We start from the raw sequence: 140,472 nt of genomic DNA, 5'->3' as shown, positions 1-140,472 counted from the left end.
GGAGCTAGGTCGCCCTAGAAGACAGTTCTCTTCTGGGAAGCTGAGCTGACCGCTGGGATTCTGGATTTGTTTCGTTATTAAGGGGATGGTCATCTCTGAGAGGAGGCTGATAGCGACTGACGCCCCCTGCAGTTGTGTGTGTGTATAACCTACACTACTACCATAGGAGGTGGCCACCCACAACCCCACAACTGCCCAGCGTTCCTAGGGTACAGGGCACTACTGGGGCATGACCGGCCCTGTAAGTCAAGCCAAACAGAACCCCCAAATTACCCAGAATCTCCCCCTCCTGCCATTACCCAAGAGCAAACTTTCTCCCCGGTGCTTCTCTTCTTATACAAAGTCTTCCCTTGCATAAAAAAGTCTTTAAGACTCCTGGAAGTGACTTCCCCCCCCCTCCCCTAGCTCCCCACCCAATCCTTCACTCCTGCATTCCGTTTTCCGTGCCAAGGAACATTTCTTCAACCCCCAGATCCACCCAACCTGGCCCAGACTCCATATCTAGAGAAGAATTAGGTCCTTTCTTGTATATGCGCCTCAGTGGGGGTTTCAGGCTAGTACCGTGGAGAAATCTCAGGCTACAGGAGCAATAGGAGAGCCTTCCAAATGCTTCGCGGCCCCTTTAAAAAGCTGAACAGGATTTTTTTTTTTTTTTTTTTTTTTTTTTAGCCCTATGACTATATTAGGTGACACGAAACTGCTCATCGCTCCTGTCATCGGAGCCCCCGGCCCAATGGCAGCCTGAGTCCCCCTCCTCTGGCCTGGTCCCGCCTCTCCTGCCCCTTGTGCTCCGCACTACCTGCCGCCTGGCCACAACCCGAGCAGGGAGGCGGGTGCGCGGGCGGGTGACGGGCACCATGCAGGGAGGCTGCCAAAGGCCGTGGGCAGCGCTGCTCTCTGCCGCCCACCTGGCGCTGTGAGACGCGCGCTGCCACCATGTTCCCCAGCCCTGCGCTCACGCCCACGCCGTTCTCGGTCAAAGACATCCTGAACCTGGAGCAGCAGCAGCGCAGTCTGGCTGCCGGGGAGCTCTCCGCGCGCCTGGAGGCCACCCTGGCGCCCGCCTCCTGCATGCTGGCCGCCTTCAAGCCCGAGGCCTACGCGGGGCCGGAGGCCGCGGCGCCCGCCCTCCCGGAGCTGCGCGCCGAGCTGGGCCCCGCGCCCTCGCCCGCCAAGTGTGCGCCTGCTTTCCCGGGAGCCCCCGCCTTCTATCCGCGTGCCTATGGCGACCCCGACCCTGCCAAGGATCCTCGAACAGATAAGAAAGGTGAGAAGGAAACACAAGCCCCTGCTCCCTCCTGGGGTCGCTTTTGTGTCCCCAGCCGCCGCCTAGAAACTCTGGCCTGGGTGGAGGAGACGCGAGTGCTTGGGCGGAGGGCCGAACGCAGGGGGTTCTGATCCTGAGAGACAAGGTCGTCGCCAGGGCCCCTGAGCCCCGCATCCAATCGGAGGTTTAAAAGAAATGCTGGATTGAGATGATCAGAAACAAGAGACAAAAGAAATATTTATTTATTTATTTATTTATTTGCTTATTTATTTATTTATTTATTTATTTATTTATTTATTTATTTATTTTGGCCTAACAAAGCCCCAGGAGGCAGCAGCCTCACTCAACGAAGTTAGCTATCGGTTTGTGGCACACAGAACAGAGAAAGAGATATTCTGTGTTAGGATTGTTGGCGTTGTTTTTTAAATCTCTTCTGGATTTTTAAAGGTCTTTTCAGAATCTGCCAAAAACACCTAAACACAAGTTAAAATTCTGCACAACAGACATAATTTTGCTGCTCACAACTGGAGAAAGGTCCAGGACCTTCTATAGCCCACCGGTAACCCGAGTTTGTGGGGTTTTTCCTCCTTTGTGCCAGGACAGTGGAATCTTTGGGAACAAAGGCCTTGAGTTTAAAATGAGATACTGCCGGACCCTCAAGAATCTGATTAGCAGCTTTATTTTTCTGGCACAACTTCCCCAGGCGACCAGGGCCCAGGGGTTCTCTCCTGGAAAAAGTTAGGAAATGCCGCGCGGTAAAGTCGCGAGGCAATGGAGGAGATGACTGAGGAAGGTGGCCGCATCGCTCCGAATGCCATCCCAGGATCGGGGAGAGGGGAGAGGCTGGCCCTGGAGCAGAAAGGGAAACGCTGGGGAGACTTTGTTCCAACACAGGGTCAGGGCGAATCCGAGGTGGCAGGGGGCGCCGGGCGAAGGGCCGCCATGAACAGAGAAGGGATCTTTCTGGCCTAGAGAGGTTTGTCTAGGAGCAAAGGGAAGGCCCGGAGACAGCCGCTGGCGGGTCAATTCCATTGACCGCTACCAATTCGACTCCAACTCGAGTAGGCGGGCCGGGCAGGTTCCGAGGCTGCCTGCCCACCCGCGGTTTCTTGGGCGCGGGACAAGCCCCGTGGCGGCTTCGACCAGCAAACCAACACCTTTTCCCCTTCACTTTCTTCGGGGTTCTGTAATTTTGAGACAGTGTCACCGATCCTGGGGTGTGGCCTTGGTTCCCTTCACTCAAATTCTCAAGCCAGAGTAGCCTTAATCTAATTCGCCCCAGGGCATCACCCGGTTTTATTTTCTTTGCAGCCTGAAATCTTAAGTCACAGTCCGTCTCCCTCACTAGAATGTGAATCCCCCCCCCCCCCCCCCCCCCCCCCCCGAGGACAAGGACCTCTGGTGTTTTGCTCTCCAGTGCCGAGAGCCATGCCTGGCATATAGTAAGCGTTCAACAAATGCTAACTGGGGGTCGGAAAGCGAGCTGTCGGTGGCGCCCAGTGCACGCGGCAGAGGAGACGCAGCCACGCTGGGCGCTCCAGGCAGGTCGGGGGTGGCACCCGCTAGGGCTAATTACCTCGCAGGCGCTTCGCGGATCGGGCCGCTCCGACCTGACCCGGCGTCCTTCTGCCCCTTTGTTTCCCCGCAGAGCTGTGCTCGCTGCAGAAGGCGGTGGAGCTGGAGAAGCCGGAGGCCGACGGCTCCGAACGACCCAGGGCGCGGCGGCGGAGGAAGCCGCGCGTGCTCTTCTCACAGGCGCAGGTCTACGAGCTGGAGCGGCGCTTCAAGCAGCAGCGGTACCTGTCCGCGCCTGAGCGCGACCAGCTGGCCAGCGTGCTGAAGCTCACGTCCACGCAGGTTAAGATCTGGTTCCAGAACCGGCGCTACAAATGCAAGCGGCAGCGGCAGGACCAGACTCTGGAGCTGGTGGGGCTGCCTCCGCCGCCGCCGCCGCCGGCCCGCAGGATCGCGGTGCCCGTGCTGGTGCGCGATGGCAAGCCGTGCCTAGGGGACTCGGCGCCCTACGCGCCGGCTTACGGCGTGGGCCTCAACGCCTACGGCTATAACGCCTACCCCGCCTACCCGGGTTACGGTAGCGCGGCCTGCAACCCTGGCTACAGCTGCGCCGCTGCTTACCCGGCCGGGCCGCCCCCGGCGCAGTCGGCCACGGCCGCCACCAACAACAACTTCGTGAACTTCAGCGTCGGGGACTTGAACGCGGTGCAGAGCCCCGGGATTCCGCAGGGCAACTCGGGAGTGTCCACGCTGCACGGTATCCGAGCCTGGTAGGGAAGGGCCCTACCTGGGGCGCCCGACCGATCCCATCTCTAAAGAGGGACACGGACTCTCGGGGGAGGGAGGACCCCCTGACGTGTCTCCGAGTCCCTTGGATTTCACGTTCACTCCCGCAGGGGCCTAGGAGCTTTTTCGGCCCTATGCCCCTTTGTCCCCATGCTCGGGAGAGTTTGTGGCCGCGTTTACAGAGCTTGCGGCGAACGATCCCGCAACCTGGTGCCTCAGCCGTCGTGCCCTGAGTGCCCTCCAAACGGCCACGGACACCCCCAACCGGCTGAACACGGGCCAGTTGGGACTGGGAGCCCGGGTGCACCTTTCTTCGAGCCTGGGCCCGGCGCCCGGGCCCTTGTTGCCTTGCCGCCGCCCGCCCACCCGTATTTATGTTTTTACCTGTTGTTGTAAGAAATGAGAATTCCCTTCTCATTAAAGAGAGTGCGCTGATCCGCATGTGTGCTTCTTTCGGCTTGCGGCGCTCGAGAAACTGACTTTTGAAGGGATTTTTAAAAATATTTATTTATGTTTGAGAGAGAAGGAGCGCGTGCCCGCAGAGGAGGGGCAGAGAGAGACGGGGCGGGGGGGGGGGGGGGGGGGGCCGCAGAGGATCCGAAGGGGGCTCCGCGCTGACTCCAGAGAGTCCGAGGCCGTGGGCTCCCAACCGTGAGATCATGACCTGAGCAAAGTCCGAGGCTCAACCGACTGAGCTACCTGCCCCACTCCCCAAACTGAATTTTAGAAAGCAGAGCGTGCGCCCCGTCTGGTTTAGAGTTGCAGGTATAGGCATTCACTGAGCAAACATGATGATGATGATGATGATGATGATGATGATGATGATGATGATAAACAACTCATGCTGGGTCCTTTGTTAGATACTTCCTGGCATCGTCTGGTGTAATCTTCAATAATGCCCAAAAAGGAGGTCCGATTTTAAAGTTGGGCAGCTCCTCGAGAGGTCTAATGACTTGCCTGTGAGTAAACAGCCAGTTGTGGTAGAGGTTCTACTCCAGGTCTCACTTCACAGAGGGCCCTTGCCAGAACTCCCAACCTTACCTCCCTGAACCCTACCAGTCCGGCACAACTGAGGGGCTGGGCATTAAATGGAGAGCAAAGGGACCTGGGTCCTAGGCAGTTGGAGCACACCATAATTCATCCTGCTTGAAAGAACACCTTAGTCCATTTTACAGTCCCGTTTCTAGATGGGAAAACCTAGAATCAAAAAGCGCTTGTCAAGCTTCCCTGAACTCCCCAGCCCCGCCAGGAAGAGGGCCTGTGACCCGTGGCCCCAGCCTCACCAGCTGGTAGGCTCCACGGAGAGGTGTCCTGTCCACCTCGCTCACTCCAGCTGTGGCTATGCCACAAGAATTCTAAGGGTCAGGGAACCTCCCACCCAAACCCCACTGCCGTCCTCTCTTCTCCGCATTTAACGAATTTTGCTATAGTCGTGACCTGTGAATGCTACCGGCCAGGTTTTACAGATGAGAAACAGGCTCGGGGCAATTAAGCTAAAAACCTGCTCACTGTGAGACTTGCTCTTGGTTTCTTCGTCTGTAAAATGTGGATGACAAGAATACCTTGCTCTGAGCCCAGCTCCTACCAGTGCGTCTCTTCTGATTCCAGCCTCCAGGGTTGGAGGAACTAACTGCGCTTCTTAAAGGGGATGAAAGGGCGGGGGGGCGGGGGGGGCGGGGAGGAGTCCGAGCTTTGAGTTCTAGTGGAATATAGGTTTTTCTGAGATTTCCCCCCAGGAATCGCTGGGCTGGCCTTGTGGGGCTTAAGGCATTTGGCGTAGAACTCCTGGTCGCAGCCAAAATATTGCTTGCAGCCTTCAGGGACCCAACGCGACTCATGTGCCCTAGCGCCGGGAAGAGTCACCACGCCAAGCCAACCAGGAGCCCTCCTGCTGATGTGCTGGGGCCCATGCAGCACTGCCAATGCCTGTCCTGTCGTCTCTTTGGGTAAGTGTTGCCCTCAGACCCGCCACACCCTGCCAGTGGAAGACGGGAAGATGCCAAGAGGTTCCAAAAGCTACCGCTTTCTGGGAGCCGTGCGAGGTGCTGAGCTGGATGCCACGGGGAGCACACAATCCATCATCGCAGGGTTCTGCACTTGGCTTTGTGAAGAAGGGGAAACGGCTGAGCTCAGGGCTTGGCTTTGGGCCCCCGGATTTATTCCCTCTGCTCTAAGGTCCAAGCCAGGCTGGCCAGTGCCACGGGGAGGAGGATGTGTTCAGTTCAGTCCCAGCGTTCCTTGCTCTAGGCCTATGACTCTGCTTTGTGCCTTTACCTCCAGCGTGTTGGGCGCTCCCTATCCCTCTCAGTGATGCATGCCTTGGTCCCATCTCCTAGAGGGGCACACTGAGGCTCCGCCAGGCCACCAGACCAGCCTGATGGCACTCTCCTACCATGCATACCCGGCCCACAGGCGGCCTAACTCACACACTCACGAAAATTCTTCTATCTGGAATTCACGCATGTTTGAGCTCTTAATCAGATCAGCGTATTTGCCCACAACCTCCTGGGGTCCTACACATGCATTGGCCTTTTTCATCTTACACAGGTCTACGGTAACATTAGAGAGAATATTTCTTTCAGTTAACATTATACAGTGAGGATTTTTCTTTTTTAAAATTAATTAGTTTAGGTAAACTCTACCCCAACCTGGGGTTTGAACTCACCACGGTAGATCAAAAGTCCATGTTCTGCGGACTGAGCCAGCTAGACACCCCTCGTGAGGATTTTTCTATGAGGACTCTCTGTCCTGTCCCTCCAGGGACCAGCTGAGTGACTGCAATGTCTGTCACAAACGGATAACAATACCTGGCTGGCACTGGGCTTGTCAATTGCCGGGACTCCCGACTAAATAAATGCTTTATAGGAGTTCTCTAATCCATCTTAATTTGCAAACGATGAAACTGAGGGCCTGAGGTTACGGTAATGGTCAAGGTCATACATTTCCCCAGCGTGGAGCTGGGAAACCCATCAGGCTTGTACTGAGTGGCAGCGGGGGTTCCATGGTGAAGAAACACGAGCCCGCCACGTTAGGTGGCTCTCTTCCAGAACGGTGCAGCGGGACCCTGCTTCTGGCCAAGTCACAGAGCCGACCCCACTCTCTCACCAGGACGGTGAAGAGTCTCAGGCTTCATATTCAGGCTCGTTATGCGGTAAACTGTAGTGCTTGGAGCTCAGGGAAGCGCCGGCCGAGGGTGTCGGATCCGGAAGCCAGGGGGCGGGGACCCGCAGGGTCAGAAGTATCCTAAACGCCCGCGTTTACACAGCGATCCCTTCCCAAATTAAATCCGTAGCGTTTGTTTTGTTTTTCAAGTATTACACAAACGACGCGCGCAGCGAGAAAATTGAACCAGGACAGAAAATTAAGAAACAGATGAGAAGTGCGGGCCACCTCCGAGGTGGCACAGTGCTCAAGGATTGGGGTGGCGCAGGCAGGTTCCGCATTCCGGAAATTATTATATTTAATGATTTTTTAAAAAATCAAAGAAGGACGCCCCGGTTAAAAAAACAATGAGAGAGGGGGCACCTGGGTGGCTCAGTCGGTTAAACGTTGTACTTCGGCTCAGGTCATGATCTCACCGTTCGCGGGTTTGAGCCCCACGTGGTCTCACCGTTCGCGGGTTTGAGCCCCACGTCGCGCTGTGTGCTGACAGCTCGGAGCGTGGAACCTCGTACGGATTCTGTGTCTCCCTCGCTCTCTGCCCCTCCCCCGCTCACGCTCTTTCAAATATAAATAAATATTTTAAAAAGTTAAAGCAAACAAAACAATGAGAGCTACAAGGTGATATAGGAAAAGAGCTGGCTTCCGGGGCTCGGATGGAGTGGTAACCACAGAGCGGCGCCGCCCCGGCGCAGGCTGGCAGAGGAGACGCGCGGCTGGGGTCTCACTCGGAAAGAGGCCAGACTACCCCGCCCTTCCCAGTGAAGCCGCACTCTGCCCGGAGGTCCTCTCGCCTCCTTGCGTTTTTCCCAGCTAACAGACAACGCTTTTGCCAAATCAGAATAGCTCCTGTTTTCTTATTTTGTACAGACACCTCTTAAATCAACACCATGTTGTGTATCTCAATACCTGTCTTGAAAAGGAGGCACAGAACCCGCAGGGATCGCCGCAGACCCCGGACCCTGGCAACAGCCAGGAACCCTACCCCCGCCCCTTGCCTCCTCTGGGACGTCTTTCAAACTCAGGACTCAGGCTCAAGGCCCTGTACCGGAGGCGCAGTCCCAGGTCTTGCCTACTTGCCCCTCACGCTGGGCTCCTGGAAAAGGGGGCCCGTGGCTTGGGTTTCATTTATTTATCACTGTTGGCACAATACCACCTGCCAGGCACTGTCCTGAGCTCTTTACAAAATGGACCCATCTAATCCTCTTTCACACGTCTGAGTTCTTCTGCTGAGGAAATAGATGAAAAATCATTCTTAGGTTCAGAGAGGAGGAGTAACTCACCCAAGGTCACACAGCTGGTCAGTGCCAGAGCTTGGTTAAAAAACAAAACAAAACAAAACAAAACAAAAACCTAGGGAGGCTGGTTCTGAAACCTGAGCGCACAGCATCCTCCCACCCCCAGTTCAAAGAGTGGGCAACAAGGGGGCGCCTAGGCGGCTCAGTCCGTGAAACCTCCGACTTTGGCTCAGGTCATGATCTCGCGGTTTGGGAGTTCATTTGAGCCCCGCATCAGGCTCTCTGCTGCCAGTGCAGAGCTGCTTAGGCTCCTGTCTGCCTCTCTCTCTGCCTCTCCCCCTCTCGTGCACGCTGTCTCTCAAAAGTAGATAAACTTTTTTTCAAAAAGAGAGGGGAACAAGAAATGTTTGTCAACTGCTTAAAGAGTACAGTAATAATATTAGCTAACGATTCTTTGAAGGCTTTTATGTACCAGGCATAACATGCCTATGAAATGGGTGCAATTAGTCTTCACTTGGGGCAGGAGAGGAAAAGAGCACAGAGAGATGTGACCCACCCAAGATCTCCTAGTGGGGGAGGCATTGCAACTGGGATGCCAGGGGGGCAATCACCCCTCGCCCCACTCAGCGGCATCTCGGGAGACTTTACTGCAGAACAGGGTGGAAAATGAGCACCCCTCACAGCCTGGTCACCCACAGCCACCACAGGCTCCTTACCCTGCTGCAACCCACAGCTGCATGGGATAACAATACATATTATTGCCTAACATCTGTTGGTGCTTGCTTTGTGCCAGGCCTAGGGCTAAGTGCTAACCCTGCAAATCTCATTCTGTTATTTCCCAAGGAGGGAACTGAAACCCAAAGAAGTTAAGGACACTGCCTCTCTAAGGCTACTCTGCTAGTGTGGACTGGGGGGAGCCCGTGCTTGAATCAGACGACGACGCCTGTAGAATCCTGGCTCTTTAAACCATTCTCAGCAGTTGTCCGACTTGCCAGAGGACACAACCTGCTGGAGGCTGGAACAAACCCAAACCCCTGCTTGCCCTGACTCCCTTGAATTGGACTCCCAGGGACAGAGCCTGGAAAACCACATTTGTAACCAGGTGATTCTCATCATCTGGCAAGTTGCAGAACTGCAGCTCACAGAGGCCCCCAGACCCTCCAGGGTCTGGTTCTGGAGGACCTGGGAGAAACTGGAGTCAGATTTCCCCTCTCTAGGTCCTGCTCTTCCATCCTAGGGTCTCCGTGTGTCTGCTGTGATACAGTGGTTGTGCACCAGCCAGGCAGTGTCGGGAATCCTGGGAGCAGGGAGGAGGGCAGAAAGAGGTAGAACCAAGGGGGTTGAGGTTCGGAGAGGTACTCTGGGACACACGTGTCTTGGCCCAGACCACAAAGCCACCCCTGTGGGCTATACAACCCAGTGCCTGCCAGTACTGCATAGGAGAGAAGAGAAATTTGGGGGGATTATTCAGAGACAGTCCATCCGTTCCTCCAGGCTCTAAGCTCCACCCTGGGGTCCCACAGGAAGGGGAATAGAGGGAAACCAGCCTCAAGAGGGATTTATAGTGTGCCAGGCTTTCCACTGGCCCTCTGTGTGAGGCCATCAAAGCCCCACAATTAATTGGTCATCACGGGCTCCATTTTACAGATGTAGAAAGTGAGGCTTTAAAAGGTTTTGTCAGTTGCCCTGTTCCAACAGTTAGGAAGTAGTCAAGTTGAGTTCTAACACCAAACCCTCTTCTTTCCAGTACACCCCGCCCCCCAATTATCCTCACCCCACCCAGATTCCAGTTTACAGAAATCTCGATTGAAGCATTGACTCGCATTGGCTCCAACTGGTTTCCTCTATCCCCAACTTTTTAGGAGAGGTCTTTTTTTTTTTTTTTTTTTTAAAGCTGCTATATAGAAAGGAGTTCTTATATGCAATGAATGCAACAGTTATCATTCATTATTGTTCTTCTGGGGCCCTCCATAAATCCCCATGCAATTTCAACAATAGGAAATATATCTTGCTAATGACCTTAGTTTAGCTCTCTCTTTACAAATTAAAAAGAATAGGGGCACCTGGATGGTTCAGTAGGTTAAGCGTCTGACCTCAGCTCAGGTCGTGATCTCATGGTTCGTGAGTTTGAGCCCCATGTCGGGCTCTGTGCTGACAGCTCAGAGCCTGGCGCCTGCTTCAGATTCTGTGTCTCCCTCTCTCTCTCTGCCTTTCCCCCCACTTGTGTTCTGTCTCTCAAAAATAAATAAATAAACATTTTTAAAAATAAAAAAAAAAAACAACTTAAAAAGAATAGTTTCCCCTTTTCTCCAACTCCAGGCAAATATGACGCTCAGTTATCATCATGTTTGTCCTCACTGGTGGTTATTTGACTTACTTCCATGATCTAGAGTTCCTAGCCACCTAGATAAGGATCCAAGAGCCATTTGGAAAGATTTGAGGTTTAGAACATGTCAATAAAGAAATGATGGTTTAAAAGGTCCCTAAGTAATCATAATCAGAATGGTAGTAGTGCGTATGTGTATAATGCAGCTTGACAAGCTGATTAGAAAATTCACATGGAACTGTAAAGAAAAGCCAAGATGCTCTTCAATAAGGAATAAGGAAAACAAGGGGGGGAGGTTCTTTCCCCGTCAGTTAACATGGTAGTTAACCCAGTGTGGTTTTGGCACAAGGGCAGACAAATGAACCAATGGAACAGAACAGGGCACCTAGAATCATATCTATACATGTATGATCCATAATGCAGTAGTGGATCATGTGGATTTTTTTTTTTTACATTTATTTATTTCTGAGAGACAAAGCACAAGTGTGGGAGGAGCAGAGAGAAAGAGACACAGAATCCAAAACAGGCTCCAGGCTCCAAGCTGTCAGCACAGAGCCCGACATGGGGCTCGGGCTCACAAACCAGGAGATCATGACCTGAGCCAAAGTCGGAGGCTTAACCAACTGAGCCATCCAGGCGCCCCCACAGTTACTTTTTTTTTTAAAGTTTTTATTTATTTATTTTGAGAGACAGACTACAAGCAGGGGAGGGGCAGAGAGAGAGGAAGAATCCCAAGCAAGATCCATGTGCTATCAGTGCAGAGCTCAACGCGGGGATCGAACTCATGAACTGTGAGATTATGACCTGAGCCAAAATCAAGGGTCGGACACTCAACCGACTGAGCCACCCAGGTGCCCTCGTAACACAATTATTTTTGCAGATCAGTGGGGAAAGGGTGGACTTTCCTAGAAGATAGTGCTTCGTGAGACAAAAAACAAATGAAATTAGACTCCTACCTCACACCATTCATGAAAACTAATCAAGATTAATGAAACCTATATAACACTTAGAAGGCAACGTAGGAAAAAATTTTGTGACCTTCTGGTAGGAAAAGGTTTCTTAAATATAACACCAAAACACATAAACTTAAAGGAAAAGATTGTCTCCGTTAGATATTGGCAATGCACATAGCCAACAGAACATTAGTATGCAGAATATATAATGAAATCCTAACACGATTCCTCAACACCACACTCCAGGCCTCTTTGGCTTCCTTGCTGTTTGTCACACAAACATGGCACATACCCCTGCCTCAGGGCCATTACATTGGCTGTTCTCTTTGTCTGGAATGACGTTCTCTCAGATATTTGTCTGGCTAATGCCTCATCTGTTTTAAGTTTTTACTCCAATGTCCTTATCATAAGGCTGACCCTGACTACTCTATTTAAAATTGCACACACATCCCCCCCTCCCACACACACATCCTCCTGGCAGTCCCTATTTTTTTTCCTTTAACCCTTGTCACCTTTTAATGTGCTTTTTTGTTTAGTGATGTATCCCAAGCATATAGAAGAGTACTTGGCACTTGTAGATGCTTAATAAAATGTGACGAATGAATAAATGAAGACAAATTATCCAAAAGGGAAGAGTGGACGAGTGAAATGAACAGGAATTTCATGGAGAAGGAAGTACAAATGTCCTCAAAATATATAAATACAATTAACCTATTCATTAATTAGAAAAACAGAAAGTCATGATGAGGTACTATAATTCACCCGCCAGACTGGCAAAAATCAGCCATTAGTAGCAGAAATTGGGAAAATAAGCGTCATTGGGAACTATCCCTCTGAAAGAGGCATTACCAAGTAGAAAGCCTTTAGAAGACAGTTTGGCACAACTTAGTAAAGCTGAATAAGAGCCTCCCTTAGATCCAGCAATTCTATTTCTATGCACATATCCCAGGGGTATTCTTATATATGTGCACCCAGAGACATATGTAATTATGTGGTTAAGTTCAAAATAGCTTTGTGTGTAACAGTATGGACTAGAAACAACCCAAATGCCTATCAGCAGTTGGATGGAAGAATCACATGGTGGAATATTATACACCAGTGAAAATGTAGGTACCACAGCCACACTTGTCAACATGAATCAATCTCAGAGATGAATCAGTGCTCAAAGGTGAGCAAAAGAAGCAAGACACCAAAGAATACAGACAATGAGATTCCATTTACATAATGGTGAAAATGGGCAAAACAAAATGACGTATTAGTTAGGATGTACACCTAGATGTCAAAACTATAAAGAAAAGCAAGTGAATGATGAACTCAAAATTCAAAGAGTGGTTGCCTCAGGGGGAGAGAGAGAGAGAAATGCAACTGGGGGGAGCTTTCAGTGGGGACTTGTGGGGTATGGCCATGGCCTATTTCCTGGTGTGGGTGATGAGTACTCAGCTCATTTCATCCTTCTTTAAACTATACATCTATGTGCTCTTTATTTTTATTTTATTATTATTTAACTTTCCAATATGATTTACAGTGAAGTGCATAAATCTTACATGGTCAACTAAATTTTGCAAATTATAACACTCTTGTGTACATATGTAAAATGCTATATTTCACAATTTTAAAATACACGCCCAAAATCAATCATAATGTCCTCAGTTTCGGGACTTAGCCTTAGAATAAGGAGGCTCTGCCCAAGACATATTTCAAAGTGAAAGAAAGCAAGATAAAAACTGTTTCCAGGATCAGGTATGTAAAAAAATAGTGTACACTTATTATTTTATATTATATGCTATTATAAATATTCTTTATATTGTCTAATGATCAACATTTTCCAGCTGTCAAATGTTATTTAGCCTGCTGTGCACTGAGCCCTTTCAAGCCATATGCCCATTTGGGCCGCTGACAATTCTGTGAAATTAACCCAGGTACTGTTTCAACTGAGGACAGAGAGGCAAAGTGAATCAACTGAGGACAAGGGCGAAGTGAATCAAGTCACTCAGCTACAGGCTGCTACCCTCCCCCCTCGCTCACAACAAACCAGGGCGAGGGGCGGGGTGAAGTGGGAAGTAAATACGCCGACACGTGCCTGGCCAGTGGTAATCTTAAATTTTATACGAGGAAGGCTTCCTTAGGACTTCAAATCATTCAAGCCTGGGTTGCAGTAGGATTAAATGGAAAGTGCAATTCATATATCAAGTTTTTTTTTAATTAAAAAAATGCTTTTTATTTAATTTTGAGGGGGGGGGGGAGAGAACAAGCAGGGGAGGGGCAGAGGGAGAGGGAGACACAGAATCTGAAGCAGGCTCCAGGCTCTGACCTTCAGCACGGAGCCCGACGCGGGGCTCGAACTCACAAACTGTGAGATCATAACCTGAGCCGAAGTCAGGCACTTAACCAAAAGAGCCACCCAGGTGCCTCCATATTTCAAGTTTTGCATCTAAAGGGAAATGATTATTTTTGGTATTATACTACTTCAAAAGCACAGGATTCAATTTATATACAATGTAAGATACAAACTCTGATTTCTTTACATTCGAAGTCTACTATAATGAGCATCAGAAACAAAATCAAAGTTTAAAAATATAAATACGTAGGGGCACCTAGGTGGCTTAGTATGTTGCGTATCCAACTCTTGATCTCAGCTCAGGTCTTGATCTCAGGGCTTGAGTTCAAGCCCCACGTTGGGCTCCATGCTGGCTGTGAAGCCAACTTAAAAAAAAAAAAAAATAGAGACAGCAGTAGGTGGAGGCCCTCTTGGTGAACCAAGAGGCCTGGTAACTATGAGCTAGAGATCATGGCCAGACAGAGAGAAAGGAGTGCATTATCCTTCCTAGAAATGATGGTGCGTTTGCTCATTGTCTCCACTGCTACAGTGGAAGTTCCATGAGGGTAGGGGTTTGGGATTCTCAAGGTCTGGGACAGTTCCTGGCATAATGTGGACTAAATATTGACCACGAAGTGCTTTTACATTCATCCTCAGTCTCCCAAACTTGACCATCATGCTGAGATGTTTCTGAGATATCAGAAACACAACACCCAAGACCATGCCCTGGGGATTCCAATTCAGCCCAACTTCCAGGATGAGGCCCAGAAACCAGGCTGATCCCAGAGTTTGGGCAACACGGCTGTGGTCTGTGCTGGAACCTGAAGAATATCTGGGGGTATGAGTCTTACTTCCAAGGACTTCAGCCTTGATTCTCCCAGAGTCAAGAGATGTCCAGCCTTGGAGATGTCCAAGGCTGTCCAGCCTTGTCCAAGTCTAAAGTCCAAGATGTCCAGCCTTGACCAGTCTAAAAGAAAGTCTTTAAGAGGAAGGGAGAAGTGTCTGTGTTTCAAAAGAGTTTGTTTAAAAGAATCAAAAAGCACCACAACACTGTATCAGGGTCATTATCCAAATCACTTGGCCTAGGTTTCATAAGAAATCAAAAGTCTTCAGAAAATAAAAAATAATGACTAACAAATTGACAACTTTAAAAAGTAGGCCTCATTTAAACAGCATTTTCACATCTACATACACACTCTAGAGAAATTCTTGCAAATGTGTACCTGGAGAACCATTGCCATTAGATCAAAGTCCCCCAAGCATCCCCCAGTAGCAGTCTGTCAGCACCAGTGCAACTCCATGAGGCCACTCAATTATAAAATGAAACAATAAATCCCACAAAACATGTAGGATTTCAATTTTAAAATGAACAAAGGACTTGTATAGACATTTCTCCAAAGAAGACATACAAATGGCCAATAAACACATGAAAAGATGCTCCAATATCATTCATCATTAAGGAAATGTAAATCAAAATCACAACGAGACACCATTTTGCACCCATTAAGGTGGCTACTATCAAAAGAACAGAAAATAACACATTGTCGGTAAGGAGGTGGAGAAACGTGGCCATGTAAAATGGCGCAGCACCTGTGGAAAACAGTATGGCAATTCCTCAAAACTGAAACATGGAATATCCATTTGATCCAGCAATTCTACATTAAGATATACACCCAAAAGAGGTAAAAGGAGAGACTCAAACAGACATTTGCACACTAATGTTTACAGCAGCATTATTCACAATAGCTAAGAGAAGCAATCCCAGTGTTCATCAGTGAATGAATGAATAAATGTGCTATATATACATATAATGAAATATAATTAAGCCTTAAAAAGGAAGGGAATTCGATACGTGCTACAACATGAGTGAACCTTGGAGACCTTATGCAATGTGAAATAAGCCAGACACAAAAGAACAGATATTGTATGGTTCCGCTCATAGGAGGACCTAGAGTAGTGAGATTTTATAGAGGTAGAAAGTACAATGGTGGTTGCCATGGGGCTGGGGGGAGGAGGAATGGGAAATTTAATGGATACAGCGTTTAATGGATACAGAGTTTTAGTGTGGGAAAACTAAAATGGCATATTAATAATAAAGTGTTCACCGTAATATCATTTTCAAGACAAAAAAATTGGAAACAACCTAAATATCAACCAATAAGCAACAAAATAAATGGTACATCCATGCAGTGAAACAGTACATACTTATAATACAAAGAGTAAGGTGCTTCACTAACTGATAATGGAGCCAACTCCAAAAATTATTTTAAAAAGCAAGGTGACAAATGGATAAAGAAGATGTGGTTTATATATACAATGGAATATTACCTGGCAATGAGAAAGAATGAAATCTGGCCATTTGCAGCAACGTGGATGGAACTGGAGGGTATTATGCTAAGTGAAATAAGTCAGTCAGAGAAAGATACCATATGTTTTCACTCATACGTGGATCTTGAGAAACTTAACAGAAGACCATGGGGGAGGGGAATGGGGGAAATAAAAGTTACAGGGAGGGAGGGAGGCAAACCATAAGAGACCCTTGGATACTGAGAACAAACTGAGGGTTGATGGGGGTTGGGGGAGAGGGGAACGTGGGTGATGGGCATTGAGGAGGGCGTTTGTTGGGATGAGCACTGGGTGTTGTGTGGGAACCAATTTGACAATAAATTATATTTTAAAAATAATTTAAAAATAATAAAAATAATTAAAAGCTAATAAAACCCTGATATTGCATGAGTAAAAGATAAAAAATAAAAATAAATAAAAAAGCAAGGTGCAGACCAGTGAGTCTAAAATCTGCCACTTATGTAAAGGGGGCAAAAAGAAAAAAAAAAGAGGCTCATGCATTTGCTTGTTTATGCATCAGGTATCTGTGCAAGGATGCAGTTCGTCACCAGATATCCTTTTGGGCTTTGTAAAAGTTTTCTAAACATTTAAAAAATGATTCGATATAACATTCAGACAGAATGAGGCATAAAACACATATGTGCAATTTTACTTATTGTAGTAAAGCAATACCCATGTAAGTGCCACCCAAGTCGAGAAATATAATGTAGTTGGGAAAATCTACAATTAATCAAAACCTCCACCCTCCTTCTGGAGCTTAACACACTTCAGCTCCATTTCACCGCTCCTCATGTATAAGTTACTATTATCTGGTATTAGGGTTCTACCCCCTCCTTTTTCTTAACCCACGTCTTACATTCAATGTCTGCTTATACTTGCCCACGTATTTACATCTTTCTTTGCTTTTTCGCTTGTCTTCTATCTCAAACCCCATATGAACTTATTGTAATTTTTAAATGAATTAATACGTATTTTTAAGAATGATCACTCTTAATTTCTAATATGATAAACATCAATAAATACAACCAACAAACTAAAGCTCTTTGGGGTCCTCAATAATTTTTAAGAAGTGTAAAGTGTTCCTGGGAACAAAATGTTTGAGAATTTTGGATTCTAGTGGATTTTTGCTTTTTAACAAATCACTCCTTGATTTTCTCTTTGTGTGTGAGGAACTGGGTTCCCCCTGCCAGGTCTGTATCTTCCTGTTGCCTTGGGTATAAGTGGAACAGCACTTTCCTCAGCTTTCAGAAAGCTGGCAACACTTTTTCTTTTCTTTTCTTTTCTTTTCTTTTCTTTTCTTTTCTTTTCTTTTCTTTTTCTTTTTCTTTTTCTTTTTCTTTTCCTTTCTTTTTTTTTTCTTTTTCTTTTTTGATTGTTGTGCAACCATCACTATTATTAGACTGAGATCTTTAATGATGATATTTTGCCACAGTGCTTCAAGATCTTTTTTTATTCCGGCAACTGCTACATTAATACAAAACGTTTCTTGATTATGTGTTTTGTAGGGTTTTTCTTTTTTTAAATATTTTTATTTATTTAAAAAAAATTTTTTAACGTTATTTCAATCCAAGCTAGTTAACATATAGTTAATAAAGATTTCAGGAGAATTTAGCGATTCATCACTTACCTGTAACACCCAGTGCTCATCCCAATTGCCCTCCTTAATGCCCATCACCCACTTAGCCTACCCCTGACCCAACACCCCACCAGCAACCCTTAGTCTGTTCTCTGTATTTAAGAGTTTCTTGTGGTTTGCCTCCCTCTCTTTTGATTGTATTTTTTCTTCCCTTCCCCTATGTCCATCTGTTTTGTTTCTTAAATTCCACATATGTGTGAAATCATGATATTTGTCTTTCTCTGACTGACTAATCTCGTTTAGCATAATACACTCTAGTTCCATCCACGTTGTTGCAAATGGCAAAATTTCATTCTTTTTGATTGCCAAGTACTTTTCCATTGTATATATGTACCACATCTTTTTTTTTTAAATTTTTTAAATGTTTATTTATCTTTGAGAGACAGAGAGAGACAGAGTACAAGTGAGGGAGAGGTAGAGAGACAGAGAAGGACACAGAATCCGAAGCAGGCTGCAGGCTCCGAGCTGTCAGCACAGAGCCCGATGCAGGGCTCGAACTCACGAACTGTGAGATCATGACCTGAACCGAATTCAGATGCTTAACTGACTGAGCCACCCAGGCCTCTACCACATCTTCTTTATCATTTCGTCAGTCGATAGACATTTGGGCTCTTTCCATAATTTGGCTATTGGCAATAGCACCGCTATAAACATTGGGGTGCGTGTACCCCTTCGAATCAGCATTTTTGTATCCTTTGGATAAATACCTAGCGGTGTAATTTCTGGGTTGTAGGGAATAGGGTTTTTCAAGTTACAACTATAGAAGGCATATGTTTCACAATGACAGCCGCATTTTGAGGGTTTTAAATTTCTGTAGTATCTTTTACCTTTTACCTGTAGTTACAAGAAATGAAATGGTATTGGCTTAAGGTTCTGTGGTAGCACATGACAGGAGCCGACTCTGGCTAAACAAGCCCAAAAGAGGCCTTCACTGAACAGTTCTTAGAGCAACTCATCAAATCCAAGAAGGGAGACGCAAACAACGAGGTCCAGAAGGTGTAGAACCAGTGCATCCTGAAGGCCCACCTGGAGGAGGAGTTCACAGCACAGCCCTCTTTAGAGGGTGCTGTTAAAAAGCCACCAAGCCCCAATGGCTGCAGCCTGTGAAGCTCCATCCGTGGTCAGGTACTGAGGAGAGCAGCCGGAGGCTTTCTATCCCTGGAGCCATCAACTGGGCCAGAGGGAACTCAGGGCCTGCCCTGGGCACTGCAACTGTTCCCAGAGAAGGGGGCATCATGAGCCAGTTGGCCTTGTCAACCAGCACCTACCACTAAGTGGAGCATGGAATCCTCAAGTGGGTCCTGGGGTGGCCAAGGAAAAGCTGGGAGGGACATCACTCTTTCTGCAAATAGGAAAGTGCTAAACTCCAGAACACTGACAACACCAAATGCTGGTGAGGATGTGAAGCAACAGGAACTCTCATTCATTGCTGGTGGAATGCACAATGGTCCAGCCGCTTGGGAGCAGCGTGGCAGTGTCTTAAAAAACGAAGCATACTCATGATACCAGCAATCGTGCCCTTGGTATTTACCCAAAGAAGTGGAAAATTTATGTCCACATAAAAACCTGCACACAGATATTTATAGCAACTTTATTCCTAATTGCCAAAACCTGGAAGCAACCAAGATGTCCTTCAATGTGTGAAAGGATAAATAAACTGTGGTGCATCCAGACAATGGGATGTTACTCATTCCTAAAAAGAAATAAGCTATCGAGCCACAAAAAGCCACGGAAAGACCTTGGATGCATACAACTAAGGGAAAGAAGCCAATCAGAAAAGGCTAAACACTACATGATTCCAACTCTATGACCTTCTGGAAAAGGCAAAATCATGGAGACAGTAAAAAGATCAGTGGTTGCCAGGGGTTGGGGGAGGAGAGGCGATTAGGAGGAGCCCAAGGGATTTTTAGGGCAGTGACACTATTCCGTATGATGCTGACACATGTCATCGTACATTTGTCCAGACCCATAGAATGTGCCACACAAAGAATGAACCCTAGGGTAGACTATGGACTTGGGTGATAATGACATGTCAGTGTCAGCTCATCAGCCTAACGAGTGTTCCACGCTGCTGTGGTATCTTGATAGTGGGAGAGGCTCCACATGTGTGTAGGGGCAGGGGATATTTGGGAACTCTCTGTACCTTCTACTCAATTTTGCTGTGAACTTAAAACTGCCCTAAAACACAAAATTGTTGTTTTTAAAAAGTATTCCTTACTATAAAATTAACACATTTCATTGCAGCAAATTTAGAAAATGCAGAGGTAAAATTCACCCATGATGCCACTCAGAGAGAACCAGGCAACATCTTTCCCTTTCAATGATTTGTCGTTTCTTAACTTTTCTTTTGTTAAGGAAAAACACACACACACACACACACACACACACACACAGGTACGTCCCTTCACCTAACAGTATGTCACGAATGTTTTTGAGAGTCTGGATCCAGCATTCCTGATTTCAAATCCCAGTTCTGCCACTTACAACTGTATCATCTTGGGCAGCTTTCTTAGCCTCTCTCTGCCTTATTTTCCTGAAGAGGACAATGGGGGTAATAATAGCACCTACGTCTTCAGCTGCGGGAAGGATCAAATTGGTTGTTTATATACATAAAGCACCCAGAACAGCGCCTGGCACATAGTAAGTGCCTATATTGTGTCCTCTACATAATAGTCAATATTCTTGCATAACAGGAAGACACCACTTTTATTAGCTGCAGCAAACAATTCTATTGCTCACATATGGCATAATTTAACTAGCCTCCCCTAACTGAAAATATTCGGGGCCCTTGTGTTTCTCTCATAACCAACACTGCGACGAACATCTTTACGGATACACTGAAGTAGAACCTCTAGAAACTGTTTTAAAACTCGAGCCTGCGTGACGCCAAGTTGCCCTGGAGAACGTGGCACCAGCTAAAGGTGTTACTGAATGTGAATACGGTTTCATCTTTGCCCACCTGACAAGCAGCAAATGGCATTTCAGTGTTTTCCACTCCTCCTTCCAGCAGATAGAGGCATCCCCTGACCTGATTCTGGGGAGTGCCTTCCCGCGGCTCCAGGCGAGCTGGTCAAAGCCTAACCCAACCCCGCCCTGGATCCAAACCTGAGCCCTACCATCCTCTGACCCACTGGCATGCTCTAGCCACAATTTCTGCTTTTATTACCCCACCTTCTGTTTTGATAACTACCATGATCCACATCACACATTCTGCCTCAGTTATTTCCTCTCTGCTCCCCGGGGGGCTGCCTTGCCTGAACTCGGTGCCTGTGGTCCCCACATGATGGACGGGAGCCCTCTCCTAATTCATTCCACCCGTGCTGGGTCCACACCAGGTGATGGGTTGGGGGGCTCTCTGCCTCTTCACAAGCTCCCTCGAGGCATCTATTGTTTCCTTTTTTTTTTTTTTAATGTTTATTTATTTTTGAGACAGAGAGAGACAGAGCATGAACGGGGGAGGGTCAGAGAGAGGGAGACACAGAATCTGAAACAGGCTCCAGGCTCTGAGCTGTCAGCACAGAGCCCGACGCGGGGCTCGAACTCACGGACGGTGAGATCATGACCTGAGCCGAAGTCGGACGCTTAACCGACTCAGCCACCCAGGTGCCCCTATTGTTTCCTTTTCATTAAAATTTTTTTTTCTTGGTGCAATTGTGAATGGGATCAGTTTCTTTGTCTTTCTGTTGCTTCATTATTAGTGTATAAGAATGCAACTGATTTCTGTACATTAATTTTGTATCCTGTGACTTTGCTGAATTCATGTATCAGTTCTAGCAGACTTTTGGTGGAGTCTATCGGGTTTTCCATGTATAGTATCATGTCATCTGCAAAAAGTGAAAGCTTGACTTCATCTTTGCCAATTTTGATGCCTTTGGTTTCCTTTTGTTGTCTGATTGCTGATGCTAGAACTTCCAACACCATGTTAAACAACAGCAGTGAGAGTGGACATCCCTGTCGTGTTCCTGATCTCAGGGGGAAAGCTCTCATTTTTCCCCATTGAGGATGACATTAGCTGTGGGCTTTTCATAAATGACTTTTGTGATGTTTAAGTATGTTCCTTCTATCCCGACTTTCTCAAGGGTTTTTATTAAGAAATAATGCTGAATTTTGTCAAATGCTTTTTCTGCATCGATTGACAGGATCATATGGTTCTTTTCTTTTCTTTTATTAATGTGATGTATCACATTGATTGATTTGCGAATGTTGAACCAGCCCTGCAGCCCAGGAATGAATCCCACTTGATCATGGTGAAAATTGCACCTGCATTCTTCTCGAAGCTAGAACAAGCAATCCTAAAATTTGTATGGAACCACAAAAGACCCCAAATAGCCAAAGTAATATTGAAGAAGACCAAAGCGGGAGGCATCACAATCCCAGACTTTAGCCTCTATTACAAAGCTATAATCATCAACACAGCATGGTATTGGCACAAAAACAGACACATAGACCAATGGAAGAGAATAGAGACTCCAGAATTGGACCCACAAAAGTATGGCCAACTAATCTTTGACAAAGCAGGAAAGAATATACAATGGAAAAGAGACAGTCTCTTTAACAACTAGTGCTAGGAGAACTGGACAGCAACATGCAGAAGAATTAAACTAGACCACTTTCTTACACCATTCACAAAAATAAACTCCAAATGGATAAAGGACCTGAATGTGAGACAGGAAACCATCAAAACCCTAGAGAAGAAAGCAGGAAAAAACCTCTCTGCCCTCAGCCGCAGCAATTTCTTGCTTGACACATCTCCAAAGGCAAGGGAATTAAAAGCAAAGATGAACTATTGGGACCTCATGAAGATAAAAAGCTTCTGCACTGCAAAGGAAACAATCAACAAAACTAAAAGGCAACTGACGGAATGGGAAAAGTATTTGCAAATGACATATCAGACAAAGGGTTAGTATCCAAAATCTATAAAGACTTCACCAAACTCTACACCCAAAAAACAAATAGTCCAGTGAAGAAGTGGGCAGAAAACATGAATAGACACTTCTCTAAAGAAGACATCCAGATGGCCAACAGGCACATGAAAAGATGCTCAACATCACTCCTCATCAGGGAAATACAAATCAAAACCACACTGAGATACCACCTCACGCCAGAGTGGCTAAAATGAACAAATCAGGAGACTATACATGCTAGAGAGGATGTGGAGAAACGGGAAACCTCTTGCACTGTTGGTGGGAATGCAAACTGGTGCAGCCACTCTGGAAAACAGTGTGGAGTTTTTAATTTTTAAAAAATTAAAAATAGATCTATCCTATGACCCAGCAATAGCATTGCTAGGAATTTACCCAAGGGATACAGGAGTGCTGATGCCTAGGGGCACTTGTACCCCAATGTTTATAGCAGCACTTTCAACAATAGCCAGATTATGGAAAGAGCCTAAGTGTCCATCAACTGATGAATGGATAAAGAAGATGTCGTTTATATACACAATGGAATACTACGTGGCAATGAGAAAGAATGAAATATGGCCTTTTGGAGCAACGTGGATGGAACTGGAGAGTGTTATGCTAAGTGAAATAAGTCATACGGAGAAAGACAGATACCATGTGTTTTCACTCTTATGTGGATCCTGAGAAGCTTAACCGAAGACCATGGGGGAGGGTAAAGGGGAAAAAAAAGTTAGAGAGGGAGAGAGCCAAGCCATAAGAGACTCTTAAAAACTGAAAATAAACTGAGGGTTGATGGGGGGGTGGGAGGGAGGGGGAGGGTGGGTGATGGGCATTGAGGAGGGTACCTGTTGGGATGAGCACTTGGGTGTTGTATGGAAACCAATTTGACCATAAATTTCATATTAAAAAAAAATTTTTTTAAGTAATCTCAATACCCAATGTGGGGCTTGAAGTCAAGACTCCAAGATCAAGAGTCACATGCTCTTCTGACTGAGCCAGCCAGGTGCACCATATTTTTGTTTGTTTGTTTGTTTAATTGTGGTAAACTATACATAATAAAATTTTACCATTTTAACCATTTTTAAGTGTACAACTCAATGGCACTAAGCACACCTACAATGTCATACAACAATGCATTTTTAGAACTTTTCATCATCAGAAACAGGAACTCTGAACCCATTGAGTAATCACTCCCCACTCATACTTACCACAGCCCCTGGTCGTTTCTATTCTACATTCTGTCTCTATGAATTTGCCTCCTCTACATACCTTAAATAAGTGGAAACATATGGTATTTGTCTTTTTGTGGCTGGTTTATTTCACTTCGCATAAGGTTTGCCAGGTTCATCCATGTTGTAACTTGTTTCAGAATTTCATTCCTTTCTATGATTGAATAGGATCCCACTGCATGGATACACGACATTTTGTTTACTCACGCGTGTGTGGATGGCCGCTTGGGTTGATTCCACTCTTTGACTATTGTGAATAATATAGCCATGAACAGGAGTATACAGGTACCTGTTTGAGCCCCTGCTTTCAATTCCTTTGGGTCTATACCTAGGAGTGGAATTGTTGGGTCATATGGTGATTCTATATTTAACTCTTTGAGGATGTCATCACCATTTTACAGATAAGAAAACAAAGTCTCAGAAAGGTGGGAAGGCTGGCTCTACTCTGGAATATGTGTAACCCAGGCCTGTCTCACTCTGAAACCCATGCTGTGTCCAACACTCTGTTGCCTCAGAGGTGAGATGTGGACAGATCTGGGGGCAGACATCAGAAGGCCCAGCTGGGGGGCCCTCTAAACTATATCTCACATCTGTTCGCTGTTTCCATTTCCATTTCCACGGCCCTGGGCCAAGCAACTACCTCGTCCCACTGGGATTCTAGCCACAGGCTCCATTATCCCTGCTCCCCTCTGCCTGCCTCTAGCCAACGGAATCCTGCAAAGACACAAATCAGATGGAATCACATCACTCCCCTAATTAAAGGTCTTCAATGACTTCTCCTTAAATTTAGGGCAGAATTCTTGGGCCTGCTGCTCCAGCCCCTATCTGTTTCTCCTGTTTTCCCTAGCCCATCCCCTTCTTGCATGAGGTATACCAATCTGCAGTCTGTCTCCTGAACCAGAGAAGCCCCTTCCTGCCTCAGGACCCTTGCCATGCTATTCTCTCTGCCATCAGCACCTTCCACATACCATTGTCTGACTGGCCCCTTCTCAACCTTCTGGTCTCCTGTTTAAGGATTAAGACTCCTCAGAGAGGCTTCTCTGGCCACCATATCCAGAAGAGTCCCTCCCCACCCTTCCAACTTCTTTTTCATATCTCCTATTTTGACAGTCCATGATTCCAGAAGAGCCCCTTCTCAGCCAAGAATGGGCATCTGTCCTTCAAGTCCAGCTCATGCAAAACAGGGGCCTAAACCTGCACAAAGTCACCTGGGCCACCAGCCACCATGGAGGAGGGCAGCTCCTGCCTCAGTCTGGCTTGGATTCCGTGCCCCTCCCTGCCCCCTCCAAGCCAATTGGTTGTCTCAGAGGAGGAGGTTTCTGAAGTCCATTCTGACCTGGTCTCACCCCGTTTATAGTCTTCAGGGCTCCTGTTGCCCTCAAGGACAATCAGGCACGTGAAGCTGCCAGGGCTTGCCTCTCTCCTTTCCCAGCCTCAGCCTGCGTCCTCTCACCCAGGCCCTAGACACGGCAACTTCAGAGGGTCTGCAATGTGCAAGTCCTTATACTGAGGCACAGGGAAGCAGACGTATCATTAAGGACCTGACCAGCCTAACACAAGTGTCCTACCTGCCTAGACCCATCCCCTGGTCCCCAACAAGGCCACCGGTAATCCTGCTAGTATCTTTGTGGGTTGCCTGACCAGCATTCTGATGAGATGGTGCAAATAAATGCAAATCAAGAGCAAAATGAAAAGATAACTCTTGCAAAAGATGCAGGAGGTCATGAAGTTGAGGACCTTGGCATCAGAGAACCTCATGGACACCAGCTCAGTCCTGGACAATTGGGGGCTGGGAGGGAAAGAGAGCAAACAACCATCAACAAAGAGAGACAGGGGGCGCCTGGGTGGCTCGGTTGGTTAAGCCTCTGACTTCAGCTCAGGTCATGATCTCACAGTTCATGAGTTCGAGCCCCGTGTCGGGCTTTGTGCTGACAGCTCAGAGCCTGGAGCCTGCTTTGGATTCTGTCTGCCCCTCCCCTGCTCACACTCTGTCTCTCTCTCTCTCTGAAAAATAAATAAACATTAAAAAAAATGTTTTTAATTAAAAAAAAGAAACACAAAGACAGGAAAATGCTGAGAGGGTCAGCTCCAAATGGGAGCAATTCAACACACCAGAGGGTAAAGACAGGCACTGGGGAAACCTGCCCAAGTTGTGGCCCGTGCTCTGAAGTCAAATGCAAAGTGAAGGATGTGGCGAACTTGGCCAGAATAAGTCCATCTTTCCCCAAATGAACATCTGATTCCATTTGGGTTTGCTGTAAGAATTAAAACAGCTGTCAGTATAACAACTTTTGTTGACTATTAGATGAATTTATTTTCCTCATGTTTCATTTCTTCAAGACAAAGTCCCAAACTAATCTTTTTTTTTTTTCTTTCAGAATTTGTTTTCAGTTTGGACTCCATTTATGTTAAATAGCCCTTTTTCTAGCATGAGTTTTCCTTCAAGAATGATCACCCCACCCCAACCCACCCCCTGTTCTCACGGTATGAAAAACAGTACTTTCTCTTATATACACTTCCACTTTTATGTTTGAAGTTCCTCCTTCCTACCTGGTAAACTCCCACTCATCCATCAAGGTCCATGTCATGTGGCCCACCCTTTCTGAGAAGCATTCCCTACTGTTACACAGATTTTGTAACGTGGTGGCTACTGTTGGAAATCTGATGCATCTCTATGCTCACAGTGCTTAATATAGAACACACTTCTTAGTAGGTGCTCACATATGAGGAAGGAAGGAAGGAAGGAAGGAAGGAAGGAAGGAAGGAAGGAAGGAAGGAAGGAAGGAAGGAAGGAAGGAAGGGAGGACACCTGCAGACTCATAATCTCCTGCATTTGTTTTCTGTAACAGAGCATTTATTCATCTTGTTGCAATTCTGTCTTGCTGCTAAATCACGGGCCCTCTAGGGAAAAGAGGTTCACCCTGTACAGAGCCTTCATCCCTGAAAGCGGAGGTTCACCCTGTACAGAGCCTTCATCCCTGAAAGTGTGTCATAAATGTGTACTGCCTGAATGAAAGTGGATTCATCAATTCTGACTTTCAACATAAAGAAATCCACTTCTGCTGATGGAATAAGAAATAGGACTGTCTGCATTTTACTCATCACCTTTTCCAACTTCCCTCCTCTGCTCCTCTCTGGCACCACTGAAATTCTTCCAGTACATATTTATTAAACATGTGTAAGGCACTAGGGAACTCAACAGTGAGCAATATCTCTGCCATCACGAATCTTTGGTTCTGGTGAGAAGGCTGACAATAAACGAACAAATACATGTATAGAGAGAGTCATTTGAGATTGTAGTACTGAGAAAAAATTCGGCTGGGTGATGTGACAGAGGGTGCTTTGGATGGGTGAGATAGGGTAAGGGACGGAGAGAGGTGTTTTAAGCATTGTGGTCTGGTAAGGCCACACGTTGGAAGTAACATTTTAGTTATGTTCTGAGTTTTTAGATGGAGCAGCCAGGGAAGAATCTGGAGAAGAGAGTTCAAGGCAGAGGGAGCAGCTTGTGCAAAGGCCCTGAGGTGGGAATTACTTTGGCATGTTTGAGAAACAAGCTGGTCGGAGCTTAGTGAGCACTTAGATGGTTCGCTCAGTGGATGGGTGGAGGAATATGATGTGGGGTTGGAGAAGTCAGCCTTGTGGACATGGGGCAGATTGGTCATACGTCTCCACTGCTCTGTATGGCATTTATGTCTGTACATGAATTTCCCTGACCCTTGACTTTGGGCTTGCCCAGGGGAGTTGTTTTGATGAATGAGATGTTAACAGATAGGACACTGGCAGAGGTTTGACATATGCTTTCATGGTGGGGCTTACTATCTTGGGCTTCTGCCAGCCCACTGGTCCAAGGAGGATAAGAGACACCTGGAGCAGGCCTGGACCTAACCTAGAGCCTGGGCCAAGCCCACCCAACCTCAGTCAAACTACAGCCGACCCAAAGATGTTGGGAAAACCCTGACGGTTTTAAGCCACTGGATTGGTGGGAAGGGATTGTTTCACAGCATTATTTTGGGTATAGTTAACTCACATGAAGCCACTGTAGGAAGCTGGGATTTTATTTCAAGGGGCATGAGAAGCCAGCTGGATGAATGCTGCCTTAGACGGCCCTTAGCTCCAGTGTCTCTATGACAGATGTGGCAGTCACGAGGCTGGTTCACACACACTATCTTCCTGAGGGGCACATAACATGATTGCATTTCCCCACCACCTTAAAGTTAGCACGGCCATGTCACTTGTGAGCAGAAGTGATATTAACATGTCAATTCCAGATGAAAGCTTTAAGGGCCAGAACACTAGTCCATCTTTCATTTTTCCTCTGCCAGGGCAACCAGTAAAGCTCTCTAATTCCACCCACTTCTCCCCACTTCCACGGTTTCCAACCTGGTCCAGACTATCGTTCCCTCTCGCCTGCATGATCACAGTAGCCTCCCAACCAGTCTCCTCTTTTCCATTCCTGCCCCCTGTGTTAGACAGCATAACAGTCTCCCACAATGATGTCAATGACGTTTATGGCCTAATCTCCAGAACTTGTGAAAATGTTACCTTATAAGGAAAAAAAAAATCCTTTGCAGGTATGATTAGGTTGAGGGTCTTGAAACGGGCGGACTGGCGCCCAACTGTGTGGCCCACTGTCATCCCAAGGGTCCTTACAAGAGGCAGGAGGCTTGGAGTCAAAGAAGGAAATGTGACAATCATGGCGGAGGTTGCGGTGAACGCACCTGGGGGAGGATGAAGGCAGGAAGCCTCCAGAAACCGGCAAAGGCAAGGAAAAGGCTCCCTAGAGCCTCTGGAAGGAACACAGCCCTCCTGCCACCTTGATTTGAGAGCTTCCAACTTCCAGGACTGTAAGATAATAAATCTGTATTGTTTGAAGCCGCTGAGTTTGTGATAATAGAAAACAAATCCACTTCCCTAGAGTCTCGTCTCCACACGGCAGAAGTTGGAGGCTGTCACTTCCCTGCACGAGACCCTCCACGGATTCCCCGTTGCCTGCAGGGGATCCCAAACTCCTTGTCTGGGCAACGAGGCCCGTCCACCTCTCCAGCAGCATCACTCGCTCCTGCAGGTGGCTTTCTCCGAGAGGGCCTTCCTGAGCCCTAGACTAAATTGAGTGCTTCCGTGTCCTCTATTTTAGCGCCCCTTATGACATCTGTTCCACACATTTGCAGATGCATTGCTTTGCTGTTGTCCCTTCTAGACCATCAGCACCTTGGAGGGCAGGGACTATGCAATCACTGTCAGTACTCACTGAGCAATTATGAAGCATCAGGCTGCTCTTGCAACATCACATTTAATACTCAGAGTAACCCCGTAGACAGATTCCATCATTACCTTCCTGTTACGGACAAGGCCCGGAGTCTTAGTGAACAGAACATGGAAAGTAAGGGGCTGAGCCAGGACTGAACTCAGGACTCAGGCAGGCTTGGCCCAGAGCCCATTCTTTTATCCTCCGGACTCTACTGCTCCGTTTGGTTCACCCTGCCTGGTACACAGTAACTGCTCAGTAAATACATGGCAAAAGGATGGATGTTCCCTGGAGGTGTGGCGCCTGGGCTGAGAACGGCGTGCCCTTATTGAAAGAGCGGCAGAGAGCACAGCTGCATCGTTGAAAATAAAACACACAAGACGACGAGACCAAATTGTTCGGGGCCATCGATGGCCTCACTGCCCATCTGTTCCCTGTGCCACCCTGTCCCCATTAAGCGTAAATCTCAAGGAACTGTTAGAACAGAAACCTAGCCCCTCCTTAACAGTGTTTATAGATGAGGAGAGAGCCACCCGGCCTCCCGGGAGAATGATGGCTTTTGAACCTGACAGTGTTTCCCCACAAGGAAATGAACTGTTGGTCCTGCAGGAATCATCTTCAAAGCCAGAGAACCTGGTTTAAGCACGGCTTTTAGAAGAAGCTAATCATGCCCCTGACTCCCGCCAACCAGATGGCTGGGCCGCCTTCCCCTTGTGGAAGCGGGGGCCTGCTTCACACAGCTGTCCAAGCTGCGGGCTGAAATCAAGATGCTGGAATCCAGCCTCTGCTCTTTCATCCGCAGCCTCTGGGACCTGCGGTCCGGAGTCAAGTGTGGGGTGAGCCGCAGGGCCTGCGGCAGGCGAGGCCTCGCAAGCAATTAGCTCCCGTGCCCAGACACTTGCTCCTTTTTATGTTCCTAATCTCTTTACCAGAAACACTCTGGATTTTGTTCTGAGCTGGGCTAGGAGCATCGCCCTCCTCAGATGGCACTGGAAAGTCAGGTGTTTTCAATGCCAAAGCCGTCAGGCCGAGCTTTGTGGACTCGGAGCACAGACAGACGGGGGGTTAGAGGGCTAGAAGGGAAGAGAGACTACAGAGCACAACAGTGGGGGAACACCAGAAGCCAAGGGGTAGAAACCAGAACATCTATCAGATGAAGAAAAGTCCTTGGACCTGTCAAATGTTGTTGATGTCTGGGGGGCAACCTGATGGGGTACCAGAAAGGGGTGAGGGGTGGCTATGGGGAGACACTTCTGTTATGGAGAGAAAATGCTCTCCCCTGCATTCTGATATGATGAACCTGGACCCAAATGTCTGTCTGTCACTAACACTGATCATCTCTGGTGGGATTATGTGTGTCTGTTTTCTTCCTTCTTTCTGAATTTTTGGAATGATCATGCATTTCCTTGAAAAACTGAAAAAACACTTTTTATGTTGAAAAACAAAACAAAGCCTGGCTGACCCTGCAAGGGTCCTCACAACAACCCTAGCAAGTGCTCAACACTTGGTGAATGTTCTTTCCTTGAGGGCCATGGCCAGGTCCTGAGCCAGGTGGACCCTTGCTCCAGCCCCGCCTCTCAGAGCTGTTTGTGGAGTAACGGCCTGCCTGTCACAACTGTCCCAAACAGCCAGACACCGAGCTTAGAGTCCAGGCCAGCCCTTGGCATTTAGCCTTTCTTATCCTCCAATGAGGACAAAAAGACTGAGCAGGCGGCCTTGTGAGCAATAAGTAGCCCGATGTGTGTGCAAACACTGAGCCAGTATCTAGCAAACACAAGACAACCAAAGGTAATGAAAGATGGCTGCCTGAACTGGAAACTGCCAGTGCAGCCAGCCCCAGCCCTCACGCCTCACCTTCTCCGTTTCTCCCACGGCCACTCACCCTGGCGCTCGGGTGCTTATTTACTTTACATGTTCCCCAAGTTCACTTTAAGTGACTCACTGCTTTTACTTGCCTAATCCTCAACAATACCTGTGAAACCACAGCTTTGATATGCCAGTTCCATTTCCCAAAGGTACGTGAAAGTCAGTACAAAATTACTGACAACTAAAATGTTTTCTGTGCACCATCTAAAACTGCCTTTCATGGGGGCACCTGGGTGGCTCAGTCGGTTAAACGTCTGTCTTCGGCTCAGGTCACGATCTCAAGGTTTGTGAGTTCGAGCCCCACATTGGGCTCTTGCTGTCAGCACACAGCCCGCTTCAGAGCCTCTGTCCCCCCCCACCCCGCCCCTTCCCTTCCCCTCAAAAATAAATAAACGCATCAAAAAATACAATGAAATTGTCTTTCATGGCCCCAGGGTCCTGTGCCCCACCCACATTGTGGGAGCCACACCGTGGGAAATGCTGCCCTACCCACACCGAGCTCCTGTGAAGCGTCCAAACTGGGTTGCTGATGTTCTCGGTGGGCTGCAGCACATCAGGGATGAGGCTCCTGAGAGAGGTTGCTCTCTGCGGGGCCAGCACCCCCCACCCCGCACCCACCTTCCCAAGCCCCCACCGCATAGCCACCGGAGGGCCTCCCAAAGCACAGCCAGATGCAAGCCAGGGAAGGGGGGGCGGTCCACTTCCCCGCTGGCGGTGGCCTTGGGCTCTGGCCTGCCCTTCTCTGTGCCCACAGTCACCACCTTAGTCAGGCTCCATTGCCTTCTACCAGCCTGGGCCACCGACCCTGTCTCTCACTCTCCAATCCATTCTCCACACAAATCTCTCCCCACAACGTCCTCATTGGAAATTCCATCATGCTCTCCAGTCACTAGAGTTGTTGAGGTTGTAAACTGGAATGTTTTGCCCATGCAGGGTTCTCTCTCTCTTCTAAAATGAGCACAATGAATGTGATTTTCATGAATATTGATGTAATGCCTTTAAAGATTATTCTAGGAGCTCGGAAAGTAACTCCTTGGCAGTTCCTCCTTACCGTAACAGTGTAACAGCGACGCTGAAGACAGGCTCTGTGCTGCTCCAGACTATCTTGTCTTTGTCCCACGTCTCATGGCCCCAGGTGGCCTCATGTTACTGGCCTTGTGCTACCGTTTGGAGGTGCTGCAGAGCTGAAGGACTGTCCATCCGACCAAGCTCTTCCCATGTGAGGTCTCTCAGCTGGCTGCTCTCTCAGGAGGCTCTGGGCTCCTCTCGTCTGCTACACAGATGGTGCCAAACTTTTTTTTAATGTTTATTTATTTTTGAGAGAGAGAGAGAGAGAGAGAGAGAGAGAGAGAGCGCACAAGCAGGGGAGGGAGAGAGACAGGGGGAGACACAGAATCTGAAGCAGGCTCCAAGCTGTCAACTCAGAGCCCGACGTGGGGCTTGGACCCATGAACCGTGAGATCATGACCTGAGCCGAAATCGGATGCTTGACCGACTGAGCCACCCAGGCGCTCCCAAATGTTGAGAACTTTAACAATTCAGATTATTAAATTTGAAAAGTGGAGTTATCCGGCCACAGGCGCTCATGTTCCCACGTGGCAGCCACGAGGAGAGGCCAGGTGGCAGCTGCCCCTTGACTGAAGCATCTGCTCTCCAATTCACCACAGTCCCCACCACCCCCTATCGTTCCCCAACAATGAGGCGGCACCAGCTATTTCTCTTACGGCGGCGTTGAGGACAGAGAAAGCTTTCTTATGTCCTTGTCTTGCAAAATTGGAAAAACTAAAGCTAGGCGACGAGGATCCTGTATTTCAAACAGGAAAGAAGGTATTTTTTTGGTGAAAAGAAGCACCCAGTCTGCCTTCCTCATCTGCATGGCTTGCTTGGCCTCTATCAGTCGTCGAGTTTGTATCCGCTGTTCTGGGGAGAGAACTAAACCTCTCTGCAGGGTATAATGAAGTTAGGATAAAAGGCGGCTATAATAAGGCACCCCCAAACTAGAATGGCTTCAGCAAATTACAAGTTTATCTCTCTTTCATGCAAAGTTTGTTCCAACTTATGATTTGATGGTGTTGGGAATCTGGGCTCTTTCTATCCCGTTCTGTAATTTGTTCTCGATATGCAACAGCTACCTCGTGGTCTGAGATGGTCCCACCATCCCAGCTGCATTCCAGCCAGGGGGATGAGGGAAAAGTAGAGAGGGGCACAATCTGAAAGTTTCACTTAGAACATTCACTCTTGTCCCGCTATCTGAAAATAGTTGCCTCGCCACACCTACCTAGCTGCGAGGGAGGTTGCCAAATGTAGGTAAGCTGATGTCTATGTTCATGCCTACCTAGAAATTGTTACAATACAAAGAGGAGGGAATGAACAGTCTCTGTCATCTAATCGCCCTGCTCATCCCTCCAGCCTCATGTCCCACCTGTATGCCTCAGAAATTTGCCCTCCCATGATCCGTCACTCCCCTGTGCCCTTTGTGTACACCCTTCCCTCTGTCTGCAATGCCCTCCCTAGACTGACTCCCTGGTAAGTCTTCCTCATTCTTCAAATCTAAGGCAAAGTATGCCTCCCCTATCACGCCTCTGCCACCTGCCCCAGCTAAGCTCAACATTCTCTCTTGGGTTCATTTTATAGTTTGTAGGAGCCGATGCCAGACTGCCTAGGCTGTGTTTCAGCCTCTGTACCTGCCCTCTCCTTCTTCCCTTCCTCCCTTCCCCTCCCTTCTGCCCAGGACTGGGTAAAATATACATCTGGTGAGCTAGGTAGGCCATTGGGGCTCAGGGGCCATCTCTAAGGGTGTCTCATCTCAGGGTCTTGTCAACTTTACTGGATATCTGCAGAGTATCCTCACCCTGAATCTACAGGAAAGGCTCCTGAGGGCTATGGTCAGCTGGGGTTTCTCTCCAGATGGGCCTTGGCCGGCATAGGGATGTTCCCATCCCTAAATGGCATCCACCCCAACCCAGCCCAAAAATCCCCATCCTCTTATCTCCACTGAGCCCAGCACTGGGTGGGGGGACTGACCACATCCTACAGCCACGGGCAAGCAGGGCCCATGGGATGCATAAGGATCTGTTGTCTGGGGGAGGACACAGGGAGGTACAGGGAGGCCTTTTTCTGGAAAGGACCATGGGGTAGTAGCAAAAGCACTGGTTTTAGCACCCACCGACCTATGTTATTATCCTATGATGCTCTAGCGTCATGAAACAACCTCTTGATTTCCCTGACTGTCAAATGGGACTAATAAAGTCCCACGTGCCATGCTGTTGGGAGTATAAAAATGGGATAATACAGGTTCTCAACAAACATCAGTTCCCTTCCCCACTTTCCATGGGTCTCTGTCTCAAGTGGGAGACTGGGCCTAAGTAAGGTAGTTTCAGTCCTGGGCCCCAAAGCTGAGATTCCTTGTGGACAATCCCAACTGGGTAGAATTGGAAGTCGGGTTGCAGTGTAGGTCGAGGACAGGCTTTGGGCACAGAGAGTCTGACTGCTGCTCTTGAGCTGTCGGATCTTGGTCAAGACACTTCATTCTGTTGTATCTCGGGTTCCCGTGCGTCACTGGGGCAATGAGGTCCTGCCTGTGGGAGCACTTACTGAGAAACACTAAAGGGCTTGTAAATCGCTGAGTGGGGTTTACATCACGTGGTTTGAACAGACAGATACGATAACGTTTTCTGTATCTGTTCACGGGCTAGCAGCTGGCTAGCATGACTGTTCCTTGTAAGAGGGTTTGCCGAGGGCATAGGTCTGCTCTGCTGTCACTGTCCCTGGTCACCTTGGGCACCACACCAGAAAGGAAAGGTATAAGGGCAAGACAGGTCTGGAAAGGGGTGAGTTAACAAGCCTCGCTGGGTCATATCTGACCAGCACACAATTGGAAAGGAGGGAGCCAGGGTGGGCTGCTGCCTGCTTTCATGCGGTCCTGTATCTCCCACCCACCGGTCCATTCACGGCACTAGGCGTGTGCTGATCCCTGCCCAGCACCTCCCTGGCTCCCAGGGGTGCCACTATCACGGCACAAAGGTACCCCTCTCCTGGAAGGAACAGGCAGCAATTTTGCATTCGGGTTGAAACCTCCACAAATCAATTTTCAAATGCTTTCTATGTGACAGCCTATGGCGGCGCCCGCCTCCTTGGTCCCCTCAATTTCAGTCTCTGCCCCTCCACGGTGATTCAAAGGGAGCTTTCTGAAAGCCCTTTTCCCCTCCAGTGAATCACTATTCATTTATTCATTCATGTGTGCACTCGGTATTTGTTGAGACATTGTGCTGGGGCTGGGGAAAGAAGAGTTAATAAGATATATGAGGACCCTTCTTGGAGCTTCTAGTGAATAAAATAATGACATGTGGTAGTAAGTGTTGCCCTATGAAGAGATGTGCCAAAAGGCAAGAAAAGGGGTTACCTCTACACGGGATGGTAAGCCCATGGGAGAGCTGATGCATTAGGGGGTCTGAGAAGTCCTCCCGGATGGGTGCTCCACTGGTCACCTGGTGAACCCCTCAGACTGGGTTCTCATCCTCATCCTGCTGGCTCAGAGGGCTTTTCATCAGCATCCTGGGAGTAGGTCCTTATCTTGGGGTGGACTTATGTTATCCAAGCTGTTACAGGTTGAATTGTGCCGCCCCCTCCCCCATAAAGATATGCGAAGTCCTGATACCCAGTACCTCAGAATGTGGCCTTATTTGAAAATAGGGCCATTCCTGATGTAATTAATTAAGGTGAAGTCATTAGGGGAGGCCATAAGGCAGTATGGTTGGTCTCCTTATTAAAAGGGTAAATTGGACACAGAGACAGATGTGCACAGAGGGAAGACCATGAAGACACAGAGGGAGAGGATGATCATGTGGTGGTGTAGGCCAAGACTGGAATGATGCATCTACAAGCCAAGGAACAACAGAGATTGTTGGTAACTACCAGAAGCTAGAAGAAGCAAGGGAGGATTCTCCCCTCGAGCTGTCAGAGGGACCACGGACCTGTCAACACTTTGATCCCAGACTTCTAGCCTCTAGAATTGTATGACAATAATTGTCTATTGTTTTAAGCCATCCACTCATGTACCAAGTTCTTAGTGAGCAACTATTATGTGCAGACACCATGCTAGGTCCTAGGGACACATGTGGAGGCCTGGAGGCCCAGGGGTAAGGGGTAGGGGTGAAGAGCCTGGGCGGGAGGTGACAGGACCAGGGCACCACCATCATGGAGAGGCATTTGTGGGGGAGGCTGGAACCAGAGAAGGGAAGGTGACGACCCACCCCTCCCTGATGGACAGAGCTGGGGGGTACTGTGAGGTGAGGCCTCAGGGGCGGCCCTTTCCTATCCTCCTGGCTGAAGTGATCACAAGGTTGTTTCTCTAGGTGGGCGCCACACAACAGATGAGGCTTCTGCTTCAAAAAAGCATCTACAGTCCCCTCTAATAGTTGGGCCTCCCTGAGATTGCCCCAGATGACGCTGGTTGGAGCTTACAGTGTGCTCCAACTCTTGGTTCACGTTGACCAAGGTGTTACTGGTTTAATCCAAATGTCACAAAGGCCTCACCCCAGCGCCATCAGGTGGGTGCTTTTTGCCAGGTACGGTGTTTTTACTGGCCCCCCCACTCCCTCATTAGGCCCCATGCTCACATTCTTACTTCATGCCTTGCCCAAGTGGAAGCATCTGAGGTTAAGATCTCTGTCTTACTCAGGTTATCGGTAATGTTCCAGTTATCTGTTGCTATGTGACAAACCACCCCAAAACAACAGAACAACTGTTTAACTCTTCTATTGGCCAAGAATCCAGATGAGGCATAGTGTGGATGATGTGTCTCCCCTCCATGGTGTCTGGGGCCCCAACTGGGAAGACTGCAATGGCTGGGGGCTCGGATTACCTGGAGCCTTCTTTACTCACTTATCTGGCACCTACGCTGGGATGACCCCAAGACTGACCGCAACTTGAACTGACAGCCCAAGCATCTACGCTGGCTTCTCCATGTGGATTGGGAGCCTCACACCATATTGGCCTCAGGAGAGTTGAACTTCTTACACGGCAGCTCAGTTTTCCAAGGGCAAGGGTTCAGGAGAACAAGGTTTGGCTGTATGTCCTTTCATCACTTAACCTTGGAAGTCACAGAGAATCACCTCCACTGTACTCCATTCATCAAAAGAGTCCCAAGCCCTTGGAGTTTTGAGAGGAAGGGCATGGAGTTTATGGACAGAGACATAGACTCCTCCTCCAAAAGAGAAGTGCCAACAAATCCGTGGCTGTATTTCAAAACTACCATGGTCAATTACAGCCACGAGGTAGGAAACCAGATTTCCCTCAGGCTTAGGTTTTGGGGTATGCCTCACTTGACTGACACCTGGCCCTCCACTCAAGCACAGAATGAGGTTCAAATCCCTTGTCATGAAAATCTAAGTCCTTCATAGCCTGTCCCAGCCTGCATTCCAGCCTTCTCCTCTGGCCATCTGAGCTTTCCTTGAACCGGCTGAATATGCTCACGTAAGGTGCCACTTGCTGGCCAACTGTGTGGGCCTCTAGGACCCGTGACCCCCCCTAGAGGGACACAACTGTCCAACTCTTCAAAGGTGCTGTTGAGCCTGGTGGCACCCCTGGGTTATTCCTCCAGAGGCTCGGAGCTACCCCAGGGGATGCTGAAACCCATCCGGAGCCCTGGATTCTTGGCCTGAGGATGCTGTCCCCTGTCCTCCGCTAATGACTCAGCCATCTGTTTTCCTTCCCTGAACTCTGCTCTGCTGGAAGCTGCACAGACACCCCAGCTGGGGCTTCAAAGCCAGGTGGTTTGAGTGGCCCTAAGCATGGGAATCGGAGCTGCTTGTGATTCTCTAGAGTTCCCGCCCCAACTCATAACTATTCACAGGGCACGGACAGCTGAGCTCTGTTTCCTTGAAAGGGCCGCCTTTGAAGCCAGTGATGGGGGCCTTGGACAGCCTCCCACGTGAGCACTGCACCCGGTGAGGGGAAGACAGGGGTCATGGGGGCCACACCTGGAGGGGCCACTCTGTTAAAAGGACCCACGGCCATGGCCAGGAAGGCGAGAAGTGAGACAGGAGGGATGCACTTCCGCCAGGTGACCTCTGGTCCCCAACCAAATGGATGACTGTGAGGACTGAGAGTCTAGGAATTAAAGCCACATCTCATTTCAGTTGACGAGCTGCAGCCTGGTCTTTATTGGGGGGGGGGGGGGACAGACAAGTCAAATTCACAAGCACATAAGGTACATGATACTCTGCACTTGGACTTGTGCCCCTGCACAGTACTTAGCGAGTCAAGGACAAGTAAACTGAACCCGAGTCTAGCAAGAAGCCTTTTTTTTTTAAAGTATTTAAAAAAAAAGTATTATCTGTATTAATTCCTAATGTTTAAGGTTTTTAAAAACTTTGGAAATAATTAGAAACTCCCAGGAAGTTGCAAAAATAGTACACAGGATTCCACAGACCCTTCAGCCAGCCCTCCCCCTGTGGTAACATCTAGAGCAATAGCCCAACATCACAAGGAGACTGATGTGGACATAGTACGGTTAACTAGACCGTCGACCTTCCTCCGCACCGGTTTTTACATGTTCACTTGTGTGTGTGTGTGTTTCTGTGTAATTTTATCCCATGGATAGACTGGTGTAACCACCACGGTCATCAAGACACGGACCCTTTCTATCCCCACCTAGGAATCCCCTCACATTACCTCTTCACAGCCAAAACCCCCTCCACCCGTCCCCTGGCAGCCTCTAATCTGGTCTCCACCTCTGTAGTTTTGTCATTTTGAGAATGTTCCATAAATGGACTCATAGGGCATGCAGCTTTGAGATTGGCTTTCTTCACTAAGCATCATTCCCACAACGCCCATCCAGGTCGTTGCACATATGGACAGTTTGCCCCCCGTTACTGCTGAGTAGTGTTCTAGTGTAAAAATGCACCAGAATTTGATCAGCCATTCACCAGCTGGAGGACATTTGAGTTGTTTCTGGTTTGGGGGCTATTAAATCCACTGTGAACACTTGTCTGTGGGTTTCTGTGTGGATATAAACTTCCATTTCTCTGGGATAAATGCCCAAGTGAACATGTCGTTTTAAGCTTCTCTGTTATCTGGTGCATGTCTCCCAAGGAGTTCCAATCTGCAAAGACTTTGGATTTTGTGTTTTAACACACCATACAGTTAGTCATTTTTCTGAAGGGAAATCATCTTGTTCTCACACGGCTTTTGGAAATGGGGCTCCTTCCATATAGAATTTGCATATGAGAGAATATTTACGTGTCAGTTTTATTCAAGGGATAATTATACTATTCTCATAACCAATTTGAAAAGTAGAAAAGAGACAGGCATTGTACCTCCATTCTACACGCAATGACATGGAAGTCCATGCTTGACGTGGTTTTGTTTTTCATTTTACTGGTGGACTAGCTGTGGGCTTTTTAGTAGGAGCCTGAGATGGGTACAGAGGAGAAAATGAAAATAGTGTGCTGGGTCTGGACTAGAAAGTGATGACAGTAAGGATGATCCAAGCTTCTGGATTCCTAGTTGTCAGACTTTTTAAAGAAATACTTCACACATACCAAAGGGTAGAAAGTTGTTTTACCAAGATGGTAATGTTGCTATGGCAACACAAGAGGGGTTTCAGACCTGTCTCTATGGGGCTTAGTGAAAACATTCACCACAATTTCATAATATGTAACTGATTTAGAAATAAATTACGAACAGCAGGAAACCTATTTAATAGGAAATTTGAATGAAATATTTTCAAAAATCTGAATGAGAATTTCCTTCCATGAATGTAACTTTTGTGTCAGGCTTTAGGCTCACGGCCACCTGCAATCTTTGCTTTAATGACGAATGCTTCAAATTCTTAATAGTCACCATTGCTAAGAAATTTTGCTTTCACAGGGTGCCTGGGTGGCTCAGTCCGGCTCTTGATCTTAGCTCGGGTCAGGGTCATGATTTCACAGTTTGTGAGATTGAGCCCCCAGTGGGGCTCTGTACTGACAGGGCAGAGCCTGCCTGGGATTCTCTTTCCCACTCTCTGCCCCTCCCCACTCATAAGCATGCCCACACATGTGCTCTCTCAAAATAAATAAACTTAAAAATATTATTTAAAAAAACAAAAAACAAATTTTGCTTTCATAAGTAGTTAAAAAAACGTTTAGAAAATTTTTTTTGCCATCTCTAAAAATTTACAATGGTCAAAACTACGTTTAAAGAACCTCTCTTTTCTTTCACTTGGCAATCATAAGTGTACGAACTTCTTGGGACTTTGAATCCGGTCACATTTCTTCATATTAAGTGTTTCTGTGGAAGTGGGGGCTTCGTGACTAGTCAGAGGTAAAGACAAAGGAGGTGGGAAGGAGGTTGAGTTTCTGCCTTGGGCACTGGGGGCCCCCCAACAAAGGTGGGGAAGTTATGAGATGGTAATTGGGTTGTAACCCAAACAGGAAACACCACTGGGGTTGGTAAAGCTTTTGACACCCAGTTTCTTTATTCTTGGTCAGTGGTCAGATTTAAGCACTCATCCCTGTGGTCAAGTAGGGCTTGGTCTTGGGGAAGAAACCCGTCGTAAGCCAAGGGTCAGGCTTAACATCAATAAGGGCCAAATCCCAGACTTTGGGACAACGTTAATCCCAGCTCTGGATTAAGACCAGTCCACAGTTAACTGAACAACTGGTGGTAAAAGTAAACCACGAGGCCTACGGGGCTTGGGCCTTCGCAGGGAGCAGTCTGGATAAAAACTGTTATTCTTCAGGCCATGCTGATGTGGAGGGCCCTTGTTCAGGAGCCTCTTTGGGAAGGGGGTTGGCCTGCCAGTTCCTTCCCTCTTCATTTCTCCCTCCTCTAATATGCAGGGGCTGTATGAGTAAGGACCCTTTCAGTTGCAAGTGACAGAACCCAAAGTAAAATAAGTTAATTTTTGGATGACCTACATAGGGAGACCAGAAATACAGCTGGTTTCAGGCATGGCTAGATCCCGGGGTCTTAAATTATGTCAGTAGGATGCTGTCTCTCTGTCCCTCTGACTCTCAGCTCTCTTCTTGAACAGGATCCCCCAAAGATAGTAACTCCAGGATCCCTTCCTATGAGCTTAGCAATCCCAGAAATCTTAGCACTCTCCAGAATTCTTTCTGGATAATTCCAGCCAATATCTGAGGACTGATGTTTGGTGGCCTGGCTTTGGTTATATGAGACAATCACTTAGCTAATCTGACCCTCACTGTCCAGGTCACATCTCCAACCCTGGCATCAAGGGTTGGGTGAGCTCCACCCTAACCATGTGGACTGAGAGTGAAGAAGGGTAGTTCCCCAAAGAAAAACTGGCAGGGGTGGGGTATTCCCAGATGAAGGGAAATAGATGTGGGAGAGGCAGACATAGCAGATGCCCACCACAGGGCATTTGCTTCTCAACGCTGAGGCTGAGGGAGAGAGACATCCCTTTCCTGCTCAAAGGAAAAGAGTGTGGGTCCTTCCCCCAGACTATTCCCTACTACAACCTTAGCTATACCTACTTCCCCAGTCCCTAAGGAAAGGAGGGAAATACTCCTGGTTACCTGGGAAGCCCCCCCAACCCCCTGGTTAAACTCCGTTCTGTTTCTACAAGTTACATCACTGCAAGAACACTAGAGAAGAAAGCAATGTTATGTGTGTTAAATACACAAAGAAACACATTAACCTTGTGAGGGGATTCTTTTAAGTTAGAAGGATCTGGGTGAATTTTGGTTAGAAGACTGATAAAATTCTGGATCACTAATATTATCTGCTCAAAAGTACCTCTGCTATTTGCTTTTCAGTTTTTGGTTTAGAAAATGGTTAATTTGGTTTCAGTTGCCGCCACATTGCTCGTAGGCCCTGGGATTACACAACCACGTTTGTTCCTGAGAGTAGCTGATGGCAATACCTATACTTGCTGGATAAAGCGTTTGAAGTCAGCACAACGCTGAGGAACATGAGCAGCGCGACTGAAAGATGGAAATAAATATTACCCCTGAAAGCTCACCTTCCTATGTAAATCCATTTTCCAGAAGGAAGATGTTTGCAATCTCTTTTCCAAGCTGGGGGCGAGTCAATGCCCTAGATGGGAGGAAGCTGAAGGCTCCAGGAAATGCTTTTCTACCTGGGAAAGACAAATGTTGAGGTTGCAAACCTTAGAATGGCTTGCCGAACAAGTTCACTGTGCCCGGCTTCCAACCTGCTTGGCACAGGAAACTCCAGAGGTCAGAAACCTACCATTCTGGGGGCGCCTGGGTTATTAAGTTTCTGACTCTTGGTTTCGGCTCAGGTCATGATCTCACAGTTTGTGAGTTCAAGCCCCAGGTCAGGCTCTGTGCTGACAGCACGGAGCCTGCTTGGAATTCGCTCTCTCCCTCTCTGTCCTTCCCTTGCTTGCTCTCTTTCTCTCTCAAAATAAATAAATAAACTTAAAAAAAAAAAAAAAAAAGAAAGAAACCTACCATCCAAAAACCTGCAAACAACCTAAATGCCCAAAAATGGAGAGGGGTCAAATCATCAGGTTCATTCACTTACTCAGGAAATATTTATTTACATAATTTTACATATTATTTACATAATATGCCTATTACGTGCTGGGGATTATCTTGGCTAGTAGAGTTTTCAGGTAAATTTTTTTTTCTTCTTTAGACTTTGTTGCTTTTTTCCAAATTTTCACAGATGAACCTGTACCACTTTTTACCATCAGATGAATCACTTTACCATCACAAGATGAATGTTCATCCAACGAGGACAAAATCAACCAAAGGAACCAATGTTGCGAGGGAAGCAGATCTGGCAGCACTTTCCAGGTAATAACTGCTGCCTAACAAATCGCCCCAGACACAGTGGCGGAAAACAACAGCATTCGCCCATTGTTATTTCCTCTCGGGGTTCCGGGAATCCGTGGGGTTCAGCCAGGTGTTTCCTCCTTGGGGCCTCTCACGCAGGTGCAGTGAGATGGTGGCTGGTGCCGGAGTCATTTCGAAGCCTTCGTCACTCACATGCCTGGCATCTGATGCTGGCTGTCAGCAGGGACCTCAGCTGGGCTGGAACACTAGCAAATGGCCTCCCTGTTTGGCCTTGGCTTCTTCACAGCATGGTGGCTGGGTTCTAAGGGTGAGTGTCCCCAGAGAGCCGGATGGATGCTATGTTGCCTTATATTGTCACATCTGAGACGTGACACAGCCTCACTGCCACTGCAGTGTACTGTTAGAAGCACATCGTGACAGTCAGTCCATATTCAAGAGGTGAGGACTTAGACTATACCTCTTGATGAAAAGAATGTCAAGAAATTTGCAAACACCTTTTAAAGTGATTACAGAGGGGTTTCCTGAACCAAAGTTCCCAGAACCTCTGCAATGCTCCAATACCACCAGCCATCCTACCCACCACCCCATGAGTCCCTGTCTTTTTCATCTTCTCAGCACCCCTAACCCCACCTTGAACCCTCATGAAAGAGAAACCAGAGACAGCAGATGTCTCCACGTGTGCACATACTCCCTCAAAGTGTTCTTAGAGCAGAACCTGAACCACCTTCCCAAGGTGAACCCTCTCTTTTCACTTCGTCCATGACCTTGCGTATGTTCCTTTCCATTCACCCTCATATTCTTGAAGTGTGCTAAGTTTCTTCACCTTAAATAAGCCCAGCCCTCAGAGCCTAGGGTAAGGAGACCATCCAGAAAGTTATTCCAATAAACTAGGCAAAGCCCAATTGTGGCAGTAGGAAAAGGGAGAGACAAAGGAAATTTCACTTTGGTAAAGAATGGTCATGCCCTTGGAGGTGATAATATGGAGGCAAGCGAGGGAGTTTTTAAACATGACTGTGAGGCTTCCGGTGTCTGTGTTCCATGAATCCTTCCCTAGTATCTTTCTTCCTAGATGGGGGAAAGTTCTCTCCGTCTTCTTAAATGCCAGAGCAGCGAGTGGTCACGTGTCCTGCCAAGAAAAGGCTGAGGGGGTGAAGCCTTCCAGAGAAGAGCAGAGACGGGAGGCAGCAGGGGCAGAGTGCTTGGGCTCAGGACTTGTTCAGGACTCAGTCCCAGAGCTGTCCAGGCTCTGACAGCTCACCTTCACATCTGGAGGCACTCCACTGGGGTCCCAGGAAATCCACCCTCGCCATTAAAACAATTTTTTATGTGTGGTAAAATACACATAACATAAAATTTATCATTTTAACTTTTTCAGTATATAATTCAGTGGCATTAAGCACATTCACACCATTGTATGACTATCGCCACCATCCATCTCCAGAACTTTTCCCAAATTGAATCCTCCTAAATTGAAACTCTGTCCCCATTAAACTGTAACTCCCTACTGTCCCTTCTCATTTTTCCCCCACCCCCACCCCACCCCGCCCACAGCCCCACCCTTCTACTTTGTTTCTATGAATTTCGGAAAGGTACCTCCTGTAAGTGAGATCATACAATATTTGTCCTCTCATGTCTGGCTTATTTCCCTTAGTATAATGTCTTCAAAGTATGTCATCCACGTAGCACGTGGCAGAATTTCATTCCTTTTTAAGGCCTAGTAATATTCCATCGTATGTATTACCACATTTTGTTTATCCATTCCTCCATCGGTGGGCCACTTGGGTTATTTCCACCTGTACGTTACCATGAATAATGCTGCTATGAACATGGTTGTGCAAGTCCATTATCCGGTTCGGATAAACAGACCGTGACGCACCCATATAATGGAATCGTACCCGACAACAAAAAGGAATGAACTATCGACACATTTGACAGCACAAATGAACTTCAAAATGTTATACTGAGGTAAAGAAGCTAATAGCCACATCCCCCACGTAGTATATATGATATGATTCATTCATGTAACATGATGAAAAGTACAAACTAGTCTACCGTGATCGAAAGCAGATCAGCGGTCATCTGGACAAAGTGCGGGAGCAGTGGGGGGGCAGTGCCGGCCAACAGGTGACAAAGGGTCACGTGTTCGCTTTGGCAGCACCTGCATTAAAGATTACAAAGGAAAAAAAAATAATAAAGATTACAAAGGTCACCAGAACGCTTTTGGGGGTCATGGATATTACCTGGATTGTGGTGGTACACACATCAAAATGCAGCAAATGGTACAGTTTAATTATGTGTAGTTTATTATAAATGATATCATCATCAATTATTTTTAAAGTAAAAAAAAAAAACGAACAGTCTATACCAGATGATCCTGTATTTGTTGAAGGTAGAAAAGAAGAAAGAAAAAAAGACATAGAACGCCCTCCCAAATGTTTCCAGCAATTCTCTCTAGATGGGTTTATAAATTCCTGTCTTTGGGAGGGGGAGTTTGCATGGGTTAAATATGTTTTCTAATTTCACTGCAATTAATATGTAATGCTTTCATAAAGGGGAATCCTCTGGCCCAAGTATGCTTCCTCCTACAAAGGAAGTAACCCCAACCTTCATAAAGCCTACTGCATGTGCACCACTGTGCTAGCAGAAAGGCAGCTGGAACCACCCCCTCCCATATTCGGTTCTGCTGTTGGTTAAAGAGGGGCTGACCCCCCCCCCCCAATGTTGGGCACGTGACCCGGGCCTCTCCAATCAGGACATCCTGGCCTTCTCACCACAGGGACTAGTGCAGGGTCCCACCAAGGGATATTTAGGAACTCATAGGGGAAAGGCTCTTTCTTTAGGGATCCCAAGCTAAGTGGATGTAAGTCTGAAGCTGCCCATGGAGGAAGGGGGAGACTTGATACCTGGTCAGAATCCACTCAGAAGAAAGCCAAGTGGTGGGAAACAGAGAAGAGATGGAAGGAGACGAGTTCTTAACATTTTTGGTAGAGCACCTGGATCCAGCTGTGCCGAAAGCCACATACCATTACGTGAACCAGTCAATTCTTTCTTTTGCTTATGTGACTGTCCTGTTCCTGAACCCCTAGTGCCGACCTCAGGCTCAGCAGGTATCCTCACACAGGGATCTGCGAACCCTGCGCCCTCAAATCCTTCCATCTCTACCCTCTCCTTTACATCATTTTGGTTGCTGGGTGGGATGTGTATTGAGGGGTCTCTGCCCCTACAACTTTGTTGGCCTCTCTTATGCCTACTGTTGGGAGAAGTCCAGAGACTCTTGAGCCCAGCTGTCTGGGTTTGAACCCTAGATTCATCAGTTACTAGCTGTGTGACCTTGGGTGTGTTTCTGGACCCTTTTGCATCTCAACTGCCTCAGTGGTAGTAACAACCAACTATGGGTAGAATTCCTGGGTTAAAGGAAGTAATGCACAGTGCCTGGCACTCAATACACTAACCTCATTTTGGATTTCATTATGATTGCTCCATTGTTAATTTTATTTTAACTACTATTTGCTGCTTCTAAGCTGTCTAAAGGGGTTGTCCCATTGTGCTCCCCAGGGCACACTTACCACCTCTGGGGTGACTATCTAGCTCCAGCTCTGTCTCTAACAGGCTGTGGGTTCTGCAAGGCAGGTGGAATCTTATGCTTCTATCCTTAGTGCCCAGCACAGAGTGTAGCTGAAGCACATACCAGTAGGACTCTGGAATGGACTGGGAGTGCAGTGGGTGGAGGTCATTCAGGGAGGCAGCCAGGAGCTTGCCCAGTCTAACAACGCACCTCCCCTTGGCCCTCGAATCCACTGGCTTGCGAACCTATTCAGAGGGTGGCAATGGCAGAGCCATCGCTTGCACACTAAAAACTCCTTTCTTAGAAACTAGAGCATTTCTGTCAGGAACCCTCTTGTTTTTCACACCAGTCAAGCTGTCAGGATTAAAACTGATTGACCGTTTCCTCATTTTCCAGACCATAGTTAACTTGCTACATTATGGATTTTTATCCGGGAGCATTCTTTGCCAGTGAACGAGACTGTGGGGGGAGAAGAGCAAAGATTTAATATTAATAAAAAACAGAACACTTTACACTGAGCTAATTCTTCTCACTTTTTTTTTTTTTTTTTTTTTGACGTTTTGGGAAAGATGACCAATTTGCCACAGCCTGCTCTGTCCCACTTAGCTCCCTGCCATTTGAGAAACTCTACTCCATCCTTGGGCCTGATTCCTTGCCTATCCCAGCATCCTCTTCGCCTAACCACCATTTACCCAAAATAAAGCCCCAAAGAGAAAGGGGAATGAGGTCATGCCACGAATGCAGTGGCCATTGGAGTGACAGTGTGAGAGGCACTATGTGAGGCACTGTGTGAGCTCTCGGGGGACTTTTGTCCTTCAATCTCCCAGCACCCCTAAGAGGTCAATGCTCTTGGCTGCCTCTATGTTCCAGATGAGGAAATGACAAAGGGGCAATCCCTGCCCAGGGGCATATGGCCGGGAGGACTGCAATTTGATTCTGGGCTGGTGCACTGTAGCCCATTGAAAATGCAAGGTGACCAATACCATGGGCCCTTGGGGCTCTGCTGTTGAGGACTGGGGTGGGGGGGGGGTTGGTGGGGTAGATAACACCCACCCCTCCTCTCCCCCCCCCCCCACCCGCCTGCAGCCCTTCATTCCTGACAACTGCTGAGACTCCTGGCTGGTATCTCTTAGATTAGCCCCCAGCTATTTTTATGCTGCCCTTGTTTAGGGAAGAAACACAGCTTGGGCAAACCCTCAGGCAGGGCCCCAGGGGAGACCACCATTAGTCAAGGAAGAAAACTGAGCTTATTTTACATTTTACTATCTTTTTTTTTAGACTACAGTTTTCCTTAGACAAATATCCAAATTGGGTCACCCTGCCAAATTGCCTTCGGCAGAGCGTTTCCGGCCATCTAAATTCGCCAACACAAGGTATCTGCCTTCCTTCAGAACAATATATTGACCATTGAATGAAGTCTCCTCCCTTGGGCGGGTGGGAAGAGGTGTCAAGCAGATGGCCTTGGTGAAGGGAACAGGAAGCCTGGAAGGGGGATGGGAGGTGTGTCCGGGAAGACTGGGAGGCTGGAGAAGAGCCTGGGAGAGAGAGGTCAGGGACGAGCTCAAGCGGAGGAGTGGAGGAATGGAGACGACAGAGGAACCTGGAGCTCACCTGAGAGTCTGTGGTGGAGAAATAACTTTGGAATTATTGACAGTGATTCTCCTGATGATTATTAAACTGTGGAGGACATGGAGGTCCTTGCCTGTGAGAGAATATATAGAGGGAGGCGAGGGCAGAAGCTCTAAGCAGCACTTAAGGCTGAGTGGGAGATGAAGAAAAAACAATGAACAGGAGTTCTCAGAGAACAAGAGGAACACCGGAAGTGTGGAGTCACAGAAGCAGGAGGTACTGGTCAACAACGGCTGAGGATGAGAGAAGGTGGAGGCAAACGTCCTTCAGATGAACAGTCTGGAGGAGGCCTCAGCAAGGCTTTTTTTTGGGAGAGTGACAGGAGCGAAGGTCAGACTGGAGTGGGAGATGAGGAAATGGAGACTTGTCACAGAAGTTGGGTGGTAAAGGGGAGAGGACAGCAGTGGCTCAGGGGGATGGCATGCTCTTCCATGTCCTGTCCAGGGGAACACTCTCTCCCTCCACAGGTCCCCAGTGCACAGGCACCACCGTCATTCTGGGTTGTCCTTAAAGGCAGGGGGGCTGCATTTATGTGCAGTCCTCAAGTGCCTGGCACACAGCGGGAACCCGATAAATATCAGATGCTTTTTGATGATGATGGCAGCCACAATGATAACGATGAAGATGATGACGAAAAACACAGATCCTTGTATATCGGGAAGTCTCCTTGTTTGGGGGATTAAATGATGCACAGACTCCCTAAGAAGTCTAACCAGTACAAGTGCCTCCTCTGTCTCTGGGCATTCCTTCTCAGTCTTGTTTGCGGGTTCCTCTTTTTTTGTAGTTGTTACTTCTCTGTCTATACTCAAATCTCTGGGTGGTCTCATCCAACCTCATGGCTTTAAATCCCATCTACGTGCCTCTTCCAAATTACCCAGCTAGCCCTGACTGCTCTCCCAAACCCCATGCACACATAGCTACGTGTGTATCTGACGTCTTGACTAGAGGGTCTTAATAGATCATCTCAAGCCCAATGGGTCTAAAACCCAACTCCTGATCTTTTCCTCCTTTTGTTACTTAGGCCAAGAATTTCATAGTCTTGGGACACCTGGCTGGCTGACTTGGTAGAGCACACGACTCTTGATCTCAGGTTTGTGAGTTTGAGCCCCATGCTGGGTACACAGATTTCTTAAAAATAAAAAGAAATTAAAAAAAAAAAGAATTTCATAGTTTTTTGCTTTCATTCCTTCAAGAAATCTTATCCTGTTGGTTCTATCTTCAAAATATATCCAGAATATGATTAGTTCTCACCGCCTCTCCTGCTCAGCCAGGTACAAGCCACCATCATCTGCCACCTGGACATCTGCGATCGTCCGTCCCCCCAGCTGGCCTCCTGACGCTGCACTTGTCTCGTTCACTTTGTTATCAACACGTAAGTCATGTTAAGTCACTCCCCTGCTCCACTGGCTCGTCATGTCCCTCAGAGTACAAGGACAGTCATTCTTTTTTTATTTAAAAAAAAAAATTTTTTTTAACGTTTATTTATTTTTGAGACAGAGAGAGACAGAGCATGAACAGGGGAGGGTCAGAGAGAGAGGGAGACACAGAATCTGAAACGGGCTCCAGGCTCTGAGCTGTCAGCACAGAGCCCGACGCGGGGCTCGAACTCACGGACCACGATATCATGACCTGAGCCGAAGTCGGCCGCTCAACCGACTGAGCCACCCAGGCGCCCCACAAGGACAGTCATTCTGATGACCTATAAGGCTTTTCATGATTTTGTCCCCCAGCATCTCCGATTTCCTGTTACTTTTCTAGGACTCCTCACACCCTGCTCTAGCCATACTAGCTTCCCTGCTATTCTCCAAAACATCAGTCATGTTCCAGTTCGGTACCCAGTTCTGATGTGTGTGTTTCTTCCCCACACCAACAAGCGATTCTCTGACACCAGCTGGGTATCCTAGAATTCAACTCAATTCTGACACTATCTGCTGGACACAGCATCAGATCCCACAGGTTAAGGGCTCAGTCCCACAAAACTTCCCCCCCAACCCCCACTTCAGCTGCCCACCACAAGTCCAGGCTGTCACCTGTGCTTCTGACCAACAGGCTATAGATGGGAGGTTCCCATGAACACCTATCTCCTCCTTGGGTTTGCTTAATTCACTAGAGAGGTTCCCAGAAATGAAAGAAACATTTTGCTTACTAGATGACCAGTTTATTAAGAAAGGGTAGAACAGCCAGATGGAAGAGACGCATAGGGCAAGGCACGAGGAAAGGATGCAGAGCTTCCATGCCCTAAGTGTGCCACCCTCCCTCAATCTCCATGTGTTCACCAACCCAGAAGATCTCTGAACACAGTCCTCCTGGGTTTTGTGGAGGCTTCATTCGACAGTCATGATCGATTAAATGATGGCCCACTGGTGACTGAACTTAATTTCCAACCCCTCTCCTCTCCTCCGAGGTCCACTGGCAACCAGCCCTGTCTTTAGTGCTTTCCAAAAGTCGCCTCATACACATAACAAAAGAAACCTTTATGGCTCTCACTGCAGGAAAGTCCAAGGGTTTTAGGAGCTCTGTGCCCCTGACTGGGGACACCAAATATATATATGTGTGTGTGTGTATACACACACACACACACACACACACACACACACTATCAATCACAGTATCGCAGGTGTTCCCACCATAGGCCTTTGCTCCAGCCCCATCTGGTCCCTGTGCCGGAGCTCATCTCCCCCAGCAGTCTGCATGGCTAAGGGGTCTCCCTCCCCAACAAGCCTTTGCTCAGACCTCACCTCCTCAGTGAGGCCAGCTCTGACCACCCTACTTGATACTAAACCTATCCCCACACCTACATTCCTGTCTCCATTAGCGGGCTTCCCTCTTTCCTAGACCACTTATTGTCTAACAGAATGAATGGCTTATTTGTTTATCATCTGCCTGCCCTCTCTCACATATTGTAAGTTCCACAACAACAGGGAATCTTTGTTTTATTCACTGCCTATACCTAGCACAGTGCCTGGTACAAAGTACGTGCTCAGTAAATACTTGGAATGAACGACCTCTTGACAGCTGCTCTATACTTTTAATTCTTTGACTGTCACCTAACCAAACTGTAGAACACAAGCTGACCTTACTTTTCACAGTGAAAATGAAAATCATCTATGAAACATCTTCTAAAAACTATAAACTTTGTACATTTGTATGTTTGTTTGTTTTTAAAGTCTGGTACGTGGGAAAAAAAAATCCGCAAGAGCATTCCGTATGGACTGATGAAGCCGTACACACAGCAAGACCACAGAGCAAATGTGAACACTGCCCCCTCACGGTTGAACATGGAGATGGTTGCTCTCTGTCCAGCCAGCCGGCTAGGGGATGACTTTGAATCCCGGTGGCTGAATGGGGTTCCAAGATACAATGCTATTGATGACATTTCAAATTCAACCTAGCAAGTTACAGAAGAATAAAGTCAAAGGGAGATTTTTTAAGGAGTACAGCGCCCACACATTCCCATATTGGAAGGAGGATGTTGACAATTAGTGGGAAGTGGTAAAGAAAAATGTTAAGACAAGAAAATCCTAAATTGATAACATCCATCTGCTGCACTTACAGCTGGAATCTGAGTGGGAATTTCCCATCTGTGCTTTATTCTCAGCTTTAATTTGACTATAAATAAGACACATGCATGCACAATTTGCAGTGAGTGTCTTCTGAGGCCAGAAATCGTTTAAGTATGATATATGTATATATAGAAGTGTGTACACACACACACACACTTTAACTTAGAACCTACTCATTAAACTAGTCAGTCTGAGGTGTGCAGCCAATCTCTTAAGTACTTGGTCCCATGAAGATCTGGCAGTTCATAACTGAAGCCAAAGCCTTAACTGTTGACATCCTCTGCTCAAACAGATCTAAACAGAACTTGTGATGCCCAGGCCAGCTTTCACCGAAGCCCCTGTTTGCTGCAGGAAACCTCAGGGTCCAGAGCCCTGGAGGTGGCCCCACTTGGGAAGCCCACTGCTCAGTCAGACAGAGGCTGCACTTGTTACTTCACGTTCTTGTTGGAGTCTCATGTTGACTAAACAAATGTCTATGTGGACTATCACCCCCATGTTACAGGTGGGGAAACTGAGGCTTAGTGACATAAGATATCTTGCCCATAGTCACATGGTCCTTTAGTTAAACAGCCAAGACTCAAAACCAAGGCTCAAAGTCCATGTTCTTTTCACTTTCCCCTCTGCCTCCATGTTACACATCCCAGGGCCTCTGGGGCTATAAATAGTGGGGAGGCTGGGATTTCATGTGTGAGGCCAGCCAGGCCTATAGCACAAGGACACGAACATCTCCCAGCCTGAGCCCTAGGATCCCCCAGGCCTCGACAGAACTCAGGCCCAGACAGGACTCCGCTTATCACTAGCCTCCCTCTCATCGTTATATTTAGCTCTGCACCTCAAAGAGAAAGACATGCGCCAGCCCCCAAGATGCTGCACACCGAGAGGCCAGGCCCACCACTGTACACAGAAAGAAAAGGCTGTTTGCCTCAGCCTTTTCAGATGGGTCAGCCACCTCCGGTGGGGGCTTTTCGTAACTTACTTTTTTGGAGCCTATGAGATCTTGTTCTCCTTGCTCCCTGAGGGAGGAACCACAGCTGCTTTACCAATCTATTTGTAACAGTCGGCAGGGTCTGTAATACATTGCATATGACTGCTGCCTAATAATCCTTTGTTGGGAGAACAAATAAATGATCTAAGATCATGTCCTAGAAATCTGGACACCAAAAGCAGGACACAAATTCCCAGAAGGATACCTTATAATCCAAATGCATTTCATTCTATTAAATATAGTCAAGTTTATTCAAGAAATGGACGTGAGTTTTCCTTATCCTCCTTCCCCCCCACTTTTCTCTTCCTTCTACCAGATCTGGCACTAAGGCCACAGCAGGAGAAGGAGAGAAAGGAGGATCAAAGCCTGAAGGCTGGCCTCTGAATGCCCCATGTGACAGCCATAAGCACTGTTGCGATGGCTCGTGGAGTCCCTGTGTTCCTGTAGGTGTCTCAATGACACCTTGCTCTGCTCGCCCTTTGCAAGCCAGCCACCTGCAGGAACCTGGGGAACTCTGTGCCTCCATCCAACCCGTAGAACAACTGGAGCAGACCGTGGAGGCATGGACTGGTTTACCAGAGCTTGGTAGCATGGCCAGATCTTGACACCGGACTTTAAAGGGCAAAAGCTGGTAATTCCCTATCTTACAAAAATGGAAAGAGCCGCTTTTTTATAATATAGAGGACCGTAGCGAGGAAAAGGGCCAGGGCAAGGAAAATGAGAAGTTTGTCCGTCAGCTCTCGGCGATTATATTTTGTGATAAGCTTCCGTCCCAACTGGATGGTCCCTGACATGGACTTAAACTCTTCATTTGCATCCAGGATAGTCCGGGAAGAATTGGCTGAAACAAAAGAGGGAGGAATCCTGACTCAGAGACTGTAGAGCACCAAAACCAAAGACTTTGCTCTGCTGGCTGGGTTACCACTAAATAACACTGCACTCTATAGCAAGTTCCCTTGAGCCAGAAGCAAAGATGTGAGCAGAGACAATCCAGAGGAGCAAAGAATAAGGATACTACAAGGAAAGCACTTCTCTAGGTCTCATCCAGCTTAGAGCGATGTGGCTTTATATACAATGTCACGGGGCCATAACTAGGTGTTCTCCAACATGAACATCACCAGGGAAAAAAGCAGAAGCGAGTTCCCTTCCTGACCACCAACTTCAGTTTTCTGAAGCAGGGAGGTGTTGAGAACCACCAGTCCCAAAACGAACTTGGGTGACTGTGGCCAGGCAATGTACGGTACGGGGGCAGAAGCTGGGAGTCACCAAGACTGTCCAAGGTGCACCCCGCCCGCACCCCTGACAGTCAGATCTGCTCTTTGTGGGATCACAAGAAGTTGGGCTGGGCCTTGCCACAAGCCCTCACACACACATACCAGTCCTTCAGTCCTGAGACACTGCTGTAGCTTTAAAGATGACGCACCTGTGCTCTGGCCACTGTATGAAATCTAAGGGGAGGTACATGTCCCTGAAGGCTCATTGTATCCAAGAGTCAAATTTACTTCTGAGTATGGGTATCTGGGCCTGACACTTGAGTATACGTGGCAAGATTCTCCCACAAAGCCTAGCAAGGCATCATCAAAACATCCACAGAATAAAATATGCTGTTAAAGTGAGGTGTGAAAGAGCGTATGTGAAAATTTCCACTTATGGAAGAGAGAGGAGTATAAACAGTATTTAATCTGCTTGTGCTAGACATGCTTGGAAGACCTCAGGAGGATGTAAAAGAAAGTGGTAACAGTGGTTGCCCTTGGGGGCAGACCTGGTGTCTACGAGGCAGCCCAACACGGCAGCCCCTGGACATTTGCAGCACATGAGCATGTGAAATGTGGCTAAACCAAATTGAGACGTCCCTACGTGTCAAACACACACGATTTCAAAGACTTAGCATGAAAAAAAAAAAAAAAAAAAGAAGGTAAAGTATCAATAATTTTTCATATTAATTGCAGACTGAAATGGTAATATTTTATATGTAATGGGTTAAATACATTCAAAGGTTTCTTTTTACCTTTTTAATGTGCCTACTGGAAAATTTAAAGTTACATATGTGGCTCACATTGTGTTTCTGTTGGACAGTGCTGGCCTAGAGGTTCCTCCTTAATCATGTAATATATGTTACCTTCTCACAAAATTAAAAGCTAATAAGTAAGTAAAAGAAATTACCAGAGGAAACAGAGAAGCATTTATATACAGGCAAATGAGGGGTGAAAATAAACACTCAGATATCAAAAATCCCTCTTGGTCCTCTTTCTCTATGCCTGCTGCCATTCCAAAAACCTAAGTAAGAGCTTGTTCAGAAAAAAAGCTAGTAGGCCTTTCTTTTTAAAAATCATAGAGGATTTTAAAGCATTGCCAAAGTAGACAGAATAGTATCACGAAATGCCCTGTGCCCATCATCCATACCCTAAACTGCTAACTCCCTGGCACTCTTGTTCCCACACTACTACCCCACTCAATTTCAGCAAATTCCATTATATCCCTAATATGCTTTAAACAAAACAAAACAAAACAAAAAACAAAACAAAACATAACTGTAGTCCTAACAGGCTTTTAAATCAAGCTGACTTTCTGAGCTACAAGGAAAGGATTAACAATTGCATTCTTTTGGGGCATCTGGGTGGCTCAGTCGGTTAAGCATCTGACTTCGGTTCAAGTAATGATCTTGTAGTCCGTGAGTTCATGTCCCACACTGGGCTCTGTGCTGACAGCTCAGAGCCCAGAGCCTGCCTCAGATTCTGTGTCTCCCTCTCTCTCTGCCCCTCCCCAACTCGCTCTCGAGCACGCACTTTCTCTCTCAAAAATAAATACATTAAAAAAAAAAATTAAAAGTATTGGATTCTTTTTTCTTCAACAGCTTCTCTCCTGGTAGGAAAGAATGGGCCCCAAGAACAGCCCTGAAAACCCCAGAGGCCATCGGCATCTCTGTACCCTTCTCACCATTTAACTACATTATCTGTTTCCGGTATGTGCATGTGCAGTCCGTCACCTGCATCAAAGCAGAAAAGCCCTCAACTAACAAGGCCAGGCGGCCCCCCCTTTGGCATGTTCTCCAAGGCCTCTACCAAGGCTTGAGCCCCACCCCCAGCACACATGTAGAGGAGGTGACCGGCTGGTTCTGAGCCTAAATGCCCAGATACGTTTCAAACAGAGGGACTGACCTTGGGGACAAGCTGCTTGCTTTCCTTGTGCTTTTCTGCCTGTTTGAAGAGTGCACTGAAAAAAAAAGTGGCTCCAAATGACAGATACTGTTTAGGGGTGATAATGGTATCGTGCTCTGGTTTTGTTTGTTTTTTGTTTCACGAGCCTCTTATCTTTCAGAGAGACACACTGAGATATTTATAGATGATGTCTGTGATTTGCTTCAAAATAATCCAGATGAGGGCACGGAAGGGTGGAGCCGAAACAAGACTGGCCATGAGCAGACAGCTGCTGAAGCTGGGGGAACGGGTCCGTTGGACCTCTGCATCATGCTCTCTACTGTCTCTTTGTGAAATCTGCTAAAAGTGTTTCAAAGTGTAAACTCTCCTCTTCTGTTTTCCTATATGCAAGACCCTGAAGAGGGCCAATTCTCTTCTGCATTACAAGAGAGGCACTATGGGAAAGCTGCTGGGAGAGAACCAGATGCTCCAGCAGCTTCTTCTATGGCCTTTGACTGTATCTTTTAAAAGCAGTTCACAGTGAAAATAACACTGGGGGGTATAATTGTAAGCCGAGGACCTAGCAGCCTCGTCGGCAGCCGATACACTAAACATCTCCCTAGGCAGTGATTCCCAAGCCTGCCTGGCCACATGGGTCCACAGAATGCCAGATAAAAAAATACAGACTCCCAGGCCCCTACCCCGGCCCTGCTGGGACCCACTCTCTCCAGAAGAAGGCCTGGAGATCTCTGCCTTTCACATGAGACCCTGGAAGTGCTTCTGCTGGGGAAACATTTTATCAGTGGTGTGCAGATCTTCTAGTACAACCATGAAAACCAAAAAGAGAAGTAAGAGCAACACATCCCACTCTGGGCAAGACCACGCTGTCGAAGAAGTGAGAAGCCACCCATGTCAGCAAGCTTCGGGACTAGGGTGGGGGGCAGAGGTGGAAGAGCCTGGTGGCAGGTGCCAAGGCAAAGGCTCTGGAGCTGGTGTCTCTGGGAGAAGCTTCTAACTCCAGGTCTGGCTTTACCTAGCGTCTGCATGGCTTCCTCGCTCTGCTGAACCTGCTGGGACATCATCCTGCTGATCCCCATGAGGCTCTCCGTAATGGAACTGGACGTCTGGGCCAGGCTCTCTTTGGTGGTTTTCCTAAAAATCCAGAGTGGGAGGAGGAATGTCAACAAAAGCCTGACTGCGAGAAAACCCCATTTTCAAATGAGATCCCATTTTTTTATTTATCAAGATACCATATATACTTAAATATCAATAATCGCAGTCAATGCCACCAAGGATGTGCTGAAGACTGCTACCCTTCTGTGAGAGCAATTCGGCAACAGGTACCAGGACCCTTAGAAATGTTCGTGCCTTTTGCCCAATAATCTCATCCCTGGGAATCTCTCCAAAGGAAATATCCAAAATGTGGACAAAGCCTTATGTCCTAAGATGTGCCCTTGTGTATTATTTATAATACTGACAAACTAGAAATGTAAACACATGTGAACAGGGGATTAGTTAATACAAGAGAATACTACGGACTCTTAAAACTTCGTTTAAAGAGTTTTCTAAAACAACAAGCAAGTCTTTGTGTTATACAATGTGAAGAAGAGCAAGATACTAAATTTTATATATAGTACGATTTTTGACTTTGTAAAAAAAAATAATGGGAGGAGAGAATACATCACAACATTTGTAACACGATTACAGCTTATTCTCATTTTATAATTAATATTTTTCTTTATCAGTTTATTACAAGTAAGCATATATTTCTTTCATACTTTAAAAAATACTACTTATATAATAAAATTAAGTACCAGTTTTACATTGAAAACAAGAAGGGGCTGCCTACAGTGGGTTTTGCACCTGGTCAATTCCATTATCAGGGCCCAGAAAGACAAAAAGAAAGATACCTTTGCCTTAAGAGGTCTCCTCCCTGGAGAAGTTCTGCTTTCTCTAGATTGTCGATAGCAATTTTGCAAGTGAGATTAGCCTTCCTCCATGAGGTCTGATTGCTGGAATCAGAAGGGTCTCGCATGAGTTTCTGTCAGTCAGATCAAGTCACCGCAAGTGAGTGACGGGGAAGGCCTGGCCCACAGAGCCCATCTCCACCTCCCGACATTTCTCCCTCTTGGCTGCCCCAGCAGCTGCCCCAGCTAAGGCTCCAACACCTCTGGTTTGGACACTGGAGGCTGCCTGCAAGATGTTCCCCTACTGCTCTACTGCCCATAGCTGTCCCTTTCCTTCCAGGGCAGCCAGAGGGAGCAGTTTGGCCATGGCACTTCTGTGTTTACAGCCAGCAATGGTTTCAGAGTTCAAATCCACCTTGGACATACAAGGCCCTGTTCTGTCAAGTCACATCTATAACACTTCAAGGCTCTGTCTTGTGTACTGGTTAGTTCCATTCCTTGAGAACCATGTCTCACTCATCTTTGGATCACCAGTAATTAGAACAACAGTTTCTGGCCCATTAGCCAATTAATATGTGTTATAAAAAGTAGAAAAATCATAGAAAGACCGTTTTCCCCATTATTTCTTTTCCAAGCTTTGTTTAAATTCCAGTTAACATACAGTGTAATATTAGTTTCAGGTGAACAATATAGTGATTCAGCACTTAGGGTTTGCTCGATATTTCTTTAAGATGTGCTGTCTTTTACACACCCAGACCGATAATGAACAATACAAACACAATGTATTAGCAGAGCCCAGTTTGACACGATTTATTTACATTCTTTACCTGATCCCCCTTGTGAGAGACAACTCAAATTTGGTGAACAGCTCCCTGGGGTTAGCAGTGTAACCTTTGTTGATGGACTATAAAAATGTTAATTGGGCCCCTCAGAGAATCAAACTCAAGCACTGGAACTCTTAGGCAGCTGGATCACGTCAGTTTTGTTAACCCCTGAGATATTTACAAAGTCAAGCACGGGGCACATGAACTGAGAGGGTGTTTTGCTAATAGCACCTCTGTGCTTAAAACATTAAAACAAGTTCTCTGTCACCTGAACAGCACCTGCTATGCCATTTCACACCTGATATTTAAAAAGAATCAATTACATTTTCAAACTGTGGGCAAGGGAGCTCTGCCCGACCCTGTGACACAGAGATGAGTGAGCCATAGTGGCCGCCCTCAAGCGGCTCACATTTCTTGGGGAGAAAGACAAGCAAACAAAGGATTTGTTGGCCGGTGTGATAAGCACAATAACGCGGGCAAGCACAACTGCTGTCTCAACACGGCTTGCCAAAGTATTCATTTACTGCTTGCTCTCCCTACCTGTAACTCCACATCATGGATGGCCATTCTCAGACCCGTGCTGAGCCTGTTTCACCTCGTGTAATTTACTATACTTTATACAAGGGTCCTCTTTACTCAGTGTTTACAACCTGGGCATCCTTGGTGGCCAAGGGAAGCAAATGCCATCATGACACAGTGATACTACTGAGCCAAGCACTTAAACACTGGTCACCACGCACACATCCCTCCCTGCTTACACTAGTCTCTACCACGCCCACATCTTTGTCAGACAGTCTTCTCCTGATTGCTGGGTATTATAAACATAGCTGCTCTCAGCAAGGATAATGCTGGATCATCACCCAAATCAGAAGCAAAACCACAGACAAATACAGATCTGGCAGAGTTAGAGCAATTAACAGGGAGGAAGAGAACACCTAGGAGGGCGATGACCAGCAGGGGCTTCAAGAGAATGACCTGGCTACCAGAGGACTGGGACAGATGATGGAGCCCTCCGATATTTTTGCAACAATAATCCTCTGTATGATATGGTATCAAGATCAAATGTGAAGGGACAGGTACGGTTTCATGCCATCAGACAATTTTGTTGGACAGTCCCCCAACTCAATACCAAGAAAGAGCACATACCTCAGTAATATAATTAAAGGTTAGCACATGAGTTATAACGATCATCTCCAAGTTATTTAACATAACATCACCTTAGCTACATCTTTTTGGTTTCATTTTTTAAGATAAGGTCCCATTTAAAACTTTCTAAATTTTGTTTCATCTTAAGTAGGTTCATTTTCAGCGGGCTTTTTCTGGTATCAATTATCCTTAAAGAAAAAGGACCTTGTATTACATGAGCAACCATTTTTTGGGTTTGTGTTAAAAATATAAAATATAGCATATGGTTAAATGCGCTTTTGTAACTATACACAATTCGACCTACCGATAGCCCCTACCTGCCCCTGCTTTGAGAATTACTCATCTAGAGAGGACAGTCTGTGTATAAATGACACATTTAAATCATGAAGCCAGGTTTATTAGGCAAAGCTCTGTACAAGCCTCCCACAGAGCAAGTGACCCAGCACAGGCCCCACCTACCTGAGCATCTGCTTCTTGTGATTCTCCACTTCCTGGAGCAGAACCTGCTTCTCTGACTCTTTGTCTTGCTCTTTAGCTGACTGCTCAAGCTCCTTTGGGGAAAACAGCTCTATGTTAAAATGATTTTAAAAGCCAATATAAAAACCAAAGAGCACTTCTCTTTCTAGGGAGGTTATATGATAGCACTTAAAAACGCTCCTAAAAGAGAACACTCAGGAATGCCAGGTGACATATAACAAACATCCTTCTAAATATAGAGCTGAGTTTGCAAGAAAGTTAAGGACAATCCCCAGGGCCCCAAGGTGAGAGGGAAACTAAGAGCCAGAGATGTCAGACTGTGAGTGAGGCACAACTGCCCTGGGATAGGACATTTACTCCTGTAGTCCGGGCCATGACTGGAATCAAAAGCGGGGGGGAAAAATTACTAAATAGGAGCCCCTTGGTCCCACTTTGAGATACATGCAAACATCAAACTGCTATATGTGTCTAAATGTTCATTCTCCATCTCTGTACCTATTTCATAATATACTGGTAGCAAACAGTTTGAAGATTTTAAAGCCTATATATGGACAGCCAAACAAAGTGTTGAGCTATCTGAGGCAGGGAGCCACAAATCCAGGACCTACAAAGGGATATCCCTCCAGTGAAAAGGTGAACTAGGAAAACGTCTGTCAACCAGCACGAGAGACAGCATGGAAGCTTGTCCCTTTTTCTGCCCTGGGCTCTGGCTAGGATACAAAATATCTCCTGAGACTTTAAAAGCATGGAGCCACCCTCAAGCTGATCTGGAGTAACAATTCCTCCTCTCTGAATGGTTTGGGAATCTTCACGAGGAGAAATGAACATACAAAGTGCTTCCAGACTTACGACCCCAGGAGACATAGCAAAAGCAAATCCAAAAACCTCTGAAAAGACCTGCTGCCTTCAGTCCAGGTTGAACAAAAGTCCCACAGATAAGGTCGGCTGAAGAGGACTGCTCACAACCCAGAATCACCAAACGCCAGGAGACAAACGGTCCACCTCAGTGAGGGGCAGTGGACACAACAACTGGCAGTCTGAGACCCCCCAAGAACTTCACATGATGGAAGTAGCAGACAGACGCTAATGAAAGATGTCATTACACCTCAAGAATCAAGCCATGTTCTTTGTTTACAGATTAAAACAAGTTCCAGTTCCAATCAAGCTCCTGATGCTAAAAACATCAACATATTAGTGCATTTATATACGCATTTATTTATTTATATACTCATTTATGTGTTAATTTGCACAAGCTGGTCAGGAACACACATCTGTATCCACCATTTCACTAGCTCAGAGATAACTTCCAATTAATGGTCCCAGATATGGCTGAGTCAGAGAAAAAAAAGAACATAAAGGAATGCAAGTTTTGCAAATGTAGTCAGTAAATTACTCGCTTAATTATTTACTTAAAATCTAGATTCCCAGGCACCTGGGTGGCTCAGTTGGTTAAGTGTCCAACTTCACCTCAGGTCATGATCTCACAGTTCATGAGTTCAAGCCCCATGTCGGGCTCTGTGCTGACAACTCAGAGCGTGGAGCCTGCTTCTGATTCTGTCTCTCTCTCTCTCTGCCTCTCCCCTGCTCACACTCTGTCTCCCTTTCTCAAAAATAAACATTATTTTTTTTAAATAAATAAACATTAAAAAAAAATCTAGATTCCCTACCAGAATGTGAACTCCAGGAAGGCAGGATTTTATCTAGTGTTCATTATATATATTCCTTGTGCCTGGCACATTATTAGGCACCAAATCACTGAATGGAAGAATGGATGCATGGGAAGAAGGGAGGGAGGAAGGAAAGAAGGAAGAAATGTATAGTTTCCTCATAAAAGGGAGTTCTGTCATAGAGAACCAAATAGTTGTGGAAGAAAAGAAAGGGGTAAAATAGTTCTCAAATTCCAGTCTGAGAACCACATACACAAAGACATTCACACAGGTATTTACACATAGTCAGTCGATGCCCAGCTGAAGCATATGTTGAGGATATGAGGCCAGTTCCCCAGTACTACACAATCTTGTTGCAAATACACAAAGTAGTCATTCATAAAGAGCTAAAAACATCAAATAGAAATCTTGTATATATTTCCTGGTATAAAGGTTCAGGAAATGCAGATAAAACTGGGATGGGGTTATTCATTCACTGACCATGTGCTTATTAAGTCTTTACTAGGTGCCAGGATATTCTGGTGCTCGAGGAGGTGATTATGGGAGAGAGGGACATAATAAATATGTAAATGTATCAGTGAAGTAATTTCAATTAGTGAAGGAAATAAACACTGAGCAAACAGAAAGAACATGAAAATACTTAAGGTGGTGGGTGTGGCTGCAGAGTTGAAATCATGAGAGTCGAAGAAAGGTCTTTCAGGGAATGCATTAGCTTTAAAAAGCAAAATAAACGAAAAACCAAAAAGCAGAGAAGTAGTCCAAATAAAATGCCCTTTGATACAGAACTGGCTAGAAAACTAGGACTATAAAAAAAGAACGAGGGAGCACTCTAATACTGATATGGAAAGATTTCCAAAAGATACTGTTAAGTTTTAAAAAGTGGTGTTTTAGTATGCTACCTTTTATATGAGAAACTGGAAATAAGAAAATATATTTGGCTTTTTTTAGTATTTGAGTAGATACACCATGAAAAGATACCTAAGTAACAAATGTGGTTACCTGTGTGGAGGAGAGGAACAGAGAATAATAACACTCATACATGGGACTTTCCACTGAGTGTCCATATTCACCCATGGGCATACATACATAGAATGTATACACATACATGAGAAAGGAACAGCCTTTCAAAAATAAAAATTCAATTATAAATCAGTGCTACAGACGGAGGCAAAAAAAGATCAGCGAGGTTCAGTGACCTTGCTAAAATTCTAAAGTGAACTCTTACGGCAGAAAGTACTTATTTTCAAAACTGCCCTTGAAAATCCCTTAGGAAAGCAATACACAGGGCCCAGACATACTATTTCTCAGGTCCAAATGGCCACTTTTGCTACCAGCTTTGAAACAGACTATCCTCTGTTAAGCAACAGGAGTTGTTGGCTGGCCTGTGGGGCCAGGTCACAGGAAAAGCACAGATCTGTAAACTCCAGTACCACAGAGTGAGACCAAGGGCCCCAGGACCCACCCAGCGACGGGCAGGCCCATGTACTCATCTTATTCTCTCTAGGGCACAGCAGCACAAGCAGGCTATGCAAACAGGTACTTCTCGCTCCACTGGTTTTGAGATTGCACATATGCCATAGTGGGATTCAGGAGTGTTATATGTGCATATGATGTGATTGGAGACCTCAGAAACAGGGAGGAAGAGGCTGGGCAAAGAGCAGCAGGAAACAAACAAACAAACAAAAAAACACCTCAAGAGACAGTAGCAACACATTCAAAAGTTCTTCACTTTTACCTTGAGAGTAAGTTAGTACAGTTACCCTCACTGTCTAAATGTCTACTGAAGAAACCGGACAGCGCTCAGGCGGCTCCCGGATGGAGCCCCCTCATTGTGACGCATTCTCCACATCTTACTTCTGCAGCTACTCACCTGTATTCTGTGCCGCAGTTGCTGAAACTTCTCTTTCACTTTAGTATTCAGTTCAGTAAGTGCACTTAATGGTCCTGAACAATCCCGAATATCCTAGGAGACATTGAAAAGGTGAGAGGGACTTTCTCAAGGCAATGAAGTGAAATGATACCATCTGTACAGTGAGAAGACTGGCTCAGATCACAACTAAGGCTGGCCTACTGCCTGTTAATTCATCCTGATCTTTGCTGTTTACCTCAGCAACACAAGCAAAAACATTATCATTTACATTTCTCTCCTATTTCTGTAATTCTGAGCAGGTAATACAAAAGTATGAAAAGAAACACAGCTGTCCTGACTTATTAGTTCCTGATTTCAACAAAACACCACAGGATCAGTATAAAAGGCTTAAAGCAGCTTGTATGTCCAACAAGAACGGACATCCAAAAGTGACACTATAACTTTAGAACTTTCCAACTTGAAAATCAGGATCAACTCCTGGCATCATAGGACAAGATTAACTTCACCCTGATTTTACAAACCATCTATTATATATAAATCACGGTGTTTACAGACATGTTCAAGGGGAGATCTAGAATTGGTTTCTACAGACATGTTCGAGGGGAGATCTAGAATTGGTTTCTGGGCATCCAAAAGCCCTGGGGTCAGGTTTTAGAGCAGGTTCTGGAGCCAGAGTATGCAGATGCTGTAGCAATTTCTTAGCTGTGTAACAAAAAGTCATGGAGTTCTCTGTGCCTCAGTTTCCTCACCACATTACCTACCACATAAACCTTATATGTATGTAAAGCACTTTGCAGGGGAGCTGGCACACAGTAAGAGTGCAGTACACTTACGTATAATCAATCTTTCTCGTTTGCAATCATGAGAACCCAAACACAGTACAAAAGGGGCTTACCCAAATTAGATTATGTGAAAATGTTTTATTTGTATGAATCCTAAGCTTATTTTTCCAGAGTCAGCCCAGAAGTACTGCAGTGTGTATGGAGAAGAAGTGAAGTTGAAGAAGTTTAAATGTTTGCATCAAGTTTCCTCACTTGTTCTCTGACTTATTAAACCCCACTTCTTGCACCATGATAAAGCACTAATTTGGTTTATCCTGCATCGGGTTTCCATGGGGAATCCGACTTTCCTTCAGTTTTTGCCACAGTTACTTGCAAACTCTGAGTCTACATCTAATGTTTATTAAAAAATTTTTTTAACGTTTATTAATTTTTGAAACAGAGAGAGACAGAGCATGAACGGGGGAGGGTCAGAGAGAGGGAGACACAGAATCTGAAACAGGCTCCAGGCTCTGAGCTGTCAGCACAGAGCCTGACGCGGGGCTCGAACTCACTGATCGCGAGATCATGACCTGAGCTGAAGTCGGCCGCTTAACCGACTGAGCCACCCAGGCGCCCCTACATCTAATGTTTAATAGCATCTGTTGGAAATGGAAATGACTTGCCTGAAACCAAGGTTTAAAACTCTTGGTTTCTTTTTGATAAGTTCAAGGGATCATTTCTACATTCCTAACTCTTGCTTGTGCCAATTGGTTCATCGCTTTGCTGCCTTCTACCTTAAATAGCTTAAGGCAAAACACCTCAATTACCCCATCAGTTAAAGAAAGTTGTAGAGACTCCCTAAGCCCCTTCTCTAGGCGGACTTTCCTCGTCCGGGTCGCAGTTTTGCCCCAGGCCTTGGCATTTTACCTGATTTCCTCATTTACAGAGTCACAACTACAGCCGAGGTTACGTTCATTTCACCTGGTGCCTCCCGTGTCAGGCGGCCTTTGGTGTCACCGGGCACCAGACCCAGAGGAGCAGGTCAGGAGTGGGCGGGGCCAATGGCTCTCAGGACGCCACCAACTTGTGGGGAGGGCGGTGTCAGAAGGCGGGGCCACCCAAGGTGACAGGTATGTTGTGTGGCGGTCCGGGTCGAGAAGTGTGAGTGGGAGGGACCAGTGGGGGTCACAAAGGGTAAGCTTGGTCAGGATGGGGGAGCATGAGAGTGTCCAGAAGAGGGCAAGGCAACCGCAACTGGATAGAGGATCAAGGCCAATGGTCGAGGAGATGGACCAAAGGGGGAGGGAGGGAGCAGCCGGCCCTGGGACGGGGCCAACGACCTCGGAGACTTGACCAAGCGGGGAAAGCTTGGGAGTGAGACCGCCGAGCTTACAGGAGGCCAGAGGAGCCTGGGTTTAGGGCTGCTGGGGCCCGACACGGGTCCCGGGAATTAGTACCTGGATAAGCGCCTTCACCTCCAGGTCAAATTTGACAATCTCTTGGTTACAGATACGGACGTGGACATCCTGGGGAGCCGCCATGTTGAGGACGCCGACTACGGGCGGCGGCGGTGCCCAAATTTAACCGCGTTTCAGCATCGCCTTCCTTCCGCTCCAGGTCTTGCAGCAGCGCCCCCTAGAGACCGGCTTGAGGCGAGCGAGCGTGGCGGCGATGAGTCCTGGGGAGTATCCCTGAAAACGCGGAGGGAGTCGGCTCTCCCCTTGGTGTGGTCCTAAGAAAAGGAAGAAGAGAAGGAGTATCAAGGGCGTTTTAAAATTTTTTTTTTTTCAACGTTTATTTATTTTTGGGACAGAGAGAGACAGAGCATGAACGGGCGAGGGGCAGAGAGAGAGGGAGACACAGAATCGGAAACAGGCTCCAGGCTCCGAGCCATCAGCCCAGAGCCCGACGCGGGGCTCGAACTCACGGACCGCGAGATCATGACCTGGCTGAAGTCGGACGCTTAACCGACTGCGCCACCCAGGCGCCCCTCAAGGGCGTTTTAACACTGACCTCTCCACATCTTCTATCTAAGAGCCATTCTAATCACTACATATTTTTTGGATTAAGGTGGGGGCGGGGGGAGAAGACTGGAAGGAAAGTATCACTTGGGATTCTCTAGAGGGTGGAATTAACAATTTTTTATGTTTCTTTAAACTTTCTTGTATTTTTCATATGTTCTACGGTGAATATAAATTGTGGAATAAATGCAAAAATGATAAATGTTATTAATACTTTTAATGTATGGGATTCAAGGCAGTTCTCTTAGAGCACCTCCTGTTGGTCCAAGGGTTCTAAAATCACAACGGATCAAGCCACCTCCCAGCTTACACCTCTTCTGTGGCTCCTGGCAGTTCCCCTTTGTGTACAGTTGGATTTATTAAATCTACCTCGCTGGAGTAGTTTTGATGGAAATAATTAAGAGCAGACTCTCAGAAAATGGTGGCTCTTCGTTTTATTTTTATTATCAAATTGTCCAAGTTTCTTAGCTGATCTTCAAGGCCATCAGCCACCGCATCTCATCCCACTCCTGGATTCCTCAGGCTCTTTTTAGATCTGTAGCTTTGGAATGTGCTGTTCCCTCTTCTCAGAATGCGTTTCCCCTTTTGCTCCCACCCTGCGTACTTTGGTTCACATCAGCAAGCATGAATTAGGAAGACCTGAATGCCTAGTTTAATCCTCTCAACCACACTTGAAATAGTTATACCCCAGTTTTACAGATTGGCAGATGGACTAAGAGTAGGTCAAAAGTGAAACAAAACTGAACATCCTGCCCCAAGACTACCCAAGTCGAGAGTGGCAGAGCCTTAACTGAGAGCCACATCTTCCCTCAAAACTCAACACATGGCTTGCCCATCTGTGTTACTCCAGTGCTCCACGCACCCTCCCTTAAGGGAAGCTTGGGAGTCAACCCTGCTTGAATCCTGCTGGACAACCCGCTTCACATCTCTGTGCCTCAGAAACTTGAGGCTAACTGGTGATAATCACAGGGATGGCTGGAGCATTAAATGAGGTAATACATGAAAAGCACCAAGCACCGTGTAGTAAATGCAGCATATGTTTAAAAGCTCAACGTGCATTAGCTGCTATTACATTGCTGACATTTTTGGAGTACTTCCTATGTGCCAGGCACTTTGTACAAAGTTCTTAATGTGTTTCATCTAACAATTCTCACAACAACCCTACGAGGTAGAATTGTCTGCATTTTACACATGAAGAAACAGGCACAGGATGATTTGCCCAGGGCAAATGGAAGTGCTAGATGAAAGGATATGTGCATTTTAAAATTTAGATACAAACTACCAGATTGCTCTTCATAGAGGTTACGTCAGTTATCCACAGCAAGGTGGTACAAATGCCTGCGTTCCCATGGCCTCACCAACATGGTGTGTTAAACACTAGGATTTTTCCCAGTTTGATTAAGTGAAACTGCCATCTTTTAATGTGCATTTCTCTTATCATGAATGAGATTGAGTGCTATTTGTAGTTACTTTACTCATTTCTCTATTGGGTGGTTGGTTTTTCATACTAGTTTCCAGGAGCTCTTAATATATTAGGAGGATTATCCCTTAGAGATGAGTTTTTTTCATAGTCTATAGCATTTTGACTTGGCTTATGATGTTTTTAACTTTAAAAAGATTTCAATTTTTTATTTTTGTTTCACATAGAATTTGTCGATCTTCATTTATGACTCCTGAACTTGGGATCCAAGTTAGAACATTCTCCCCACCCCTTCCCACAGATTTTAAAGGAATTGCCCACATTTCCTGTTATGTATACAGTTTGAAATCTGGTGTGAGATACAAGCCAACTTTTCTTTCTCCAGAGTTTCCCAGTTGTTCCAACGCTATTTTCTGAAGAATCCGTCTTTTTTTCTCCCTGGTTCTGGATGGCACATTTACCATAATAAATTCTTACGTTTGAATCTGTTTCTAAACTTTTCCTTCTGTTCTATTGGCCTATTCATTTATGCACCAAAAATTTTTAGTTTTATTTATAGTTTTATGTGTTTTAATGTTTGGATTAAACACCCAATCTTTTTTTCCCCCTAGCATCATCTTCCAGCTATTATTTTTTTCCCCATATGAACTTAGGTGTTTTTTTTTTAAAACCCCATTGGTATGTCTTATTGAGATAGCATTACATTTGTTAATTTTGAGGACAGCTTCATGTTGTTGGCTGCTCCAGTTCAAGAACTTGGGTCTTTCTTTCCATTTGTTCATGTCTTCTTCTATGTCCTTCATATTATTTTAAAGTTTTCTTTATCCAGACCCTGTACATTTTAAGTTCATTCCCGGTGATGTTTTAAGTTTAGAATCTTTTAAAGAAACTGACATTTTTCAGATCACTCAAAAGTTTTGGATCCTCAAATAGAAGCTCCCTATTTAGGATGCATGACCTTGGGCCTCTATGCAACTGAGAGTCTCCATGCAATTCTCTACATAGCAATTAGAGAAGAAAACACAGATCCCCTTTTCTCCACCTCCAACATGCTCCCTTCTAACGAAGAGACCCAACTCTAAGCCCTTAATCTAGAGGCCATCTTTGAGGGATAGACGTAGTGTGGTGACCCACACTCTCGATCACAGGCTGCTTTGGCCAACACTATTTTGCTTCTATCACCTCTACCCACACATCCTGAGACTAACTTTTGGTTACTACGTCTGCTTGGTTTTAGCTTTAGTTCTTTCTGGTTTCAGATTCTAAGCCTATTATCTCCCTCCTACACAGATACCATTATATACTGCCTGTGACCTGGCCTGGCCCTTCAGGAGTACGAATCGTCTCTCAGTGCAGACAGCAGACAGGAGTTTGAATTGGGGCCATCACACACACTGGGTGTGAGGTGAGTCTCCTCAACGGAGTTTATTCTCCTTTGTAAGATGGACACAACCACCCACCTCACTGCGCCACGGAGAGCAGAGTTACCTGACAGGAAAGCACCTAGCAGGGGTTTAATGAATGCTACCCCCAGCCTTCTAGACTTTTTTTTTTTTTTTTAATATTTATTCTGGGGAGAGCGTAAGCGGGGACAAGGCAGAGAGAGGGAGACAGAGGATCCAAAGCGGGCTCTGTGCTGACAGGCTGACAGCAGAGAGCTGGATGCGGGGCTCAAACTCACAACCCATGAGATCATGACCGGAGCCGAAGTTGGGCACTCAACAACAGAGTCACTGAGGTGCTCCTAGCCTTTCTAACACCCTCTTCCTATTATAAACCTTTCAGCAGGAATATTAAAGCATTTCCCAACTTATGTCTTTCTTGCTTGCTAAAGAGCTCTCCTGGTTCTGAAATCACTGGGTGAGGAGGGACAACCGAACAACCCATTTAACTAGGTGCTACCCACAAAAGGTTTGGTTTCCTAAGGACTATACTGACTTGGCTCACCCAACTCCTTAAAAGACCATGACAGAGGCTCCTGGGATGGAGGTCAAGTCCTGAAGCAGAACCAGTCCCTGAGAGGCCACGTCCACTTTGCTCTCTGATGGCCCCAATATCCCTTGAATGAAGCAAAAAGAGCTTTTTGCAAGAGTCCTGGGACATCACGAACACAAGCCTGTCAATTCTTCCCTAACATACCCTACTGGATGTGGTACCCGCATCCTTGCAAGTATCTCGGCAATAACGTACCCAGAACCCTTTCCATTTGTAACAGCTCTTGTCTTGTTCCACGATCCTGTTCACATGCTGCCTCCCCTCAGCAACCTCAGCAGTTCCTGGATGTCTCTCTAATCTCTTTACAGTCCGTACCTAGCACAAGTCTTGGCGGAGCATGGGCTAAACAAATGTTTGTTGGCTGAAGGAACACAGTGCCACGGTGGTGTTCACTCAGGTCCCCTCACTTAAGGCTCTGTGTATATACCCAGCCTATCTCAGAGACGTACTTTGATTAAACATACAAGCACATACAAATGTTTAAGTCAGGAGAGACTTGAAACATTTTATTTCCCTTGCTTGCCTGAAGAATCAAAGACGAAAAATACATGTAACTAAACTATGTTCCAAACTATGAAGAATGCAAATGTTTTCATCAACAAATAATTTTCCATAATCACTAACTTTCACTAGAGTACTGAAAAAGCCCGAAGTGTCCAAAACGTTAGCTCTTTATGCCCTACACCAAGAGAGGGGCAGCACAATCCACAGTTCACTGCTGTCTTTAGTTTGCAATTTCTTTGCAGACGAGGAGATGGTTAGCCACCTTGGTAAACGACAGAAAAGCAACAGAGAAGGGAAGGGCGAAAACATGAGGCAAACAATTCAAAACCTTTTCATTTTTTTTTTATTTTAAATTACAAAGGATGTTGCATACACTGATGAATCTGTATCTGACTAGAAGTGCCGGGGGGTTGGAAGGTGACAGAAAACAAAGGCAACATTTGAATTGCCTCTTCTTCTGAAAAGAAAAACTGCACAACTATTAACCAACATTTAATAGAATAATTTTTAAACAGCTCATGCGTCAACAAGATAAAATTCTTTCTAGACAAAAGACAAGACTGAATCCAATAAGTTTCATAGCTCCAGTTGGGGGAATGGGGAAACAAAACTACAGAATATTTATGATAGCATTACAAACAGGATCCTACGCCACTACGCAAAAGAGGTTGCCACATTGTATGAACGAATGCTCTGAATTCTTGCCCTTCCGCTCTTCTCTTGTGACTTCTCATGTGCGGTCAGCCCTAGTATCAACTGTTAATCACAAATGCTAAGTTGGAGGACAAATCCTAGGGAGAGAAGGTTAAAAAAAAAAAAAAAGCAGGCAGCGGAATACAGTGTCATAAAGATGCGGTGGAGAAGGCAGATACAGTACGCACATACACATTTCTGTTATTTGGTTCCGAAAAAAACAAAGGGCGAAGGGCAAGACACAGTAGTCCGTCCCGCTCCCATACACCCAGAATTTAATTACCTACACACCATTGTGTTTACATGGTTATGAAAGAGGCAAACCTAGTTCACCTGAACTTGGCACACTGAGATACCGGACCCTCGTGTTCTTCGCTAGCCACCAAGTCTTCGATTCCAAGATAACTGTTTGGAAGCAGTTTTAAGGTTCTAGTCCCTCACTACTACACCCAAACCTCTCTTTTCTAAAGAAAAATGGCAATTTGGCATCATTCAGTTCCTAGGTGTAATTTCTACAATTTCAGTCAGTTTACTAAGCATGAGGATTATGCTTCAACACATAATCCCACTCGCCTGTGGAAGTGTAAAACTGTCAGTAGTACATTTTCATCATCTTTTCCCAACATGCTTATTCCTTAAAACGAAACAACTGTTCCTACAGTGGACATTCATTGTTCCATCCCAATGTGTTTGAAATATTAAAAAAACATGGAGTCATCTTCTCATAATGCCCTTATTAAGATTACAAAGATTACAAAAGAATCCACAAGTATTACGGCACTGTGTGAGACTTATTTGTCATGATCCAAGGGAAGAACAAGACTGCAATTCTGTGCAAAGTTGTGGAAATGGCCTCAGTTCCATGGGAAATGGTATTCCACAATTGACTTCACTAGAAGGATAATTGAAACCTTTTACTTTAACACTGAAAGCATAATTCAATGCATTCTCAAAATTCAAGTTTCAAGATTTGGAGAGATGCTAACATTCTCTTACATAATTAACTAGAAAATACTTGAACAGAATTTTAGGAAGACTATATAAAGAAAGGGAACATAAGCTTTTGTTAATTCCTGCTGAAGGCAACTTGAATTTGTTTCTTAGAAAGTTAACTAAATCTTAGCAGCTAAAATATTTTTAAATGTATGGAATAAAGAAAAGCACATCCATTCTTGACATTTTGGTGAATAAACTAACAGCTTTATTAATGAAGGCAAACATCAGATAATTGTATGAATAGTATATATAAAAAAAGAAATCCAAACTAACAGCATTGTATTTCAAAAGTACTGTACTTCTGTTTCTTTTAAAGAGACTTGTCATCTGTTTTATAAAACAAACAAAACGGGTATTCTTCTCCTAAAAAATTCTGGAAAGATGAAATAGTCAATTTCAAGCTGATGAACTGAACACACCTTTCTTTAAATGCAGACTATTGCTACGGAGCAAATAAAGTCAAGCATCAGAAAGAAGATGTAGGACAAATTCATGAAAGTCAGAAAAAAGGGATGTAGTGAAATTACTGCTAAGTCTTTCCCTCTCATATTTAAAGACCATTCAAAACTGGTCTTCCATACAAATATAAAATAACTGTGAAGAGAGGGAATTTGAAACCATACCCATCTGAAATCCTTCACGATGTGTTTATAATTGCTCTGATTCTCTTACCAAAAAGGTCAAAGTGAAAGATTTAGGAAGTGGAAGGGAATGAAGATGTTCAGTTTCAATGTACAAGTAAGGCACAATATAAAGCCACATCATAATCTGTCATGAAGGATATAGGAAAGGACAAGAATCATACATGGTACAGTAGGACAAGCAATCATATTGACTGAAAAAGTGTGGCACCCAATTCAAAACTCAGACAAGATCTTAACAAGAACAACTGGACAGCATGCTTTCATATGGAGACAAACTCTATAAAGAATCCAGTGTATCTGAAACGAGGAAGAACGTTTTTTGTATTTTTTTTCTTAAATCATAGTAGTACTCGAGTCAAAGTTTATAATTGCTTTTGGAACAATGGGTTTACTTGAGGTGAATTCACAATGCCTTCACTTAAAGTAAGATTCTGGACTTCATTATGAGCTATCTGTATACCATGTATGAACACAGAAAACCTTTAGAGAGCTCTTCTCTAATGATCTTCGCCCAAAAATACATGCCACAATTTTCAAAAACAGAACATGTACAATTGTTGGGGTTTTTACGTTACCCTTATAAGATCTGTTGTGTGATACACTAAACGTATATATTTGAATGACAATAGAGGAAGCAGATTATTACTGGCATTAAAGTACAACCATTTCTAGACGGTTTTAAATGCCACAGAGTCCCCTGGTTAAAATGTAAAGCTGCACAGCTTGCCTATGTCATCTTTATGATAAAGTTAAAACAGCAAGAGGATTTAACTTTCACTCTACATTTTACTGCCAGGTTTTTTTTTATTTAGATCAAGTATCGCTGCAGCATTCTGACCAGCCCAGATTTAGCAGCAAATGGCAGGAATCATATAAAATGCAATTTTTTTTTAACAAAGTGCTTTTCTAAGATATACATACATATATAAATAGGTACAAAATAAAGTGTCAACATTAAAAAGCTCAACTATTTAAAAGCTTTTAAACTATTTAACTTAAGTAGTACATATAAAACACTGAAATGCAAGGATATGGAATCTACTAAACAGATTCAAAGTCTTTTTTTTTTTTTTTCTGAAATGCAAGACCAAAAAATCAAATTCTGGTTTGCAGACAGGAAAAAAGTATCAAAAACCAGAATTCCTAACAGAGCAGCTAGAAAGGGACAATTTTATAAACCTCATCAGCTGAATCTCTATCATGAAGTGATTTTCACCTGATTGCAAAACTGCCATATTTTGGAACATGTTTCAATCTACTAAACACACTCTGTCAAAACTTCAGATACTTCCAAGTTATAAGCCTGTGCTCTGCCTTCTCCCACCTGAAGAGGAAAAACTTTAAACAATGAGCTTACGTTCTATTAAACCATTAGATCTGAGCTTATCGCCTGTTGAGCATGAATGCACTGACCAGGTACATTTCCACCAAGCACACAGGAAAATCTTGTGTATCACAGTTCAGCTAAGGTGTTAATCCTTTTCTGAGTTTCCTTTTCATGATGTCAAAGAAGCATTTAAGGACATAGTTCAGTTGTTACTGTGTGTTTTAGAATCAAGCCTTTATAAGCTATAGCTTCATATGCCACAGCTTACAAATAGCGGTGAGGGTTGGGGGAATAAAGTAGAAGAAAAGGAAACACACTGTAAAAACAAAATATAATTAAGGAATAAATTCTCCAGGGAGTAACGGAGAAATGGTTGGAGAAATAGATACTTTCCCAGCAGCTAGGTCTGAAATTTTTGGTATTTTTTCTGGGCTAGATAGGATTTTTTTTTGTTTTGTTTTTTTAAGTATAGTTTTTAAGCCACCAGTTTTCAGAGTTCAAAACACAAGATTTGAGAATCAACAGTAAGAGAGACAGAATGGAAAGATCTGTGGGGAAGGTTTATAATGCTGCCTTGACACAAGAAATTTCTCATCAAGAGGTAAAGCTTTAACATAGTTAAAACACTGACTAATGAAGCTGTTTTATGTGAGCAAAAAAGAGCACCTAAAAACTAAATGTGTTAATTATTTCTCAGTTCTAGAAACATAGAAGAAGTCACATGTAAGTCTGAAGAAGCTAGTTTGAAAATACCTGTACAAAAATATAAAAATCTATAAATTGTTTTTGTTTTAAGCTTGTGTTGATCTTTGAAAATATTACATGCACAATAATACATTGATTGGAAAAGTGGCAACTAAAGAATTAGATATTTTTAGCTTTTTTTTTCTTTCTTTACATATATATATATAATACAATAAAAATAATCTGTATTTTGGTTGTTTGGTGGAAGTATACTACAATAAGCTAAATAAACTTTAATTTTCAAGGTCAAAAACTATTTTACCAATAGCTTACTAAAATGAAATATATTAAAATTTCCTACAATAAGTGCAGAAATAAAAAGACTTACGGACATCTAAATGGCCACCAACTTATCTACTATGGAAGCGAATGAGAGGAACGGCAAAATAATATCTGTATGTGTGGATGCTCCTTCTGTAGATAATTGGACCCAAACAGAAATAAGATTCACAGTTCAGTAAGATCCCTAACCCTGACCTTTTCATTTTTCTGGGTTTTTTTTTCCTTTGTTTTTCATACATTCATACAGTATCATGTAAGCTGTGCAAAACTTTACTTAGACTGGCAGTTTGCCATATCAGTTGCATTTGTCTTTGGTACAAAAAATAAAACAATCGCAATAATGTGCAAGTATTTGTCTTCTTCCGGTCAAGTACCGAAATAGGAGTTTTCTAGAGCCATCTTTTTTTTGTTTGTTTTTTTGTTTTGTTTTTTATACAATACACAGACTCTGTGGCATATATCTACATTTCAACATAGTCCTATATACATTCAAAAAATTTGAAAAAGAGTTGGAACAAAAAAACATTTAAACCCCATAATTTCTCCATCTATATATCTTGTTTCTCCTCAGTAGGGTTTTCATCATACAAAATATTACCAGTTTTATAGTTTCCCCAAAATACAAGGCACAAAGAATATGCTTTTTTTTCTTACTTGCACAGACATTATATATATATCTATATATATATTTATATATACCATATTGAGCTCGGAAAATGAACTTCTAATATGGCACATGGGCATGAGTGCTGGGTTGTGCCATGTACAAGTGAGATTAATGGTTGTGGAAAAATCAGAACAGAAGGAATAATTCTAAAAACAATCTAAACGGACTGTTTAAAAAAATGCTTCCTCAATTTTTTTGTGTGGTTCAGAGCATAAACCTGCCACAGTATTTGGCATTTACTAGTATCTTCACTCCTCCGAAACTTGTTTGACTTTAACAGATTTTCGCAATCTGTACCTAAACGTTTACTTAAATGTACACGTTCCAATTCTGATGCCAGTAGCAGTTTTAACCATGGTTTATGCTCTGAAAATGCAATAATCAAGTATTTTGGATCATGCTTCACTTATGCTACTTAGTTCTTAAAACAATGTAACCTAATCAATGTTTACATAATGCTAAACTGACATGCAAAACAGAATGAAAATTTACAATGAATAATGTGACAAACAGACATTTCTGACCAGTGGTCCAATGAGGCTGATTACACTTTTGATGTTGGTATCCTTAGTCCTACAAGGCCTCCAGTGGGATTGCCTTCTGCCGTCTTCTCTAACACTTGGTTAACAAATTCTGAGGTTTGCCCAGCCACTGGGAGACCTAGGAAAAAGAAATAAGGCACACTTAGGCACAGAATTGGCAATGGCATAGATGGAAGGTGAGAAGTAGGCAGATCTGAAGGTCAGGGGTGGCCCCCAGCTTGACACCAGTCCAAATGAGTACTCAGCTGCTTGCTACTATAGAAATTCAATCTCCTCGTCAGATTAGAGCCTACAGTTTTAAAATGTGTATTTATTTTGAGAGAGATGGGGGGAGGGGAGGGCAGAGGGGGGGGGCGAGGGGCTGGGGGGGAAAGAGAGAATCCCAAGTAGGCTCCATGCTCAGCACAGACCCCAACACGGGGCTTGATCCCAAGACCATGAGATCATGACCTGAGCTGAAACCAAGAGTCAGATGCTTAACTGACTGAGCTACCCAGGTGCTCCAGAGCCTATAATTTTTAGATTAGAAAGGTCAAACCAATAATGAAGAATGGTTAATCACCATTTTTAAGTGGGGGAGATGACAGGTAATAGGTTCCAAAAAATAGTCCAAGCCCAAACCCACACCCACCAACAAGCGTTGTTCCCCAGCCCAGCATGTTTGCTCTGTTTTTTCAGCCAGTCTCTTCCAACTTCTCCAGCCTCTGTGCATCCCATGGATGGGTTTCACCCATGTAACTGAAAACTCTGATCTGAGGGATGTTTTCAGTAATTTTTAGAACTACTGGATTAAGTTTATGTTCCCTTTTTTTATTAAAAAAATTTTTTTTAACCTTTATTTTTGAGACAGAGAGAGATAGTGCATGAACGGGGGAGGGTCAGAGAGAGGGAGACACAGAATCTGAAACAGGTTCCAGGCTCTGAGCTGTCAGCACAGAGCCCGACTCGAGGTCCGAACTCATGGACCGTGAAATCATGACCCGAGCCAAATTCGGCCACTTAACCGACTGAGCCACCCAGGTGCCCCCCCCCCCCCCACTTTTCTTCATTTTAAAGAAAGTAAATGAATAAACAAAAGTTGGAAGAGAAGAGGGAAAAAAAGGTAGAAGACAGTGTATGTTGAGTTTTTCATCTCCCTCATCTCCTACAGCTGGAGTCAAAAGATACTTCAAAATCAATAAGTCAAATAACAGGGGTGCCTGAGTGGCTCAGGCGGGTCATGATGTCATGGTCTGTGAGTTCGAGCCCCACATCGGGCTCTGTACTGACAGCTCAGAGCCTGGAACCTGCTTTGGATTGTCTCTCTCTCTCTCTGCCCCTCCCCTGCTCATGCTCTGTCTCTGTCTCTCTGTGAAAAATAAATAAACATTAAAAAAAACTCAAGGGGCGCCTGGGTGGCTCAGTCGGTTGAGCAGCCGACTTCAGCTCAGGTCACGATCTCACAGTCCATGAGTTTGAGCCCCGCGTCGGGCTCTGTGCTGACAGCTCAGAGCCTGGAGCCTGCTTCAGATTCTGTGTCTCCCTCTCTCTCTGACCCTCCCTCGTTCATGCCCTGTCTCTCTGTCTCAAAAATAAATAAAACATTAAAAAAAAACCTCAAAAAAAAATAAGTCAAATAACAGAGGTATAAGCACGTTTTAAAAGTAATGAGAAAATAAATGATTAAAACAAGATGGGAATAGAAAAATATCTAGTCACTCCTCCCAGGAAGAAGTCAAAAGATACTGTAAAAAAAACAGACAATTGACACTACCTCAATCATGTGACTAAATCTAACATGACCAATAATGGGACAAACTGATATATGTGCCTCTTGATTGATGGAATGAGAAGGATAATCACCTATGAAGATTCTTGCCAAGAAAATTTAACTACATGTAATCATGAGGAAACAGACAACTCCAGATGTTGGGACATTTTACAAGAACAGCTACCTAGATTTTTCATAGGAAAAAATAAACACAACACTGGGAGACTGGTCTAGATTAAAGGAGAAAAATGATAGAAATAAATGTAATGCATGATACTTAATGGATCAAAACCAAAAAGGCTCTAAGGGACATTATTGAGACAAATGGGGAAGTTTAAATATGGACTCCATATAGATATTGTATCAATGTTGAAGTACTTGGATGTGAAAACGGTATTGTGCCTTATTCTCAGAATGTCCTTGTTTTCAAGAAATACATGCTGAAGTAGTTAGGGATGAAGGGTATGTTTAGAAGTTACCTTCAGATACTTAGGAATAAAAATAAGTAGATATCCAAATAAAGCAAGTGCAGCAAAATATTAACAACTGGTGAATCTAGTTGAATGATAAGCAGATGTTCAGTGTACTATTTCTACTTTTCTTAAATGAAAAGTTAAGGGAAAAAATATATATGTTATAACTAAAAAAGTCAACTCACAAGATAACAGTGCAGAGCTTACAAATTATCAAAGAACACATACTGAAACTATAATGATGGATCATATAGTGAATGATATAAAAAGGCAAAAGCCACATGAACAAAGGCTAACAGATTTTTTGATGACAAAACTAAAATCAAACATGTATCAATAAATAAAAAATGAGTTCAACTCACCTATTAAAGAAAAACTCCCAGTCTGACAAATAAAGGACTATATGGTATATATAAAAATCTAAAAGTGAATTTTATAATATGCTTATCAAAATTAAATTTGAATTTAAATGTTTTTAAAAGAGATGTATCTAGTATTAAGTGATTCAGAAAGACTGAAAATAAAAGAGTAGGCAAAGGTATACGAAGCAAATATAAATAGTAAGAAAGCTGTATTTATATTATAATATCAGACAAGACTGAATTCAGAGAAAAAGCTATTAATAAGACAAAAGAAGGATGCTTCATGATGTAAAGATTACAATTCATAATAAAGATCTACTGGTAAGGATTCCCACTCAAGCACTCCAGCATTCAAAAGCAAAACCTCGGAAAATAGGAGAAAAAATCAAATACATTAGTGGTGGGTGCTCATTCTCAGTTTTACATAGAGTAAATGGACACCCCTACAAAAATGAAAAGGAAAAAGAGACCTAATTAAGATGACCTAACCAACATATAACGGAGTCTTTTTTTTACTAAGTTTATTTTTTGAGAGAGAGAGCATGAGCAGGGCAGGGGTAGGGGATTCAAAGCTGGCTCAGTGCTGACAGCAGAGGTGGGGCTCAAATTCACAAGCTGTGAGGTCATGACATGAGCCAAAGTCAGATGTTTAACCAAGCCACCAGGTGCTCCAATATAATGGGAGTCTTAACATAATAAATGTATCTGCTTTTCAAGTGCCCACAGAACATTTAAATAGGTTGTAATAAATGTAACAAATATAAATAAATGTAATCATATGTTAGATAGCTTAAAAAAATCTTAAATCACACACACACAAAGAATAGTTAATAACAAAACTAGAAAATAATAATATCTACCTTCTGGAAAATTTTAAATCTCTCTCAAGCAATTCTTGGGTCACAGAGTAAATCAAGCATAAAATTTCAAAGTATTCAAAAAACAATGAAATATGACATCAGAATTTGGGATATAGCTAACGCAGCACCCAGAAGAAATTTCAAAGGTTTTTAATTATATAATGAACAAGAAAGAATAAAAAGAAGTGAATTAAGCAACTAACATCTAATCAGAATAACTGACAAATTCAAGAGCTGGTTGTTTGGGTGGGGGGGGGGAGAGAAGCAGAACCACCTGTAATTAACCAATTCAAGAAGTGAAGGTGAACACAGTAGACATAAACAAATGAAAATGAAGCACCTAGCCACGGATACAGAGGAGTATGAAGATAATTTTAATAAATTTGAGGGCATGGAGGAAGTGGGTAATTTTCTAGGAATATATAAATTATCAAAACTGACTCCAGAAGAGCTTGTAATCTGACATACAAATTATCAGAGAGAACACAGAAAGTTTTCAAAGAGTTAATCACAAAAAAACACACAGGATGAGACAGTTTGAAAGAGTATTCTACCAAATCTTTAAGAAAAAGAAACTCCAACTTATTTAAACTGCTCCAGAAGGGAATTCTGAAAAGACTGTTACAAAGCTGTATAGATTTTTAATCTCCTCAGTTCCCCATATAAAGAGATTAAGCAGAAAAACCATAAACCCATGGAAAACATTAACAAGTGACAAGTTATCTCCACAAACCCCAAAATCCGAAAGGGTTCAAACAAACTATCAAAAGTGACAAGACCTCCATGGTATTAACATTACCAACATTTGTGTAGGATGAGTCAAAAGGGAGTAATTGGACCTGAGAACAAAAGCATAAAATAGCCAACAGGTTATGCACTGGAAGCCACAGGAAACCAACATGAGAACACAGCTGAAGCCGTGAGGGATTTTTGTCCAAATGAACAGTGAGTACAAGGTGAGTGCAAGGAGCCCGCAGTAAGGTGTTGAGGGGCTGGAGCAGTCTAGCCTCTGTGAACTAAAAACTGACCGACCAGGACTCCCTTGCATGAGAAGAGCCAGGATTGGTAAGAATCAAAATTGAGTAAGACAGGAACAATAGATATGAAAGAAAGAGACGGTGCAGATAAAATGGGAGAGGAGCAGAGAACAAGAAATTTCAGAAAGCAAGCTGCCCTGTGCACCTGCCCTGCCACAAGTTCTTCTTGCCCTCACTTGACTGTGGGCTAGCGACATACAAATGTACCAAAAAAATTGCCTCCCACCCTTTGCTTTTGCATATCACCTCAGCATCCAATAAAGGTACTTGTCCCCAGGTTCCTTTGTTTTTCTCCCACTCCATGTCTCTCTCTCTTCTCTGTCTCTTCCCTACCTGCTTTGTTGAGTCTTCTCCCTTAGTGCTTCCTTCATGTGGCCCCCTTGTGGCATGTGGTGACTTTGTTTCTCTAGGATAAGCTTTCTTCCTGCTCCTCTCCTGTGTCCCCTTCGTGTGGCTAGACTATACACCATCTCATAAATGAATACAAAACATAGTTTTATATTAACAAAAACAGAGAACTCTGTAAAGCCTGAAGTCAGGAAAGCTATTGTGAACCAAACTTTCAAAGTTCAGAAAAACCAAATTCACATACAAATGAATAGAAAAATATCAAGGTCAAAAATCCCATATAAAGTTATTATAAGAAAAAAGAGAAGAATATTCCTACAAACAATGAATATCCTAGCAGATATGACCACAAAACGACCATATATATCCTTTATTATTATCCCAAATGGTCAGAACCTACTATTATTTCAGAACGAATGCAAGGATATTCAAAATGAACTAAAACACATTAGAGAAAATGTTACATGAAGGGACAAAATAATCATAAATAGAAAAACTCAGAAATAAGGTGACAGAACTCAGAAAAAAACTGGAAGAAAAATTAATTTCTGAAATTAAGAAAAAACAAAAAAATACAAGAGCAGCAAATAAACACAACAATAATGCTTTCAAGAGACATGGAGGTACAAACAAGAAACAATTTTAAAATAAAAAAAGAAATTAAGAAGCAAAAAACTGATAAAAAACTAAATATACATAGGAAATACCGAAGCTAGGCAAAGAAGGTCCAACCCACAAATAATAATTCCCTGAACAACAAAAACAAAACAAAGCAAGGAAACAGGTCAAATAGTAATATTTGAAAGAGCACAGTACACACATGACAATATCAACCTAAAATGACCAACTCCAAGACAAAGTCTAGTGAAATTACTGGGATTTAAAGAAAAAGAAAAGGGTGCCTGGATGGCTCAGCTGGTTTAGCATCTGACTTTGGCTCAGGTCATGATCTTGTGGGTTCAGGAGTTTGAACCCCGTGTGGAGCTCACTGCTGTCAGTGTGGAGCCCACTTTGGATCCTCTGTCCCCTCCTCCACTAGTGGTCTACCTCTCTCAAAAATAAAACAAACATTAAAAAAAGAAAAAAAAAGAAAAAATCCTGTTGACAACTTGGCAAAAATAGCAAATGACCTATAAGGAGAAAAAAAAACTAGGCAATTATTAGCTTTTTAACAGAAACATTTAAGCCAAAACAAAACAAAACAAAACAAAACGGAGACGCATATTTAAATACTCAAGGAAAGGGGCACCTGGTGGCTCAGTTGGTTAAACGTCCGACTTAGCCTCAGGTCATGATCTCAGGGTTTGTGAGTTTGAGCCCCACGTGGGGCTCTATGCTGACAGCTCAGAGCCTGGAGCCTGCTTCAGATTCTGTGTCTCCCTCTCTCTCTCTGCCCCTCCCCTGCTCGTGCTCTCTCTCTCTCTTTCTCTCTCAAAAATAATACACAAACATTAAAGAAAATTTTTTTAAAGGAAAGAAAATGTGAGTCAAGGAATTTGAAATTGACCTTTATATACACGTTTATCAACATATAAGGCCTTTAAATTAAAAACTAAAAAGGTAAAAAGAATCTTTACTGGTAATATTAAGTTCCTCCCTCTACCTAATAAAAGAACTGAAAATTATTTTAAAGAACATTAAAGACAGAAAGGCACTGAAAGAATACATAAAATATTAAAACAGCATCAATCCATTTGAAGAAAAAGTCAAGTAAATTCACCAGGACTTCCTATTTGCATACTGAATTAATCTACATGAGGTAAAAAGTAACTGGTTGTTTAGGAAAATATTGATAGTTAGAATCCACTCTTCACCTAAGTGTTTTCTACATAAATATAGTTTTGTTCAAAATAAACTTCTGATCTTTCATACTGTTTTATTTTTTTAAATGAATGGTAGTTTTTCAATCTCATCTTGTATTTTGGGTAATTGAGGTGATCTTGGGTTTTTTGTGTTTTTTAAAAAAATTTTTTTTAATGTTTATTAGTTTTGAGAGAGAGAAAGAGAGAGAGACCAAGCAGGGGAGGGGTAGAGAGAGAAGGAGACACAGAATTGGAAGCAGGCCCCAGGCTCTGAGCTGTCAGCACAGAGCCCAATGCAGGGCTCGAACTCAAACCACGAGATCATGACCTGAACTGAAGTCAGCCGTTTAACCAACTGAGCCACCCAAGAACCCCTTTACTGTTTATTTTCTGTATAAATATACAGTTCTTAGTTTTGTTTCATTTTGCATAACTCTATTTTGATGCATATGTACAACTCTATTTTTGAAAAGGTAATTCTGTAAATATAATAATTACATATTCATTTTACTATTCTGTGAACTTACCTAGTAACTATAAGTCATTTCCCAAAACTTAGCAAAAAGAATTATTAATTACTGATAAGCAGTAATCACTGAAATGTTATACTGTTTGGAATACCTAAATAGAAAAATTAGATCTATCTTGTTAGCCAATTATATCACAAATAATTATCAGGTTAATATGTTGTGAACATGCAACTTAAGCATTTGACTAATTTTAATTGACTTTGTCATGAAAAAAATCTTCAATTTTCTAAAATATGAATGATGGATTTTAGGAATAAGGTGGAAATAAAACTTTTAAGAAAAAAGAAAAAAACCTAAATGGTTAAGATGTAATATGGTAACATCAACAGCTAACACTTATGGAATATTGAGAATTTATGTGCTCAGCAGGGTGCTAAGTGTTTTATATGCACTCTTCTCAATTAATCCACACAATTGTCCTTATTTTATAGATGAACAAAATTAGGTTGAGGGAAGTGAAGTCACTTTCGTAGGGTCCTCATGTAGTATGTAGTAGGGCCAGGAGTTCAATCTAGAACTGATTTCAAATACTCTGATTTTAACCACTACAATAAACAAACTTCTGTTTTTTGGAAACATGACTTTAATTTTCAGACCACTGGTTTTGCCAGAGCCACAGAGACACCACTAGTGTTTGTTTGGGTTTTTGTTTTTTTGTTTGTTTGTTTGTTTGTTTTTTGGTAAAAAGATAGGAAACAAGGCATGCAGATCTTAAAATAAAGAAAATGTTTCCAGAAAAATACTCAAAAGTGCCAAATGTTACAATGAGTGTCAAGAAAAAGAAATTCTCAAGTAGGCCTACTGGATGAAGCGATTAGGGGGCCAATGATAAACTATTCAGGTCAGACTACAGAGATGAGAGTCAGATGATAGGGCTCAATGATGGTATGTGGAGGCAGTGTGAGCACTGGAACTCAAAGAACTTCTACTGGTTCGGCCACTTATTGATTGTGGGACTCATAAGATACTTTAATACCTTGCTGTGTTTTCTAATTCCTATTTGTAAAACTAGAGTAATAATACCTCCTTCACAGAACTGTGAAAGTAAATGACTAAACAACCTTAGCAGACAGGTCCTAGGTCATAGCATGTACCCAGTAAATGTTAGCTGTTTATCCCTTCCGAACACCCGAGGAAGCCCTCTTTCCTGGCCCTTGATCTCACTTACAAACCTTCTCCTTTGGCCTTCAAGCATAAATGTTGCCAAACTTCATGAAACTATTTTGCTAATATCTGTATGCATTGCTAATTTTACCAATGATTTCCAAACTACCTTTCAAATATACTAGAATATTTTACCTTCAGTATGAACACAATGCTGACAAAGAGAAACTAATAATTTCAAAGACCATCAGAAACATGCATTGTGGACACATGCATGGAAGCATTCAATCTGCATTTATTTTTAATCAAAGAAAATGCAATCATTTTGGTAGCTGTGAGAAGTATTTCTGTATAAATAGAAATAAACTGTTCAATGAACCATGAGAATCTATCCCAAAAACCAAGAGCACACTTTACACACTGTATGTTAGCCAATTTGACAATAAATTATATTAAATAAATAAATATCAGACTCTGGGCTGATGGCTCAGAGCCTGGAGCCTGCTTCCAATTCTGTGTCTCCCTCTCTCTCTGCCCCTCCCCCGTTCATGCTCTGTCTCTCTCTGTCTCAAAAATAAATAAACGTTAAAAAAATTAAAAATAAATAAATAAATAAATAAATAAATAAATAAATAAATAAATAAATAAAAATAAACTGTTGCTCACTTCACTCCATGGAAACATCTTGATTTCTTCACAGTGATTGCCACAATTTGTTATTTTTTTCTGTTTATTCTTGGTCTTCCATTTTTAGACTAGTGACCAAGTCTGTTATTCAACCCTATATCCCCCCACACTGGGCCATATAGCAGGCACTGAAAAAACTTTGAATGAATTTATAGTAACTAAAAGTAAGAAAAATTGTCTTAACAGAAATGTAAAAAAAATTCTGAGATATTTACAGTTTTAAGAAAATAGAATGATTTATAGTGTTTGTTACTCTAGAATTCAGGTAAGGAACTAAATAATTATTAAAAAGTAAGCTCTAGGGGCACCTGGGTGGCTCAATCGGTTCAACGGTCGGCTCTTGGTTTCATCTCAGGTCATGGTCTCACAGTTTGTGAGTTCGAGCCCCAAGCTGGGGTCCCCACTGACAGTGAAGAGCCTGCTTGGGATTCTCTCTCTTCCTCTCTCTCTCTCTGCCCCTCCCCTGCTTGCTCTCTCTCTCTCCCTCTCTCTCAAAATAAATAAATAAACTTAAAAAAAAAAAGTAAGCTCGAATTCTTTTGAGTGACCTGATTCAATACACAATCAGCATCCTGGGGAAAAATGAACTGGAAGAAAATTCTCAGATAGCTGAAGTATGTCACTCTACATAATGACTACATAAGAACCAGTTTTTAAAAGACCGTCCTAGAATAAATATTGTTAAAGAACATATGAAACAGCTGAACCAATTTTATGATGCTTCAAGGTTCTCACAGATTGCACTATGCTGCAATGTCCTGGGATGCTACTCCCAAGGTGATCTGCTCCTATGGCCCCTAAGCTCCAGCACCTCTAGAGTTCTCATGTCTGTATTATCTCCCTCTTTCCTCCATCAGGTATTCCTCTACTTGATTTCTGGATGCCTGCCTCTCTGTTCCTCCCCATGTTATATAATCTGTCCAGGGAAAACCACACAACTAAGTTTATTAGAATCCCGTGAAATGTACTACTGAGTAAATGTACAGATAAGAACCTCCACCAAAGTACAAATTACAGGCTTGACAGCTCAGGGATCTTTTCTTTCCTCACAAAAGGTAAAGTGGCTAGAAGTTCATCTTTCCTAAGTGTTAAAATAGTTCAGTAATGAAGTATAAATAACAAATTGTGGTAACCAGCAATACATGTTTATGAATGCAAAATCTCAAAAGACAAAACAACTCGTAAAGGAAAGTAACTACAATAAAAGCATTTGGGTTTTTCCTTAAAAGAACTTAGTATCTCCTTAAATCATATATCTTACACTACATGTTACTGTTATTAATTTTTCCAATATTCTTCTTACCAAGAGTGTCCTTAATGAGCATTTCAAGCTTCTGCCCCATGTTGGGTCCTCTCTCCTCTCTTGGATTCTGTACTCGATTTACAATCTCTTGCTTGATGGAGTTGATTACAAACAATAAATTATCTGTAAGACAGAACAAGACACTTGGAACACGTCACTGACATGGAAGAATTTGCTTTTTATTATGTAGTAACAGTTATTTGGTTCAAAAATGGAAAATGTGTAAGAAAATATTAAGTAGTAATGGTTATAAGCTTTCTTATCCAAAGGGACTAACTTCAAATGATGTGCCATTTTCGATAACACACTGTAGACATGTATCAATGTCTACTATCCTGTAAGCAATTTCCTTACTTGTCTTCATGGCTTTAAGACCTGATAGTGCCTGTATATCAAATCATAGATGTTAATACAGGTTTATTAAATAAATCAAATGAAGTCCTTCAAGTCCTCCAAAGACAAAACTTTAAAAACAAATATCCCCACCTTAAGAAGCTTTAAAAGAAAAAAGAAGGAAGGAAGGAAGGAAGGAAGGAAGGAAGGAAGGAAGGAAGGAAGGAAAGAAAGAAAGAAAGAAAGAAAGAAAGAAAGAAAGAAAGAAAGAAAGAAAGAAAGAGTTAACCACCAAAAGTAAATAGAAGGAGAGAAATCATAAAGGGCAGAAATCAATAAAACAACACAAACATACAAGAGAGAAAAGTAACAAAGCCCAAAATGGTTCCTTAAAAAGATCAACAAAATTGATATCCACTCCCACCCCCAACCAACCCCAGCTAAATAGATCAATCACCTATATGATTGATTGGAATGAAAAAGGGGTTCCACCTTTTGGATTGACATGGAATGAAAAAGGGATTGTCACTTAAGAATCTAGAGCCATTGAAAGAATAATAAGAAAATACTATGCCAACAAACTCAACAATTTGGTAAAAAATGGTCACATTTCTTGAAAATGCAACTTAACAAAACTGACACAAGAAGAAATGAAAAATCTGAACACCCTATTTGTAGTAAAAGTATTAATTTATCCAAAATTTATTCCCAAAAGAAAACCCACAGGGTTTTAATGGAAAACTACATCAAATATACAATGAAGAAACAAAATTGATCTTATCAAACTTTTCAGAAAAGTGGAAGAAGGATCATGGCCTAATTCATTCTATAAAGCCAAAATAGTCCAAATACCAAAACCTGACAAAGATATTACAAAAAAAATCACAGACCAATGTCTCTCTTGAATATAGACATCAAATTCTTAACAAAATATTAGCAACAGAATCCAACTTAAAGTTTTGGAATAGAATCTTATAGAATATTTGCAATAGACTCTGATATACAAAGGAAACTAAATTATAACCAAGTAGAGTTTATTCTAAGAATGCAAGGTTGGTTTAATAATCAAAAATCAATTAATGTAATTCACCATATTAAGAGGTAAATACGTGATATGTTACCAGAATAAAGGAGAACAACATGACTGTTCCAATAGATGCAAAAAAGAGCATATAACAATTATTCAACACCATTCAAGATAAATGAAACTAGGAAAAGAAGACAACTTACTTAAAGTGATACAGGGTATCATCTTACAAAAAAGCCTACCACCAACATCATACTTTAAGGTGAAAGGTTCCCTTCCCTGAGATTGCAAACAAGACAATCACCATGTCTATCCAATGTCTTAGATATTGCAATAAGGCAAGAAAATGAAAGGCATAAATATCAGAAAAGAAAAAAAGAAAAAATATCAGAAAAAAAAGAAAAAACAGCCTGGGTGGCTCAACTGGTTCAGCATCCAGCTCTTGGTTTTGGCTTAGGTCATGATCTGACAGTTTGTGAGTTCAAGCCCTACATCAGGCTCACTACTCTCAGCATGGAGCCCACTTCAGATCCTCTGTCCCCCTCTCTCTCTGCCCCTACCCTGCTTTCACTCTCTCTCTCAAAAATAAACATTAAAAACACACACACACACACAGGAAAGAAAAAATAAAGCCATCCCTATTTGCAGATGATGACTGCTTAAACAGAAAATCCCAGGGCATCTACATACCTACACTGGAACTAATAAATTTAGCAAGATGACAAGATACAAGAATAATATATAAAAATCCATTTTATATATTAGCAGCAAAGAGTTTTAAAATTTTACTTTTAAAATTTCTTTTTAAAGAGTTTTAAAATTTTACTTTTAAAATTACTTTTAAAATTTCACGGGCACCTGGGTGGCTCAGTCAGCACCTTCAGCTCAGGCCATGATCTCATGGAGAGCCTTGTGTTGGGCTCTGTGCTGACAGCTTGGAGCCTGGGGTCTGCTTTGGATTCTGTGTCTCCATCTGCCTCTGTCCCTCCCCCAATCACGCTCTGTCTCTCTCTCTCTCTGTCTCTCTCTCTCTCAAAAATAAACATTAAAAAAAAAATAGGGGTGCCCAGGGGCACCTGGGTGGCTCAGTTGGTTAAGCATCTGACTTTGGCTCAGGTCATAATCTCATGGTTTGTGCGTTCAAGCCCCGCGTCGGGCTCTGTGCTGACAGCTCAGAGCCTGGAGCCTGCTTCAGATTCTGTGTGTGTCTCTGTCCCTCCCCTGCTCATGCTCTGTCACTCTGTCTCTCTCTCAAAAAAGAAATAAACATTAAAATTTTTTTTTAAAAATTAGGGGTGCCTGGGTGGCTCAGTTGATTAAGTGTCTGACTTTGGCTCAGGTCATGATCTTGTGGTTTGTGAGTTCAAGCCCCACAAAGGGTTCTGTGCTGACAGCTCAGATCCTGGAGCTTGCTTCAGATTTTGTTTCCCTCTCTCTCTGCCCCTCCCCTGCTTGCACTCTCTCTCCCTCTGTCTCAAAAATAAAACATTAAAACAAAAAATTTAAGAAAATAGATTTCAAAAAAGATTCCATTTACAGAGCACCAAAAAATATTAAATAGCCAGTAACAGAACAAAAGATGTTATGCATTCTACACTGAAAGCCATAAAACAAGGCACAAAGAAATTAAGGAAGACCTAATAAATGGAAAGAGATACCAAGTTCATGGATTAGAAGACTCCATTTTGTTAAGATGATAGTTCTCTCCAAATTGATCTACAGATTGAAAGCAATCCCAATCAAAATTTCAGTAAGCTTTTTTGTAAAAAGAGATTCCAAAATGTATATGGTCACGTAAATGACACAGAATAGCCAACATAATTTTGAAAAAACAAAATTGTAGGATTAACAAGGACTTAAACTTACCCGACTTTAAGATTTACTATAAAATTACAGAAATCAAAATAGTTTGTATTCACATAAAGGTAGACAAATGATCAATGGAACAGAATACAGAGTCCAGAAGCAGACTCATACATATAGGGTCAACTGATCTGACAAAGATGAAAAAATAATTGAATGGGAAAAGGAAAATCTTTTTAATGAATGGTGCTTGATCAACTGAATATTCATATGGATAAAAATGAACATCAATTCTCACTCCACACCATAAATAAAAATTAACCTAAAATGGACCATAAACCTAAATGTAGAACCTAAAACTATAGGAATGCTAGGAGAAAGCATACAAGAAAATATTTGCATTTTGAAGTTGGCTAAATTTCTCAGAACACAAAAAATATAAAATATAAAAAGAAAAATGGGCAAATTGGGAGTCCATCAAAATTAAAATTTTTTGCTCTTTGTTAGCTCTTGGGGCTATCTCAGTTTTCCATGACTTGGTTCATTTTCCACTTGGGGATGTCTTAGGGATGTCCCTCTCAGTGTGGTCTTTTATATTTGGGTGCTTGATCTTTAGCAGAAATGATGAATTCATTAACTCCTGTGTTTAGATATTGTTAATCCTTTTCCCTCTAACTGCCAAGTAAATTCCATTTTAACATCTTAAGTGTAGAAGTTGTTGAATCCTAAAATAAAGGGGCTAGGGAAGATGAAGGAAGGGTTCTGTGCTGTGCTTAATTCTATGTAGTACAAAACATACAATGCAGAATAACTGAGACCTTCAGAATACAGATAAATAAATAAAAACAGATAAGGATAATGCAATATATTTTTCATAAAGTTTAATTTAAGGTTGGCAGCCTATAGTTCCAAATCCCAAATTCTTTTTCAAATGTCACAGATTTTTGAATCACAAATTCCAGGAACCACTCAGCTAATCAGTGGGTGGTAAGTAATGAGTGTTCCACAAAACAGTTAACTGACTGACCGACAAATATCTCAAGGAATCAAGGGCACCACTCTCTTGAGGGATGAACCAGAAACCCTAGGAAGAATTTTCAAACTACATGTGGCAGACTACATGAGAGCATCTCATGGGGTTCTGAAATGACTTCTAATCCAATAGTTACAGCTGGCTGTTCTTTCCCAGAAACTGGAGAAGAGAAGGAAGGCAGAAGGGGAAGAGAAATAAATGAATGAGAAGATCCTCTTCCTCCATGCTGACTAACTGAGAAGAAAATGATAACCTTTTAAAGACAGGCCTATTCCTACATGAAAACAGAGGCTTTATTAGTTTTGGAAATAAGAAAAATTTAAGGCAGCTATCAAAAATCAATGAGATAGAACACATCCAGAAACACTCCAACTGGCCCTTAGCAATTCCCCAGGTGTTCCCTAATCCAGAATATACTTACATTACAGACCCAAAGCATGTGTGTGGAGATGTAAATTAGCATATACACAAATGCACAAATCTACAGGCACACAGATACACAAACTTATAGTTAAATACATAAATTGAACAACACACAGATAGATGCCTACAAGTGTCCAAGGAAACACAGAGCCAGAAGGCTCCCAAATGGCCCATCATATCTCCCTGCAGTGTAAGTCATCTGGGTTCCAAAATGAAATATGAATGCCTATGGTATTGTAATAATTATGTGTATATGTACTCACAGAGCTCAAGGTCAGAATGCTTCAACAGCAAGAAAGAATAATAGGAAAATGAGTAGATTTCTTTTCTAACAAACCAACTATTGTTTTACCTAACTCATTTATCTGATGAGAGTTCCTGAGTGGCCATTAATAAATAAAACCATCAGCTCATTTCACAAGTTGTAAACTTCACAGTAGGAAATCCTCTTTCTGCCCTCACAAGTGGAAGCAAGATAATCAAGATAAAGGATTAAGAAAACTGCACAAAGTTTAGTGAGCACCTATGTGCCAGACGTGCTGACTTCAGAAAATCTCTGGAAACAAATAACAACTGGTCATTTCGCCACTGATCCACTTTCAGATACAACGTAGCCCAAGAGCTGTCCAGTGAAGAACATAATTTTAGAGGCAAAAGAACATACAAACTCTTATGACACCAGGCTTAAGGAATAGTAATAGAGCAAGGAAGAAAGGAAGAATGGTTCTTATTACAGAAGATCAAGACCAGAGCTTTACAAACATCTAGAGTGCTGAAAAAGGGTTCCAGGTGTTTTAAACAATAATCCTCTCAGTCCATAAGGGGCTTCCCCTCCCTTGAGCAGCCTACTCTGTTATATTCCAGGATGTCTTAGAGATGATAACTTTTTACATGTGCCATGTTGTAAAAGACTGGGGGGCACTGATCTAAGCCAACAGTTCCCAAATATGTGCTAAGATAGTTGCCTAGAGTAATCTGGAGTAGTGTGAAAAATATGGACTCCTGGGTTCTACTTGCACAGACTCCAATTCATTGGATCTGGGGAGAAGCCTAGGGATCTATATTTTAACATGTACCCAGATGATTTTTAAGGAGCCATCAAATTTGTAAAACACAGATCTCAATTATCCACTCAAATAGACATTAGTCAATAAAACTGGCTGACCCAGCAATACAATTGTAAAATGGAAGTAGGAGATTATTGTGGTCACAAGTATACAAGCTCTCTAGGGTAGAGAGGAAATTTGGCATGGGGAGCCACAGATACACTCACTAAAAGGAGAACATGAATGAATAAGAGTATGTAGCTTACTGAATGGATGAACAAAAAGGAGGCTGGCCTAAAACTTGGCAGAATACAGGGAAAGCAAATAACAAAACCGAAGAAAAAGAGAGTGGTTGGCAAAATAACAGGAGGTTAATTAAATTCTTAAAAGTTTAGGTTTACCATATTCTGTGTTGAGGCCCCATAATTTCACTTTATTAGCTTCATACTGGGCTTTTTTCTTTAACCGACAAGCCCTGTGAAAGGAAGGAGCAATTAGTTCACTTATTTTTTAAGTGAACATTCAGAATATACTTCTTTTTGCTGCTGTCAAACTATTTTCTAATAGCAACCGAGAATCACTGCCTATTGATGTTTATATCAAGGAACTCAGTTTCCAAAAAACACACAATACAGTCATTAATCCAAACTGATTTTTAAAAAATTTTACCACACATCCAAAAATAAAGCTATGATCAGTACACTAAAATAAACAAACAAAAACTGACAATACCAAAAGAATGTAAAGTGAGTGGAACCATCATATGTTGCTAATTGGGATGTAAACACTACTTACTGCTACTTTGAAAAACAGTAAGTTTTTTAAAATTTACTTTATTACTTCAGAAATATAGTTTGGCAATGTCTTATGAAGTTGAACATGTAGAGAGAAATGCAAACTTATGTTCACACAAACACCTGTAAGTGAATGTTTATGGTGGTTTTATTCATTACTGACAAGAAGCAGAAACAACCCAAATGCCCCTTCAATTAGGGAATGGATAAACTACAGTGTATCCCTACAGAGGAATACTACTCAGCAACATGGATGAATCTCGAATTCCTCATGCTAAATCAAAGAAGCCAGATTCAAAAGGCTACATATAATTCCATCTATGTGACATTCTAGAAAAGGCAAATCTGTGGGGACAGAAAACGGATTCGTGGTTGTGAGGAATTAGGGGTGGGAGAAGGAGTTCGCTTTACAACGAGGCATGAGGAAATTTTTTAAGGTGATGGAAAATATTCATTATCTTGATTGTGGTGGTGTTTATGTGATTGGGTATGTCTGTCAAACCCATAAAAAGTGTACATTAAAAGGGATATATTTTACCTCAAGTAAATTATATCCCAGTAAAAAATTTGACTTACCACAAAACAAAAATTAAAATTATGACAAAACTTTTCCTTGCTGTAATATAATGCACTTGAGAGTCCTTTCACCTCTCCCCTTTAAAAGCATAATACCATCTCTTGGTACTATGAAGCATAAATGAAGTCTGAATACCATCTTTTATTTTCAAAGGAAAAATTATAATACTCTCATTGTAGTATTTATAAAAACATATATCTGAGTAAGAGGTTGATGGCCATCCATAAAAGCTCACTTAGAATCTAACCTCACCTCCTAGACTTTATTCACACAGGTGAACATGATTATCATTTACCTGGAAGCCAGCTTATTTTTTTCCTTCCTTGACCTTGGCCGGGCTGTTAAGGGAAGCTCACTGACTGGAGTCAGATCACTAATCACCTTATTCAGTTTCCGTAGTTCATTGCCTATCTGGAGTAGTTTTTTAGGGTTTGGAGTCAGGTCTTCTACATCAGTTCTCCGTGACTTTTTGACTGCATATTTTCCTATAAATGGTATAAAGAGATTTAAGTTAGATCACTGTATTTAACAAAAGACACATTCTGCAGCCATATTTTAAATCCACATTTCTCCCTCCACCTTTTTTCTTTTTTAGAAGTCTTGGCATGTTTCAGAAGTCTCAGCATGTTAACAGCCTATGCTAAAGGGGCTAGCCTCCTCTCCTTCCCACCTTGTAACTGCAAGAAATGGGGGAAACATGGCACAGAGCCAGTCTTCGCCAAGTCCTTATGCACCTTAGAGTTTCTAGCCCTGGTATGTCAGAATCTTAATTATATCCATGGTGGTAATAAGCATCTCAAACCTCAGGACTTGAGGGCAAGTTCACCAAGCCCAAAAATCACGGCTAGGGTAGAATATACACCCAGAAAAGACTCTGGAGACTTTACATCAAGATATTTTGATGCTATGACTGAAAAATTCTCAGACATGTATACCTTGTTGCTGGACTCAAAAGGCCAGCAAATAAAGACCGCTTTTTTTGAAAGCTCTTCCTTGGTTAGTTTGATAAATAATATTACAGAAGGGGGTCTTGCCCTATCACTGCAGGCAAGAGTGATGGGGGGTGAACTATAATACACCAAATAACTTTTCCTAGTACTCGGCACATGCTACCTAGAGCTATTTAGTGGACCTGTCTTTTCATTTCTGGTAGAAAACCGATCTGAAGGCCATATTCACTGACAAACAGTAGAATACAGACTGAGTGCCAGTGGAAAGGGAAAATGAGGCACAGATACACTTTTGATATAATTCCTGTTGTCAAAATTGCTTAGCAACATGAATCTGTAGCATGAGAGATTACTAAAACTGTTTACTGAGAGCCAAACTTACTAGTGCCCTCCCCATTTTCAGTACAGGTTTTAGATCATACAGAATAAAAGAAGAAATTCTACTTAACTACATCTTCCTTTGTTCACCATTGGAAATTTGGCTTGCCTATGATTATAAGTTTCTCCTGACTCCTACTATTCAACTCTCCTCTCTCCAGTGCTTTTCTCTACAATTATTCCCTTTCCTTTCTTTTCCCACCTTTCTTCCCACCTCCATTTTTTTTTTTTAAAGTAGGCTCCACACCCAATGTGGGACTTAAACCCATGACTCTAACATCGAGTTGCATGCTCTACCAATTGAGCCAGTGAGGCGCCCCTTCCTATTACCATTTTGATTCCAATCTCCCTGCTTACATTTCAGCCTGGAGATTGGGCAAGAACAGAAGATAAAGATGCTGGAGCCCAGCCCCTTTCTCCCCAACCCTTCTGGTTTATAGTAACTGTGGCAGGTCGGGAATCGGCAGTCTCCTGGTCACTTCCCGAGTAGGATAAATAGAACAGGAGATGACTAGAAGTTGTTTCTGATGGGGCGCCTGGGTGGCGCAGTCGGTTGAGCGTCCGACTTCAGCCAGGTCACGATCTCGCAGTCCATGAGTTCGAGCCCCGCGTCAGGCTCTGGGCTGATGGCTCAGAGCCTGGAGCCTGTTTCCGATTCTGTGTCTCCCTCTCTCTCTGCCCCTCCCCCGTTCATGCTCTGTCTCTCTCTGTCCCAAAAATAAATAAAAACGTTGAAAAAAAAAAATTAAAAAAAAAAAGAAGTTGTTTCTGCACAGGCCTTCCTCCGTTTAGGTGACAGCTCTCACAACTGGTAAAGGCTACTTGTGAGTGTCTCTGCAGTAATAAGTAAATACAGCAGCTCTCCTGTTCCCCTGTCCACTTTGCTAGGAATGGCTGAGTACGCAGGTGCACTTAGTAAGCATTATGGTTTATGGTCTCTATGTAAAGTGACACGAGGCGCACGTGGGTGGCTCAGAAGCATCCAGCTCTTGATTTCAGCTCAGGTTATGATCTCCTGGTTGTGAGATCAAGCCCCGCATTGGGCTCCACACTGAGCATGGAGCCTGCTTATAAGTCTTTCTATCCCTCTCTCTCTGCCCCCCTCTGAGCGCTCTTTCTCTCAAAATACATAAATAAAGACATTAAAAAAAAATAAAGTGACACAAAATGTTTGGCTGTAATTCCATCTTACCATGATGTAAGCCATTTTTCTGATACATATTACTTGGCAAGGTATCTCGGTTCCACTCAGATGGCCTGAGCATCCTTTCTTGCTGTGATGGTGTGAGCTGTTCACTATATTCCCAGAAGTACCTTCTTTTACCTCTCTTCCGAGAGGATATTGAAGTCATCTCCTTCAAGTCTTCCACAGAATCATTTTCATAGCCTTAAAAAAAAAAAATCCCCCCCACCCCCAATTTTTTAAGTTCCATAACTTTCAATATAGCAATAGGGGCAAATAAAAAGATCTATTTGTCACTTGATTCATGTCATCTGAAAACATCACTGGTGTGTCAAAGATAATAGGCCATATAAAATAAGTTAATATGGAAATCTCTAACTCATAAAATATTGAGATTAATAAACACAGATAACTATACTGTTCACTCGCCTTCTATTTCTCTTTGGTTCTTATAAGTTAGTACATGACATCTTTTGTATCTTCACATAGGCTCTGAGAGAATGATGAAATATAGCTACAGGAATGTCAAATGTACCATTAGATAATGGTACTAAGACATGACACTGTGATTTTTAATGTCTTTCTCCTAAAATTTATGCATCCAAAACATTCCCAGACAGACAGGTGTGTGCATTTCTATGATGGTCTCTTACTAGACACAATTTTGTAAGGCAGGAGTGGTTTTCTTCCTACCTCTGACCCTAACCGTTTTGTAAAAGTACAAAAATGAGAATTCTTGCATAGACTCTCAAGTAAAAACATATATGCACAGTCTAATATTTTACTGGAAGAAATCTGCATTTACTTCACTTTTTAAGAAGTTATTTTCCTTACTAATGGGGAGTTTCAGAACATACTTAACACGGAGCTGCTGGAACTGTTGGTCAGACCTCACGCAGAATGACCTACAAATCTAAAATACCTTCAGAGAATGTCCATCTCAGTGTATTCCACATCACTACTTCTAGATATGCAGGGGAGTGGAGATGGGGCCCACACAAGATATATACAACCCTAACGTGGCCAGGAAAACTTGGGCACTTCTGGCCAAGCAAAATGACCACTCTCCCTCCTAAAATCATCACTCCTCTGGAACTGACACTAGAAAGTGATGGCATTTGCACATTTTGGAAAAAAGTTAGAATTTGAGAATTTTACCAGGTTTCCTTCAGATTAAGAATTAATCAGAGGGGTGCATGGCTGGCTCAGTTGGTTAAGCATCCCACTCTTGATTTTGGCTCCGGTCATGATCTCGCAGTTTTTACCTTTGAGCCCCACATTGGGGATTCGATCTTTCCCTCTCTCTCTGCCCCTGCCCCAATTGCTCTCTCTTGCTCTCAAAATAAATAAATAAAGGATTAATCAGAAATATGGTCCATTTATATGACATTTTAGAAAAGGCAAAACTAGAAAGTGGCTTCCAGGCGTTGGGGGTGGAGGGAGGGGCTGACTATAAGGAACACAAGGGAAATTTGGGGGGGTGATCAAACTCTTCTATATCCTGATGGTTACACAACCACCAGTACATACGCTTGTCAAAACTCAAAGAAGTATACACTTAAAGAAGGCTGAATTTTATGTATGACAATACATAAAATAAACACTGCAATAAACATGACCTTTTAAAAAAAGAATCAATTTGGAGACCAGAATGATTTCAGGGCAACAATCAAGAGAAGTTTCTGCAGCACTGCTAGCATTAACAGCATGAGAGTTGCACACGTGGTAGTTTAAAACAATATGGCAAGGGATGTGACAGTGAACTTCAGGTTCTTCTTAAGACAAGATCCAGAAGTTGAGTCACACAATCATTCCTAGAAGTCTGATTTTTAAAAACTGTGTTAGATACATAAAGCAATGGCTTTGGTCTATTTATTTGTGCCACCGTTACACTTCAAATTAAAGGATTTTATCTTGTTCCAGTTATCAACCTAGTTTTGGAAAAGGCGCAAGGGCAATACTGTGCCACCAGAAATGGTGTTTTCACCAAGAAAAGCTTACTGGCTCGAACAAACTACCGGCCCACAGGTATTAACCTAGTATGGCTGGGAACACCTCAACACAGGCAGGTGGACCAACAAAAACACTCCCAACTTCCTACCAATGTCAAGAACCAGTGTTCCACAAAAAAACGAAACAAACGAACAAACAAGCCAAAACAGAAACAGACTCACAGATACAAGAAACAAACCATATACAAGATACAAAGAGGGACGGGATGGTGGGTGAAATACGTGAAGGGGATTATGATGTATATTTTTCCAGTTATAATAAAGTACAGCTTTAGGGATATAAAGTACAGCTTAGGGAATAATCAATAATACTGTCATAACTGTATGTGACAGATGGTAACTAGACTTATTGTGGGGATCATTTTATAATGTGTATAAATGTTGAATCACTATATTATACACCTGAAACTAACATTGTATATCAACCATACTTTCATTAAAAATAAATAAATAAAATTTAAAAAAAAAAGTAAAAAAAAAAAAAACCCTTTGTATGGTGACAGACTTGACTTATGGAGATCTTTTTGTAATATATAAAAATAACGAATCACTACGATGCACACTTGAAACTAACAGGATACTGGATGTCAATTATACTTTAATAAAAAAATGAAAGAACTAGTGTTCCATATTGAAATCTACCCTAGCCCAAAGTAGAAAAGACATTTTTTCCTATACAGCTTCCTCAGGCAACCCATCCCTCTGGCAATTTATCTGATATTCTCCCCTACTTAGCAGTTCTCTTCAGGTGGCCTAGATTTCTGGCAAAACACTGTCTATCTCATTTAATGTACCTACACATTTCACTTACAGATATTTGAGACTTCTAAGAGCCTGGTAAAAAAAAAAGACATTTTTAACCCTATTTACACAAAGAAACAGGCTCATGGAGGCTTTAAGTGACTTGGCAGACCTGGAACTGGTGACCCAAGTCCCGTGACTCAAGGAGTCTAGCTCCTCTTGGTCTTCTCTCTTTTCCTATCTGTCTAGTTAAACGGTCTCAATGGATTTTTCTTCACATATATCCTGTGTCAAATTCAAAGAATGATGAAGATTTCAATTTCTTCGGTCCACTCAAATTAGTTACCAGTTTTATTTATTTATATACGGTCAGCCTTTTCCAAAAAAACATTGAAGGGCCATCAATAACGTATTGACCTAACGTATTAACCTTTTCTAGTAACATACACCACAAATTCACCATAACACACACACACAGACAGTCATACATACACAATGGACTTCTTAAAGATGGCCACTTTGCAATACAGAGACCACCGTGAGCAAGTCGAATGCAGAAAAATTATGTTCCCAGATCATAGGTCTAGCATTTAAGGTAATTAAATATTTCTCAAAGTATGTTCTCAGAAACACTATTACCATAAGATAGGCCTTCATCCCCAAGTGAGTTCTGTGGTCAAATAAGTTTTAAGAAACCCTCATCCTGCATCTCTCTCTTGCCGAGTCACACTACACACAAGCGGATTAAAAGACTGAGAAATCGTAACAGTAAACAAACCCACTCAACTCTAAATTCCATGAAGATAAGAATCATGTCTCCCTTGTTCATCTCTAGATAGCCAATACCAAATACACACGGTGCCTGACACAAAAGTAGGCACTCAGAAATATTTTTCTTTTAACAAATCAAGTATTTGTTTAACGCAACACTTCCATGAAGCCTTTTTCCCTTTTCTTTTCATTTGCTGGATCACCATACTGATCTGACTCACTCCTTCCTGACATGATTATCAGATGGAAATCAAAAAGGCCACGTTTATTCTGTAAAATTCTAATCACACATCGTTGGTTAGTGCAGACTACCAGTAAAGTCAATCGTGAAAATGTTTAGGAGGGATTACAAAATAAACTTTCTTTCTGGGGGCCCAATTCTTATTATTACAACCATGTAATCCCAATGACCCCGAATAGTCACAGCCTGTCCACAGAATAGGCTCTATTAAAACTTGGGAGCAAGGCCAAAGTAGGGACTGGAACTCCATTTTACACCTTTCCTGGAGCTTTGTAGGCTCAGGCACTGTTGTAGCCAACTGCCAAGAAACAGCATCAAGGGAGCTAGTCATCACAAAAGGGCCTTTGTAACTGTCTGCTGCAAATTAAACCAATCGACCCACTCTAAAACTAGCACTCTGAAGAAACTACAACTATCCCCACTTTTCTGCTTCAAAGAATGTCTTCCTGCTTCTTACCAGTAACTCACTTTTGCATTCCTGAAGTCACTTGTTTAGCTCTTTCTTCCAAGAAAAAGGGAAATTTTCACTAGCAAATGTGAATAAAGCCCAAATAGTACCACAAAATTGTGTTGGTTATGTGGTTAAATCATGTCATTCATTACCATTTGTGAGAACTGTCCAAGTAATACTAACCAAAGAGGCTTTACTTCAAGTCAACTGGAAATGAGTGAATTAAATGCCATCCAAACATTTAGCATTGTTAAACAGAGCCAAGAGGAGAGTTTTACCCTGCTGAGTGCCAGCCAAAGCATTTCTGTTTCAAAGTAGTATTGGTTAACACCAGCAAGCTCACAAATCAGGATAATTCTACAGGAGACAGGGCAAGAGAATGTGGCATGAGGGCAACACCAACTATAACACTGGTCCCCCCTCCCTATGAGAGTCAAAAGGCTGAGAAAATGGAAACGAGGGTCAACTCATCAAGTGATCTCTCTTCGCGGACCTACTCATCTCTCAACACATTTATCCAGGCAAAACCACATTAAAAGATAAAGGGTGAATTTAAAGTGGACTTGAAAGTCAAAGAAAAGCAAAACTACAACCAGAAGTGAGACAGACAGTACAGTCCTTGGTGATGGTGGGATTGACTGACTCCCTCTGATTTATATTTTCCTTTAAGTACCCACTGGCAAAGGCATCTCTTTCCCCACGCTTTCCATTTCCCTTAGTTATTACTCATCTCTTTATCTCACTCTTCCCCTACCCTCCTACCCTGATCCTAAGTATGGAACTCAAAGCAATAGGCGTGATCTATAGACCTTGATGACCACTCATAAACAGCACTCTGGTCTTCCCATGGGAGGGAGCTACATAACTTACCACTAGCTACAAAGACAACTTTCCCTGAAACATCTCAGAGCAGATTTTTTTTAAAAAAAGATTAAAAAAAATTTTTTTAAGTAATCTCTACACCCAACCTGGGGCTCAAACTCACAACCCTGAGATCAAGAGTCACAGGCTCTACCAACTGGGCCAGCTAGGTGACCCTCAAAGCAGATTTCATTAATTTGTTGACAGGGAAGTTTTCCAGCTAAGTAGAAAAACAAGTGTTCTATCTAGACGACACAGAGTTCTAAAGCAAACCAAAAAAAGGCAAAAGCCCTTTTCCTCCACGTTAAATTTAAAGGATCCTTTCCTTACTTAAAACTCCACCCAAGTCAAACAACTGGGTTGTATCAAACACACACATCTAAGCATTTGTTACGATAGAAAGATTTCATTAAAGGTAAGTCTTTCGGCAATAATAGTGCTTCAAGGGCTACCATACAGCTACCGTGGCTTAAAAGCCTTTTTGAAAATTAAATATTAATGTTTATACTGCTAGAAATTCCAGCAATCATAACAAAAGGGCTCTCTCTGACAACTGATAAAGTTTAAAAACTAACTTCGTTTTTTTATGTACAAGTTATAGTATCAACATTATTTTTGAAGAAAATAACTTTTGCTTAAATTTGAAGATCTTCACTTCTTTGTGCAGTTTAAACTGTGTGCCACTTGGCAATACCATTTTCATAAATACTATACAAGCCAACAGTGGCAACAGCCCGAGCACGTAAATGCTGAATGAAGGGAACCAGTTCCCACAGGTTTCTTTTCTTTCTCCCGTTTATTTATATGTGCTGTACATCAATAAAGCAGAGTAGCCTGCATACGCATTAAATTACAGCATGTATTTTTCTTAAATGGAAAAACACTGTGAATGAAAGATGGGGCAGACACAAAGAAAAAGCTCTTTTTTACATTATTGACTAAGGAGGCCTTGCTGGTTACAAGCATAAGTAATACAAACCATCGTCACTTGGTTTACCATTGTGGGCCCTCCTAACTTGCCTCGACTGTAACAGAAGTCCATGTGTATAAATAGGAATATTTTTAAGTCAATCTATTCTTGGTATCTTTGCACAGCTGCTGCAGAGAGTAACAAAGTAGGTCCCTTAACATAAGATAAATTAAGAAGAAGCTCCTGAAGAATAGCCTGTAAGAGCAGCAGTGATTATTTCAGAACTGCCTGAATAGAAAAAAGCAATTCCATATCTGATCCAAGATAGTAAGTCATTTGATCCCCAAACTAAGACAAAGAAAATACCCGTATCTCAAGATAGCAGAAAGGTCATTCTGGTAAGCCTCCAAGCATTACCATACCTGGCTCAGAGAAAGTGTCACTAATATCATCATCTTTGTCATCTTCATAATCCTCTTCCTCCTCTTCCTCCTCCTCATTTTCAGAAAGTTCATGCTCACTCCCAAATCCTTCATCATGGTCCTCATCGTCAGCATCTTCCTCGTCTTCTTCATCTTCTTCAGGACTGCATTTGGTTGGCTGTTCACCCAAGTTGTCGGAGACAAAAAGGGAATAATTGTGCTCTTCTTTTTTCTGGGATGAATCTGAGACCAATGTGCTGGCAGAAAGGCTGCTACTCTCTCCTGCTACAATTGACCCAGGACCCTCCTGGGACAGGGGACTGAGTAATAGTTCCTGGGTTTCTTTAAAAGGCAAAGCTGGAGTGGCATGACCCTGAAGAGGCTCCAGCCCTTTTTTCTCTGGTCTTTTTGCTACTGCACCACAGTAGCAGGTGTTCTCCTTTGCTGCATCTGCGTGAATCTGGCTCAACAAGGGCCGGCTCTGCTGCACTGGGTTGATCTTTACCTTTGCCTTTTTTACATAGTCTTTACATTCAACATGAAAGTTCACCTTTTCATTATGATACATGTTGGTCTTCACCATGATCTGTGTGCTTGAAGTGGGTTTACTTGCTTTTTGGACACAGTCTGACAAAGGGACCTCAGCCTGAAGAGTCTTAGAAGAACACACAGGGGCAGCTGCTCTGCTTGAGATCTTTTTACTAGGGAATGAAGAGGGCAAAGGAGCTTGTTTGACACTGAAAAGTGAATCAGGGTAATAAAGGGAATCGGAAACAGACTGAGAGTCCTCACTATTAAGCTGGGCCAAAGTTGGAGTTTTACTTATGACCTCTTCATCTTGGTAAGGACTAGAAAAGTCATCAAGACCCAAGTAATCCACTTCTTTTGTTCCCCAGATGTCACAGCTGGTTAGTTTGGTATACTTTGTTAAGTCTTCACAGTATGTATCCCACTGTTCCCAGTTTGAGGTTAAAGCACCCTCATTATCCAGGACATCTGTGAAAGACTCCAGATTTTCAATGTCTTTGCAGTCCTCCAAAGAAAGGAAGTTGTCTCTAGGATTCTGTTGATAGTTCATCTCTCTATCCTGAGAAAAGTTAAAAAAAAAAAAAAATCACACACCACATTTTAGGAAAGAAACGTTCACCTCCATCCTCACATCCATATATCAAATTGGTAAATCAGTACTTGACCTCTGGTCTGTTCTATTTTAAGATAAAGGCTATTTACAGGTCACTTTACCATTCCATACAATATCATTTCCCGGCGCAAGGAAAAAAAAAAGGGAAAATATGCCCCTTGGGAGGCTTAGGTATGGTCTAAATATCAAGGGCTCTTGAACTTTACTATAAACACTCTTCCTGAAAAAGCTTTACATTTCCTGATCTTTGACTTAGGATTTGAGGAACTCCTTAGAAACGAGCTTCAATTACAAAGCAAATAATGAAGACCTTACCTTCATCACAGAAGGATCTGTCTTCTTAAATGAGAACTTAATACTGAGACAAAGAGCAAACCAAAGAAGAGTTGAAACTCAGCCACAGAAGGGTATGATTTTCAGTAAGACCTTGTTAACAACACCTGGGCATGGGGACTATATTACTTCTCACAAGTATGATACTCCTCATGAACAGACATAGGATTTTTAAAATAGGTCAGTGAGACTATGCAGTCATTAAAAAGAATGCAGTTAAGGTCTAATGTACTAACACAAAAGGCTGCTCACCATGAGTCTTTATGTTAAAAGGATTAAGTTACAGAATACCGTATCTACAAATATGTCACCCAACTTAAAATACTCATATATTTATATATAAGCAGGAAAACTCTGTTAGGAGTACCTATCTTTGGGGAGGAAAGTTTGGAGGGTGGAGGTTCAGGAAGGAAACAAGGAAAATTTTCACTTTTTCGGCGTGCTTTTGTTCTGTTTTGATTTTTCCATTTGTTTGGGGCTTTTCTTGTTTTGTTTTTGCTTTTATATGTGTGTCTCTGCGTGTTTTTATGGCTGTAATGAAATACAGCTTACAGACCACAAAATTCACCTATATCAAGTGTACAATTCAATGATTTGTAGTAAATTAGCTGGTTTGTGTACTTAGTTTTAGTTTTTCAGTTTTTATATACTTCCATGTTGCTTAAATGGTATGTAATTAAAATTAAAAAAAAATTTTTTTTAGTACTCTTAGGTGTCTATTTACCTCGAGAATAAGTAATAAGTATACTGTTTGGAATTGCTATTTTTACCTCACATTCTTTGCATCAGATGCTTTGCTCAACGTTATCATTCCTAAATATCCCAGCTGAAGAGCCCGTTAGCAGTTAGGCATATCAAAAAAGCTTCCCATCCTCATCAACAAAAGCTGGACTTATCTAAAGGTAAACTCTCCTCTATTTTCTTTTATGTGTGTGCATGTGTGTATGTATAGAATTATTTTTTTATAATTATAATGCATATTTTAAAATTCTAGTATAATTAACATACAGTGTTATTTTAGTTTTAGGTATACAATACAGTGATCCAACAATTCGATACACTACCCAGTGCTCCTCATGGTAATCCCCTTCACCTATTTCACCCATCCCCTCACCCACCTGCCTTCCTTTTACTCTTTTCAATTTTAGCCGTCTAAAATTACTAGACTGACAGTCACGAGAATCAAACTTGACATCCTTTCTCTTTTCAGGCATTTATAAATGAAAAAAAAAAAAAGATACCACAACATTTTTACCCCAAATCAATTAAAGCAGAATCCAAGAAAGTGTTACTTACCAGTTCATACATGAAATCTGGATCTGAACTGTTTGCTAAGAGATCTGTGCTCATCAGAGTCTGTTCTGAAAAGGTGTGGCTTCGAAAGGCATCCCCAAAAGGCGGATCCATTCCGCTTACACTAGGCTACAACAGAGTGATTTTAATTTTAGACAAGTTAAAGACTACTCCAAGGCCAATTTATTACACATACACCCCACTCCCGTGCCTACTAACTTATTATTTTCAGAATTTTGTGTATTTTCTACTTTTTAGTGCATTTAAGAGATTTAATTAGCATTAAATTGTGACCTTAAACTAGGAAAACAATGAAGATGCATTAAAAACAGAAAAAGGAATAGTGGCAACTGTTAATAATATCTAACTTCTAAAAACTGAAGTTTATTTAGCCACTAGAATCAGCCTACACTACTTAATGAGTACTTTTATTCAGCTATATGACATTTCTTCAAATCTATCTCTAACAACACTCCCTCTTCTAACTCCCCGAGTTAGAAGAGTAGAGAATTCTGGCATCTGTAGTGCAACAAGTGCATCCAGGAACGTGATGAAGATAGGAACAGCCAAATATCCAAAAATGCTACTGGTGAGACCAGACACTTGGGCATGAGCTCAGTAACCTTTATCCTGATACCCCACCCCCTCCTGCCAAAAAAAATCCTGATTCCAGAAAAGGGTACCATTCATTCTGTAATAAAATTAGGGGGAAAAAACTTGGCACCCAGAGTTGATGCTCCTTTTCTCCATCCCCCTTTTCCATTTCAACATCTATATAAATCACTCCAGAGTGAAGTCAGGACTCACACTCCAAAGTGGCCAAACAAGTGAATGGCCAAACTTTGAAATCTAACTTGGATGAAGGAAGAAGATGGGAAAGAATAAAAATTCTCTCTTTTTTGTCCTTCTGCAAGTTTTTGCTGAAACTTAAAAAAATTATATTAGCCAATTTGCTTGTATTTCTCTATTCATATAGCTTCTACCTACCATGGACTGGCCTTTTTACACACTCTCCTATCATGTTTTTTCTTCATTGGCACTTCCCAACCCATTCTTTTCTTTCTCTGATTTTTCCCAACCCTACCAGGCCACATGCTGAAAGTAAGTGTTTTATAGCTCTAAATTCAAGTATTCAGTAAAGAGCAAATGAAACTTTGAATGGGGAAGAACTCTAAACGAGTACAGGTAGTCTACTTGGCACAGAGATTGGGGTGGAGACAGGCCCCTGGTTTTGATATCAACCAGCAAATCCCCTTTCTTTGCCTCTGCTGCCTGCCTCTGAGCCTCTGGACAGTCCTACCAAGTTGCTTATTTTCTGTGTTCAAGGTGTAATTCTGCCTGGCCCCACATAAAGCCACCTAAGAGTCCCTGCCCTCTCATTATTTCTAGGCTTCTCCTCAGCACTGAACAAACAGAAAGAGGTAAGGGGGTAAGAACTAACCACTGGAGGGGGACAGGAAGAAGTATGGATGTGCAATGGGGATTAAAAGGGCTTCATGGGGCAGGGCACCTGGGTGGCTCAGTTGGTTAAGCTTCCAACTTCGGCTCAGGTCATGATCTCACGGTTTGTGAGTTCGAGCCCCACGTGGGGCTCTGTGCTGACAGCTCAGAGCCTGGAGCCTGCTTCAGATTCTGTGTCTCTGTCTCTCTCTGCCCCGCCCCCACTCACACTCTGTCTCTCTCTCACAAATAAATAAACATTAAAGAAAAAGGGGGGGCTTCATTAGTTTTTTCAGAAATTGCCTCAAACCAGAGCTAATCAATTCTAAGTAGTTACCATAATATAAATAGATATAATCATTCAGAAATGTTTTCTGGGAGGTGTATGTGTGTGTATATATACACACACACACACACGGGAACATAAGTGTGTGTATGAAAGAGAGAAAGGTTGAAATATCTCACCATTTCCTCTTAACTACTTTTCAATTCAGTAGGCATACATGCAAAGGAACAAACGGGAAACAGGAAGTAGACACGGAGATGGAAGTGGGCTTTTTGTGGCAGACTGATATTTACAGGGGAGTTGGGTTAGCCTCCATAAAGCCAGCAGACCTGTCCCCCTTCTAACCAGCTTTTCATTCACCATGTTTCCCATGTCAAGCTCATTACATTTCAAAGTGGTAGCAAAGGAGGAAATAGAAGCAATGGAAGGAAGGACATGTATTCAAAACTAGCTGAGGTGGTAAGTAAAACGTGTTAAAGAGAGTGTTTGTCAAGTTGTGTTAAGATTCAGAGAACTTACAGAATCAATGGTGTGGACTTTTCTGCAGTGGGAAAATATAAAACTTTGTACCTACTCTGTTGTAATTTACCTGAGGCATTTCCAAGCCCAGATCCTGTGAGTCCGATGGCAAACTTTTCTTTTTCCTTGTTTGTAAATTCCTTTCCAGCTTTACTTTTAATTTCAAGATCAAAGACGATTTTCACAATAAATGCCAGGTTTTCCCAGAATGCCTTCAATTTCAATGCTTGGATCACTGCTTTTTTTTTTTTTTTTTTTTTTTTAAGTAATTCTGTGTGAATCTGTCAAACAACAACACAAAGTAACTTTACTGAGTGCCATTAAAAACAAGTTGACCTTTCAAAAATGACATTAACAAAGAACATTTTAAAGGAGTAAGTCTTAGGGTTGCAATTTCAAGAATTTGGTCATTTCTTGGTAGTAACTTTCCTGAAGCTCACCATCTCTCTATTTGTTTCTAAAACAGGGTAAGTCAATAACCAACTGGCAACATTAAAAAAAAAACCACCTTGACAAAATTAACTGAGGCCTACCTTTTCCTGTGATTTGAAAGATACCTAATGTTAAATAAAGTTCCCATTCACTTTATGTTCTGTATGAGAAACGATAATGTCTCAACATTTAATTCCATCTGTTGTGTAATTATTACTGTGAAACCGATCTACATTTTATATCTCTTATAAATCTACAAGAGTAACGAATAAATAAAGTCAACAACGGAATTTAACACATCATCCTCTGCATTAAATAAAATCACATTCATAACAGCATATGCAACATTATTCTTTGAGTTATAAGTGAAAGCTGTCCTTGAAATGAGAATTATTCCAGTAAGTTTTTTATAACTTATTTAACAACATGTTTATCCTGGAGGGAAACAGGCATTAAGGATTACTCTGCAGAGGGGTTTCAAGGGTTAAATTAAGTAATGATTGCAAATCACCTTGCACAGTGTCTTGACTATGGTGGATTAATTCCCTTTTTCCTTCTCTGTGAAGGCCTTAATTATACCCACTTCATCAACTTTTCCTGTCAGTGGTTCTCAAAGCATGATCCTAAGACCAGCAGCATCAGCATCAACTTAGAGATGTGTTAACGAGTGCAAAATTTTGGGCTTCAACCCAGAGCAGCTAAAGCAGAAACTCTGGGAGTGTTTCTTCCAGTTATGTCTTTAACCCTCTAGGCAATTCTGATTCTCCCTAAAATTTGAGAACCACAGCTCTACACTCAACTCTTTGCTCTCATTTCTGCCTAGTTGCAGTATTGCTTCTTGGATTGATGTAAAGAGCCAATTTAAGCTGAGCTGCTCCATAGTTAACACATCTGCACTAGAGGATTAGAATAGTACATTATATCAATTTCAAAGGCCTCTGCTGAACAAATAAGAGACTGTCAACAAGGGATTCAACAATTGGTCCACTTTATAGATTAATAAATTAACAACCATTTGTATTTCCTGGATCTTTGCTGGGCTCTCCCCTCTGGTGGGCTCTCATTCTTACGCTACTGTTCTAGCCTAGAAAACACCATCGAGTGCCCAGACTGGGCCTAGAAACAGAATTAACATCTCAATACTTATGCATCTCAATCCAATGCTACAGTCTAACCAGATTATTCCCTGCTCCTGCCAAAGGCCAGTTCTAGTCTAGCTTCTCCTAATGCAGCCTTCCTTCTGCCTTGGTCCTACTACTGATACATAATCTCAGTCCAAATTCTTCCCTTGATTCCTGTGAGAAACAGGGTCAAGTTGCCTTTTCTAGACCTATTACTTTAGATTCCAAAAAGGAATATGATTCAAATGATGCATTCAACAAACTGGGTTAGTATGGACCTGGGAGACAAGTTTGATACTCTAAAACCTGAAGTTTACCCTTACTAAGCAACAGGGCTGAAGAACTCAAGAAAAACTAAGTTCTATTCAACAAATACTTACTGACGTCTATCAAGGACACCAGCTACCAACAACTTGGTTTATCAGGGAAACACTGGACCAAAAAAGGGCCAAGTTCTAGTCGCAGCTCTCACTTGCAAACTATACAACACTGAGTAGGTCAATCTTTCTAAGCCTCATGTTTCTCATTTCTAGAAAGAAAACACTACTACTAAAAATACTAGTTTCCTGGCCACTGAATTCTCCGAGCCACAAAACCATGTACAGATACAAATACAGGTATATCCCACTTTTTGAAGTTCATGTTATGCCACCTCACTTTTACAAAAGACCTACATCAGTACCAGTTTTTGCTAACTGAAAGAAATCCAGAGCAAACTTTTGTTTTTATGAAAAAAGGTGAAAATAGTGTTAAGCATTTGTTGGGCCCTTATAGAGGCAGTGGCACACCACAAGCAGAGCAGCGAGAGCAGCCTCACCAGCTCCTTCCCTGGGAACCACATTCAGCATCTCAGCATCAAGCTGCCACAGCTTGAACGGTGTCTGTGAGCATCTGTGCTTTATCTACATTTATTTTGCGCATGTGTTAGCAAGAGTATCCTAAGGTTATCAGGAAACCCTAGGAGAGGTTATTTTTCGGGTCTGGGAATGATCAAAATTTTTCCTCATAATTAATGATAATTGCTTCTCCACCTTATGACATTTCAGCTTACGAAAGGTTTCAGAAGAGCGTTCTAGTTTTGCATAGCAGGAGAAACCTTTTTTTATTTAAAATTTTATTTAAACACTGGACATCAAAACTAGGCTGTCAATGCAATTAGCAAAAAGACCACTTGTTTGGAGCACCTGACAGGAGACCTGGATTCCAGTTTTGATCCCATAATTAAAACTAAACAGTCTTATGACTTTGAACAAGTTATTTAAATTTATGACTGAGCACCCAGGCCGAGGAATTACAATTATTCTCCTTTAACTATGTAACAGGAATGCTATGAGACTTGAATGAGATATTAAGTTAGGATGTACTAATAAAATAAATCTGAAAAGTGATTATTATCAACAGGTATATTTTGCCAATGCTTTATTTTGTTGCACAGTAGTCCATCTCAGAAGCTCAACATTTGTGACAGTTATTGGCAGCAAGGCTGAATGTTTTAAGGACACCAATTCCCAAAGAGAGGGTATCCACCATGTAAAGAGTTGAGCACGCACTCCTGGAGTAAAGGTCCTTAGGTGCTTCTCCCAGTCTCTCGGGTAGCAGCAAACAGGATGGGCGAAGAGCCAATTGTACCCCAAGCAGCAGAACCTCTTTTCAGTAATAAACTCTCTCAGTCTCTAAAACTAATGATCCAAGGTCACAATCAATTACCTTCATTCCCAAGGTTTTCCAAATGCTTCATACCATTCCAAACATTTATTGTGAAACAACTACAAACAACAAAATTCCCCACCGAAAAGTGGATGGGAAAAAAAAGAATAAAGATTTCTACACCAATTACCATTGCACAGAATCTTCTGTAACGATACACTGCTCCCAAATCATCTTCTATACTGGGGAGCCATATACAGAGGGTACATTAATGTTTAGATGAGCAAGTAACAAGAGGAAAAGTGTAACAATGGGCTTTTCAGGAGGCCTTCATACTTCTCAAGAATACCCACTATTTTACTCAAAGCTTTGATATTAAAGTTATGTACTTTAAAAGCAATTAATTTCTCAACGTGTGACCTGAGGAGTATTTGTTCCAAATGATGTTGAATAGTTACTCAACAAAAGGGTTATGAGGTTTGGAAAACACAACATTAAATAAAACTGTTAATACTACCTTTACGTAGGACTTCTTGCGAACTTTAAGGTGCTAGGTGCTAATGTGCATTATAAATCACCAATAGATGAATAGAGCAGATATCATTTCCCAAACTTACTTGATCTTAAAATCCTCTACCCTGCACTCAAGGAGACCTCAAGACTAGAGCTTCTTAAACAACAACACCACACTAAAGAAAAGGCTAAATTAATTCCCCTAGTTATGAGTTCCTTTTATTCATAGTTCTGGCTCACCAGTTCCCAATATAGTTTTGTGGGCTTTTCAAGGGAGAGAAGACTGTCTTCCATCAGAAATATTTGCCAGTAGGAGTACCTGGGTGGCTCTGTCACTTATGCATCTGACTCTTGGTTTGGGCTCAGGTCATGATCTCATGGTTCATGGGATCATGCCCGGCACTGTGCTCCACATTCACTGCTTGGAGCCTGCTTGGGATTCTCTCTCTCCCTCTCTACCCCTCCCTCACTTGTGCTCACTCGCTCCCTCTCTCTCAAAATAAATAAGCTTTTTTTAAAAAGAATCATTCGCCAACATTTCCTGTACCTGGGTCTGTTCAGAACTATTCAACAACATCTTCTAAGCACAGGAAGATACCGTTAGCAGAAAATTAGCTCTCTGAAGCAATGTGATGGGGTCCAGGACAGGCCACCCCAAAATATGCCACCCTGGTATATTATTTTTAATTAAAGTTACTCAACAAAGAGCCAGTACAAGAAAGATACTCTGACCCTCTTCTGTCCCCCTGAAAGCAGGAAATAAAGTCTTCATGTGGAAGGTACCCTCCCTGCACCTGGGAGATAGAGGCATACTTATTGCCAGAGATAGGCAATTCAGGGCCAAGAAGGTTGTATAAATAAACCTTGCTATCTCTTCATTAATTTGCTATCCCAAGCCCAACCATCTTTGTCTTATCAACTCTTAACAGATTTATTGTTCCTTTGTCTAAAAGGTATAAAAGCTGCCTGCTTTGGTCACTTCTTTGAACCTCTTACTTCTTTGAGCTCCTATACATATGAAATTAATTTTTTTCTCCTGTTAATCTGCCTTGTGTCAATTTAATTACATAAGACCAGCCAAAGAACCTACAAGGGAAGAAAGAAAAAGTTTCCCTCCCCTACAAATGAGATGGACCAAATGACTGATTTATGAGCATTTACCACTTTATCGAAGACAACCACAGCTCAGTATCTTTCATAGCCCTTTTACCAAGTCTTTCCCTAGGTTTTTTCAGTACTCCACTTGAAAATACGTTGAGGCTTACTATGTACATCAGGCAAGACAAAAAGTGAATGTGAAGTAAGATGATAGGTAAGGCCAAAGGACTTTTACAAAAGCTCATCCCTCGGATTGCTCAAACCACTAATCCAAACTTAAAAAGCCAAACTGAAGAGCTGACTGCAGGGGCCCAGGCAGCTTACACATATCCAAGAGCCCCTAAATTGTGCCCCTTCTGAACCTGAGGGTTTCACGTGATTCCTGAGAGTCCACATATGTTTAAAAGGCTAAAAATATAAATGAATTTACAAATGAAAATATCTTATAAAAAAGCAGATACTATATGTGATGGTCAGAATCCCTAGAGCTCCCCTTTTATGGCACTAACTTAGGTCACTGCTCCCTCTTAGTTAACCCGAGGGAACTGATTCCTCACACGTGGGAGGTAGCATTTCTGAGTTATCCAACACTCATCAGAGTAGAGGTCAAAAGCTTTCTGACACACCCATTAGGATGGTTATTACCCAAAAACCAGAAAATAACAAGTGGAGGATATTGAGGAGGATATGGAAACATTGGAACCCTTGTGTAATTGCTGGTAGGAATGCAAAGTGGTGCAGCTGGGAATCTCTAGCAGTTCCTCACCAAGTTAAACATGAATTCATACCATCCAGCAATTCCACATCTGGCTATATATCCAAAAGAACTGAAAGCAGGGACTCAAACAGATACACATACACCCATTTACACAGCAATATTATTCACAATAGCCAAAAGGTGGGAACAACCCTAACCAGCCATCAACAGATGACTGGATAAACAAAATGCGGTAACACACACACACACACACACACACACACACACACACACACACACACGTAGTAATACATACAACGGAACATTATTCAGCCATACAAAGGAATGAAATTCTAATCATGGATGAACCTTGAAAACATGATGCTAGGTGAAATAAACCAAACACAAAGGGACAAATATATGATTCTACTTATATGAGGTAGCAGGATGGGCAAATTCATGGAACAGAAAGTGGAACAGAGGTTACCAGAGGCTGGGAGAATTATTGTTTGATGGGTACAGAGTTTCTATCTAGAATGAGGAAAATGTTCTGGAAACAGTTACACAAGAATGTCAATGTACTGAATGCCAATGAACTCTACACTTGAAAATGGTTTAAATGGCCAAATTTGTTTTATGAAAAATACTTAATTTTTTGAGGTAAGAAATGCCAACACATTTACATTGTTAAGTAATTCACATACCATGGTTTATTTTAATATTCCCTAATCTTTGCTGGTTTGTGCTCATCATTTCTTTCATGTGTGCAGAGTTTCTGGGTTCTCTCTGTTATCTTTCAACTGTGCTAGATCCACAATTCTAAGATGTGGCTCACTATCCTGACCCCCTAATTTAAATAAACCATTTTTCCTGAAGCTTAATCCCCAAGTAAAGATGAAAGAAAGGAAGGAGAGCGGAGGAAAGGGAAGAAGGAAGGAAAGAAGGACCACCGACTTGGTAATTTAAGTTTATACAGTGTGTATGTCCCACGGGATTCCCCATGGGACAGTTCATCAGTTTGCCCAAGCTCCTTAGCAGACCAGGACCCATGAGCCACATTCCATCCATCCTGCCATACTTCATATGTCCCACTCAACAATTCCTTTTGAAAACTATGCAGTAGAATAGTGAACAAAATAGTTCTATGGAACAAAACAGTTCTTCAGATGCTTACTGAATCAAGTCACTACCTGTTCACGGCACAGCAGAAATCAGAGATCCACTAATCTCCAAACCATTAAGGGAGCATACACTGCCTATGCAAGGAACACATGGGGCAAATGGTGGTGGCTACATTCTCCCTTTATTATGTAATATAAATCCCATGAACACACTGCAAGTGAACTGCTATTCTCTACCTTTCAACAGCAGTTCTCTGGACTCCAAAATATAGAAAACAGGTAACACTTCACACTAAATGGTTATACTTTATGTCTGGAATTATTAGCAAAAGACCCCCATTATTTATTTTCCAAACCTTGCTGCTGCTGGTGTTTAAGGAAAAGAGCAGGCTAAAGAGAGAGAAGACGTATCTTTTCCCTCATATTGAGTGAGAAAAGATCATTTTCCTAGCCACGTAGTACCTATCATGACCCTATATAAGCAGATGTAATCCTTCTACCGTAACACTTTGTAAACTTTTTTTCTTAATTTTTAATTGTTTTTTTTAATGTTTATTTATTTTTGAGACAGACAGAGTACGAGCAGGGGAGGGGCAGAGAGAGACAGAGAGAGACAGAATCCGAAGCAAGCTCCAGGCTCTGAGCTGTCAGCACAGAGCCCAATGTGGGGCTCCAACTCATGGACCGCAAGATCATGACCTGAGCTGAAGTCGGATGCTTAACCAACTGAGCCGCCCAGGTGCCCCATTTTGTAAACTCTTTATTCCTGGGTAAATCCGATAGTCCCCTTTTATCCTCACATTCAGAGAGTTTTAAAAATATGGATATTTTAATTAAAATAATTACATTTTACTGAGAATCCTGAGGAGTTAAGAAAAGATACTACATCTCAAAAATGATCTCTCCCTGAAATACAGTTTTGGAGGAAGACACAAGACCTCTCAGAATTTTATTCAATTCCTTTCCAAAGGCTCCTGCCCAACTTTAATCTTTGACCTACAGAAACATGGGAGCTTACTTAAAACCCTTTGGGATCCAAAAAGAAAGACCATTAAAGCAGGTGTCTGGATCGACGTGAGTTAAACAGGAAGAGCTACTTTTTATTTCTCTTTTTAATTTTTTTAAATGTTTATTTTTGCGACAGAGAAGAGACAAAGTGTGAGCAGGGGAGGGGCAGAGAGAGAGGGAGACACAGAATTCGCAGCAGGCTCCAGGCTCTGAGCTGTCAGCACAGAGCCCAACGTGGGGTTTGAACTCATGAACTGTGAGATCATGACCTGAGCCGAAGTCGGATGCTTAACCGACTGAGCCATCCAGGCGCCCCCAGGAAGAGCTACTTTCTGTTTCTAAAAACTATTAACTACAAGATATTAGGGGCCTTCTGAAGCATTGAAACCTGTCAATTAAGTTGTTCAGAGCACAAGAATAAGAGTATGGGACAGTTTTTGACAGAACTAAAGAATGCATTTCTTTTTTTTTTTTTTTTTCAACGTTTATTTATTTTTGGGACAGAGAGAGACAGAGCATGAACGGGGGAGGGGCAGAGAGAGAGGGAGACACAGAATCGGAAACAGGCTCCAGGCTCTGAGCCATCAGCCCAGAGCCTGATGCGGGGCTCGAACTCACGGACCGCGAGATCGTGACCTGGCTGAAGTCGGACGCCTAACCGACTGCGCCACCCAGGCGCCCCAAAAGAATGCATTTCTAACCCCAGCCACATTTGGTTACCACTGGCAACAAAATATTCACAAGTTTATACCTGTATCACTGTTTAAGGACAACAGGCACGTTGCTATACCCCGTCATTTGATAAAACAAGTTGGTGAAGTAGTTAGGGTACATATTAACATCACTGCCATGCCCTAACCTCTGTCCAACCATTTTTACATTAATGAAAAAAGTCCAGCAAGGATAAGGGATTTATCTGAGGTCATTTAGTAAATGGCTCTGTGCAAACCTATCATTATAGAGACTGTCTCGTTCAGTGCATCTCCAGAAGACTTCCAAATCCACACCTTCAGCCTAAATATGTGAATGCACGAGCCCTACCTTCTGAGAACCAGGTATTTCCATGTTCATTCACATCCCATGACCTCAGACACAGCATGTCACCTTCCTATCCAAACATTTCCATTCTGTCAGCAGTACTACCACTCTCAGACACCCAGGCATGGAACACTGATCTCAACCCTCTTTTCTTCCTCCTCAAGTCTTTGTTAAATCATGCCAGTTCTCTTAACAAAGATAACGGACAACTTACCTTGTACCCAGCACACAGGCATCTGTTCATCTTTGCCTTTCCCACTTTCCCAACTCTTACTTGTGCCTCGTTTTATATTTACCATTCCAATAGTTGCCCTACAGACCTTCCTGCTGCCCTAGAGACCTTCCCCCCTCTCTCCAGTTCTTATGTCCCACTGTATTTTCTCCCTAAACCACCACTTTGTATTAGCATTGTGCTCAAAAATTTTCATCAACTCCCAGAAATGTCTTGGATAATGTTCAAAATACTCAGATACAATGAAACTACCTTTCCAATCCCATCTTCCACTACCATTTTATAACACTAATATTAGCTTGATCTTTCAATTCCATCAAACCCTTGAGGTACACACAATCTCACTTCATTCCACCAGGAATTTCCAACAGTGAGGCTCTGGCCTTTTATGCCTTTGCTCATAATGGCTTTTCTCTTCCTCCTCCTCAATCCCTTGTCTCCACTATCAGATCGTAAAATCTTTGAGAACGACCATCTCTATTTCACAACAGTGCCAAAAGCAATGCCTTTCCCAGGACAGGCATCCAGACAAGAGCTGATGGACAATGAATGGGAAATCCCCTAAGATCACAGGTCTTTCTGGATAAGGAGTCAGAGGTGCAACTTTCTTTACATACAAAGAAGTCAGTCATTTAGTATACAATTGACCCTTGGATCATGGGTTTGAACTGTGTGGGTCTACTTATGCATAAAAGTTTTTCAATAAGTACAGTACTGTAAAAGTATGTTCCCTTCTTTATGATTTTAAGAACATTTTTTTCTCCAGCTTACTTTATTGTAAGAATACAGTATATAATATATACAACATACAAAATACATGTTAATCAATTGTTTATGTTATCGGTAAGGCTTCTTGTCAACAGCAGGCTATTAATAGTTAAATTTTGGGAGAGTCAAAAGTTACACATGGTTTTCAACTGCATGGGAGGGGAAGGTTAGTGCCCCGACCCACATGATATTCAAGGGCACTGTATATTTATTGATCATCTTTTATGTGCTCTGAAGTTATCTAGTAGTAGCTTGTTAATTTGAGTCTTGAATCACTGTAGTGTCATATAATAAAAATATTTTAAATTGTACTCCTGAATTTTCTTTTACACAACCAGGAAAAGTATTATTTGAAGTCCAGTCAATTCTGAAGACCAGAGAGAATTCTTCTTTAGTGAGGAGAGGGAAGAGGAAGGAGTAGGATTAAATTTTATTTAAACCAACTGAATTAAGGCACTGGACTGATACATGTTACACTGTTCTGTCTCTTCCCACTCCCATTTTTAATTAAAACAAGATATTTTTGCAGGTTAAACGCTGAAATTTTAAAGAATCCTTTCGTTTTCTGAGCTCTTCAGCAGAACTACAAAGTGTAGGGGCGCCTGGGTGGTGCAGTCGGTTAAGCGTCCGACTTCAGCCAGGTCACGATCTCGCGCTCCGTGAGTTCGAGCCCCGCGTCGGGCTCTGGGCTGATGGCTCAGAGCCTGGAGCCTGTTTCCGATTCTGTGTCTCCCTCTCTCTCTGCCCCTCCCCCATTCATGCTCTGTCTCTCTCTGTCCCAAAAATAAATAAACGTTGAAAAAAAAAAAAAATTTTTGGGGCGCCTGGGTGGCGCAGTTGGTTAAGCGTCCGACTTCAGCCAGGTCACGATCTCGCGGTCCGTGAGTTCGAGCCCCACGTCGGGCTCTGGGCTGATGGCTCAGAGCCTGGAGCCTGTTTCCGATTCTGTGTCTCCCTCTCTCTCTGCCCCTCCCCCGTTCATGCTCTGTCTCTCTCTGTCCCAAAAATAAATAAACGTTGAAAAAAAAAAAAAAAAAAAGAACTACAAAGTGTAAAAAGGAACCCGCAAGATTAAAGGTCGTAGCATAGAAACAGACAGTGGTGTAAGCAAACACGCTTGAACCATCCTGCAAGATTCCAGCAGAATAACCATCACGAGACACGCTGGACATACCCTAACAACTTCAGCACTCATTATCAGCGATCTGGGCTCTTCTTCAAACTTCGTTTCCTCCCTCCTTTCCCAGATTGGACACTTTTGAAAAGTAGCAAAAATATATACAACAATTTTGAAATCCTCTTCAAATTCTATTGTGTAAAATGAGCTACACCACTGGCACAAGACTACAGAACAGCAGGTACAGGGGTTATGGGCATAAGGCTACAAAGAGGTTGTGAATAGTTTTTTGCAGTCTTTTCTTTCAACACTGAGAAAGGCTGGCTCTTTGGCTCTAGTACTCCAAAGGCTTGCTCTGTGAGAAGCAAACTCTAGATTCAAAATAAAAGTTTCTGCTTTATGAGTATTTGGAATTTCATTCTAGATTCTTACTTGGCTTCTTTTATTTGTAAATACAAGAATTCCCCATCTCACTTTGCAGGGATTTTGTGATTCACATTAATATGTGCCCTGGCACAAAACAGATAAATAGCTACTCAATAAATTGCGGCTATTTTTTATTCTAAGATTTCTTCCTTGTTATAAAATAATCCTGGGGCGTTGCAGCTACTTAAGGTATACACCCAAACTCAACTCAGAGTCCTAGATTGTCTAAATTCCACACTTAATTATCACAAAAACTCAACTGCTTGGCACTAGGATGTATAAGGTATACACAGGCAACACAGGTCATTTAACATCCTTGTCCTGGTTTATGAGGGTCAGTGTCAATTATGCTGGTTTAATCAGCAAAAGAATCTTTGGATTTACAAAGTAATTCATAAAGCTGCCAGCTAGTCATCTCTGTACACAATAAAGAGCTGGCAGGGCACCTGGCTGGCTCAGTCGATAGAGTGTGACTCTTGATCTCTGGGTTGTAAGTTTGAGCCCTACAGTGGGTGTAGAGATTACTTAAAAATAAAATAAGGGCAGCTGGGTGACTCAGTCAGTGGAGCTGCCGACTGCGGCTCAGGTCATATCTCACCATTAGCAAATTCGAGCCCCAAATTGGGCTCCCTGCTGTCAGCACAGCCTGCTTCAGATCTTTTGTCCCCCTTTCTTTCTGCCCCTCCTCCTCCCACCCCCGTGTGCACACGTGCTCTATCAAAAATAAACAGTTAAAATAAAGAAAGAAAAGAAAAGAAAAACACAACACAACAATAAAGAACTGGCAAGTAGGGGTGACTGGGTGGCTCAATCAGTGGAGCATGTGACTCTTGATCTCAGGATTGTAAATTCAAGCTCCACAGTGGGTGTAGAGATCACTTAAAAAAATCTTTTATTTTTTTTTTATTTTTTTTTTCAACGTTTTTTATTTATTTTTGGGACAGAGAGAGACAGAGCATGAACGGGGGAGGGGCAGAGAGAGAGGGAGACACAGAATCGAAAACAGGCTCCAGGCTCTGAGCCATCAGCCCAGAGCCCGACGTGGGGCTCGAACCCACGGACCGCGAGATCGTGACCTGGCTGAAGTCGGACGCTTAACCAACTGCGCCACCCAGGCGCCCCTAAAACTTATCTTTATATCCATAATACCTTACACAGTTCCTAATAAATACACACAGTCTATATTATACTTGTCTCAATAGGGTTCAGAATAAACCAAAGGAGATGGACTATCTCAATTGCCAGGAAAACAGAACTTTGAATAGAATGAGCCACTATCAAAGAAGTACCAAAAGTAAAAAGAATCTGATCCCACCCTCCCATCAGACACTCAGAATTCTGATAATCCTACCAGAGAAAAGAATGAAATTCATTTATAGTAATTCATTCGTTTTTCACTGGGGAGGTTGGACAACCACAAGTTATTATGCTAAGCTACTAGGGAGCAAGATCCTACCAAGTTCACTCTACCAGGAATATACACTATTTAAAACAAACACAAAGTTAACTGAAGATTTAAAACAAAGGTCTCCAACTGGAGCCACAAATCAATGCCTACATACGGGTTTTGTTCGGCTCACACAATGAAAAACATTAAAATGAAAAAATTAAAATGAAAAAAATTAATTAAAAAAATTTAATTTTAACTACCAGCATTTAAATTGGAAACTTCATATAACATTTCTGAATCCTGTTAACAAATGCCACTCTCTTGGGGGGGGGGGTAGTCATTGGGTACATATTTCCAGCAAGATCACTTGAACTGAATCACTCAAACTGAAATGAGTTATCCCTTTAAACTGGCCTGTGCTCTCCAGCTTGCTCCAATCTCTACCAATTGCATTTTACAGATGAGGTATCTAAGCTAACACATTGCCAAAAACCACAGCACAAGCAAAAAGTCTGTTTGTGAATACAGTTAACTCCAGGACTTTTACTCGTAAGCATTCTGCAACTGGACCTCCAAATCAAAGACAGTTAATGATAAAAGAAGTATTTAAAAGATCTGCGCATGAATGGTTATAGCAGTTTTATTCACAATGGCCTAAAATCTGGAAGCAAACCCAAAATGGATGGACAAATTGTGGTACATCCATACAGTAACAAGTACCCAATTGATACTTGAAATGACATGAAATCTCAAAAGCATTATGTTAAGGAAAAGCAGACAGACTCAAAAGACAACACATTCTATGACTGCATTTAAATGAAATTCCAGGAGGGGCCTCTGGGTAGCTCAGTCAGTTAAAGGTTCCACTTCAGCTCAGGTCACACTCTTGTGGACTGTGGGTTTGAGCCCCATGTCAGGCTCTGGGCTGACAGCTTGGAGCTTGGAGCCTGCTTCAGATTCTGTGTCTCCCTCTCTCTCTGCCCCTCCCCCCTCTGCGTGCACACACTCTCTCTCAAAATAAACATTAACAAATAAATAAATGAAATGAAATTCCAGGAAGAGAAAACTATAGTAATAGGAAGTAAATCAGTGACTGGGGGCCAGAGGTGAAGCAGGGTCATGAGGGAACTTTTTGAGAATGTTCTGTTATCATGACTGCAGAGGTAATTAGATGACTGCATACATTTGTCAAAACTAAAAATTAGGTGAACTTTATTTTATGCAAATTATACCTCAATAAAGCTGACTTAAAAAGAGGTGTTTAGAAAATACTATAAAACTACAGAGAAGAGTACTATCATCTCTACTTGGGTAATTTCGGGAAAGCGTCAGGAAAAGGTGATATATGAATTGGATCTCATCATAGAATAATTTTAAGGTGCATAAGAGATAGAAAACAAAACCTGTAAGTGATTATATTCTGCATTGTAACCTATGAGAAATGGCATCTCTGAATACAAAGAAAATGCTTCATAAAAGGAAATTCATAGAGATGGATAATCAGTACTTGGATAGGTATCAAAGACAAGTTGATTTCACAAGACTTCCCAAAAGGAAATCAACTCAGACATATATTACTGCTCAAATGCAAAATAAGCAGAAAGAAAATGCGTGAAAGTGTTTTTTGTTTTTAAATAAAGCAAAATGAAAAGGAAAAGCAAGAGTCAAAAAAAGGTGAAAAGAAACTCAAAGGGAATAAAGAAAGGGATGCAAGCAAGGAGGTAAAATAAAGGCAAGAGACACATTTGGTCAGAATAAAAGGTATGTTGGTACTGACAAACTGTAAGAGAGAAAGGAGATATGTTAGATCTTGATGAAGGACTAAAAGAAAAACTAACAACTATGGGGAAAGAGAGCATCTAATCAAAGTCAGAGCTACAGAGAAAAGAGACCAGAGACCTGGCAGTACAGAGCAGGCCCAGGAGAAGTAGAGAACAAGGGGAAAACAAAAAAGCACTTTCCTCCTAAATCTCACCAAGTAGTCTCCTCCCCTTCCATCTATCCCCTGCCTTAGGCGAAGCCTTCTCATACCCAAGCCTATCCCACAAATTGCATACATCATCTTTCATTTTTTTAAGTAGGCTCTACACCCAACGTGGGGCTTGAACTCTTGAACCCAAGATCAAGAGTCACATTCTCTACCAGCTGAGCCAGGTGCCCCGCATACCCCTTTTATACCTCCTTGACTGGACTAGAATGCTTCCTTTGCTGGTCTTCAAAACTCAGTTCGGGGGCACCTGGGTGGCTCAGTGGGTTAAGTGTCTGACTTCGGCTCAGGTCATGATCTCACGGTGGTCTGTGGGTACAAGCCCTGTGTGAGCTGACAGCTCAGAGCCTGGAGCCTGCTTGGGATTCTGTTTCCCTCTCTCTCTGCCCCTCCCCTGCTCGCGCGCGCACTCTCTCTCTCTCAAAAATAAGTATTAAAAAAAACCAAACCCAGTTCAAATAGACCTTTTCCGTGAAGTTTCTCCAACTTTCACAGGCAGAGTTAGTAGTGCCTCTTCCATATCTTCAGAACATGTTGTTCTAAATGCTATCCTGTTGAACTGCAATGTCTGTCTCCTCTATTAGTCTATGAGCAACTCCAGTAGAGCATTCAATAGGAAGGATGAAAACCCTTACTAAAAAGCATTTAAAAAAACTGTGAAGTCTTTTTACAAGTAGGAAATTTTATACATCTTATACATCACAAGTAGGAAGCTAGAAGCCTTGCTGTTTAAAGGGATTCTACAGTGAATCTTTTGAACAAGAGCCCACATGGCCTACCCCTACTTCCTCCCCATACCATAAAGGACCCTTTTGCAGTTTTATTTTCTTTTAACTGGCCCATGGTCAACTTTTTTTTTTAACATATTTTTTTAAGTTTATTTATTTTGAGAGAGAGAGAGAGAGAGCATTCAAGCAGGGGAGGGGCAGAGAGAGAGAATTCCAAGCAGGCTCCACGCTGTCAGCACAGAGCCTGACACAGGGCTTGATCACACGAACCATGAGATCATGACCTAAGCCAAGATCAAGAGTTGAACACTTAGACTGAGCCATCCAGATGCCCCTTAAAGTTTTATTTTTGTAATGCTTTAAATTTCCAGTGAATGGCAAAAACATAAAGAGAAGGCAAACTGCATCAGGAATAGTGTGTAGTAGTCAAAGAAGGAATTTCCTCTCTGAAATAAAAAATAAAAAAAAAAAAGCACCTTAAACCCTCAAAGGCAGAACATCATATACTAAAGAAAATAAGTGTACAAAAAGAATCTGAAGAAAACTGGAGGGAACAAAATCAGCACGCTCATAATGCTTTCACAGGGAAACTGTCAAAGTCAACACCCAAGGATAAATAAGTAAAACATGACTTTGTAACAAAATATGTAAAAGTGGGTTTGGTGTTAAGAGGACAGAATAGCAGAGGGAAAAAAATGGACAGAATAGGAGGATGATCAGAATTGCTGGGAATCAGTGGGGAGATGAGCAGTTTAGAAAGTCGTTTAGGGAGTAAAGTTCCGTTTTGGAAGAAAGGTCATGAACTGGTGAAAAAGCATGTAAGGCTTGGCTGGCAGAGGAACGGGATGGTACTGCAGTCACCAAGTAGCACTGCAGTCCCCTGCAACAAACTCTGAGTCTAACTGTCCCCACTGGGATGAACCAGACTTAGTAGCAAGAACGATTTTACAGTGCTTCCCCAAGACAAGGAACACTGCTATACAGATGAACAATTATCACAAACCTCTAAGAAATAAGAGGTTCCACTCACATTTGCCAAACACTCAGAGACCAAGTGTGCCAAGAGCTAATGACAAATCCAAAGGACAAGGCACAGGGGTTTTATGTGTGTGCGCGTGCATATCTGTATGCATGCGTCTAGAAGGAATATTCAACAAATTTAACTAATAGAATGTATCTGAAAAATTTTTTTAAGAATTCAAGAGATTTTAAGACATCATCAAAATAGCTTTTACATAAACTTTCTTAAAAGGTCAATTTTTAAGTGAAATAGATGGTGATTAATTCCTCCCTTCCAACTAAGCCCAACATCTCTACCAATAGCAAACTGACTTACTGCCTTCCAGATAAGCAATCTTTAGCAATTCACTCATTTATTTAAATTTTTTTAATGTTTATTTATTTTTGAGAGAGAGGGGGAGACAGAGAGAGAAAGAGAGAGAGAGAGAGAAAGAGAGAGAGTATGAGCCGGGGAGGGGCAGAGAGAGAGGGAAACACAGAATCCAAAGCAGGCTGCAGGCTCTGAGCTGTCAGCACAGAGCCTGATGTGGGGCTCAAACCCACGAACTGTGAGATCATGACCTGAGCTGAAGTTGGATGCTTAACCGACTGAGCCACCCAGGCACCGATTTACTCATTTAATTAAACAGTTCACAAGCACTAAAAGATGTTGGGCACAGGGTGAGGCACTGGGGATATAGAAATAAAGAGGCAGACTCTGATCTCAAGTTGCTCACCAGGTAGATGAGATAAATGAGTAGATAAATACTGTAGAGTAGAACAAGTACTAATAAAGATAAATTGAGAGGCAATTAAACTATGAGAAAAAAAACCGGAAGAGAGATTTGAGAGGTGGTTCCAAGTAGCTGGAAGTATTAGCATATTCAAAGTAGAAAAGCTTGGGAATACAGTAACTGACACTTTCCCAATCCCACTGTGAGACAGAAAATATTAATCTCTCCCATCACAAATTAATAAACTGGATTACCCACAGTCACCCAGGCAAACAGCAGGTTAACTAGAAAAAAGATTATAGGCCACATGATGCTTATCAGTTTTAAGAGATCAATATATTCTCCTTTCTCAACTGTCATGCTAGCACTTGAAATCCAGTTCAAGTCAACAAAACTGGAGAAATACTACACAGAAACTAAGCAAAAAGCCACCCATGAGAAAATTAAGTATATGCCTGTGTAGTATTTTTAGGTTTTGGCATCTCGGCTTCAGTGGGCACTTAGCACCACTTGACGTTTTCCAAGGAAGGGAAGGGGTAGCAATCTGTACGTTTTGGGGTCTTGTGTGAAAAAGTACCCAACCCTATTTAGGTAATTTCACAAACATCTCAGGCAATGGCACTATCAGTGTGGCTTCCAAATTAACTGCATGATGTATATAAAGGCTAAGTGTGTGGACGATTCACTGACATCTCTTCAAACAGCTATACACAGTTTTATTAGGCATGATAACCTAAATGCACTTTTAGGTATCAATAGGACCATACTCTCGACTGTATTAAGGTTCTTAGGTATCATACCTTAAAAAGCAAAATCTTTTCAATCAGAATGCATCTCTAAAATAAATAGGACTTAATATTCCAACATTTGCTTTAAAATGTCTTTTCAGGAAAACATCTATCCACAAATGATATAAAAATATAGAATACAAAATGCTCCCATGTGCTCTTATTCTAAAAGTTCTTCAAGAGATACGTACATTCTACAAGTGTTCCAATTACTACTTTTGATGCATGTTCATATAGGCTGCAATATCTAGACATCTAAGTAATTAAAACCCAGTGACTGATATCTTAGAACAGAGGTTGACAAACTACAACCTTCAACCACAACCGGCTCGTGTAAATAAATCTTATTACAATACAGCCCCAAACAAATTGTCTATGGCTGTTCATGCAATTTGCAGAGCTGAGTAGTTGGGCCAGAGACTACATGGCCCACAAAGCCTACGTATTTACTAACTGACCCTGAACAGAAAAAGTCTGTCAACCCCTATCTTAAAATCATCAGACTAATGACCTGACAAATTATGTCGCCTAAGAGTTTACCTAGCCTGGATGATGAACTACTGAATACAATGAAAGAGAATTCTTCCCCAAAACATCCAAGTCAAAACTCACAGGGAAGCAAACCTCTGCTCATTCATTCCAAGTCATATGATTGTCAATCTTGACTAAAAACTAAACTTTCAAAGCAAATGGTGGATTCAACTCTTAATCTTTTAAAAACTGTGTTACATTAATAAACAAAACATACAAACTTACTGACTTTCACTGTCACTTGTATAGTTAACCACCACCAGGGAACCATGCAAGTTATTCTTTTACTCCTTAAGCTGGCATCCAAGAGCCCACACACAGTGAACCAGTAAACAAAGTAGGCCATAATCTTTCTAAGTTTGCTTTCACCTGTCACGACAGAGAATGGGATGGTAAGTGGAACATCCAAAATCTCTTCTTCTGGATGTATTCAGCCTCTTCTGTGCTTACTAGTCTAAAAATCCCAAAGTTGGTATGTAAGTCATAGGGAAGAATTACAGTCAAGTTAAGTCCTGCTGGATCTATTTGCCATTCTTCATTTATTTTATCTAAGTAAGCACTAGGCCCAATGTAGCGCTTGAACCTGACCCCGAGATCAAAAGCGGCATGATCTACCCACTGATCTAGCCAGGCACCCCTCTTTATGCCATTCTTCAAATAAGAAGAAGAAAAAAAAAAAGCTAATACTTTCTTTGCTATGAAAGTTGTATTTAAGAACTGACGTCTGTTAAAAAACCAGGGATTACATTTTTACATATCATTCTTAACAGTACTGAGTCTATCATGTCCAATTAATACAGAAATTGACAAATCATTTATTTACCGATTATTATTATTCTCCAGTTACAATAGGAGATAAGGCCTATTCGTAAATACAGACAACTCTTGAATAGCCTCTGCTTGATACCCTAAGTGTTTACCCAAAGATGCATCAACACGCAGCCTGGTACCCTCGACAATACCAGTGCAGTTACAGGTTGTAAGGTGACGTGAACATAAATCTAAATCAAGCATTTCATAAGGCGACGGGATGCCAAAATAACCAGGAAACAAAGTAAAATAACTGATTTTCTAACTACTCATACCATCTCCCCCCCTCATCTTTGGTGCTTCCCTAGCTATTTTGGATAAAAAGAAAACGGGGGGAAATATTTAACAGTACAATCAAGTGACAACCAGTTTACCACAGATGACCAGATTTACACAAAAGTCTTCTCTTCTGCTTTTTAAAAAGGAAGTTAAGTCAGATCTTGATCCTATTCCTCACCTGCAGGATATTCAGAAGACAAACTCCTAAAGAGCCTTCAAATGTAAATAATTTTCTGAAGGCTGTTTTCTCATGAAATTGATTCACGTGAGCTACAGATTTATGTTAGCAGGAGGGGCAAATTACTCCTAAGACTGGACAAGCAAGTGCGGGGGCGATCTTCAGAAGGTACCCTGATGAAAACATGGAAACCCCACCCAGCTCTTAACTTTCTCGGCTTTTTCTAGTCCCGGCTTCTGTGCAAAATCCACAGAAGCAGAACTTCCTCCTCACTGCCTGCCTCTATCTGAGGCCTTGTGCCGAAATTCAGACCGCTAGTTATCCAAGTACCTTCTTAAGGTAGTCGTAAGGCTCAAGCCCGCTCAGAAAACAGCAAAAAGGTTTGCTTTCTTGGATTAGAAGAGAGCAATTACAGGGTTTGGCGGCCGTGTTTGTCAGGAAGGGTAGGGCAGAGAAAGAGGGAGAATCCAGAGATTGAGCTCCATCTAGTCCCAGGAACCACCCCCATGGGCGGCTAGACTGCCCTCGGTACTTCCCTGCCTCCTCTGCTCGGGAGGGGAGAGCGGTGGGTCGGGGTCTGGCTCCCCTGAGCTACTTCCTGGTCCGATCGGACTCGCCTTCGGACACCCGAAACGCCCCCGGCCCGGCTCCCTCGCCCTTTGCCCTGTCTCCTCCCCTCTCAGTGACCCACCACCACCGGTCCCCTCCCATCTAACATGGCCGCCCCACCCGGCCCACCCCCCGGCACAGCCAAACCAACTGGGGGGGGGGGGGGGGGTCCGCGGCACCGCCTCCCCCAAGCCCATTGGCGCGGCAGTCTCCGTCCGCCTGCCCCATTGGGCCGAACGGCCTGCCACTCCGCGCTGAGGGCTCCGCCTACGAGCCGCTTCAAGCTGCTTTGAGAAGACATATAAACAAATCCCGGGAGGGAGGCCCCTCTCGCCCGTCTCTGGGGCGGAGACGGGAAGGGGGAGCGGCTACCCCAGAGACACCCCTGCCTGGAGCCCCCCCACCCCCAGCTCGCGCTTCCTAGTCTCTTGCCTGCACGGTTCCAACCTTAGTGGACCCGGCCCTTCCTCACACGCCCCTCTCTCTCCTCCCCCGCCAGCCTCGCCTCCCCTCCCTTCTCCGGCCCCTCCCACCCGCTCGCTTCTCTGACAGGCCGGTTGCCGGCAGCCACGGCCCCGGGCTTGGAGGCAACAGTGAAGGGCCGGGCGGCCTGGCAGGACAGACGCCTGGAGCTGCCCACCCCCGGTCTACCCTGCCGCCCACCCGTGGGTCCCCTCTACCGCCGCCCCGCGCTTTTATATAACCGTCCCGGGCCGGGGGTGGGGGAGGGGAACCGGGGACCCCGTGACCGGCAGGCGGCAGCCTGAAGCCCGCGCGCCCCCAGACTCGGCCCTGGTCCCGGCCCCCGCCCCGCGCCGGCCCGGCTCAGAGCCCCGGCGCTGCTGCCTCGTAGGCCAGCGGCCCTCCTCCGCCCCTCGCCTGGCTAGTCCTCCAGCCCAGACCCCTGCGGGATCTGGGCGGAGGGCAACGGAGCTCACCTGTGCGTGTGGGGGCGGCTCAGGGGCTCGGTCCGGTTCCGCTGCAGGGGCCGCGGCCCCTCTCCATGCTGCCTCGGTTTGTTTTGTTTATGTCCTTCCTGACGGGTTCCCGGAAATCGCGTGACTCGCCCCCCTCACGTGGGCCGCGGCGAGGAGGAGGAGGGAGGCGGGGGCCCGCCGGCCTCGGGCCAATCGCGAGACGCTCTGCAGCCGAGCCAATCAGGAACTCGGCCCGGCAGGGCACCCCTGTCACATGACGCCGGAGGGGCGGATTGCCGGGAAAAACCAGGAAGAGGGGGCGGAGCGGGGGCTTGGCGCCTGCCACTGCTGCGTGGGCGTGGGCCGACTTTGATACCCAGCCACACTCACGTTTGTAGAGGAGGTTCATTTACAATGACTTTCCCATCCAGCGTTTTATCTGATCTCACAGCTACACGGTGAGGCCTGAATATACGTATACCCGTTTATATTTATGTTTATGCCAATTTGCATTTACATTCGAAGTTCAGTGAAACTTGAAGGGGGCTCCGGGACCATAGTGGCATAAGCTTAGGAGAGGAATTGTATCGACTGTTTTAGGTATGTCCTCCACATCTGAACCTCTTAATTTGCTGAGACTGACCTTGCCTTTAGTCTTTCGTTCATTCAATTAATATTTATTGCGTACGTAAGCCCCAGACACTGGGATCAACTATATTGCGTGCACATTTGAGAGAGAATACCTGTACACGACTGTACAAACAGGGTACTAACTAGAAGCGCCTACACAAACAAACCTTCATAACACATGTGCCTGAGGTTTTCTTGTGCTCCCTAATCCTGTTGATAACAATAGCCACCCTCTGCTCCTGAACGTGTACTGTGTGGTGGGCTCATCATCTCATTTAGTTCACCCTACAGGGACGCGCAATGGTAATACACACATTTTTGCAGAGGGGGAAATTAGGGCTCAGTGGGATTACTTGCTCAAGGTCAGGCAGCTAGTAAATGAACCAGCTGGGTCCGGAACCCAGATCTGTTACCATAGCCTGTGCTTCCAGACTCCTCTTTATACTTCTTAAGGGCACAGAAGTTATCTTCTGAGCACAGAACAGAAATATGACTTTAGTAGCCATGGAGAAAGGAGGATAGGAGAACAGAAATGCTTGGCCAGATTCCCTCAGGCTGCCATATTTCTCTTAGGAATAATTGCCTTAGAAAATGTGGCTCCTTTTTGCACAGACCTAGGAAAGTAGTATAATGTCAATGTCAAAACCATGGACTTTGTAATTCAAAGACTTCTAAAGATCATAAACTTCAAGAGGGCAGGGACTAGCCCGGTTGTTTATCCTCTACCTTTCATGACATAGACAGTCATTAAATACTTGTTGAATAACATGCTGGATTTGAATCCCTGCCTCTACCATATGTGAACCAGCACAAATTATTTAACTTCTGTGAGCTTCCTCTGTAAGTACCTCATGGGGGTTGTGAGAAGTGAGTGGAAAAATTCACCAGGTACTTACGACAGTGCTTCGCATATAGTGAGCAGTTAATGAATGGTAGTATTATCAGATTGTTTCAAAGACATCATTTAGAAGATGTACTGTAAACTAAATAGCAAGTAAGGGTAACTCTAGACTTTAGCAGTTTAACAGCCACTAAAATAATACCTTTGTAAACAATATTAATAGGTGGGTATATGTAGGTACCTAAGGGGAAAGTAAACCTCACCTCTGTATCCTTCAAAATACTTTAGGGTCTCAATGCCCAGTGAAGAAATAAGTCTTTTCCCTACTGCACAGGAAGTAGCAGGATTGTAATTATTTTTTTTTAAGTCTGACATACCACATTCTAATTTTCCATATCAACTGGAGTTTAAAATTGAAGCATCAATAGAAAAACTGGCTTGGGAAATTTGGGCCAGTTTCCTCTCACTTGTTCACATTTTGATTCATGTATTAAATCTCCATGGAACACATCACAGACTATCCTTTCACGTAATACTATGTTTGGAAAAACTCCAGCTGATGGTTAGCTCTTCCATTGTTCCACTGCCCTTTTGACACATCATTTTCACACTTCTGCTGGGCAACAGTTCGCTGGGATCAAGGAGCAGCCTGATTCTTCTAGCACGGGGCTCTGCCATTGAAGGGGTTCACTAGTGAGTTACATTGGATTCCCGACTTTGCATCTTCCCTTGTCTTGGAAAGGACAGTTTTGACTAACAGAGACATCACGGTTTGTTAATGACCATATCTTGCTCTGAAGTGAATGAAATCACTGACTGCTAATTGATTTGTGTTTCTCTGGGTTTTATCCTGCCAGATTGTGCCACAATCAAAATTGGCAGGAAGTTGGGACTCTGGAATAGCATTGGCTTAAGGCTCAGGAGCCTCTTGTTCTAGCCACAAAGTAGAAACCAACTGCCATCACCACTTCTAAAGTGCTTAACCTTGCTTCTGCAGAATCATTTACATAACCTTCGTCAAAAAAAAAAAAAAAAAAAAAATATATATATATATTTTTTTTACACAAACATGACACAATGGGGGACACAATGCAATACTTAGGACTCCGCTGAACTCTTAAAAATAAATTATTTATTTTTTGATTAGGTAACATATACACAGCACAAAATTCAAAAGGTACAAAAAGGTATTCAGTGAATAGTAAATCTTTCCCCTACCCCTGTTCCCTGGCCGTTCGTTTTCCCCTCTTAGAAGCAAGCACAAATGCCCATGCTCTGTGTTTCCTACCAGCGATATTTTTTTTTGGATATGCTGACATTTCACCCACTTTAAACCTTAATGTATTTGAAACATTGTTCTTGGACCCAAGACTTCAATTTGAGCCCACTTACTATAGGATCCAAGGTGAGGGGCTGGACCTCTCTGGGTTCCGATTTTCTCCTGAAAATAATTAAAATAATTTAAATGGTTGCCACGGGTCCTAGCTTGACTTACGACCTAAAGTTTGCAGTTCTTCATTCGAGCACAGACTGAGCCCTGCCTGCTGATTATGTACATATTTAAATGAGTGTTATCCTTTTGAGTCTAAGTATTTTCTTTCCAGGCCCCTGTGGACCTGTATGATACCTGAAGATTTCACAGCTTCAGAAGTGCGATTGATTAACTCAAAGCTGGAAGATCTCCAGGAAAAGCTGTGTCCTTCTCGCACTTTTAAAAACTGATTTTATTCCTGAGGACACTGGAGCATTGCTGAGGGTGAATCTAAAAAATACTAATTGATGGTTGGCAATCGGCACCCGTCCCTCATTTACTTCTCCTAAAAAACATTCTTTGGGGAAAGAAGAGTTCAGTTCTTCCCCTGGCCTAAACCTCTCCATAGGATGCAGTATTCTTTATGTGACAGCTCTGAGCTTTGGTTTCTTCTCCCAGAAAGCCCCCAATTCTGTGCCAAGGCTCTTCTCCACTCTATCTGTTACTTCTTTACCTTGATTCCTCACTCCCCATATGGAGAACCAGGCCTACCGTGGGATAGGAGCTTAATAACCTCTTATGGTCCAAATCCTATTTATCCTCCGTGGCTCAAGATCCCACATCTTTTATGAAGTCTGTTTCTACCATATCTACTACTGCCCTCATTAATACCCTTTCCGCTACCACCCAAATGAGCACTTAATGTACTTATTGCTTTGTACAATTCGTATCATGTGTTATTATGTCCTCAATTAAATCGAGGCGCATACATTTGCAGCAATTTGTGGATGGAACTGGAGGGTATTATGCTAAGTGAAATAAGTCAGTCAGAGAAAGATAGATATCATATGTTTTCACTCCTATGTGGATCATGAGAAACTTAACAGAAGACCATGGGGGAAGGGAAGGGGAAAAAAATAGTTACAACAGAGAGGGAGGGAGGCAAACCATAGGAGACTCTTAAATACAGAGAACAAACTGAGGGTGGATGAGGGTGGGGGAGAGGGGAAAGTGGGGGATGGGCATTGAGGAGGGCACTTGTTGGGATGAGCACTGGGTGTTGTACGTAAGCCAATTTGACAATAAATTATATTTAAAAACATAAGTAAAAAAAATAAACCAAGTGGCATAAACACTAATATGTCCTTGAATTAGGGAGAATGCAAAGCACGTCACTAGACAGCATAGTCAATCAAGCCTGTGCTTAGTGGTGAGTAGGGGAAGAGAAGAGAGAGAAATAAAATGACAAGTTGAACGTCTCATGTGCGCATGAAGACACAGTCCTCGCCCTGGAGGAACCCAGAACCTGAAGGAGACTGACATGAAAAGCTTCCAGTAACAACAACAGAGTTTATAACAGGGGAGGCCGCGGTGCAGGGGTTAACAACAAGATACCTATGTGTTTCAGGGCCACTTTCTTGCTAACGTACTGGGGCAAGGCACAAACTAAGCTGACTGTTCCTTGATTTCTGGCGTAACTTCCCTCAGGTTGATTTTGAAAATCAAATGCAGAACCTGATGCATAATGGTGCTCAACAGTCTTGGCTCTCCCCTCCTCCACCTTCTAGGGAGGAATGTGACCAGAAGCTTCTTAGAAGAGAAGCAGCAGCAAAGGGAAAGTAGCCTGGCAAGAGAAGGCAGCCAGCAACTCAGACTGTTTGGTGATTCCGTTATCTTCCAAGGCGGCATTCCTGTCAAAATTGTTTTGTCTGTTCCACTAAGACTGAAAACTTCTAGGACAGCTAGCAGTTCCTGTGGGATTTTGTTTTTTGCTTTGGTTTGGTTTTTTTGTCAGCACTGAGCTGAACATACATTGTTAGTATCAGCAACTCTAACTGATAGCAAACCAGGAAGCCAGAGAGTGAGAACAATCTAGCATTTGTTGTAGGAAAGATTCCCAAAGGACAGGTACAACAAGACATTCTTCTTGGTGAGGCCCGAAGTAGGCCGATAAAAACAGCAAGTGGAGGAACAGATTGATAAGCAGCAGGAACCAAGACCTGTAACTCTGATAATAGATTGCTGAGCTATGGATGGAAGTGTGCTCCGAAAGCCTCAATCCAGTGTAAAACTATGAAGCTGGATTTCCACATCCAGGAAGTGAACAGTCCAGAGAGGTTGCTAGAAGACAGAAATAAATAAGAATAAAAAGCTCAGAGAACTATGGGTGAAGTGGGGGGGGGGGGTCCTGTGTATCCCAGGTTTTTTTGTTTTCCCTGCAAATTCGCAATGTCATAAATTTCCCTGGTGTAACAGCAACACCAGGGAAGGTACCACCAGTGTTTTCACCCTGGCCTCACAGGGTCCAGCCCAGGAGTGAAATGTGTAAAAGAAATGGGTGCCATCCTCTACACCTGTTCTTACACACCAGTCACAGCAAGACATAAAGCACGTTAACAAACCTGAATGCCAAGTGCAGGTACTATCCTGTTAGGAGGGGAAGATGCATGCCTTGGCCCCCATACCTCAGTGCCCACCTAGGCCCCTGCAGGGTGCCTGCCTTTCCATATAGACCCTGAGGACATCTTAGCAACCTGGTGGGCCCACCCATCGTCACTCAGGCTAAAGCCAGGATCATGGCTGCAGGAGTCCTGATGACCTGGCCACAGCTCTTCCCTGGTGCCCCTACAACCAGTCAGCTTGGCATGAGGGGGCTTCTTGCCCACTATCCAAGCATCTCTTCCCAGCATGGCAAAACAAGGGAGTCACCTTTGGGAAAACTGGGAGTCGAGGTGGAGACTGAAGTGAGATTAGGACAAAGTAGGGGGAAGTTCTCCTCTCCTTCTAAAAAAGGAAGTAGTAACAGTAAGCGGCCCCTGTAAACACCACGGGAGAAAAGAGGACCAGATTGGTGGTCTTTTCTCCCGCCTGGGGGTTGGGGGGACACAGAGGAGTTGAGACTATTAGAAAGGGGAGAGATGTGCGATACTGCTCTTTGCCCCGTCCTGCCCCAGTTACAGTCTGGTGAAGGGTAAAGTCCTTAGGGCCTGGCACACAGTAGGCACCAGGGAAGGATCAGCTATTGTTGGTATTATTTTTTTTTTATTTTTATTTTTTAACATTTATTTATTTTTGAGACAGAGAGAGACAGAGCATGAATGGGGGAGGGGCAGAGAGAGAGGGAGACACAGAATCCGAAGCAGGCTCCAGGCTCCGAGCCATCAGCCCAGAGCCCGACGCGGGGCTCGAACTCAAGGACCGCGAGATCGTGACCTGAGCCGAAGTCGGACGCTTAACCGACTGAGCCACCCAGGCGCCCCTGGTATTATTTTCTTAAGTAAACTCTTTGCCCAACATGGGGCTCAAACCCATAACCCTGAGATCAAGAGTTGTATGCTCCACCAACTGAGCCAGCCAGGTGCCCCTACTGTTGATAGTACTAGTAACAGTGGTTCTGAACCTTTCCAGAGGTCTCATGAAAGCCATATACTTGCTCCCGGGAAAAACACAGACAAGTGTACATGCACCTAATTTTGTGGATTTCAGGTGGTAGCCTCTGGGTGAAACTGGCTAAGTCACGTAACCGCAGTATCTCCAACTGTAAAATAGGAATATGTCCCACTTACTCATAGGATAAGGTATGTGAGGAAGCTGGAGGGGAGGGCGGTGCTGACTGCTGTCCAAGCCAAGGCGGCATTTTCCATGGGTCCCCTTTAGATTCCTCTTCTTTCTCTGCCCACCGCTTAAGAGAGGATGCTCCTAGCCTCCAGCCCAGACTGCGTCTCTGCTCACTCTACATGCTCTTCCTGGCCCTCGTAGCCACACTCACAGGTTCAGTTATCTCCATGCTGGTGCCCCACACCCACACCTACAGCCTGGGTTTCCTGCTCAACTTCCAGAGCCACATAACAATTGCCCACTGGGTATCTGCACGTGCATACCTCTGGTGCTGGCAAATTCCATCTGTCTACAACTAAACTCCTCACTGCCCTCATCTCAGTGAAAGGTTCCAATGTCCACCCAGCGGGGAACCTGGACTCCTTCCTGTCCCTTAATTACCCCCACCCCTAACATCCAATCAGTCAACTGAATATGCTAGTAAATATGCGCTAGCCCCCAAAACACTACTTCTCTGACTCCATTTCATTCCTATTACCATAACCCAGGATACTTCTCTCTCACAGACTCTTGAAACAGCGGCATCAGTCGTTGGCCTAGCTCTTAATCATCCTTTGGGTTTACCCTTAAAGGTCACTTCCTTCAAGAAGCCTCCCGCTACCAGTGTTTCTAGTGCTCTTACCCAGCAACCAGTGCGTCCTAAGGCACAGGACCTGGCTACCTCGGGCTCCACCCACCAGGGACACCCAGTGCCAGTTGTCACCCTGCTGAATTCTAAGCTCCAGGAGCCCAGGGGGAGTCTCCTGCTTCCCACTGTTCCGAGCAGCTAACATCGGGACAAAGAACAGGAGCTGGAAATACCTGTTGAGTGTTGCTGAAAAGCTTTTGTGGCTTGCACAGTCACACTTAGCTTCTCCACTCCGGCTTCCTCAAATACATCGCCTACTTTTACAAAACATCTGCTCTGCTTGTTCTGTTTTGGAGTGGCAACCCACAGTGTAGTACCACACTTTGGACAGTGTAAAGAAACTATGGAAACCATGTCAGAATCCTGACTGGATTCACGTGGGTAGCAGTATTAGTCGTTGAGCATCCTTAGCCACTAGAATACTCCTGTTTTATGGCTGGCGGGGGGGGGAAGGGTGTGTGGTGGTGGTGAGTATTGGGGGGGAAAAAGGGCCAACACATTTCAAAAGGAGGAGGTTTTAACTGAAGCGGTGACACAGCCTGAATAAAAGACTTGCTTGGAGCACTTGGGAGGGAAAGAACAGTGGGGCTTATTCTAACGCATGTGGGACCCCAGAACATTAATACCCCAGGCTTCTACTTTTCTATGTGGGCAGAATCGAAATCAATGCTCCCCTTTCATTTCACCATGCTGTCACTGTGAACACCTATACAAAAGGAGGCCAGAATTTTATAAGCTGAATGCTCTGTACTTTGTCCTGCACAATGGAAACAGTTAATCAGAATTGCTATGTGAACTTGCTGATTTTTATTGATTCAGAATAGCTTCAGTGTTTTAATAGAGCTAGTTGACTTCATTTCCCCTGACCCTGAATTGCTCTCAAAGAAAAAAAAAAAAAAGTGCGTGTGTTATATAATGTTTGAAGGAAGTACTAACGCTATTTTGACAATGGTCCCCTCCAAAATGCCTTCCCTCTTACCCCCGATTATGAATACCATGCTCTTTTTGGAAAATATACAAAGCCATAAAAGAAATAATCATTATCAACATTTTGATCTGTTTCTCACCAGGCTTTTTGCTATGTACAGAAGTTAAAAATCCTTTTTCTCTTAATATTCTATTATCTTTTGTTATTAAAATAATTGTTACTGTTTTTTACTCAAGTATTACCTTTTCATAGGAGAACATGCTAAAAAGGAAAAAGAAAATTTTAATCACTTATGATTCCCATCCAGAAGCAATGTTAGTAGTTTTCTCTTTTCAATCTCATTTCTAGGCATATGTTCCAGAAAAAAAAGAAATTGTTAAATGCACCATATTCCTTCAGTTGGGTGCAGTATAACTTATTTAAGCCTCTCCTTAAGGGCATTAAGGTATTTTTTCATTCTGTACCATGATAAATATCCTTTACAATGGTATTTTATACTGTGATTTTTTTTCTTTGAAAATTATGGATTTTTCTACAATTAATTCCATCCATTCAACTCTTGAGAAGAAGTTGAAATAAAGGGGCAAGAAAAAAAAATACATAACTTTTGCCTAAGAGCCCATCTTCATTTTAAACACATTTGTTCTCTAGGGGCACCTGGGTGGCTCAGTCAGTTAAGCGGCTGACTTCGGCTCAGGTCATGATCTCATGGTTCATGGGTTCGAGCCCCACATCAGGCTCTGTGCTGACCGCTCAGAGCCTGGAACCTGCTTCGGATTCTGTGTCTCCCTCTCTCTGCCCCTCCCCTGCTGGCGTGCTGTCTCTCTCTCTCTCTCAAAAATGAATAAAACGTTAAAAAAAAAAAATACATTTGTTCTCTGAACAGGAGGGAGCAAGGATAGGGTGGTGAACCCATTCTAAAATGCCTAAATATGTATTTTAAGATATAATTTAAATGTAGTTAATAAAAGAGCAATTGACTCTTCAAATTTTTGGGAAAGGAAATCCAGGGCCAAATCTCCCATGAGTCCAAGCACTGTTGTTAAAAAACTGCCCAGAAGAAATGCACAAAATGGTGCTATATCTGAAGCAATGTCAAAGTAACATATGATAAAATTTTGTTGGGTCAGTAATAAGGATATAGACATCATTCTATGTTGAAAGAAAACAAGGAAAACATTGTTAAAAGCAACCAGTGCCCCTCAGATTACATCTTCAAATCATGCTGGAAATACTCCTGTCCTGGCAGAAGGGCTCATAGAACTCGTGTAGAATCTGGAAGGGCAGGAAGGATGTGGTCCAGACATTTATGCTATGATGGTTTCTAAGAGATCTATCTCCCTGCTGAGAGCTCACGCCTGGAGCCTGGAGCATGCCTTTTCTTTTTCTATGACCCAAGCACAAATGACTAATCAAAAGGTAAACCAAATGTAGAAGAAAATATCAGTTGGCTGCCCCTCTGGGGCTTATCTTAATAGGAAAGTCATCAGGGGGTCCCAGCGGTTTTGTCGTTTCTTTGCAAAATACACTTTGTGTATTATTAAAATTTACAAATCATCTTCACTACCACCATCTGATTTGGTAATAACTTGGATAGCAGAAAGGGCAGGTATTGCCCCATTCTGTAGAAGAAAAAATTGAGGCTCATAAATTAAATGATTTGTGCAAAGTTAATCCAGCTTGCAAGTGATGCAGTAAGATTGCAAACCTGGGGCCTCACTTAGTCTAATGATCATACCAGGAGTCCACACTGTGTTCACCTGGACAGGCTTTGTAGAAGGACATTTTCAATATCCTCTCAAAGGGCTGGATGGAGCTCCTTCTAAGCTGGGGTCGCGACAATCACTGGAGCAAGTGAACTGCCAAGCAGAATGTGATTCGCAGCCATCCATCCATCTCAGACAATGGGCCATGCTGTAACAAAATGGGTCAGTTACTAGGAATGAGGGGAGGAGAAAACATGTATCTGAGTTTATATACTGGTTAATGTTAATATTCTCAACACTTTCATAAACAAGGAAACAGGCTCAAGAGTTAAGTGACTTCCTGGGCAAAGGGAACTCGACAAGTTTCCCTCACGGAATCTGAGCTGATTCCCTCATTTCAGCAATACCAATAAAGCTATGAGGTGACAGAGTGACCCTACCTGGCCTTTAGGGGCTTGCGATTATCTAGGAAGTCTTTGATCTCTAATTTGGGTAGGAAAGGAGGTCCTTTCCTCTTCTTCGTTTCAAAAAAATTTTTTTTTAATGTTTATATTTGAGAGAGCGAGCGCGCGCAAGGGGGAGAGAGGCAGAGAGAGAGACACACAGAATCTGAAGCAGGCTCCAGGCTCTGAGCTGTCAGTACAGAGCCCAACGTGGCGCTCAAACCCACGAACCGTGAGATCATGACCTGAGCGGAAGTCAGCCGCTCAACCAACTGAGCTGCCCAGGCGCCCCTACTCCTGTCTTCTTCCATAGGCTTTATGCTGAGGCCATCAGGGCCTCACTAGCAGTAAGTCCCAGTAGGGTTTGGAGAACCCTTCCAGGTTCAGGCCTGAACTATTACCTCATTAGGGCCTTTTCCTTCCCTAGAAGGCTTACTGAGCAGAATGCTCCCTTCTGGGGGACAATCAAAACCTCCCTGGCACAGAACCAGGCCCTTCAGGGCTCTCATCCTTGTGTTTCACACTGTTACTAGTGCAGCCAACATACTAATCTTCCTGACTCGTGTCTGTAGGAATTGGATCCCAGCAAGTGGCAAGCAAGCCCTAGTGCAAATAGCAATGTAATCCAGTTGGTTTCCTAATGTCTAATTGAGAGCAAATGGCAAGTAAAAAAAAAAAATGCATCAGTACAAAGTAACAGAACAAGGCAGAAATCAGGGACTTGGATCAGCCAGGGTCATGACCTCTGCCTTAAACTAGGCCATTACATTGGAAATGTGTCAAAATATGATCATGAATGCTGCTCTCCATCACTGCTGCAAGCACGCCATAGCTAAGGTCTGCTGTCCTAAAACTATGTAGGCTCCCTATTGGCTAATGCAGCATGCTGAACTCAAGCCACGTGAAAGCAGCACTCAAAGAAGTGCCACTACACAAGAGACATCACAAGGCTCAGCTTCGAAACGGTGGTGGTTTGCAAGAAAGCAGTGCAGGGTGGCAGTGGGAAGGTTTTAGACGGACTCCCCCGCCCCCAGGGATAATGGGGTGCAGAGCCTGGCGAGAAGAATCTGGGTGGAGAGCTGCAATGGAGTCACGCTTCCCCCACGGCTAGGGCTCAAAGACTGTGGCATCCTTTTATGTGGCCACCGTAATCACCTGCATTGCCTTCTTAAATGACAGATATTAAGGGTCAAGTGAACTGCTCTAATGGGAGACAGCCTGGCAGAAGTCTTCCCTTCTACTCGAAGCTCAAAGTTGGCTCCAACTGTGGGAGAGTCAGGGCAGCAAGTGAAAAGGGCTTTCGAATGGAAATTACAAAACCAGGGATCCTACTCCCTGGTCTGCCTCTGAGCAGCTACATTTAACTAGGCAAGCGATTCTCCCTGTCTGGGTGCAGATTGCTTATCTATAAAACGATGGGGTTAGCTAGCATTTGTTACCATGGTCCCCTCCAATGTCAGATCTTCAGGGTTTTATGGATTCCATGAAATTGGCTACCCTTTTGCTGGAAATGTAAAGTATGAAGTTGCCTCTCAGGAAAATCTGAAGTTCAAAAAGTAAAGAATGGAAACAAAGAAATGAAAGCAGGACGGTCATTTCAACTCGAAACTCTTGTCCTAAGAACGGCAAAGCAATGAGTTCAGATAGTCGGGGAGGAATAGAAAAGCACAAACTGCAAAACAGGAAATCCATTCTTGGCTTGGCTGGTTGTCAAAAAGCCATGCACTGGTGAAAATTTAGATCCATTTAAAATTTTAATTTCTTAAAACTAATAAAGTCCCCAAATTAGTGAATTATTCAGATGCCTGCTACCAAAACACAGAAATACTGTCCTATACCAGGCTTTTTAATCTGCCTCGATTTCTCCGGTGCTATTTCTGGGGGTGTGATGATA

General features: G+C 43.2%; 3 protein-coding genes across 8 annotated transcripts; 1 reads left to right on the top strand and 2 right to left on the bottom strand.

The window, feature by feature from the left end:
* Positions 1 to 707: 707 nt before the first annotated feature.
* Positions 708 to 4,003, top strand: NKX2-5 (NK2 homeobox 5). The gene is made up of 2 exons (XM_086718071.1): positions 708 to 1,267; positions 2,916 to 4,003. The coding sequence occupies exons 1-2, from the start codon at positions 937 to 939 to the stop codon at positions 3,554 to 3,556; spliced, it is 972 nt and encodes a 323-aa protein (XP_086574197.1). The 5' UTR covers positions 708 to 936; the 3' UTR covers positions 3,557 to 4,003.
* A 45,882-nt stretch (positions 4,004 to 49,885) lies between these two features.
* BNIP1 (BCL2 interacting protein 1) lies at positions 49,886 to 65,733 on the bottom strand. 4 transcript variants are annotated; one of them, XM_086717978.1, is made up of 7 exons: positions 65,544 to 65,716; positions 63,326 to 63,418; positions 59,771 to 59,862; positions 57,345 to 57,446; positions 56,468 to 56,586; positions 55,456 to 55,510; positions 52,969 to 53,138 (listed from the first exon to the last, which is right to left on the bottom strand). In XM_086717978.1, the coding sequence occupies exons 1-7, from the start codon at positions 65,625 to 65,627 to the stop codon at positions 53,105 to 53,107; spliced, it is 579 nt and encodes a 192-aa protein (XP_086574104.1). In that variant the 5' UTR covers positions 65,628 to 65,716; the 3' UTR covers positions 52,969 to 53,104. The 4 variants fall into 4 exon arrangements, with proteins under 4 accessions (XP_025780217.1, XP_086574104.1, XP_086574043.1 ...); XM_025924432.2 differs by lacking the exon at positions 55,456 to 55,510 and having other exon boundaries at positions 49,886 to 53,138; positions 65,544 to 65,694; XM_086717917.1 differs by lacking the exon at positions 52,969 to 53,138 and having other exon boundaries at positions 53,960 to 55,510; positions 65,544 to 65,720.
* Positions 65,734 to 70,352: 4,619 nt separating this feature from the next.
* Positions 70,353 to 128,486, bottom strand: CREBRF (CREB3 regulatory factor). 3 transcript variants are annotated; one of them, XM_025923833.2, is made up of 9 exons: positions 128,335 to 128,486; positions 107,216 to 107,426; positions 104,904 to 105,029; positions 102,134 to 103,220; positions 95,734 to 95,928; positions 93,509 to 93,698; positions 92,244 to 92,317; positions 86,178 to 86,300; positions 70,353 to 76,039 (listed from the first exon to the last, which is right to left on the bottom strand). In XM_025923833.2, exons 2-9 carry the CDS (start codon positions 107,222 to 107,224, stop codon positions 75,924 to 75,926), a joined length of 1,920 nt encoding a protein of 639 aa, XP_025779618.1. In that variant the 5' UTR covers positions 107,225 to 107,426; positions 128,335 to 128,486; the 3' UTR covers positions 70,353 to 75,923. The 3 variants fall into 3 exon arrangements, with proteins under 3 accessions (XP_025779618.1, XP_086573790.1, XP_086573850.1); XM_086717664.1 differs by lacking the exon at positions 128,335 to 128,486 and adding an exon at positions 126,788 to 127,471; XM_086717724.1 differs by lacking the exon at positions 128,335 to 128,486 and adding an exon at positions 127,118 to 127,471.
* Between the last annotated feature and the right edge of the window lie 11,986 nt (positions 128,487 to 140,472).

This window comes from Puma concolor, chromosome A1, assembly GCF_028749965.1.
Source record: "Puma concolor isolate L17-30 chromosome A1, mPumCon1.1.hap2, whole genome shotgun sequence".
Taxonomy (NCBI): Eukaryota; Metazoa; Chordata; class Mammalia; order Carnivora; family Felidae; genus Puma; species Puma concolor.
The sequence above is the reverse complement of the archived record's forward strand: the minus strand, read 5'-3'. Positions and strand labels throughout refer to the sequence as shown.

Excerpts from the sequence above, each read along its gene's own strand:
- BNIP1 (XM_086717802.1), bottom strand. The coding sequence starts at position 65,627 with ATGGCGGCTCCCCAGGATGTCCACGTCCGTATCTGTAACCAAGAGATT. Across the intron at positions 59,863-63,325 it reads AACTGCGGCACAGAATACAG|GAGCTTGAGCAGTCAGCTAA; the intron begins GTGAGTAGCTGC and ends TTTTCCCCAAAG. Across the intron at positions 56,587-57,344 it reads GGAGACCTCTTAAGGCAAAG|GAAAACCACCAAAGAGAGCC; the intron begins GTATCTTTCTTT and ends CTGGATTTTTAG.
- CREBRF (XM_025923833.2), bottom strand. Across the intron at positions 95,929-102,133 it reads TGACACTTTCTCTGAGCCAG|GCTATGAAAATGATTCTGTG; the intron begins GTATGGTAATGC and ends TTTTTTTTTAAG. Across the intron at positions 92,318-93,508 it reads AAAAATAAGCTGGCTTCCAG|GGCTTGTCGGTTAAAGAAAA; the intron begins GTAAATGATAAT and ends TTCCTTTCACAG.
- NKX2-5 (XM_086718071.1), top strand. The coding sequence starts at position 937 with ATGTTCCCCAGCCCTGCGCTCACGCCCACGCCGTTCTCGGTCAAAGAC. Across the intron at positions 1,268-2,915 it reads TCCTCGAACAGATAAGAAAG|AGCTGTGCTCGCTGCAGAAG; the intron begins GTGAGAAGGAAA and ends GTTTCCCCGCAG.